Raw genomic sequence first — 133,435 nt, 5'->3', positions numbered from 1 at the left:
AACCCCCTAAACACATCAATGGAGCCTATCTCTCCACACCTCTTCATAATAAAGAGTAGGATGGTCTTTTTTTAAAGTATATCGCCCGCGTCGAGCGCGCCGATACACGGCTTGTGGACGTACCTCCCGTAGACGGCCCGGCGTACATAGCATACACGAACCCCCATACACGTGGGCCGACCCATTTTACCTTTTCTTTTTCTGTTAATCTGAAAAAAAGTGTGTGTAACGTGATTCGAACCCATGACCTTCTTGTTAAGTGTATGTTGCAGTAGACAGCCAGACAATTCACCTGATGCAATTTCTGACATCCTTTTTCTTCTTTTCTTCTTTCTTCTCTTCGTGTCCCACTGAACGAGGAGGTCGCGGGTTTACTTAGCTTTGTTTGGACGGTTTTACTTTTTTACATTTCTCCTTCACTTTCCTTTTTCATTTTATTTTACTTTTATTAAAAATCATGAACTTTTTTAAATCCGTATTTTTTTTCAAATTCATGAATCCTCAAAATTGATGACAGCTACTGGTTTACTGTAGTGAACCTGTCTTTTTATCACTATTTCTTTTTCTTTTTTATTTTTATTTTTATTTTTATTTTTTCCTTTCCAAAAAATGTCCGCGCTTCTAGAACTTTGTTCAAATTTTCAAGAAAAAAAATCATTTTTTTAGAAAAATCACAATAACATGAACAATAATATTATTTTATAAAATTGTACAAAAATTGTTAAAAATGTTCGTGTCTTTCAAAATTGCTCAGAATGTCAAAACACGAACATGTATTCAAAAGAGCGAACAAATATTGAAAGACTAACAAATTTGGCATAAAAGCAGAAATGTACGAACAAAAGTTGGAAAGCATTTTTTTCTAAATTTCCCCAGACATTTTTTGTATTTGGGTAAAAAATAAAGGAAAACATGAACATTATTTAAATTCTGAAGAAATTTTGAAAGTGCAAACATTACTTCAAACTCCCCAAACATTATTTGAGTTTGTGAACTAATTATTTAAATAGGTATCTCTTTTTTTTCTGGAACGGGGATATTTTTTGGATCGATGAATTTTTTTCAAATCCCGAGCATGTGGATTGGCCGAGTTGGCGCCCGACGGGAGCGGAGCCGTCGCCTAGTTGGGCTAAGGCCTAAGCTATTTTTCTTTTCTGTTTTTTTATTTTCATTTTTTTCTCCTCTTTATTCTTTAACTTACCTTTCTCCTTTTTGAATGTCATTATTATTTTTAAGACCTGTCCAAAAATTTGAAATATTGTTTGGAATACCAAAAATAACGGTTTAAATTATGATTTTAAATTCTTGCTTCATTCAAATATTTATTAAATTCTGAAAAAATATTTACTAATTTTAATTTTATCCCTTTGTATTTCTTTGTCATGTTAATAACTTAAAATAATAGTTTTAAGTACCTGTTTAAATTATGATTTTAAATACGTTTTTCCTTCAAACCTGGCATGGATGTCTACCATGGGCGTGCCCACCTACTAGCAAAACCTGGGGTTATTTTAAGGATGTCCGAGTAAACACCATGTACAACGTAGGGTGTCCGGGTAGGCCAAAAAGTTCCCTTCGAGAGCAGTTGTTTCTTGACGTCTGTCGAATGACCCAATTTTTTTCACAGAATTTTATAACCAATTCAAATGACCATGCCAAGGTTATTTGGTTTTCGAGAAATTTTACTTTTTTCTGGAGTTTTCTCGGTTAAAAAAGGTCGATAAATGGTCGGACGTGTCACAACTTGCATACCGTGTCGGAGATCGTTCAAACCTAACATGGATCCCTACCGTGGGCATGCCTACCTACTTGAAAATTTTGGGGGGATTTCAAGAATATCCAAAAATAGACCATGTTCAACCAAGGGTGTCCGGGTAGGCCAGAAGGCTCCAAATGGAGCACGTGGTTTCTCGACATCATTGAAATGGCCCCATTTGTTTTTCATTACCTTGTATGACCAATTCAAGGCACCATATTTGTTTGTGTTTTCGACAAGTTCTGCATTTTCTTAAGTTTTCTCAATAAAAAAACCGATAAATTGTCGGGCATGTCGCGACGTGCATACTGTGTAGGAATTTGTTCAAACCTGCATGGATGCCTACCATGGGAATGCCCACCTGGTGGTAAAAGTTGGGATAATTTCAAGAATATCCAAAAACACACCATGTTCAACAGGGGTGTTGGGATAGAGCACGTAGGTTTTCGACATCCTTGAAATATCCCCGGTTTGCATTGTATGACCAATTCAAGGCATCATGCCAAGTTTTTTAGTTTTCAACAAGTTATACGTTTTCTGAACTTTTCCTGGCAAAAAGGATAATAAATAGTAGGACATGTCGCAACTTGCAAACGATATCAAACATGTTCGAACCTAGCATGTATGCCTCATATGTCTGTGTCAAGTTGCTGCAAGAAGTTGGGGTCAATTATCCATAGTCCAAAAAACAACCGGTTCAGAGGAGTGAGCCAAACTAGGCCAAACAGGTGCATTAGTTTCTCCTAATTTGAATGCTCGTGTTATTTGCAATTTTCGTCATTATAAACCAACATCAACATTTTCTTATGGCCTAACTATTTCTTCAAATTTTCAACAGTTATGGAACAAATTGTGTATGATTTTTTTTTACAAATTTGAACACTTTCCAAAATTATTAACAAATTCCCAACAATTGATGAAAATTGTGAACACTTGCAAACCACATACTGTTTTAGAAAATTTATCAACTTGTTTTGAAATGCAAACATTTCTTAAATTCATGAACAAATTGATGAAACTTTTGAACACAAACTGCAGACCACGTACATTTTTAATTTAACAACTTTTTTGAAATGCAAACATTTCTTAAATTGGTGTTTTTTTTTGAAAATGGGTACTTTTTTGAAATTCCAGAACATTTTTAAAAATTGTAAACAATATTTAAAAACAAGAACAACTTTTGGTATGCCAAACAATATTTCAAATATTTGAACAGGTTTCAAAAGGTATAATAAAGTTCAAAAGGAGAAAAAATGAATTAACGAGAAAAGGGAAGCAAGACGAAACATAGGAAAAAAACGCTTGGGCCTTGGTCCAACTAGGCGACGACATCGCTCCCATCGGGTATTTGATGCTTAGAACTTTTTGTCAAATCAATGATTTTTTTGTCAAATTCCTGAATTTTTTAATTTGAATAAAACTTTATGAATTTGAAAAAAAGTTAACGAATTGGAAAAAGTTCATTAATATGAAATAAAAGTTCATGAAATTGAAAAGGTTTGTGAAACGAAAAAACATTCATTAATTTGAAAAAAAGTTCAAGGATTTTAAAAAAGTTAGCGAATTTAAGAAAATATTCATGGTTTAAAAAATAGTTTGTGAACTAGAAAAATTCCATGAATTTGAGAAAATGGAAAAGAAAGAGAAAATAAAAATAAAATAAATCCAAAGAAAAAATTCTAAACAAAACCTAAAAAGGGAGGAAAACCAGAGAGGGGAGGTGCACAACAAGAAGAAAAAAGAAAGTAACTACGCATACCTAGTGGGCTATCCCAGTTGGTTATAGCGTGTTGAAGTAAACCCAGAGGTTGTGAGTACGGCGTATACATTTCGGCGGGCGACCGACCATACGTACGAAAATGAGTACGATTTGCCAAAGGTGCATATTGCGATTTATACGTTTAGTGAGGGGGATTGTACCGAAGCAGGGCACTTACCTTTTCCCATTAAAACAAAGCAGCAAGCAAAAGCTTGCTCGAAATAAGTTTCACATGCAGTAGAATCAGTAGAACTAAGAGGTAAGAGCCCCGTGGGGGTCATGATGTTTTTGAAGACCTTTCAATTTCTGGCAAGGCATATAGTCTAGAAAATTGCAATAGCAACCATATTATATGATCTTCATTTCACCTATTCAAACTCCACACAAGGTGAAAGTGTCAACCGGTTAATCAGCCCAACTCAGTTGAGTGCCAACTGCCAAGCAAATTCAAAATTGTCTGGGTCTGGTTGCAGCGGATAAAAAAGTGTGAGGTGGTCTCACTTTCAACGCAGCAGAAAAGGCACAAGTCGTGGTCCTAGGTTTACTAGCAACCAAGTACGCAGTTCCCCTTTTTGGGAGCATAGCCATTCCAAATGGAGCGACTGGCCAGTTCCCGCATTCCTGCCTGGTTTGTAAAATCTTGATTCTCAACTGATGAAAACTTGCCTACAAGGTACCAACCCTCGGTGCTCTAATACATTTGTGGAAGTAGGCAGCCCTTGGTGCTCCTCCAATATAGAGAACCGGCAACACCTCTTCTTTGCTTCCAGTGCGAATCTCCGGGTCTGGTTAGCTATTCTCATTAGGGTGTCAAGCACTCGATTCGACGACATTTTGAAGACCGCGTGGGCCACAGCGCGGTACTCGGCTTCAGCAGACGAGCGGGAGACCGTAACCTGCCTTTTTGAAGACCAAGAAACCAAATTGTTACCAAGAAAAACACAAAATCCGGATGTGGACCGACGAGTATCTGGACAACCAGCCCAATCTGCATCAGAGTAAGCTGTCAAGGAGGTGGGAGAGGATTTGTTGATATGAAGACCTAAGTCTAGTGTGCCTTTGAGATATCGAAGAATACGTTTGACATGATTGTAGTGTGGAATACGAGGATCAAGCATGTATAAACAAGCTTGTTGGGCAGCAAAAGAAATTTCGGGACGAGTGAGAGTAAGATACTGAAGTGCACCGGTAAGACTACGATAAAGAGAAGGATCAGAGAAAGGATCACCGTCGGCAGAGAGTTTGGAACCTGTATCAACAGGGGCACGAGAAGTTTGACAATCAAGCATACCAGCATGAGAAAGAAGATCCAGAGTGTACTGACGTTGAGACAAGAAAAGACCAGAGGAGTCATGGATAACAGCAATACCTAAGAAGTGGTGAAGAAGACCTAAATCTGTCATAGAGAATTCATGGCGAAGAAGAGAGATAATATGATCTAAAAATTATTGTGAGGAAGCTGTGAGGATAATATCATCAACATATAAAAGAAGGTAAGCAGTGTTGTTGTTGTGATGAAAGGTGAAGAGTGAAGTGTCAGAACAGGAAGGGGTAAAACCGATGGTTTGAGCATAAGTAGAAAAACGTTGGAACCAGGCACGTGGTGCTTGTTTAAGACCATAAAGAGATTTTTGAAGAAGACAAACATGATTAGGATAGGAGGAATGTTCGAAGCCAAGAGGTTGTTGACAATAGACTGTTTCTTGAAGACAGCCATGAAGGAAAGCATTTTTGACATCTAGTTGATGAATTGGCCAGGAAGAAGAGACGACGATGCTAAGGACAGTGCGAATAGTGCTGGGCTTGACAACTGAAGAGAAAGTCTCATCATAATCGATGCCGTGTTGCTGAGAGTAATCACGACATACCCATCGAGCCTTATAACGTGCAAGACTCCCATTAGAATTAAATTTATGGCGAAACACCTATTTGTCGGAAACGATAATTGTATTGGAAGGACGAGGAACGAACTGCCACGTGTTATTCTGCAGAAGGGCATCATATTCATCTTTCATAGCTGCGGCCCAATAAGGATCTAGGAGAGCTGATTTGTAAGATGTGGGTAGAGAGGAAGGAGATAAACATGCATGAAGATTGAGACGATCTTTTGCAGGTAAACGAAACCCGGACTTGGCACATGTGCGCATGGTATGATCGCTAGTAGGAGATAGAAAGGTAATAGCATGAGCAGGAGGGGTGGGGGAAGATGTGGTGGACGCGTCCGGCTCTGCGGAGGAAGCGGACGCGGGGGATGGTGGTGAAGACTGCGGCTGCAGGAGGTCTGCCGCGTCAGAGTGTAATGTGTTTTCGTCTACCGAGACAGAGGTGATGACACAAGTGGTGGCGGTAGGATCTGCTACTGTGGCTGGTTTCGCTGGATTGGTCGGCGGGTGAAAGAAGGGAAGATGATTGCGACGAGAGGGACTAGTGGACGGCGCGGGTGAGTTGGAATCTAATTGTTGACGCTCGGAAAAGGGAAAAATGTTTTCAGCAAATGTTACATGACGAGACACATGAACACGACCACTAACAAGATCTAGACAATGATAACCCTTGTGCTCGTCAGAAAAACCTAGATGGACACACGGCATAGAGCGTGGGGAGAGTTTGTTAGGAGAAGTGGAGTAGGAGTTTGGAAAACAAAGACAACCTAAGACGCGAATGTCCGAGTAATTTGGATGAGACAGAAATAAAGAGAAGTAAGGAGTAGTTTGTGGGTTAACTTTAGACGGATGAATATTGAGTAAATATGTGGCCATGTGGAGTGCCTCTGCCCAGAACATCGACGACATAGAAGATTGAATAAGCATAGTGCGAATGATGTCATTAAGAGTACGAAGAGAACGCTCGACTTTGCCGTTTTGAGGGGAGGTATAAGGACAGGAGAAACGTAAGAGAGTTCGATATTGTAGAAAGAAATTTTGATTTTTAAAGTTGTCAAATTCACGACCATTATCACATTGTATGAATCTTATAGGGAGGAAAAAGTGGACCGAGACATAGCGCTGAAAGTTAAGGAATATATTATGAATGTCGGATTTGTTTCGTAAAGGAAAAGTCCAAACATAATGAGTAAAATCATCAAGAATCACGAGATAATACTTAAAACCAGATACACTTTCTATTGGTGATGTCCAGAGATCACAATGAAGTAATTCAAAAGGGAAAGTACTAGAGGATTGAGAGGAACAAAAGGGAAGGTGAACATGTTTGCCCAATTGACATGACTGACACATAGAAGAATTATGAGAATCTCTATTACAAGGTATTGAAAATTCACTAAGAAGTGTGGATAACACATTTTTATTGGGATGGCCGAGACGTTGGTGCCACAGATCAACAGAGGCCACCATAGATATTGAAGGAGCAGCGACCGGTGCACCATGGAGAGAATATAAATCACCGGAGCTATTGAATCAAGCGATCTCGGCCTTGGTCGGGTAGTCCTTCACAGACAAACCAAAGGGGTCAAACTCAACAGAAACATGATTATCAGTGGTGATTTGGCGAACAGAAATCAGATTTTTAATAAGAGCAGGAGCTACAAGAACATCACGAAGAAGCAAAGGCTTGGTTGGGGATTGGATTTGAGCCTGACCGACACAGTAAATAGGAATGGAGGATCCATCACCGAGAGTAATGGAGGGAAAAGGCGAAGGTGTGCAAGAAGAAAGCAAATTACTCGATGCAGACATATGACGAGAAGCACCAGAATCGAAAATCCAATCCGTACCTGAGTTCCCTTGTGCAGCAAAGTTGTTCATGGCTTGTAGAAAAGCAGCTTGGTCCCAGCTCGGAGTCGAAGTAGAGGCCGGTGTAGTCATGGGAGCTTGCAGGTGTGGTGGCGTCGGCAGTAGGGCCGACATCGGCGTAAAGAGAGAGGCACCATCATTGTACTACTGCATGTAGGGGGACGATGGAGCGCCATAGGATGCATAAGGACTGCTGTTGTAGATCAGTGGCGCGTAGGCGGGAGCAGCGTGGTACGCGGACGTCGGCTGTCGGGGCGCGAGGATGGGCGTGCCGGTGTGAGGGTGAGCACCGGGCTGCCAGCCACTGGTATAGGCAGGCGGGGCACCATATGGCATAGGGGCGGACTAGGGCATAGGCCACACCTGGACTAGCCCTGTCCATGGATCAGGAGATGGGCGCCATCCGGGCGGCGGCGGTGGTGCAGTTGATGAAGCCGGGGGCGGTGGTGGTGCAGTTGGTGGAGCCGGGGGCGGAGCAAGAGCGGGCACCGTGCGGAACTGCGGTGGCCTAGGGTTTTTGCCCCAGTAGTTGGGACTTGGACGCCAGCCGGATGGTTGAGGAGGTGCTGTTGGTGGAGGTGGCGGTGGCGGCGTCGACGCAGGCGGGCGAGGAGAAGCAGTGAAGACCTGAGGACGGGAGTACTTCGTAGTTAGGGCACGATCGGCCCATTGGAGCATCGAGAGAACCTCGGCGAAGGAGGGACGCGGACGCATCATAGGGATGAAGGAGGCCTGCTTCTCGAACCGCTCGCTGAGGCCGACGAGGAGGACGTTGATGAGCTGGCGATCGTCGATCGGATCACCAAGTTCGCGGAGTTCATCCGCGATCGCCTTGAGGCGTTGGCAGTAGACGCCGACTGGTGAATCACCTTGCACCGTATTCTGAATCTCGGTGTGGAGATTGTTGGCGCGAGCGTCGACGTTGTCCCGGAAGAGCTGACGAAGGGCCGCCCATAGATCGGCGGCGGAGGCACCATCACAGTGGACGAGATTGAAGATCTCTGTGGAGACTCGCATGTAGATCCATTGAATAATGGCGAGATCATCCTTGACCCATTGCGGATCATGAAGTTGAGGAAGAGAGTCATCGGCAACGTGAGAGCGGAGATTGCATCGCCCAAGGTGGACGTCGAAGAGGTGACGCCAATGGTAGTAGTTGTGAGCAGCAAGGTCTAGGGTTATGGGGATGTAGGGTCTAATATCGGAGATGGTGTCGGTGAAGGAGATGGAAGGGGGTATTGGTGGGAGTAAAACTAGAGTAGAGGTAGAGGCGGAGGAGGCCGTGGCCGCGGCGACCTTGGCAGGGATGTGTTGGGCAACGTAGTAATTTCAAAAAAATTCCTACGCACACGCAAGATCATGGTGATGCATAGCAACGAGAGGGGAGAGTGTTGTCCACGTACCCTCGTAGACCGAAAGCGGAAGCGTTAACACAACGCGGTTGATGTAGTCGTACGTCTTCACGATTCGACCGATCAAGTACCGAACGCACGGCACCTCCGAGTTTAGCACACGTTCAGCTCGATGACGTCCCTCGAACTCCGATCCAGCCGAGTGTTGAGGGAGAGTTTCGTCAGCACGACGGCGTGGTGACGATGATGATGTTCTACCGACGCAGGGCTTCGCCTAAGCACCGCTACGATATTATCGAGGTGTAATATGGTGGAGGGGGGCACCGCACACGGCTAAGAGATCAATGATCAATTGTTGTGTCTATGGGGTGCCCCCTGCCCCCGTATATAAAGGAGCAAGGGGGGAGGCGGCCGGCCTAGGAGGAGGGCGCGCCAAGGGGGGAGTCCTACTCCCACCGGGAGTAGGACTCCTCCTTTCCTTGTTGGAGTAGGAAAAGGGAAGGGAGAAGGAGAAAGAAGGAAGGGGGCGCCCCCCCCTCCCTAGTCCAATTTGGACTAGTCCATGGGGAGGGGTGCGGCCACCCTTTGGGGCCTTTCTCTCCTTTCCCGTATGGCCCATTAAGGCCCAATACGAATTCCCGTAACTCTCCGGTACTCCGAAAAATACCCGAATCACTCGGAACCTTTCCGATGTCCGAACATAGACGTCCAATATATCGATCTTTACGTCTCGACCATTTCGAGACTCCTCGTCAAGTCCCTGATCTCATCCGGGACTCCGAACTCCTTCGGTACATCAAAACACATAAAATCATAATATAACCGTCATCTAACTTTAAGCGTGCGGACCCTACGGGTTCGAGAACTATGTAGACATGACCGAGACACGTCTCCGGTCAATAACCAATAGCGAAACCTGGATGCTCATATTGGCTTCCACATATTCTACGAAGATCTTTATCGGTCAAACCGCATAACAACATACGTTGTTCCCTTTGTCATCGGAATGTTACTTGCCCGAGATTCGATCGTCGGTATCTTAATACCTAGTTCAATCTCGTTACCGGCAAGTCTCTTTACTCGTTCCGTAATACATCATCCCGCAACTAACTTATTAGTTACAATGCTTGCAAAGCTTATAGTGATGTGCATTACTGAGTGGGCCCAGAGATACCTCTCCGACAATCGGAGTGACAAATCCTAATCTCGAAATACGCCAACCCAACAAGTACCTTTGGAAGCACCTGTAGAGCACCTTTATAATCACCCAGTTACGTTGTAACGTTTGGTAGCACACAAAGTGTTCCTCCGATAAACAGGAGTTGCATAATCTCATAGTCATAGGAACATGTATAAGTCATGAAGAAAGCAATAGCAACATACTAAACGATCGAGTGCTAAGCTAACGGAATGGGTCAAGTCAATCACATCATTCTCCTAATGATGTGATCCCGTTAATCAAATGACAACTCATGTCTATGGCTAGGAAACATAACCATCTTTGATCAACGAGCTAGTCAAGTAGAGGCATACTAGTGACACTCTGTTTGTCTATGTATTCACACATGTATCAAGTTTCCAGTTAATACAATTCTAGCATGAATAATAAACATTTATCATGATATAAGTAAAAATAAATAATAACTTTATTATTGCCTCTAGGGCATATTTCCTTCAGTCTCCCACTTGCACTAGAGTCAATAATCTAGTTCACATCGCCATGTGATTTAACATCAATAGTTCACATCACCATGTGATTAACACCCATAGTTCACATCGTCATGTGACCAACACCCAAAGGGTTTACTAGAGTCAGTAATCTAGTTCACATCGCTTATGTGATTAACACCCTAAGAGTACTAAGGTGTGATCATGTTTTGCTTGTGAGATAATTTTAGTCAACGGGTCTGTCACATTCAGATCCGTAAGTATTTTGCAAATTTCTATGTCTACAATGCTCTGCACGGAGCTACTCTAGCTAATTGCTCCCTCTTTCAATATGTATCTAGACCGAGACTTAGAGTCATCTAGATTAGTGTCAAAACTTGCATCGACGTAACCCTTTACGACGAACCTTTTGTCACTTCCATAATCGAGAAACATATCCTTATTCCAGTAAGGATAATTTTGATCGCTGTCCAGTGATCTACTCCTAGATCACTATTGTACTCCCTTGCCAAAATCAGTGTAGGGTATACAATAGATCTGGTACACAGCATGGCATACTTTATAGAACCTATGGCCGAGGCATAGGGAATGACTTTCATTCTTTTTCTATCTTCTGCCGTGGTCGGGCTTTGAGTCTTACTCAATTTCACACCTTGTAACACAGGCAAGAAACTCTTTCTTTCACTGTTCCATTTTGAACTACTTCAAAATCTTGTTAAGGTATGTACTCATTGAAAAAACTTATCAAGCGTCTTGATCTATCTCTATAGATCTTGATGCTCAATATGTAAGCAGCTTCACCGAGGTCTTTCCTTGAAAAACTCCTTTCAAACACTCCTTTATGCTTTGCAGAATAATTCTACATTATTTCCGATCAACAATATGTCATTCACATATACTTATCAGAAATGCTGTAGTGCTCCCACTCACTTTCTTGTAAATACAGGCTTCACCGCAAGTCTATATAATATGCTTTGATCAACTTATCAAAGCGTATATTCCAACTCCGAGATGCTTGCACCAGTCCATAGATGGATCGCTGGAGTTTGCATATTTTGTTAGCACCTTTAGGATTGACAATACCTTCTGGTTGCATCATATACAACTCTTCTTTAATGAATCCATTAAGGAATGCAGTTTTGTTTATCCATTTGCCAGATTTCATAAAATGCGGCAATTGCTAACATGATTCGGACAGACTTAAGCATCGCTGCGAGTGAGAAAATCTCATCGTATTCAACACTTTGAACTTTGTCAAAAACCTTTTTCCGACAAGTCTAGCTTTGTAGATAGTAACACTACTATCAGCGTCCGTCTTCCTCTTGAAGATCCATTTATTTTTTATGGCTCGCCGATCATTGGGCAAGTCAATCAAAGTCCATACTTTGTTCTCATACATGGATCCCATCTCAGATTTCATGGCCTCAAGCCATTTTGCGGAATCTGGGCTCACCATCGCTTCTTCATAGTTCGTAGGTTCGTCATGGTCTAGTAACATAACCTCCAGAACAGGATTACCGTACCACTCTGGTGCAGATCTTACTCTGGTTGACCTACGAGGTTCAGTAACAACTTGATCTGAAGTTTCATGATCATCATCATTAACTTCCTCACTAATTGGTGTAGGTGTCACAGAAACCGGTTTCTGTGATGAACTACTTTCCAATAAGCGATGAGGTACAGTTACCTCATCAAGTTCTATTTTCCTCCCACTCACTTCTTTTGAGAGAAGCTCCTTCTCTAGAAAGGATCCATTCTTAGCAACGAATGTCTTGCCTTCGGATCTGTGATAGAAGGTGTACCCAACTGTCTCCTTTGGGTATCCTATGAAGACACATTTCTCCGATTTGGGTTTGAGCTTATCAGGATGAAACCTTTTCACATAAGCATCGGAACCCCAAACTTTAAGAAACGACAACTTTGATTTCTTGCAAAACCACAGTTCATAAGATGTCGTCTCAACGGATTTAGATGGTACCCTATTTAACGTGAATGCAGCTGTCTCTAATGCATAACCCCAAAACGATAGTGGTAGATCGGTAAGAGACATCATATATCGCACCATATCTAATAAAGTACGGTTACGATGTTCGGACACACCATTACACCGTGGTGTTCCAGGTGGCGTGAGTAGTGAAACTATTTCACATTGTTTTAACTGAAGGCCAAACTCGTAACTCAAATACTCTTCTCCACGATCAGATCGTAGAAACTTTATTTTCTTGTTACGATGATTTTCCGCTTCACTCTGAAATTATATGAACTTTTCAAATGTTTCAGACTTCTGTTTCATTAAGTAGATATACCCATATATGCTCAAATCATCTGTGAAGGTCAGAAAATAATGATACCTGCTACGAGCCTCAATATTCATCGGACCACGTACATCTGTATGTATGATTTCCAACAAATCTGTTGCTCTCTCCATAGTTCCGGAGAACGACGTTTTAGTCATCTTGCCCATGAGGCACGATTAGCAAGCAACAAGTGATTCATAATCAAGTGATTCCAAAATCCCATCAGTATGGAGTTTCTTCATGCGCTTTACACCAATATGACCTAAACGGCAGTGCCACAAATAAGTTGCACTATCATTATTAACTTTGCATCTTTTGGCTTCATTATTATGAATATGTGTATCACTACGATCGTGATCCAACAAACCATTTTATTGGGTGTATGACTATAGAAGGTTTTATTCATGTAAACAGAACAACAATTATTCTCTAATTTAAATGAATAACCGTATTGCAACAAACATGATCAAATCATATTCATGCTCAACGCAAACACCAAATAACACTTATTTAGTTTCAACACTAATCTCGAAAGTATAGGGAGTGTGCGATGATGATCATATCAATCTTGGAACTACTTCCAACACACATCGTCACCTTGCCTTTTACTAGTCTCTGTTTATTCTGCAACTCCCGTTTCGAGTTACTACTCTTAGCAACTGAACCAGTATCAAATACCGAGGGGTTGCTATAAACACTAGTAAAGTACACATCAATAACATGTATATCCAATATACCTTTGTTCACTTTGCCATCCTTCTTATCCACCAAATAGTTGGGGTAGTTCCGCTTCCAGTGACCAGTCCCTTTATAGTAGAAGCACTTAGTCTCAGGCTTAGGACCAGACTTAGGCTTCTTCACTTGAGCAGCAACTTGCTTGCCATTCTTCTTGAAGTTCCCCTTCTTCCCTTTGCCCTTTTCTTGAAACTAGTGGTCTCGTCAACCATCAACACTTGATGTTTCTCTTGATTTCTACCTTCGTCGATTTCAGCATCACGAAGAGCTCGGGAATTACTTTTGTCATCCCTTGCATACTATAGTTCATCACGAAGTTCTACTAACTTGGTGATGGTGACTAGAGAATTCTGTCAATCACTATTTTATCTGGAAGATTAACTCCCACTTGATTCAGGCGATTGTAGTACCCAGACAATCTGAGCACATGCTCACTGCTTGAGCTATTCTCCTCCATCTTTTAGCTATAGAACTTGTTGGAGACTTCATATCTCTCAACTCGGGTATTTTCTTGAAATATTAACTTCAACTCCTGGAACATTTCATATGGTCCATGACGTTCAAAACGTCTTTGAAGTTCCGATTCTAAGCCGTTTAAGCATGGTGCACTAAACTATCAAGTAGTGATCATATTGAGCTAGCCAAACATTCATAACGTCTGCATCTGCTCCTGTAATAGGTCTGTCACCTAGCGGTGCATCAAGGATATAATTCTTCTGTGCAGCAATGAGGATAATCCTCAGATCACGGATCCAATCCGCATCTTTGCTACTAACATTTTTCAACATAATTTTTCTCTAGGAACATATCAAAAATAAACACAGGGAAGCAACAATGCGAGCTATTGATCTACAACATAATTTGCAAAATACTATCAGGACTAAGTTCATGATAAATTTAAGTTCAATTAATCATATTACTTAAGAACTCCCACTTAGATAGACATCCCTCTAATCCTCTAAGTGATCACGTGATCCATATCAACTAAACCATAACCGATCATCACGTGAAATGGAGTAGCTTTCAATGGTGAACATCACTATGTTGATCATATCTACTATATGATTCACGCTCGACCTTTCGGTGTCAGTGTTCCGAGGCCATATCTACATATGCTAGGCTCGTCAAGTTTAACCTGAGTATTCTGCGTGTGCAAAACTGGCTTGCACCCGTTGTAGATGGAAGTAGAGCTTATCACACCCGATCATCACGTGGTGTCTGGGCACGACGAACTTTGGCAACGGTGCATACTCAGGGAGAACACTTTTATCTTGAAATTTAGTGAGAGATCATCTTATAATGCTACCGTCAATCAAAGCAAGATAAGATGCATAAAAGATAAACATCACATGCAATCAAATATAAGTGATATGATATGGCCATCATCATCTTGTGCTTGTGATCTCCATCTCCGAAGCACCGTCATGATCACCATCGTCACCGGCGCGACATCTTGATCTCCATCGTAGCATCGTTGTCGTCTCGCCAACTATTGCTTCTACGACTATCGCTACCGCTTAGTGATAAAGTAAAACAATTACATGGCGATTGCATTGCATACAATAAAGTGACAACCATATGGCTCCTGCCAGTTGCCGATAACTCGGTTACAAAACATGATCATCTCATACAATAAAATTCAACATCATGTCTTGACCATATCACATCACAACATGCCCTACAAAAACAAGTTAGACATCCTCTACTTTGTTGTTGCAAGTTTTTCGTGGCTGCTACTGGCTTAGCAAGAACCGTTCTTACCTACGCATCAAAACCACAACGATAGTTTATCAAGTTGGTGCTGTTTTAACCTTTGCAAGGACCGGGCGTAGCCACACTCGGTTTAACTAAAGTGAGAGAGACAGACACCCGCCAGTCACCTTTAAGCAACGAGTGCTCGCAACGGTGAAACCAGTCTCGCGTAAGCGTACGCGTAATGTCGGTCCGGGCCGCTTCATCTCACAATACCGCTGAACCAAAGTATGACATGCTGGTAAGCAGTATGACTTATATCGCCCACAACTCACTTGTGTTCTACTCGTGCATAGCATCAACGCATAAAACCAGGCTCGGATGCCACTTTTGTGCAACGTAGTAATTTCAAAAAAAAATCTACGCACACGCAAGATCATGGTGATGCATAGCAACGAGAGGGGAGAGTGTTGTCCACGTACCCTCGTAGACCGAAAGCGAAAGCGTTAACACAACGCGGTTGATGTAGTCGTACGTCTTCACGATTCGACCGATCAAGTACCGAACGCACGGCACCTCCGAGTTTAGCACACGTTCAGCTCGATGACGTCCCTTGAACTCCGATCCAGCAGAGTGTTGAGGGAGAGTTTCGTCAGCACGACGGCGTGGTGACGATGATGATGTTCTACCGACGCAGGGCTTCGCCTAAGCACCGCTACGATATTATCGAGGTGTAATATGGTGGAGGGGGGCACCGCACACGGCTAAGAGATCAATGATCAATTGTTGTGTCTATGGGGTGCCCCCTGCCCCCGTATATAAAGGAGCAAGGGGGGAGGTGGCCGGCCTAGGAGGAGGGCGCGCCAAGGGGGGAGTCCTACTCCCACCGGGAGTAGGACTCCTCCTTTCCTTGTTGGAGTAGGAAAAGGGAAGGGAGAAGGAGAAAGAAGGAAGGGGGCGCCCCCCCTCCCTAGTCCAATTTGGACTAGTCCATGGGGAGGGGTGCGGCCACCCTTTGGGGCCTTTCTCTCCTTTCCCGTATGGCCCATTAAGGCCCAATACGAATTCCCGTAACTCTCCGGTACTCCGAAAAATACCCGAATCACTCGGAACCTTTCTGATGTCCGAACATAGTCGTCCAATATATGGATCTTTACGTCTCGACCATTTCGAGACTCCTCGTCAAGTCCCTGATCTCATCCGGGACTCCGAACTCCTTCGGTACATCAAAACACATAAACTCATAATATAACCGTCATCTAACTTTAAGCGTGCGGACCCTACGGGTTCGAGAACTATGTAGACATGACCGAGACACGTCTCCGGTCAATAACCAATAGCGGAACCTGGATGCTCATATTGGCTTCCACATATTCTACGAAGATCTTTATCAGTCAAACCGCATAACAACATACGTTGTTCCCTTTGTCATCGGAATGTTACTTGCCCGAGATTCGATCGTCGGTATCTTAATACCTAGTTCAATCTCGTTACCGGCAAGTCTCTTTACTCGTTCCGTAATACATCATCCCGCAACTAACTTATTAGTTACAATGCTTTCAAGGCTTATAGTGATGTGCATTACTGAGTGGGCCCAGAGATACCTCTCCGACAATCGGAGTGACAAATCCTAATCTTGAAATACGCCAACCCAACAAGTACCTTTGGAAGCACCTGTAGAGCACCTTTATAATCACCCAGTTACGTTGTGATGTTTGGTAGCACACAAAGTGTTCCTCCGGTAAACGGGAGTTGCATAATCTCATAGTCATAGGAACATGTATAAGTCATGAAGAAAGCAATAGCAACATACTAAACGATCGAGTGCTAAGCTAACGGAATGGGTCAAGTCAATCACATCATTCTCCTAATGATGTGATCCCGTTAATCAAATGACAACTCATGTATATGGCTAGGAAACATAACCATCTTTGATCAACGAGCTAGTCAAGTAGAGGCATACTAGTGACACTCTGTTTGTCTATGTATTCACACATGTATCACGTTTCCAGTTAATACAATTCTAGCATGAATAATAAACATTTATCATGATATAAGGAAATAAATAATAACTTTATTATTGCCTCTAGGGCATATTTCCTTCACGATGATGGCGGCGCGCCGCTCGAAGTAGCTGGGCGGCGGCGGCGGTGGCGGGGCTGGCGGGTTAGCCATACCCTAGGATCGAAAGTCTGATACCATGTAGAATTGTATTGAATAATTGTTTATGCAATATTGTGCCAGTACAAGAGGTATATATAAGAGCCAAGCTGCACCTGACCTAGCCCTATTACAAACTGAGTAGGAGTCCTAATCCTATTACAAGTTGTATTCTAACACCGGTCCCCGGCCCGTGGGCATGATGTACGATACGTCAGACCAGCTCAGGGCGCCGCCCAACAAGGGCGCCGAGGTCGTAGCCGGGTCAAGCTTCCGACGGTGTGGGAGACCTTGAGGAAGGGCGTGTCATCGATGCTGATGTAGCGGACTAGGATTTCGTCGGCGCCGGTGCTGGTACCGAGGAGTAGCCACGGCAGGTCTCGACTGTGCTCGCAGGTGAGGTTGAAACCCGGGAGGTAGCAGGTCGCGTCCGGGCCTATGCCGAATGGGTAAGGGCGTAAGGCACCTCCACGGCCCCGCAGGAGGTGTCGAAGTTGGGCATTCGGATCTCATAAGCCGCTCCCGACAGTAGCAGCGTCGCTACCACTAGGACTACTAGGACCGCCGCGGACATGGTTATTTCGGCAGCCATTGATGTATGGATCAACTCCGGACAGATCTAGAGATATATCGTCGGTCTTACATGATGGATGGACTGAAGAGATGGATGTATCTAGACGTATTTTAGTTATTGCAGCAAAAATCATACTCCCTCCCTCATCGATAAAAAGTAAATAAAAATGAAGATAACATGAAGAGTGTCCAGTACTAATCTTTAGCCATTTGATAAGTATATATATTCTCTGTAAGTAAACTTTTTTTTGAACCAAAAGGGGTTTCCCCCCGCCCCAACTTTTTATAAAGCCAAAGCAAAGTCACACAACATAAACTGTTAACAGCGCTCGGCGGCAACCGGAGAGTAGCTGCCACAGAAGAAAGTCAGGTTTAAACTGCCCTATTACACAGTTTTAGGCAGATCTAGACATGATACATAGCCAGGTAGGCAAACATGCCAGCTCACAAATAGAACAAAGCAAAGATGTGCAAACTAGCAGGACACAACCCAGCGATGCTCCGAGGATACATTAGTGCCACGCAATCCTAAGCAACTCCCCTCTTCGGTGGTCCAACAGCCTTAAGCACCGGAGAAGAAGCACACCCTGAGCCTCTGAACACAGTATTTTCCATTGCCTGATCGTTGCACCCAACAGATCCAAAACACAGCGTATACTTCGCCATCTTCGCCCCTAGAAAACAAAATCATTTCGCAAACGCCGTAAGCTCCACAAGGCAGTAGTAACAATGTTCAAAGCTTCAAAATGTCTTCTCCTCTTCCAGAAGGAAGATAGCAAAGCAAAAGAACCGGGCGTAACAACATTAAAACTATCAGCTACCAGATCCCAAACCTGCCTAGCAACAATGCAATTAAAGAGAAGATGTTGGATAGTTTCAGGCTCATTACAGAAGACACAGGACATATCATCTACATGCCTGCGCTTGGCAAGATTATCTCTAGTTAAGCTCTTATTATAGTAGATCAGCCACAGAAAGACATGAATATTGGGTGGAACTTTGATTTTCCAGATATCATCTTTAATCTTAGTAGACCCCCCCCCCCCAAAGTTGATGAACTTATAAAAGGATTTGACAGAGTATTTGCTAGAAGATTCCAGCATCCAAATAGGTTGATCTGGAGAATCAGATAATGTCACTAGCTTAACTAGCTTACTGAGTTCATTCCACCTAGCTATAGTCCTTTCTTCAACACATCTCCTGAAAGTAAGGTGAAGTTCACCACTCACCCAGACCTGTGCAAGAGTAGATTCTTGCTGATGACAGTATCATACAGGTCCCAAAATGCAGTTTTAAGAGAGCAATCCCCAGTCCAGATATCATGCCAGAAGGCAATACTCTTGACATCCCCAGGGGCCCATCTATAGAAATTTTTGGAAGCTGCAAGGGCCCAAGATAAGCTTTTCATAATGGGAGACCCCAGGTTAACCCTAGTGTTAAAAAAATTAGGGCTAGTAGTGTTATATTTGTGAGTTAGAATCTTTTTCCAATCACTATGCCTATTATCATAAAATCACTTACCCCAAGAAGCCAAAAGGGCCATGTTAAAATCTCTAAGGTTGGGCACCCCCATACCACCAAACTCTTTCCTCCTGGAGATCAACCCCCAATTAGCAAGGTGAGATTTATGATTATCACCCACATTACCCCAAAAGAAGTGAGACATTTGAGAAGTGATTATATCAATAGCCCATATGGGAAATTTAATAGTAGACATTAGATAGGCAGGAATGCTAGCAATGCAAGTAGTAAGAAGGATCAATTTGCCCCTATAGGAGAGAAATCTCCCCAACTAGCCAGATATGTTCTTCATAATTCTATCAATGATGGGTTGAAGATCCTCCCTTCTAAGCTTTTTGAAATGAAGAGGGACTCCTAAATATTTAAAGGGGGAATCCCCAAGCTGGCAGCAGAACACCTGAGCAAAATCTTTATATAGCTACTCAGATATACTAATGGCATGCAGATCACTTTTATGAAAATTAATCTTCAATCCAGAAAGATTTTCCAAACAGGAGAGGATCCATTTCAAGTTCTTGGCACACTCTAGAGAGCTATCAAGGAATAATATGGTATCATCAGCATACTGTAAGCTGACCACCCCACCAGGGAAGGCATGAGGCAACGACCCACAAATTAAACCTCTACTAGTAGCCTTATAAAGCATTTTAGAAAAAACATCAGCCACCAAATTAAACAGCAGGGGTGAATGAGGGTCACCCTGCTTCAAGCCTTTTCCCCCAGTAAACTGGGGACCATTGGAATCATTAATTCTAACCTGAAAAGTCCCTTGGTAAATAGTAGACATAACCCACCCTACCCATTTACTGCCGAAGCCTCTAGAAAGAAGCATTTCCTTCAAAAAATCCCAACTAACTCTATCATATGCTTTCTCATAATCAAGTTTAAGAATCAAGCCAGCAGACCCAGACCTATGAACTTCATGAATGACCTCATGAGCCATCACCACACTTTCCAGAATGAATCCGCCCTTAATAAATGCAGTCTGGTTGGAAGAAATAAGCTTGTCGCATAAGAGAGAAACCCTAGTAGTCATAGCTTTAGAAAAAAATTTGACAGCACAATTACTAAGACTGATAGGCCTATAGTTTTTCATATCTCTACCCATAGGAACTTTAGGAATGAGAGTAATAATGGCATAGTTCAGCTTATATATATCAAGGTTACCATTCTCAAAATCTCTAACCCTCCACATAAAGTCTTTTTTAATCAGATCCCAAAAGGTTTGATAAAATAAAAAGGACAGGCCATCAGGCCATCAGGCTAGGGGCACCACTAGCATAGGAGCTCATAATAGCCTGTTTAATTTCCTCTTCAGAAAAAGGTTTCTCTAGTAGTTCTCTCTCCTCATTACTAACCATTTCATCAATAGACCAAAAGTCATCATCCAAATGGATGTCAGGTTTAGGTTCAAAAGGAAACAAATCTTTGTAAAAAGAGGTAGCCACCTCAAGCATCTCCTTGGTCGAAGTGACCACACCATTGGGACTATTTAGTTTAGTAAGATAATTTTTCCTATGCCTGTGGTTAGCAAGGGCCTGGAAGTAGGCATTATTCCTATCTCCCTCTAAAATCTTTCTGTCCCTAGATCTCTGCCATAAAGCAATTTCCTCTTTCTTCCACACATCATCCAGTTCTTTCTTAATCTCCTTCATTCTGTCATAATCAGAAACACGTAGTTGCTGAGTTTCAGACATGATATCAAGGATGTCAAACTCCAGAAGGAGTGCCTTTTTCTTGTTTTCCAAAGCTGCCTCTTTATCAATACTCCACCCTTTAGTCTTCTTTCTGAGGACCATAGTCTTAATCATCCAGTTATCAGCTGAGGATTTGGATGAGGACACAGAATTCCAGGCTTCTGTGACCATTTGATGGAAACCTGGCCAGGAGAGCCACCATTTCTCAAACCTAAAAGGTTTGGGATTGGATGGGGCTCTAGCACCAGTATCCAGGACTAGAGGAGTATGATCACTCCCCACCCTGGGAAGTGCTGACAAGGTAGAGAAAGGAAAATGTGCATCCCAGTCCACAGAAATGAACACTCTATCGAGAACAGCAAACACAGGGGAAATTTGATTGTTAGACCAAGTAAACACTCTATTAGAGATAGAAATCTCCATCAGGGCCCATCTGTTGATCCAATCATTAAATAAAAAGGTAGTCTGTTGATTAATCAAACCACTACTTTTTTCAGTTTCATTCCTAACCAGATTAAAGTCTCCACAAATCGTAATAAGGTAAGAAGCATTGGTTAAGGTATAATGCAATTCAGCCACAAAATCCATTTTAAATTCAGGATATGCAGATCCATACACTAACACCATCTGCCAGACAAAGTTATCAGACTTATTCTTAACAGTAGCAACAATAGAGAATCTTTGGTTAATAGAACCAACCACCTCAAATATCATTTTCTTAAATCCTAAAAGGATCCCCCCAGCAGTATTATCAGCTGGCAAGAAATGCCACACAAAATTGTCATATCTATCAATAGCTTTGAGGAAACCCTCAGAAATAATTTATTTTTTAGTTTCTTGAAAGCCAATAAAGTCAGGATCAGATTTAGCAATAGTATCACACAGGCACTGAATCTTCCCATGTTGTCCAAGACCCCTAATATTCCAAACAAGACCTACCTGTCTCTGTAAGTAAACTTGTTTTGTGAAACTCTATAAGTAAACTGTATGGTTTATTAAAAAAAGGTAAACACAGTAACCAGTTGGTTAGTCCATGCCCCACCCGGTGTCTGTCCCCTCCGTCGTTCCAGGTAGAGTACTCGTCTTAGCAGTGCCCGTGCTTTGTCAGAAGGTCGTGTCCCGACTATCCCGGAGAAGGAAGCTTTGCGGGCGGTTGCCGGTGTCAAAACCGGCGGATCTCGGGTAGGGGGTCCCGAACTGTGCGTCCAAGGTCGATGGTAACAGGAGACGGGGGACACAATGTTTACCCAGGTTCGGGCCCTCTTGATGGAGGTAATACCCTACTTCCTGCTTGATTGATCTTGATGAATATGAGGATTACAAGAGTTGATCTACCACGAGATCATAATGGCTAAACCCTAGATGTCTAGCATGTATGATTGTGATTGCCTCTACGGACTAAACCCTCCGGTTTATATAGACACCGGAGGGGACTAGGGTTGTACAAAGTCGGTTTATATAGGAAGGAATCCACATATCCGAACGCCAAGCTTGCCATCCACGCAAAGGAGAGTACCATCCGGACAAGGGAGGAAGTCTTCTATCTTGTACCTTCATGGCCCATCAGTTCGGCCCACGTCACATAGGCCGGACGCCCGAGGACCCCTTAATCCAGGACTCTCTCACTAGCCCCCGAACCAGGCTTCAATGATGATACGTCTCCAACGTATCTATAATTTTTGATTGTTCGATGCTATTATATTATCTGTTTTGGATGTTTAATGGGCTTTATTATGCACTTTTATATTTTTTTTGCGACAAACCTACTAACCGGAGGCCCAGTGCAAATTACTGTTTTTTTGCCTATTTCAGTGTTTCGCAGAAAAGGAATATCAAACGGAGTCCAAACGGAATGAAACCTTCGCGAGGATCATTTTTGGAACAAACGCAATCCAGGAGACTTTGAGTGGACGTCAAGGAAGCAACGAGGCGTCCACGAGATAGGGAGGCGCGCCCAGGGGGTAGACGCACCCCCACCCTCGTGGGCCCCTCGTGGCTCCGCCGACCTACTTCCTTCGCCTATATATACTCTTATACCCTGAAAACATCCAAGAGCACCACGAAACCCTATTTCCACCGCCGCAACCTTCTGTACCCGTGAGATCCCATCTTGGGGCCTTTTCCGGCGCTCCGCCGGAGGTGGAATCGATCACGGAGGGCTTCTACATTAACACCATAGCCTCTCCGGTGATGTGTGAGTAGTTTACCACAAACCTTCGGGTCCATAGTTATTAGCTAGATGGCTTCTTCTCTCTCTTTGGATCTCAATACAAAGTTCTCCACAATTCTCTTGGAGATCTATTCGATGTAATACTTTTTGCGGTGTGTTTGTCGAGATCCGATGAATTGTGGGTTTATGATCAAGATTATCTATGAACAATATTTGATTATTCTCTGAATTCTTATATGTATGATTTGATATCTTTGCAAGTCTCTTCGAATTATCAGTTTGGTTTGGCCTACTAGATTGATCTTTCTTGCAACGGGAGAAGTGCTTAGCTTTGGGTTCAATCTTGCGGTGTCCTTTCCCAGTGACAGCAGGGGCAGCAAGGCACGTATTGTATTGTATTGTTGCCATCGAGGATAAAAAGATGGGGTTTATATCATATTGCTTGAGTTTATCCCTCTACATCATGTCATCTTGCTTAATGCGTTACTCTGTTCCTATGAACTTAATACTCTAGATGCATGCTGGATAGCGGTCGATGTGTGGAGTAATAGTAGTAGATGCAGAATCGTTTCGGTCTACTTGTCATGGACGTGATGCCTATATACATGATCATGCCTAGATATTCTCATAACTATGCGCTTTTCTATCAATTGCTCGACAGTAATTTGTTCACCCACCGTAGAATTTGCTATCTTGAGAGAAGCCACTAGTGAAACCTATGGCCCCTGGGTCTATTTTCCATCATATAAGTTTCCGATCTATTTTATTTTGCAATCTTTACTTTTCAATCTACACCAAAAATACCAAAAATATTTATCTTATTATCTCTATCAGATCTCACTTTTGCAAGTGGACGTGTAGGGATTGACAACCCCTTTATCGCGTTGGTTGCAAGGTTCTTAATTGTTTGTGCAGGTACGAGGGATTTGCGTGTAGTCTCCTACTGGATTGATACCTTGGTTCTCAAAAACTGAGGGAAATACTTACGCTACTTTGCTGCATCACCCTTTCCTCTTCAAGGGAAAACCAACGCATGCTCAAGAGGTAGCAAGAAGGATTTCTGGGGCCGTTGCCGGGGAGATCTACTCAAAAGTCAAGACATACCAAGTACCCATCACAAAATCTTATCCCTCGCATTACATTATTTGCCATTTGCCTCTCATTTTCCTCTCCCCCACTTCACCCTTGAAGTTTTATTCGCCCTCCTTCTGTTCGATCTTGTGTTACCATGTGCCTTCCTTTTGCTTGCATCTTCGCTTGCTAAAAGTTTATGGATCCTCATCCCCTCGCTAATCTTTTTAAGAGATCCAATTATGATTAACCAATTTCTAGTGATTTGAGTGCACTAGATTATCTTTATGAGGTTTTGCTTGAAATTCGTGAATCTGAAAATTGTGATGAAGAAATTTATGAAGAGATTCACGATAGCTCCTTGAATAAAAAGCATGATTGCAATGATTTTACTATAAATTCTCTTGATGTCAATTGTGCTAATAATATGTAAAACCCTAAGCTTGGGGATGCTAGTTTTGCTTTCTCTACTACTTGTTGCAATGATCATGATTGGGGTGATAATGTTTCTTATGATTTCGAAAATTTATTTAAGCCCCATGATGAATATGAGATTGATAATAATGGTTGCAATAATATTGAAAGTGGGTTTGGAAGAGTGTCACCTTTAGATCCCACATATTTGGAGAATGTTCAATCTTATGAAGTTTTTGATAAAAGTGGGTTTGGAGAGGTCATGACTTTAGTTAATGTTAATCCCACTATTTTGGAAGAATGTCAACTTTGCATACATGTGGATCGTGTTAAGAATATGTTTTGTGATAGCTATATTGTTGAATTTTCTTATGATCCTACATGTAATTATTATGAGAGAGGAAAATATGGTTGTAGAAATTTTCATGTTACTAAATTACCTCTCGTTATGTTGAGATTGCTATTGTTTCTTTCCGCTTCCTTGCATATGCTAGTTTTTGCTTGCCTTGATAATTTGTTTGCTTATAAGATGCCTATGCATAGGAAGTATGTTAGACTTAGATGTGTTTGTCACATGTTTTATGATGCTCTCTTTGTGCTTCAATTCTTGTCTTTCATGTGAGCATCATTGAAATCTCTTTGTCTAGCTAGGGGCGTTAAACGATAGCGCTTGTTGGGAGGCAACCCAATTTTATTTTTTATTCCTTGTTTTTTGTTCCTGTTTAGTAATAAATAATTCATCTAGCTCTGGTTAGATGTGGTTTTATGTTTTAATTAGTGTTTGTGCCAACTAAAACCTATATGATCTTCTTTGATGATAATTATTTGATCTTGCTGAAAAAGGCAGAAACTTTCTGCTCACGAAAACAATTGTTAAAAATCACCAGAAAGCGAGAAAATACTGATTCCAATTGCAGTAGAACAATAATAAAATTATTTAGGTCGTCCTATTTTGGTAGATTTTTCTGACTTACAGAAGTTTGCGTTTGATACAGATTACTACAGACTGTTCTGTTTTTGACAGTTTCTGTTTTTCGTGTGTTGTTTGCTTATTTTGATGAATCTATGGCTAGTATCGGGGGGTATGAACCATATAGAAGTTGGAATACAGTAGGTTTAACACCAATATAAATAAATAATGAGTTCATTACAGTACCTTAAAGTGGTGGTTTGTTTTATTTCGCACACGGAGCTCATGAGATTTTTTGTTGAGTTTTGTGTTGTGAAGTTTTCAAGTTTTTGGGTAAAGATTTGATGGATTTTGGAACAACGAGTGGCAAGAGCCTAAACATGGGGATGCCCAAGGCACCCCAAGGTAAAATTCAAAGACAACCAAAAGCCTTAGCTTGGGGATGCCCCGGAAGGCATCCCCTCTTTCGTCTTCGTTTATCGGTAACTTTACTTGATGCTATATTTTTATTCACCACATGATGTGTGTTTTGCTTGGAGCGTCTTGTATGATTTGAGTCTTTGCTTTTTAGTTTGCCACAGTCATCCTTGCTGTACACACCTTTGGAGAGACACACATGAATCAGAATTTATTAGAATACTCTATGTGCTTCACTTATATCTTTTGAGCTAGATAATTTTGCTATTATGCTTCGCTTATATCTTTTTAGAGCACGGTGGTGGTTTATTTTATAGAAATTATTGATCTCTCATGCTTCACTTATATTATTTTGAGAGTCTTTTAGAACAGCATGGTAATTTTCTTTGGTTAAAATTTTAGTCCTAAAGTGATGAGCATCCAAGACAGGTATAATAAAATCTATCATATAAAGTGCATTGAATACTATGAGAAGTTTGATTCTTTATGATTGTTTTGAGATATGAAGATGGTGATATTAGAGTCATGCTAGTTGAGTAGTTGTGAATTTGAGAAATACTTGTGCTAAAGTTTGTGATTCCCGTAGCATGCACGTATGGTGAACCGTTATGTGATGAAGTCGGAGCATGATTTATTTATTGATTGTCTTCCTTATGAGTGGCGATCGGGGACGAGCGATGGTCTTTTCCTACCAATCTATCCCCCTAGGAGCATGCGCGTCATACTTCGTTTGGATAACTAATAGATTTTTGCAATAAGTATGTGATTTGTTTATGACTAATGTTGAGTCCATGGATTATACGCACTCTCACCCTTCCACCATTGCTAGCCTCTCTAATACCGCGCACCTTTCGCCGGTATCATACACCCACCATATACCTTCCTCAAAACAGCCACCATACCTACCTATTATGGCATTTCCATAGCCATTCTGAGATATATTGCCATGCAACTTTCCACCGTTCTGTTTATTATGACACGCTTCATCATTGTCATATTGCTTTGCATGATCATGTAGTTGACATCGTATTTGTCGCAAAGCCACCATTCATGATTTTCATACATGTCACTCTTGATTCATTGCATATCCCGGTACACCGTCGGAGGCATTCACATAGAGTCATGAGTTGTAAGTAAATAAAAGTGTGATGATCATCATTATTAGAGCATTGTCCCAAGTGAGGAAAGGATGATGGAGACTATGATTCCCCCACAAGTCGGGATGAGACTCCGGACTAAAAAAAGAAAAGAGGCCATAAAAAAAGAGAAAGGCCCAAAAAACAAAAAAACAAAAAAGAGAGAAAAAGAGAGAAGGGACAATGCTACTATCCCTTTACCACACTTGTGCTTCAAAGTAGCACCATGATCTTCATGATAGAGTGTCTCCTATGTTGTCACTTTCATATACTAGTGGGAATTTTACATTATAGAACTTGGTTGTATATTGCAATGATGGGCTTCCTCAAAATGCCCTAGGTCTTCGTGAGCAAGCGAGTTGGATGCACACCCACTTAGTTTCTTTTGTTGAGCTTTCATACACTTATAGCTCTAGTGCATCTGTTGCATGGCAATCCCTACTCACTCACATTGATATCTATTGATGGGCATCTCCATAGCCCATTGATACGCCTAGTTGATGTGAGACTATCTTCTTCTTTATTTTGTCTTCTCCACAACCACCATTCTATTCCACATATAGTGCTATGTCCATGGCTCACGCTCATGTATTGCGTGAAGATTGAAGAAGTTTGAGAACATCAAAAGTATGAAACTATTGATTGGCTTGTCATCGGGGTTGTGCACGATTTAAATATTTTGTGTGATGAAGATAGAGCATAGCCAGACTGCTATATGATTTTGTAGGGATAATTTTCTTTGGCCATGTTATTTTGAGAAGACATGATTGCTTTATTAGTATGCTTGAAGTATTATTGTTTTTATGTCAATATTAAACTTTTGTCTTGAATCTTTCGGATCTGAACATTCATGCCACAATAAAGAAAATTACATTGAAAATTATGCTAGGTAACATTCCACATAAAAAATTCTGTTTTTATCATTTACCTACTCGAGGACGAGCAGGAATTAAGCTTGGGGATGCTTGATACATCTCCAACGTATCTATAATTTTTGATTGTTCCATGCTATTATATTATCTGTTTTGGATGATTAATGGGCTTTATTATGCACTTTTATATTATTTTTGGGACTAACCTACTAACTAGAGGCCCAGTGCAAATTGCTATTTTTTGCCAATTTCAGTGTTTCGAAGAAAAGGAATATCAAACGGAGTCCAAACAGAATGAAACCTTCGCGAGGATCGTTTTTGGAACAAACGCAATCCAGGAGACTTGGAGTGGACGTCAAGGAAGCAACAAGGCGTCCACGAGATAGGGAGGCGCGCCCAGGGGGTAGGCGCGCCCCCCATCCTCGTGATCCATCGACCTACTTCCTTCGCCTATATATACTCTTATACCCTGAAAACATCCAAGAGCACCACGAAACCCTATTTCCACCGCCGCAACCTTCTGTACCCGTGAGATCCCATCTTGGGGCCTTTTCCGGTTCTCCGCCGGAGGGGGAATCGATCACGGAGGGCTTCTACATCAACACCATAGCCTCTCCGGTGATGTGTGAGTAGTTTACCACAGACCTTCGGGTCCATAGTTATTAGCTAGATGGCTTCTTCTCTCTCTTTGGATCTCAATACAAAGTTCTCCTCGATTCTCTTGGAGATCTATTCGATGTAATACTTTTTGTGGTGTGTTTGTCGAGATCCGATGAATTGTGGGTTTATGATCAAGATTATCTATGAACAATATTTGATTCTTCTCTGAATTCTTATATGTATGATTTGATATCTTTGCAAGTCTCTTCGAATTATCAGTTTGGTTTGGCCTACTAGATCTTTCTTGCAATGCGAGAAGTGCTTAGCTTTGGGTTCAATCTTGCGGTGTCCTTTCCCAGTGACGGCAGGGGCAGCAAGGCACGTATTGTATTGTTGCCATCGAGGATAAAAAGATGGGGTTTATATCATATTGCTTGAGTTTATCCCTCTACATCATGTCATCTTGCTTAATGCGTTACTCTGTTCTTATGAACTTAATACTCCAGATGCATGCTGGATAGCGGTCGATGTGTGGAGTAATAGTAGTAGATGCAGAATCGTTTCGGTCTACTTGTCACGGACGTGATGCCTATATACATGATCATGCCTAGATATTCTCATAACTATGCGCTTTTCTATCAATTGCTCGACAGTAATTTGTTCACCCACCGTAGAATTTGCTATCTTGAGAGAAGCCACTAGTGAAACCTATGGCCCCCGGGTCTATTTTCCATCATATAAGTTTCCGATCTATTTTATTTTGCAATCTTTACTTTTCAATCTACACCAAAAATATTTATCTTATTATCTCTATCAGATCTCACTTTTGCAAGTGGCCGTGAAGGGATTGACAACCCCTTTACCGCGTTGGTTGCAAGGTTCTTAATTTGTTGTGCAGGTATGAGGGATTTGCGTGTAGTCTCCTACAGGATTGATACCTTGGTTCTCAAAAACTAAGGGAAATACTTACGCTACTTTGCTGCATCACCCTTTCCTCTTCAAGGGAAAACCAACGCATGCTCAAGAGGTAGCAAATGACGATGTGTCCGGCGCGCAGATTGTCTTCGGCATTGCAAGGCGGGTTCCTCCTCCGAACACTTCAAAGCGTCTGATCCGAAGAGTTACACTCGGCTTTCCATTTAATGTTGTACCCCTTGGCTTCTGCGCCTCCATTACTTCGGCTTCCACGTGTCGAGCGAACACGAAAGGTCAGAGTATTTTTGCGCATAACACCTTGGCCATGTAAGAAAGGCGTATATTTAAGTAGATTGGATCTCAGATGCCATCTCACACCAGGCGGAAAATCCTTAGAGCTTGCTAGGAGAAACCATTCCAGCATGGATAGCGTTCCCAGTTCTTCCTCCCGCCCTCATGGCTCCAAAAAAGGCGATTGGGAGAAGTGTTCAGTATCCCACGACCAGCTAAGTAAGCTTCAAACGCAGGTCAAACGCAGGGATTCCTCCCCCCCCCCCCCCGGCGGATCTAGTCCCCGTCCGGGCTGGATTAACCACTTTTACAGGTGAAGCTCTGGTGGAAAATTTCCCCAATCCAACTAGGGGGGAGCGAGTGTGCTTCATATCCTTCTTAATAAGAGGCGTCGGGTTTCCAATCCACCCTTTCCTCTGAGGTCTTCTGGAGTACTACGGCCTCCAACTGCACAACCTTACTCCAGCCTCCATCCTGCATATCGCGGGGTTTGTTGCTCTTTGTGAGCTATTTCTGGGCTGCAAGGCCCACTTTGAGCTATGGAGGAAACTTTTCTGCCTCATCCCTCGTACCCAAAAGGGATCCGTATTCGAGGTGGGTGGCGCCGAGATATGGCGCATAGCCGGGACCGGATACTTGTCCGGCATGCCGAAGAAGGCGTCCGAAGACTGGCCCTCAGAGTGGTTTTACATTGAAGACGTCGCTCTCCCCGACCCAGTCTGAATGGGCCTCCCCGAATTTTCCATCGCTCCGCTGGAGAAACGCCACAGCTGGCGTCCTCGGACCTCGAGGAGGAAGACAGCGCAGAAGTCCGGCAATTGATGGGCAAGATTAGGACCGAGGTGATGGAAACTTCCATAGCGCGAGGTGTTCAGCCGCTCCAATTCAGGGGGATCCCCATGTGGCACTACAATGGGGAAGATGACGCCTCACGCTGCGGATGAAAGGGTCCGGATTCCCTCACCTCCCTGGCCACCATACTGGCCGATCTGTATAAAGGGGAGAAAGAGGAATTCACTCGTCATACGCGCCGAGAGGGATTTTCCATGTACAATCCTCCTAGCTGGGTGAGTTTTAATTCCACCACTTTATTCAATCCTCTCCCCGAGTCATGTTAAACTGACATTGACCCGTCCGTTAATAGGAATGGCGGAGGGTTACCGCGGGGATCCATAGCCCCGCTCCACAGCCGGAGAACCAGAACCGAGATCTCGATCCAGGATTGGAAGAAGATCCGGACATATTTGTAGAACTCAAAGAGGGAGTCTTCTACCAGGCGAGCTATGATGGCACAGAAGTGGCCATCATGGCCGACTATCCTGGCCTCCTTCCTGCCTCACATGTAAGTAATCAGGAGACATCTCCTCCGAAAGAGTTTCCACATTCTGCCTCACCCACCGCACTATCTCGTGCTCCAAAGGGAAGGCGCTCGGCGCGCCATGCTACACCAAAGGTGACTCACAAGAGAGCGGTGCCCGCGCCGGGCAAGCCTTTGAAGAGGAAGGCAAATGAAAACACAGCTGAGCCTTCATCAAAGAGGTATGGCTTTTTAAATACGCCCCTTGGCAGTCACATCGAACTGTGACATTATCCGTTGTGTCTTGTCAGGAAGGGCGTTCGCCGGACTATGTCCTGGGATCTTGCCGGTCGTGCCTCCACCAACCAGGTTCCGGACCCTGCCTTACAGACGGGGGCTGATACATGAGTGACGCCGGACTATCCTCCTACAGAGGATTCGGATGATGTATCCGTCACGAACTCTGAAGTGGAGAGCGCCATGAATCATCGGCGCCGGAGGGCCGCTCTTCGCGATCCTGGCTTTACAAAAGAGGCATTTAATGCCTTCAGCTCGGCTGATGCATACATCCGAGCTGCTCGAGATGGGCTTACCAGAGCCACAGACCAGCATTTGAAAGATATGCGGGTAAGTACGCATTGTACAGATATGATAATCATATACCGGTAGCCCCCGAGACTTGAAGCAGTTGAGACAACTGATTTAAGGATCATTGTATAACCACATGCTCACGGAGAAGAACAACCTGTTGTCTCAAGAGCTGGAACAGTGTCGGACCCAGCTAGCTGCTGCTACCGTCGAACTGGAGAAATCCAAGGAGGCATCGCCTGGTAATGTTCCCCTCCATCGACAAAAATATAATCATATACCAGCAATATTAATACTATTGCGTTTTCGATGACAGGATCAGCAGATCAACTGAAAGGGGAACTGAAAGTCGCGCAGGCGGGTGAACAAGAGGCCAAAAGGCAACTGGCCGCAGGCGAACGTGTGCTGACACGGGTCAGGGATGAAAAGAACAAGCTGCAGGATTCCAACACCCTGCTGGGCGAAGAACTAGAAGATGTGCGAGCCCAGCTAGCTGACGCCTTCAAGGAGAATAGGAGGCTATGAGGCGGCATATTCAATATGCTTTTGAACTTACCTTCATGTAATTCAGCGAAGAAATAATCTAACAGATTTATGTCTGTAGGTATGCTGACTGGTCGTCCCGAAGAGGAAATGTCAGTCTCTCAAGGTGACCTGCGGCAAGAGCTGTCCCAACTGCACGAGCGAGCTCGGCAAGCAATGCGGATGTCGAAGCTTTGTGGCCATCCGCCTGTCCTCCAGGAAGTATGGAGGAGCTTGTGAAGCTATTCCAGGGAGCTCGGCGGCGCTTCCGATTATGGAAGATATCGGCCTGCCGAGAAGGTGCGCGAGAGGCCTGGGCCATGGTAAAAACACGGTACACCAAGCTTGATCCGAATCATATGGCCCGGGTCGGACCTCGACGGTCAGATGGAAAAGAAATTCCAGTTAGTTTGGTATATGACCAAGTAAAGATAGCCGCCAAGTATTCCCAACAGGATTGTAAGCTAGATAGCCTGTTAGATGGCATAGAGGAAGAAGTTTTTGAGTCCAAGTGACTATGTACTTCAATGGACAAATTTATCCCTAGCCGGATTGTAAAACGATTGTCATGGCAGACCTTTTCGCTTCGACCTCTGGACCCGAAGGTGCGGAGTGTTTCCGAATACCAATGCGGCAATATAGACCGGGGTATGCATGGAAACCAGGCGTAGGGGTCATAGTTGCTTGAACAGACAAGTTGTATCCAGCTAGCTATGTTATATTACATTGTGATTGTAAGAAACATCTTCCAAGGAGAATAGTTCCGTCAAAGGTTCCTTTCCCTGGGTGAACATGCGTTAGTTTGCATGCCCGAACTGTGATTGAAAAATCGCAGTATATGTAACATCTGGGGGTTCATAGTGTAATGAGTGTAAAACGTCTTTAGTCCGCCGACCGAATATTCCCTTAAGAACGCTAGCTTTCGGCTTCACCCAGTCTGAGGTGCATGTCCGGATGACCCGGCTGTAACAATCGCAGAGGTGCTCCCTTTATGCCCTAGCCGAACAACGGGAACGTAGGGCATAGGCACAAGAGCCAGGCAACCCGGCTTGGCCAAAACTTAAGTCATATCGATGCATATAATGGTGAAGAAAAGGTACATATGAGGAAAGACACGTATGTGGTGAGCTTGATGCTCGGTAAATAATAATAAGCTTTTGTACAAGAAGCCCCCAGGTATTATGGGCGTACATATTTAAGGATGTGTACGTCATAGGTGCGCGATTTAGCCGCACAAGAGCTTAAAGCTATATAAAAAATTGAAGAGAGGAGAAAATGGAGACAAAGGGAGAAGAAAACGAACAAAGAGTCCGGCTCTAGGCGTAGAATCTTCGGAGTCTGGCGGTGTTCCACGGGTTCGGCTCTAGGCGATTGTCCGATGCATCGCGCAGGCGGTACACTCCTCCAGTGAGAACTTCATCTATGATGAAGGGACCCTCCCACTTGGGCTTGAGTTTGTCCTTTTTCTTTTCTGGCAAGCGCAGAACGAGTTCACCAACATTATAAGTCTTGGCCCGCACTTCTCTGCTTTGATATCTGCGAGCCTGTTGTTGATAAAATGCAGAACGGGCTTTTGCAACGTCGAGCTCCTCCTCCAGGGCATCTAAGTTGTCCTGCCGATCAAGCTCGACCTCTCTTTCTTCATACATGCGCACTCGAGATGAGTCATGAATAATGTCGCAGGGCAACACGACCTCTGCGCCGTACACCATGAAGAAAGGTGTGTATCCGATAGTGCGATTGGGCGTGGTCCGCAGCCCCCAGAGTACAGAGTCGAGCTCCTCAACCCAGTGCTTGTCTGATTCTTTCAAAGACCGCACTAGTCTAGGATTAATGCCGCTCATAATAAGACCATTAGCTCGTTCGACTTGACCGTTTGTTTGTGGGTGCTAGACGGAGGCGTAATCGAGTTTAATGCCCAGGTTAGCACACCAGGTTTTTACTTCATCGGCTGTAAAATTCAAGCCGTTATCGGTGATGATACTATGTGGGACACCATAACGGTGCACGACACCGGATATAAAATCGATCATTGGTCCGGCTTTCGTCGTTTTAACTGGTTTGGCCTCTATCCACTCGGTGAATTTATCTATCATGACCAGCAGATACTTTTTCTTATGGCTTCCCCCTTTAAGGGATCCGACCATATCGAGCCCCCAGACCGCAAAAGGCCAAGTAATGGGGATTGTTTGTAGAGCGGTGGGCGGCATATGGCTTTGATTGGCGAAAAGCTGGCATCCGACACAGCATTGGACAAGGTCCTGTGCATTTGCTCGGGCCGTCGGCCAAAAGAAGCCTGTACGGAAGGCTTTGCTTACAAGTGCCCGAGCCGCGGCATGGTGACCGCCGAGACCAGCATGGATTTCAGCCAGGAGCTGCCGCCCCTCTTCTTCGGAGATGCATCTTTGAAGGACTCCAGTAGCGCTTTTCTTGTAGAGCTCTCCTTCATGGACCTTGTAGGCTTTCGAGCACCGGACAATGCAGCGAGCCTCATTCTGATCCTCAGGGAGCTCACGCCTATTAAGGTAGGCCAAGAAGGGTTCGGTCCATGGGGCAATTACTGCCATTATAAGATGGGACGATGGTGTTATTTCGGTGGCTGAGCCCCCGATGATATCGGCATTGTGTTCGGAATCTGGGGGTATAATCGGATCCGGACCGGTGTTGCCGCTCTCCCCTTGCCACACCATGGATGGCTTGAAGAGCCTTTCCAGAAAGATGTTAGGTGGGACGGGGTCACGCTTGGCGCCAATGCGAGCAAGGACATCTGCCGCCTGATTACTTTCTCGAGCCACATGATGAAACTCGAGTCCCTCGAACCGAGCTGAAGTTTTAAGTATGGCATTACGATAGGCCGCCATCTTCGGATCTTTGGTGTCGAAGTCTCCATTTATTTGGTATATTGTGAGGTTTGAAACCCCGCGCACCTCCAGGTGTTGTATGCCCATGGAGGCAGCCATCCAAAGACCGTGCAATAAGGCCTTGTATTCGGCTGCATTGTTGGAGTCTGTGTATAATATTTGGAGTACGTACTGGACTGTGTCTCCAGTGGGGGACGTTAAGATAACGCCCGCTCCTAAGCCGGCCAGCATTTTCGAGCCGTCGAAGTGCATGACCCAGTTGGAATATGTGTCGTACTCTTTAGGAAGTTCGGCCTCTGTCCATTCGGCAACGAAGTTGGCCAATACTTGGGATTTAATGGCTCAGTGCGGTTGTTGGAAATATGCCCTAGAGGCAATAATAAAATGGTTATTATTATATTTCCTTGTTCATGATAATTGTCTATTGTTCATGCTATAATTGTGTTATCCGGAAATCGTAATACATGTGTGAATACATAGACCACAACATGTCCCTAGTGAGCCTCTAGTTGACTAGCTCGTTGGTCAACAGATAGTCATGGTTTCCTGACTATGGACATTGGATGTCATTTATAACGGGATCACATCATTAGGAGAATGATGTGATGGACAAGACCCAATCCTAAGCATAGCACAAGATCGTGTAGTTCGTTTGCTAGAGCTTTTCCAAATGTCAAGTATCATTTCCTTAGACCATGAGATTGTGCAACTCCCGAATACCATAGGAGTTCTTTGGGTGTGCCAAACGTCACAACGTAACTGGGTGGCTATAAAGGTGCACTACGGGTATCTCCGAAAGTGTCTGTTGGGTTGGCACGAATCGAGACTGGGATTTGTCACTCCGTATGACGGAGAGGTATCTCTGGGCCCACTCGGTAATGCATCATCATAATGAGCTCAATGTGACCAAGTGTTTGGTCACGGGATCAAGCATTACGGTACGAGTAAAGTGACTTGCCGGTAACGAGATTGAACAAGGTATTGGGATACCGACGATCGAATCTCGGGCAAGTAACGTACCGATTGACAAAGGGAATTGTATACGGGATTGATTGAATCCTCGACATCGTGGTTCATCCGATGAGATCATCGTGGAACATGTGGGAGCCAACATGGGTATCCAGATCCCGCTGTTGGTTATTGACCGGAGAGTCGTCTCGGTCATGTCTGCATGTCTCCCGAACCCGTAGGGTCTACACACTTAAGGTTCGATGACGCTAGGGTTATAGAGATATTAGTATGCGGAAATCCGAAAGTTGTTCGGAGTCCCGGATGAGATCCCGGACGTCACGAGGAGTTCCGGAATGGTCCGGAGGTGAAGAATTGTATATAGGAAGTCCAGTTTCGGCCACCGGGAAAGTTTCGGGGGTCACTGGTATTATACCGGGACCACCGGAAGGGTCCCGGGGGGTCCACCGGGTGGGGCCACCTATCCCGGAGGGCCCCATGGGCTGAAGTGGGATGGGAACCAGCCCCTGTTGGGCTGGTGCGCCCCCCTTGGGCCTCCCCCTGCGCCTAGGGTTGGAAACCCTAGGGGTGGGGGGCGCCCCACTTGGCTTGGGGGGCAAGCCACCCCCTTGGCCGCCGCCCCCCCTTGGAGATTGGATCTCCTAGGGCCGGCGCCCCCCCCAGGGGCCCTATATAAAGAGGGGGGAGGGAGGGCAGCCGCACCCAAGCCCCTGGCGCCTCCCTCTCCCTCCCGTGACACCTCTCCCTCTCGCTGAGCTTGGCGAAGCCCTGCCGAGATCCCCGCTGCTTCCACCACCACGCCGTCGTGCTGCTGGATCTCCATCAACCTCTCCCTCCCCTTGCTGGATCAAGAAGGAGGAGACATCTTCCCCAACCGTACGTGTGTTGAACGCGGAGGTGCCGTCCGTTCGGCGCTCGGTCTTCGGTGATTTGGATCACGACGAGTACGACTCCATCAACCCCGTTCACTTGAACGCTTCCGCTCGCGATCTACAAGGGTATGTAGATGCACTCTTTTCCCTCTCGTTGCTAGAAGACTCCATAGATTGTTCTTGGTGATGCGTAGAAAATTTTAATTTCTGCAACGATCTCCAACAGCGGTTTGTATGTTATGTCGAATGGAAGGAGCTCAATGGTCCACTTAGCAATCCGGCCCGTAGCGTCGCAGTTGTTTATTATGTCATTGAGTGGTACTTCGGAAGCCACCGTAATAGAGCACTCTTGGAAGTAGTGGCGTAGCTTCCGGGATGCCATGAAGACCGCATATGCTATCTTTTGGTAATGGGGGTACCGGGATTTGCATGGTGTGAGGATAGTGGATACGTAGTATACCGGCTTCTCGAGTGGGAATTTGTGTCCGTCCTCCTCTTGTTCAACGACGAGTACTGCGCTCACCACCTGGTGTGTTGTCGAGATGTATAATAACAGGAGTTCGCCGACGTTCAGCGTGGCCAGGATTGGGTTGCTCACTAAAAGAGCTTTTATTTGTTCCAGTCCGGCCGTTGCCGCATCCGTCCACTCAAAGTGGTCGGTACGTTGGAGAAGGCGATAAAGTGGCAATGCTTTTTCTCCTAGTCTAGAGATAAAGCGGCTTAAAGCTGCCACGCATCCGGGTAGTTTTTGGACCTGTTTAAGATCTGTTGGTATAGCCAATTGTGACAAAGCCCGGATTTTGGCTGGATTTGCCTCAATTCCTCTATTGGAAACAATGAAGCCCAGCAGTTTTTAGCGGGAACGCCGAAAACACACTTTTCCGGATTGAGCTTGATGTCATATGTGCGGAGGTTGTCGAATGTGAGACATAGGTCGTCTATTAATGACTCGACGTGCCTAGTCTTGATGACTACGTCATCCACATATGCTTCAACTGTCTTGCCGATTTGTTTCTCCAGGCATGTTTGAATCATGTGTTGGTAGGTGGCGTCGGCGTTTTTGAGCCCGAAGGGCATAGTGTTGAAGCAGAAAGGCCCGTATGGGGTAATGAATGCCATTGCGGCTTGATCGGACTCCTTCATTTTGATTTGATGGTATCCGGAGTATGCGTTGAGGAAGCACAGTGAATCGTGTCCTGCGGTAGCATCAATAATCTGATCGATGCGAGGGAGGGGGAGGGATCCTTAGGGAAAGCCTTGTTGAGGTCTTTGAAATCGATGCACAGGCGCCAGGATTTATCCTTCTTTGGCACCATCACCAGGTTTGCTAGCCAGTCCGGGTGTTTTGTTTCTCTGATGAATCCGGCATCGATTAGCTTGGCTAGCTCCTCCCCCATAGCTTGTCATTTGGGTTCCGAAAAGTGCCGCAGTGTTTGCTTGACCGGCTTATATAGCTTCAATATATTGAGGCTGTGTTCGGCCAACCTGTGTGGGATTCCTGGCATATCAGAAGGGTGCCAGGCGAATATGTCCCAGTTCTCGCGCAGGAACTCTCGTAATGCGGCGTCAACCATTGGGTCCAGCTGTGCCCCGATGGAAGTTGTCTTCTTGGGGTCCGTAGGGTGGACTTGAAATTTGACTATTTCGTCTGCTGGTTTAAAGGAGGTGGATTTGGGTCGCTTATCCAGGATTACGTCGTCCTATCCATCGTGGAGCGTAGTGCGATTAACTCTTCGGCCGCGAGGGCTTCAGACAGTGCCTCGAGGGCCAGGGATGCGGTTTTGTTTTCGGCGCAGAGTGCTATGTCCGGATCACCGGCGAGAGTGATAATAACATTGGGCCCGGGAATCTTGAGCATCATATACCCGTAATGGGGTATGGTTTGAAAGCGTGTGAATGCATCTCGCCCCAACAGGGCGTGATATCCACTGTTGAAAGGGGCCACCTGGAAGGTTATCTCTTCGAACCGATAGTTCTCCGGCGTGCCGAATACCACGTCGAGCGTGATATTCCCCGCACATCGCGCCTCCCGGCTGGGAATAATCCCTCGGAAGTTCGTATTGCTTTGCTCGATGCGGCTCCTATCTATTTCCATTTTGTTGAGTGTATCCTTGTAGATGAGGTTTAGTCCGCTGCCGCCGTCCATGAGCACTTTAGTGAGCCGAAAGCCGTCCACGGTTGGATGGAGGACCAAGGCGGCTGGTGCCCGGACTGTCCTGAATTTTGGTTCGTCACAGCATTGAAAGTTATGGCCGTGTCATTCCAGGGGTTTATTGCTGCGACTTGGCAGACTTCGGCGAGGTTGCAGAGTGCCCTCTTGCGCCGATTGTTTGAAGCGAAAGTCTAGAAGACCGTCAATACTCTGAGGTCGTTGTCTTCCGGGGGGTGTTGCTCTAGGGTGTTTTTGGTGAGGATATCCTCGCCACTCTTGGCCACCTGCCAGAGTATCCAACATGCTCTAAGGCTATGGGTTGGTACGGTATCCGGTGTCGTGTGTATTTTGCATGGCCTGTCAAGCCATCCCTCCAGAACTGTTCCGCGTCCCGTAATGGGCTTAGTTTTCTTTACTATGGGGTCGGGCGCCCCGCGAGGGTGCATCCTTTTTGCCCGCCCAAGGGGTTGAGTGGGAACCGGTGGTTCCCAGCAATCCGTCTGAGTTTTCCAGGCGCTTTCCATTGCGCAGTAATTCTGTACTATGGTTGCCAAGTCAGCGAAGTGTAATACGCGACGGCAGTTGATGGCATTGAGGATTCTCCATCCGTGCAATTATTGCAGAATACTGAAATCGCGTCCTCGTCGCGGCAATCTTTAATCTTGTTTCTGACAAGGAGGAATCTGGCCCAAAAGTGATGGACTATTTCTTGAGACTGCTGTCGTACGTACATGAGGTCGCATATATCCGGAGGTCCGGAATTGTTTGGCGAATATTGCTTGTGGTGGGTGGGTGGCTTTAAATCCAAACCCTGACCCAATTTGGGGTCCGGAGTCTGAAAAGCTTCCGAGCTTAATGGCTCGGGCTCCGGGATGTCAACTGATTTTTCAGGCCCAACGTCCGATTCTAGGTTCAGAGGACAGGGCGTGTCGTTCCGCAGACAGGTATCCGGCTCTTCGAGCTCGGAAATCCGAACATAGTTCATCCTCAACATCGAGGAAGATTTATTGTTTTGCTCCTCTACTATCGTTATCTGATGGGTGATCGGCGGAGATTTGATTTCTCTCTGATCGGGTTTAAGCCCAATCCGATCGTAGTCTGTAGCGACCCCAATGGTGGCGATGCGATCTGGGAGTTCGTTTAAAGACGACAACTCCGCCGGATCCATCCATTTGGAGTATTCGGAGTCGATACGGAGACAATTTTCGATGACTTGAGAAGTCATCGTCGGCTTGACGGCCGAACGGGCGGTCATGGTAAAGCCGCCCAGCCGGAGGGTTTGGCCTGAGGCCAGGGCTCCTCCGGTGGTGATACTGTCCTTGATGACAAGGCGAGCATCAACCCTATCTTCGACGTCACAGTGGAACTCTCAATGAAAGCACCAATGTCGGTGTCAAAACCGGCGGATCTCGGGTAGGGGGTCCCGAACTATGCGTCCAAGGTCGATGGTAACAGGAGACGGGGGACACGATGTTTACCCAGGTTCGGGCCCTCTTGATGGAGGTAATACCCTACTTCCTGCTTGATTGATCTTGATGAATATGAGGATTACAAGAGTTGATCTACCACGAGATCGTAATGGCTAAACCCTAGATGTCTAGCCTGTATGATTGTGATTGCCTCTACGGACTAAACCCTCCGATTTATATAGACACCGGAGGGGACTAGGGTTGTACAAAGTCGGTTTACAGAGGAAGGAATCTACATATCCGAACGCCAAGCTTGCCATCCACGCAAAGGAGTGTCCCGTCCGGACAAGGGAGGAAGTCTTTTATCTTGTATCTTCATGGCCCATCAGTCTGGCCCACGTCACATAGGCCGGACGCCCGAGGACCCCTTAATCCAGGACTCCCTCAGCAGTCACTCACGACCATGTGCCAGGTATTTCCCCATCTGATTTTGTTTCGTCTTGTTTTGATTCAATATTTGTGGTTCTTGATTTGGCTCCACTAGGGCACTTGAACGATGTAGCCACGGATTGTGGTAATTATCTTCCGAGACGAGAAGGGTCCTTGCCTTGATCAGATTCCAGCCATTTGTGCGAAGGAGTGGTTGGATGGGGCTCTCGCGGCGGCGCGTGCTCGGGTAGCACGAGCAGTTGAACGCCCCGGTGAAAGGATCGCTATGGTCAACTAGAGAGGGGGTAATTCCTATCTGACAAACTAAGCAAGTAACAAGTGTTGAGTATATTGATTATTAGGAAAGACGAGATATATTAGGATTTGTTCTGACTTGTCTTGTCCTTCAAGTTGATCATTGTACTTCTATATATATGCTCACGAGGCTGAAGCAATACAACAAACTATTTCACTAAATCTCTCTCCCCTTCTAACATGGTATCAGCCTAATCGATCCAAACCTAGCCCCCCCCCCCCCCCGACACTTCCGCTCCGCGCGCCGTCCCAGGGGCAGTCGGCCTTCATTACCGCCGCCGGGGGCCGCGCCGCCCGTACCTAGGGTTCGTCCGCCGGTCATGTTTACCAGCTACCCTAGAGAGTCTTTTTCCCGAGCCCTTGCTCCGGGTTTTCTCTCTCTCTCTCTCATTGGTCGCTTTGATCGGCGTTTTCTTTTTGGTTTTCTGATCTAAGCTTGATCGGTTTGCGTCATCTGCCGCCGCCGCCGATCCCCGAGCGCATCTACTCCGACACCGGCGCGACCGGCAGACTTCTCCATCGACCCGGCGGCCTCGCGTGATAGGCGCCCCCTCACAGCCGTCGTCCGTGCACCGCTCCCCTTGTCGATCTACGCCAGCCGTCACCACCCTCTTCGACCGGGACACCTGCATTACACCGACCCGGCAGGCCTCGCGCCATGCGGCGGCCCATCATAGCCGTCGTTCGCGCGCCAGCCCGCCCTCCGATCTACGCCACGCGTGTATGGCCGCCCCGCGGACCATCGTCGCCGGCTTCATCTCGGACTCCGCCTCCACCAAGCGACATCCCCGACCTCACGCGCAATCGGATTGATCACCCGCCCGCCACCGCGATCCGCCTCATCTATGCCGTCCGACTGACCTGGCCCGCTGGTTGTGCGCGCCTTCGCAGGCCCCGTGGAGACCGTCCCGAGTTCAGTGCGCCCCTCCACCGATCGAGCAACGGGCTGCCGCTGCATCGCCCCGTCGGGCCGCAACGCCGCCGCCCCGTGGTTCTTCTACTGGCTGCACCGACCCGCGTCACCCCTTCGGGCCGTAGTGTCGCGTCCCGCGGTCCACCGCCACCTCAAGGCCGACCGCTCTAGGTCGTCCCTGTGACTGCACCGACCCTCGCGCCGCCGCTGCGTCGCCCCATCGCATAGCGAGCGTGGCACATGGTCCATGCCGCCGTCCCGAGACCGTTCCCGCGGTTGCACCGCCCCGGATTCCACCGCTGCGCCGCCCCTTCGGGCCGTCGCTTCGTGGCCCGCGGCCCCCGCAACCGCCCCGAGGTCTTCCGCCGTCGCCCAAACCTGCCTGCCGCCGCTGTGTCGCCCCTTCGGGACGTAGCGCCGTGGCCCGCGGTCCCCTCTGCCGTCACCACGCGTCGACCGCCCATGGTATGCGTCGTGACGTCTTCCTCGGCGCGGGAACGCCATCGTTCGCACCGGTCTTCATCACATTGTCGGGTTCTTCGCCCCCTTCGAGCACCGCCGCCGCGCTCCTAACCTAGTCGCCGCTGCCGTCAGGTCGCCGCTGCTGCTACCCCCATAGCCGCCGCCGCTGCCCGTCCACCTCCTTCGTCTTCGTCCAGCACTAGCCCGTCGCCAGCGTCACCGTCATCTACCCCGACCACTTCGTCTACTCCGACAACCGCGGGCGACATCGGCCCCGCGTCGATTGGCGCCGCAAACGTCGTCGAGTCCTTCTCTGCTGGCCTCTTTGACTTCTCCGACATGGCGTACAGCTCGTGTAGGTCCCAGTCTATGCATGCCCAGTGCTGGCAACACTGATGCGTGCCTTCATCCACGAGGTGTCCTCGGGCCTGGCAAGCCTAGTCGGCGCTTCATCAACTTCGTCTTCGTTCGTCTACGCATGCCTGGTGCTGGCAATACCGATGCGTGCCTTCGTCCACGATGTGTCCCGGGGCTTGGCAAACCCGCCGCGACGCGTCGTCAACACCGTCTTCCTCCCCGCGCACCACTACTTCGACACCACTGCGTCGATACTAACTCGGCGCCTCCTTGCGCCCGCGGCTCCACGGCGACTCCCTCGACACCGGCTACCCCGATTCGACATCGACCACGGCGTTCTTCACACGGCTACACCACCTACGCTCTCGGCTACTTAGACAAACGGCACAAAGGGCTACTGCCTTGCTTGAGCAATCTTGTCGGTTTCCACTCCAGCCACGACTTCCGCGATGCATCGACCGTTACGACTGTGGGGGGGTGTTTGTGGGCTTGCCTTCGGATTCTTCTCCAGTCTCGCCATCTGCGTCGTTGCCGTTGTGACTGCGGGGGGATGTTGAATATATTGATTATTAGGAAAGACGAGATAGACTAGGATTTGTTCTGGCTTGTCTTGTACTCCAAGTTGATCATTGTACTCCTATATATATGCCCACGAGGCTCAAGCAATACAACAAACTATTCCACCAAATCTCTCTCTCCCTTCTAACAACAAGTGCAAGCAAGAGTAAAACACAATATATAAACTAGCACAAGTAAAGGACCGAAATAATCGCAAGTGGCGTCAATGGAGACAAAGATGTGTTTTCGAAGTTCCCTCCTTTGGGGGAGACACGTCTCCGTTGGAGGGTTGTGGAGGCACAATGCTCCCCAAGCGTCCTAATGACTCACCCTATTCTCCTCACGCCCTCGCACAATGCAAGATGTCGTGAAGGTACTTATCATTGGTTGTAGTCCAAAGCTCCTACTGGTTTGACAAAGATTAAGGTCATCCAATTTGAAGAAAAATCATTGCTTGCTACAAACCCTTAGACTTGGCGGGCAACACCTTGCTAACAGAGAGGAAGCACCAGCTACACAGACACAGAACCCAGATAAATTGAGGTGATACAACCGCATCGGAAGAATGCCCGGCCTCTGCATAGAGAGATGCACACAGCCAACAAGTCCAATAGACCCAAAAATAAACATCGTTTTATGGAACCCAGATAAACATAACAAAGCACAACAATCACATGCCCTCTATACAAAGTCAACTGAAACAATGATGTACAGGAATATACAGACAATAACGTTGTATATGAGCAATCGGACTTGTAAAATGTGGATGATGCCCAACTCAAAGAAAAATTCCAACTTACGATGAAAATCTACCGAGCTCAGCGGAATGACCATTGTATCTCCTCGAGAGTTCTTCCCTTGGTCTCCGGAACCCAGAGGATGATGAACACAAGCGTGAAAGCGCTCACGAGCATGTAGCACACAAAGGTACCTGTTTGAGATCGTAAACAAGCAGAAATGATCTCTGTTAGGTCCATAATCCTACTCGAGGGAAGGGTGGAATATAGTGTGAACCTCCAGCACTCCAGCTGAGCAGCAAGTTTGCTGTCATTGTCATCCCAAAGGAGGTTAGCCAGTTGGCGAGCGTCGCGAAGCTTCCCGCCAGGCTCTTGATGCTAACCGGCAGGATCTACAGACACATAGCAAGTACAGAGGTATGGTTATGTGAATGCTCCTGTGACATGCCTAAACCACATTACTTATGAGCTATGGTGCTATATACAGTATGTGGATTCACTATATTACCTCAGACATTATGACCCATGGAATGGCGCCCATACCGAAGGAGTAGGTGATTACACAAGCCTGAACAAATGTCAGGTTAGTATTTTGGGAGCAACTCATGGATTTGCCATGTAAATATTCAGACCAAACAATCTAGTTTGCGGATCGACATACCAAGATAGCAAACAAGGAGACCATGCTTAATATATAATACATGTCAGAATCTTGTGGAACATTGTCCTGGAAAAAATAAATCATAATAATATAAGAGAAATATTCGGCAGAATAGACCCAGAGATAATATCACCAATCAAAAAATAAAATCCCTGATCCACGTAATAGACTACTATAAGGGTGTGGTGTATGTATTCTATATTTTATTTATGCCGGTACCCTATACTAAATATACCTGAACATACCTTGAGAAAAAATATGACGGCAATTGCAAGAAGACTTACGGTCATTCCGGCAGAAGAGATCTGGAAGTTGAAGTGAGAGCTAAATTATAGTTATAGACAACTACAGTAACAAACTGGTTTCAAAGAGAGGAGGAAGTTACAATAAGTAGGATCCGTCGGCCAGCTCTGTCTAGTAACCAGGTTGTAACTCCAGTGGCAAGAAGCTGGTGATAAATGATGTTAGCACCTTAACGTGAACTACTAAGAGACAAGAAAGATCTATCAAGTTACACACCGCAATAGCTCCAACTCCACATGCGGCCAAATTGCTGTTTGTAAGACCTGAAGAGCTTTTCATGTTGAATATAGAAGCTGAAATCGACTATAATATAACACTATAGTAATGCACTGAAGGAAATCGAATAAGCCAAATTGTACAACTTGCCTGCAGTTTTGAAGATGCTACCTGCATAAAAAAGTATAGCATTGATCCCACTTAGTTGTTGTAGTACAAGCAGGCCAATTCCTAGCTGCCAAGTTGTACCACAATCACGATTACAAAATGTAATTATGAATTTTGGTATGAAATAAACCAGCATGTCAGGGAAGTTACTATCAGGGGCATGCGGAATTTCTTTTGGTTTAACTCTTGGAAACGGATTGCCGTCCTTTTGTTTGCTGATGCTACCGCTGTCTGCATCATGTGCAGAATGTTAAAGCAAACATTGGTGGCTAGCTGAAAGTACGTCACATAGATATATTTGTAGTTAGTCAGTCTTGAAGAAAAAAAAGGGAAGGTGCTTGCCTTTATAACATTCACTTCTGAGGTTATATCGGTCTCAGATCCTCTCAAAACTTGTAGAGAGGCTTCAAAATCATGCATCTTGTTCATCTTTGCCTAGAGATTGATGCACAAGAGTGGTTAATAAAATTTCAGAATGATGCAGCACTTTGTATACATTTGCGTATACAAACCAGCCATCTTGGAGATTCTGGAATGAAGAATAGGCCAGGTATCAATATTGTGCATGGCAAGGTTCCTAGAAGAATCACAACCCAGAGATTTGAATCAGAAATAGTCAGAGGTTCAGACACTAGACACGTCCACATTCGCTTAAGCCCATAACGTACTAGCGAGATCAGCATAGATTACTGACACGGTAAATTTTCCTTCAAAAGCTTAAATGGAAATATTTGCCATTCTAGTCATATTTTTTGACATGGCATTTACTGTTACTGATCTTTTGAACTCAAATATCAGAGGTTAAGTGAAAACTGACAGTGAAAACAACACAGTTGAATAACGCATCAACACTTTGTCATGTTACCTATCATCGCAAGCATCCTCCAAGTAACAAGCATGCCGACCACATAGGCCAACACCGTCCCAATTGTTATAGACAACTGTGGAATGAACAATCGCATAATGAGCCCAGCATATAAACAAAGCTAATAGGTCGTTGCTTGACAAGAAAACAAGATGCTTGGGAGGATAGGCCTACCGGGTTCACAGAGCCTAGAGTGCCCCTCTTGTTCTGAGGAGAAATCTCTGCTATGTAAACGGGCACCTGTTATCACATAACTCACAGATCAAGACTAAGTATTTTAACTAGTGCAAGATTCTTATCATCTTATGACAACAAATAAACTTCACAGTGGGATTGTCAACTTGTCCCCACAATACTGACATCCTGTTGATCTTCTTTTCTGAACAACTTAACCAGATAGACGTATGCATAGATCTTCTATGGCAAAAATAAGCAGGCACATAGTGTTCTTAAACCAACCGTGTAGGATATGATACCAACACCAAATCCTTCAAGCAATCGCCCCATATACAGAAACGTAGTGTCCTGTAAAAAAAACTTGGGCAAGTGTGAAGTTCAGAAGCAGCAAACGGTGAAACTAAGCTCCGGAAAAAGGTATTGGCGTACCTTTGCCACGGAGATGGCGAGCCAACCGAGGATGTTCGGAATAGCAGCGATCATCAACGCCTGGAAATCAATTCACAAGCTTGTTAGAGCCCAAGAGAAGATCATTAGTTCAGTAAGCTACTGAAACATTGCGAAGATACGACCAACATACAGAAGTCTGAAACAGCAATAAGACAATTTATCAATAACCACCGCGACATTGTAATCTTTTTGCAAGAAGCACCAATGATCGCTAAACGGGCTATGACGCTCTTTCTGAAGCAAGGGGCTGACGATGGCTCAGGCCAAATATCCTTTAGACATTTTCGCGAACATCTCACGTGTGTGTCAGCGCCTCCCTCTGTGTCAGATCGGCGATGGCTCAGCCAGATCGGCGAAAAACCACCGGTCTACCATAGTCTTTTTGCAAGAAGCACTGATGGATTGCTAAACGGCCTGTGATGCTCCTTCTCACGCGAGGGGCTACGATGGCTTGGGCCAAATAGCCGTTAGACATTTTCACGAACAACTCGCGTGCGTGCCACCGCAATCCTGGCTGCTGCCGGCCGGAACCCAGCCGCGCCGCAGCTTGTCCGTCGGCGGCGGTGAGCTCATCCTGGCAGCGTCCCACGGGAGGCCGGAGAGTCGTGTCTTGTCGCCGCGTCCCATGTCTGCCCCGACAAGGGCGCCGGCTCGGTCCGCTTGCCCGACCCTGGTGGTCCACGTCGTCCGAGTGCTCGCTTCCCCTCCCTGAGACCGTGGCAACGCCGTGCTGCTCCCACCTCCGGCGGCAGCACCTCGTACACTCAACGCACCCGTATCCGCGCCAGGACGAAGGCATGTCTGTCCGTCACCGCAACGAGCTCCAGCAAGTGAGCTGGCTGGCTGCTGTCGCACTCGGGACTCGGGAGCACGTCGTCGTCTTTTATTTAGAAACTTCCGATGTATTTCTCCCCGACCATGGCGGTACAATGAAATAATAAAAATTACATTCAGATATGCGACGACTATAACTACTGAAGTGAACCGAAGGCGTGCCATCATCATCGCCGGAGCCGGGCAAAATTTGTTGTACTAGACAGTTGGTAGGTCGTCGTCCTAAGGCTTCATAGGACAACGCAAAAGAGCAGCTACCGTCATCGATGAAGAGTAGCGTAGATCGGAAGGATCCAACTTGAAAACACATGAGCGAAGACGAACGACAACCAGATCCGAGCAAATCCATCAAAGATAGATTGGCCGGAGACACACCTCCACACGTCTACAGACGATGCTAAACGCATCACCGGAACGGGGGCTAGGCAGGGAGAATTTTATTTCATCTATGGGTAGTCGCTGTCGTCTCGCCGTCGCCGTCGCCGGCGGGGGATGGAGGCGTAGGAGGTCGTGGAGGAGGCAGAGATGCTCGCCTACATGCATGAGGTCGAGCAGGAGGAGGATGAGTCGAAGGCCTCCTACCCGCCCGTCCAGCCGGCGCCCGGCACCGTCATCGTGGACATTTTCGACGACGAAAACTAGCTAGGGTAGTACATAGTATGTAGTAGGTAGGATTTCTTTGCATGCTTTCTATGGATCTATGGGATGAAATATGAGAGAGACGAATGCAGAGTTGCTAATTTGAGGCGTGATCGGTCACTGTCCGCGGACGCACCCGGTCGCATCCGCGGCCATTTGAGAGGCTGGATTTACCAAGTCTGGCTGTAGATGCTCTTGCTGAGCAAAACACAAATCCTAACAAAACTTATAAAGACATTTAAAAACGAAGCCCTCCTATCGACAAGGGTCAGAATCCACCCGGCCCCATGATCCTAAGGCCATCGAAGAGAAGGTGAAACACCGACAACGGCAACAGGAAGCAGAGAAACTCTAATTTTCTATGGAGAAAACGGCTGCGTGAGGAGGCTAGCCCAAAGTCGTCATCGTCCTCAGCGTTTTAATAATTAGGATTAATCTCGTTGGTACTCCATGCCATACTAGTTTCGTCTTGTATGTGTGTTGCATTAGTTATGGTATATCCATCTATATGATTCTTCTCATTGAGCGTTTTTTTTAAAACACAGTACAAACGTAGGTGCTCATATATATGCGTATACATTTATTTCTATGAAAACATAAGCAGATCCTACCTATATGAGCATCTTCAAGACACTCAGCCAACATATCATCTTTAGATTGATGAAGTCATCACAGACATCTCATAGTCAACAGGAACATCTCCTCCCATGGAATGTGCATCGTTAGAAATTTTAAAATAAATCTAGGAATAATATGAGCAACAGGATTTAAACTCTGATGGGCTGAGAATACCACCGTCCTTCTAACATCAAACCACAGGCAGGTTCACGGATTTAGAATTTTATAAATGGTAACCTATGCATGATTTTTCAACATATACTAGTGTTAGGCAATCTCCAAACGAGACCCTCAAAACTCCTTTATATGTCCTCTGTGGGAGTCTGGACATTTTTTGTCACCATATCCTATCCTTCAAGTGTCCGAAAACACGTCCAGACCTCCAAACTCTCCCAAACTAGAAGTAAAGTGGGGGACCTTTGGGAGTGTCCGGACATCCGCCTAGCCAACCAAAAGCCACCACGTCGAAAATCCGGACATCCCTTCTCTCCTCAAACGCGACATGCACATGTATGGAAGAACATTTAGGAGACATGGTTGGATTGCCGGCTCTCTTGCATCATGTTCGTGGACCACGCCGAACATAAAAAAAAGAATAATTTGTGTTGTCTGTTTAGGGGTCACGTTGGAGATGCCCTTGACCTCCAGTGTAGTGTAGCGGACAAAGCGCAAAGCTATTGCTCTGCAGCTCCCCCGTCCCACCACGGGGCCTACAGGACAAGCGTGGCGAGATGAGAACTACAGATCTTGATTGGGGCACTGTTACTGCCAGAGACACAGAGCACGCCCGAGCACCCATCGCTCCATCTCTTGCAGGCTTGCAACCCATACAACCAAAAGGGAAAGCCACCACCTTCGTTATGGTGCCCGCCAAAGAGCCAACCATGTGGACTGCCATCCGGAGCTGCCACTCGGGCATCCATGTCGGAAACACTGCCACCCGCCCACGTCCCGGTGCACCCACTACGGTAGGAGTAAAAGGTGTCTTCTTTCACTCCTAGCCTGACATCAGCCATGGAGTCTGGTTCAACGTTTCCGCAGTAGGAGGCACTGAAGCCTACGTCTCCAGCCAGTCCCGGTGGACTAGGGAGATACAACCCCATGGCTACCGACGACCCTCGTCGAGCAGGCTCACACAACGCCATGTCTGAGGTCTTCGACACCGATCTGCCCGATAGAGTAATGGGGTCCCGACCACCACCTACCACCGCACCCGCGAGAAGAGGGATCTCAGCTCGTGGGAACTACTCGGATCAAACCCAATCTCACCTACCCGGTGCAACCGCACCGACCTGCCTCGGGTCCAAATTTGGCCCACCCAAGCACGAGCCCTAGGAGAAAGACATCGTCGTCGCGCATGCGGCAAGCTCAGCCCGCAACCGACAACCGTCCAGCCCTGCGCGCCACCGGCTCGGTGCCAGGAGAACGGAGAGATCCGTCGGAACCATGCACCGCCTACCATAGCCCTACCGCCAGATCTGCGACACACCGCCACCATGACACCGTTGCCGAGTACCGGCATGCCGCCGCGCTGCGGTGCCCCTCGCCAGCGTCGCATCCCAGCAAGGCCATTGTGCCCCGCACCATGGCACCCATGCGAGGAGCCAAGAAAGCCTCGCCACCACCGGCGGCGACGAGGGAGGAGCAAGGAGAGGAAGGAAGCTCCCGACGATGGTGGCGCCTAGGGTTCTCCTGTGACGCGCGCGCGGGGCCCGTCTGAGGAGCATGGAGCAGTGTTTTTTAGGATTATGTACTCTATCTCTCCTCCCCCCCCCCCTTCGGCTGCGATGCAACTTTAGATTTGGTTGGAACGGTATGTCTTATGAAAACTGAAAATTGGTGGGACTACATCTTTTCTTTTCGATAAAGGGTGGATTTTATTGACTCGAAATGAAGCATCAAAGGGAAACAAACACAATGAGCACACACCAGGCCTCTACATAACTAGGATGCACACAACCAACACTAATGCACACACACAAAAGAAAAACTACGCTGGCAAAAAGCAAAGTCATACAAGACCCAATCTATGCCTAAGCCGAAAAGAAAAATCTGAAATGATCAGCGGCGACGAGGGAGGAGCAAGGAGAGGAAGGAAGCTCCCAATGACGGTGGTGCCTAGGGTTCTCCTGTGACACGCGCGTGCGGCCCATCTCAGGAGCAGGGAGGAGCGTTTTTTAGGATTATGTACCCTATCTCCCCCCCCCCCCCCCCCCCCGGCCGCCTCCTTCGGCTACGGTGCAACTTTCGATTCGGTCAGAACGGTATGTCTTATGAAAACTGAAAATTTGTGGGACTATCTTTTCTTTTCGATAAATAGTGGATTTTATTGACTCAAAGTGAAGCATCAAAGTGATACAAACACAATGAGCACACACCCGGCCTCTGCATAACTAGGATGCACACAGCCACACTAACGCACACACACAAAAGAAAAACTAAGCTGGACAAAAGCGAAGTCATACAAGATCCAATCTATGCCTAAGCCAAAAAGAAAAGTCTAAAACGATCAAAACAACGGTCGATAATCTACGACAATGACCATATCCGCACCAACCATCTCTTGACACTACAAGGACAATGAGAAAGATTCTTCAACAGCAACGCCTTCAGGAAGGAAACAACGCTCAAACATCGTCATCACTAGATCCAACCATTAAAGGCCAGGCTCTAGGTTTTCACCCTCAAGAAACAAGTCTGAGTACATATGAACAATGCCCTCAATAAGGTAACGAGGCAAAAATATCGCCATTGCCGGGTTCAGGTCAGACCATAGGTTTTCACCCCGGAACTCGAGACCGGGTACTCGAGAAGCACCACCAAATCAATGTCATCATGTGTTATCGCCACCACTTTCCGCATTCCCAGCTGCTACAAGTGTGCTTCGTGATTGGACGAACTACCTAGTGGTCAAGCACCAAGCATCGGCATGCCAACCTGAGACCTGAGGCGCCACCACCGACCACCCGTCACCTTGTGATCTGCCGGGGAGGTCTCCATAGGACACAGTGCATCAGAGAAGGTGGACGACCCTTATCACCAACGCCATTGTGCTCAACGCTTGGATAGCTAGAGTAGCAGTGCACCGGACTCCAAACCTGTAGGACCTTAACTACACAGGCTGTTGAGCCCCCACGAAACGAACATGGAGGATAGATGGTCATCTGCACTCAGACCATTGCCAAGGCGTGACCATGCCGCGTCTAGAACGCCGCCCAGTCGCTGCACGGAGATCGCTTGAGCTGCCCGCCACTACATGAAGATCGTTGCTGATTCGTCATTCGCCCTCGCGCGCGCCTTGCATCAAAGCCGTCGCCTGGAGCCCCGTTGCTGCCGTCAGACGCACGGGCTTTGCCCGGCAATGTCGTCTGATGGCGGCAAGGGAAGCGGGAGAGGTGGGGAGGTCATGGAGAGATTGGATCGAAAGCTGCTCGTGCCGCCCGTCCGGACGACGCGCGGACTATCTTTTCTATCGCTTGCTTTTCACTCTCTATAGATAACACAAAGACCAATAGCCGTTTCTCTAGTACTCCCCCCATTTCAAAATAAGTATCGTGGTTTTGGTTCATTTTGAAACGGAGAGAGTAGTTTCTTCCTATTCAACTCACTGTATCATACTGTTTATGTTTCCATCAATATTATGTGAAATTGTTTACCAAGAATTAAATTTAAGCATTACGATCAGCCTAACTATATACTTTTCCTTCACCCACTTCACTATTGATGTTGTTGCAGTGGCTCATTATGACGATATAGGCTTCCCCCCTCTCTCTCTGTCTCTCTCTCCTCTCCGTGCTGCAGTGCAACTCCGCCAGCGGTGGCCAAATTTGGTGTTTTGACCCTTTTGCGAAAGTTTAGCGGGATCTAACCCTGGTTTGAAATTTTTTCGGGATCTGACATTTTTCCTACCGCCAAGGCGCATGGTGGTAGGCAATTTATCCACGCCAGTGCAGTGATACCCTATAACCAAACAGGCTGATGGTAGCCTGTGTACCCCTACCGCCGAGGTGTCCGGCGCTAGGAACTTATCCACGTCAGCGCAGTGCTACCCTACCACCAAACAGGCTGGCGGTAGCTTGTGTACCCCTACCATCGAGGTGTTCGGTAGTACACGCACTTTATTTGATACTTCAAAATTATTGCGGTAGGGCATGCACCCCTATTGCCAAGGGCCTCGTTGGTAGACTGGTATATCCTACCGCCATCGACCCTGACGGTAGGAAAAGGGTCAGATCTCAAAAAAAAAATCAAACTAAGGTCAGATCTCGCTAAACTTTCGTAAAATGGTCAAAACACCCAAATCGGCCGCCAGCGGTGGTCCATTGGCCCATGTCCCCCGGCCCGTCTCTATATTGTGGTACACCGTGGTCTCCCGGCAAGCAACCTGTGGACCCACAGTTTTCATGGTCCATATAAACAGCCTCAACAATAATTCATTTTTGGTTTTGCGGGGCTGAGCAATAATTCATTGACGCTGCACCAACCGATCCACCTACTATTGCAACACACTGTGTAGGATCAATTGTAGGCTGGGTAGTTGGTAACATGCTGCAGCAGTACGTGTTGCCCATGGATGCCACACTTCTTTTTCTAGCGAAGCAGGTGGTCGACTGTGATGCGAGAAGAAGAAAGTCTCGAAGTAAAACCATGACATATTTCGGAATGGAGGGAGTATCGTCTTGGACCGCGTCCATCTACTATTACATGAGATATGTGATGGTTGGCTGTCTGATTCATTTGTGTTGATAATAACATAATTAAGTTTAGAATGATAAAATCATATATATTTGCTTCTGTTTTATTTGCTTTAAATGGTAAAAATAGATGGATTGCCTAGAAGATTGCATTGCTATTTAATTTGTTGGATGCGATGGGACTATCGATCAGCAAAAGGACTGACATTGACCCTTCTTAAGTACAACAGGTAACAAACCGGTCGACCTCGCAATGGCATGGTAGAGGAAGACAAGCAGCAGGCTAAGGGGGGGAAATCTCACCCCTTTGTGGCCAACGTGCTCCACCATCTGGCCGCTGACGATTGCCCCGACCATGGCGCCGATGTTGGAGAGCGAGCCGAACACCGAGAACTGCGGCACGCCATGCACAGCCACAGCCTCGTCAGTGACTGAGATCCTGGGCCAAGCCAAGCCAGCGAGGCGGCCGCAACAGAGGTAACACAGTAAACAAAGACGGGCTATGGAAGAGGATGGTGGTGACCTCGGAGATGGAGAGGCTGAGGTCGCGGGTGATGGCGTCCTGCGTCGGCGATGAGAAGCCGCCGGTGAAGCCGAACTGGATGGGGCCGAGCGCCACGATGAGCGTGCAGAGCAAGGCGGACGTGGGACTCGCCCATGATGGCCATGGACGATGATGCGGTGAGGCTCGACCCCATCCTGTACCAGCTCCCTGTGTTCACCAGCAGCGGCTTCCGCATGTCGTCGTGGTTGCTTCCGCCGCTCTCGTGCCCTCCGCCGTCTCCGGCGTTACCGTTCATGGCGCCTGCAGGCCCTCGCTTGCTGATGGACAAGAGGGAAAGGGGGGAAGGGGGGAAGAAGAGGATGTCGACTTTGAGATGGGGAGAGGCCGTGGGATGGGGCTCGTCTCTTGCCTGTAGACGTACCTATATATGCTTCGCTTCCACAAGGCGCGACCGAGTATATAAAAGCCTACGGTCACAACAAGGTCTTCTTATTCAGTTGGACCTTATTCTCTCGTAGTGCTATGTATGTACTGCCCTAGCACTACCTATGTATACTCCCTCCATTAAGAATGAAGGGAGTGTAAGACATTTTAGATCACTACAGAGGAACTACCGTTTTGCAGGCTGCGACTTTAGGGCGTGTTTGGTTGCCTCCATGAGGCCCGGCTTGGCTCGCGCGGGACGCAAATTGGCTGATTGGTTGCCTGCTTTTACTGTTGGGCCTGCATGGCACGATGTTTAAAGCACTCATGGGTCTGGTTCCCTGGAAACGCTCGAATCGGCAGTTTCTCCAGGGCCAGGCCCGAGCGGTGTACGTGGGCAGCGGCGGCTGCACGCGCACGGCCACGCTCGAGAAGCCGCGTTGCTTCCCGAAGCGCCGGCAGTTATTAGCCTCACCGCCCCTCACCGCTCCCTCTCCCCACTCTCCCAACTCTCACCGGCGGCGGCGGATCGGAGGAGAGCAAGAAGACCACCGGACTCCATCGCCGGCAAGCGGATCATCACTTGGCCCACGGCAATGGCGGTAAGCATTTTTCTGTTCGTCATGCACTTCTTTTTCGTGTTTTATCCGGAGGTAGATTCGATCCACGGCGGAGAGGGGAATGGGGAATAGAGGTAGATAAGCATGGCAGTTCATACTAGTTCATGCAAGATCCGAATAGAGGTAGATGTGGATGGAGTAGAAGGGGGATTGGGGGATTGGGGGTACACAACAGACACTGGCTAGCCGCGGCGGCCGTTGAGGCGTGCGGAGCGGCAGGTCGAGTGGCTGGCCTTCATCTTCTTGTCCATCGCCGTGCGGGGCGGCGGGTTGTCGTCGTCCTCGCCGGAGTCGAGGTCGATTTGCCACGTAGGACGGCCTGGCTCTGGGGCCCTCACTGGCATCTGCACCGGTTCTTCCTCCTCCTTAGGCTCCCCACCAATGTCCACCGGCGGCACGATTGTCGTCTCCCAGTAAACTGTGGCACGGCAGTCATTAGGAGCCCAGTAGTTCTTGTACTTGGACCACCTCTTCCTCTGTTTAGCATCGTCGGAGATGGCCTGATTCATGGCCCAGCGAATGATGTCGACTGCCATCGCGCCCTTCGCTGGGTTAGGAATCAGCATCTTCAACTCTTGTGCAGTGGCCCTCATGAGCACTGCATCAGATTCCTTCTGCATGTCAGGCATGGAGTCGAAGTTCGAGCACACCTCCATGGTGTTCTCGAACTTGGTGCGGTCACCAGCCGACCACCCGAGGAAGAAGGCCCTCCAGCCAATACCCCAAGGGAAGGGGTTGGCATTGGAGCTGGAGCTCATGGCGATGGAGAGGAGGAAGGTTAATAGTGAGAGAAGAGAGGGGGTGGGTAAAGTAGTGGTGGTCAGAGTGAGTAAATATAGGCGCGATGGAGAGGAGGAGGAAGAGTGACAATCATGCCGTTTTAACTAAATGCTCTTCAATAAGCCATGAACTCGGTGTTGTGCCTGACTCCATGAATTGTGTGCAGATCGAGGAGAGCAATGAGATGGGCACGGAGGTACTCCCGGCCGTTGACAACAAGGGCAAGCAGTCGGTTCATCCAATGCCCGAGGTGGTGCTGCCGCCCACCGCCGAGGAAGAACCGAAGACGCCAACGGTTGGCGACGACGAGCGCATGGAGGATCCCCCCAGCAGCAAGCGCCACAACTACGGCCACTACCATGAGGAGGGTGTCCCAAATCACTTCTGCAAGGTCATCCTTGCACCGAAGCTTGAGTGCATCCCCATGCCCCTGGACTTCACCAAGCACTTCGTCGCGGTGCCAACGGAGTTCAAGCTGAGGAACAACATCGGCTGCTCCTGGAGGGTGACAGTGAAGCTGATGAACGGTAGGGTGACCCTGGATCGGGGTTGGGCCACCTACGCCGCCGTTCATCGGATCAAGATCGACTACATGGTGCGTTCAAGCTCCTGACTCCCGACACCCTCAAGGTCATCATCTTCGACGATGATGGCATTGAGGCGGTCAACAAGTGCGGGAAGCACAACGAAGCCTTCGCCGCCAGGGACTAGGGCCGGGGCACCTCCTTCCTAAGTACTATCGAGTCTGCTTTATGGTTTATGCGTTGAACTGTTTGAACTATCGTTATGATGTGTGGTACTATGTTATCTGAACTATGTTGTTAAGTAGTTGATGCTCTGTTTATGCTATGCGCTGCTTATGATGTGTGCTACATGGTTGTGCCGAAGTGTGATGGTAACCTCACCAACTAACCAAAGAGGTTACCACACACCAGGTGTTGCATACAACCAAACACCATACCTTGGGTTTGTCCACTAACATGCAGGCAACCAAACACCAGGCAGTGTGGTTCAGCCCATGCAGGCAAGAGGGCATGCAGGCAACCAAACAACTTGCACATGGTGCGTTTGAGGCTGCATTTGCATAGCCAGGCTGAGTTGAGAAGGCTATACAATGCAGCCACTGTAACCTACGGCAACCAAACACGCCCTTAGTGTTTGCGCAATTTCTCCTTCAGTCGGGTCCACCCCCTCTCGATGGGACAATTGCAGAGTATAACGATCACATCCCTCCTTCCTTGTAGTACAACACATCTTTCAAGTACTACTGGATTTACTTTCTACAATCTTAGGAAAACTCCAACACTAATCACCAAATCTCCCCTAAACGTCTGAACTAGGTCTGTCTGAACGTATTTTGTTATCCAACGTCGTCCCTTAAACGTTAGCAGACATACCTGGACGTTTGAAATCCCACAAACTAGCATCAAAGTCAGGGGACGTTTGCGGGTGTCCGGACTCATGTCAAGTTTGAGTCCGACAACACAGGCCCACCCAAAACCTTCCTACACCTTACGCTCCAGAAACCTCGTCGCGCATTTATGCCGCTCAGAGCACCGTCTACCCGCATTGATGTTGGGTAGACAGACGTGACCGGAGGGTTGACCGCGCCAGCATTCACACCGATGCGATGACCTAGAAACCTACTCCCGCATGCTACGCCACATTGAAGTGGTGTTGGTCTGCCTACCCCAACTATTTAAGCAGGCCAACTGCACCTGCCAACCCCATACGCTCTCCTCTCGTCGACTATTTATGGTACCGTGAACCCTCCGACAGAACAGATCCCGTAAACCCGTCCTGCAAATGTTTTGAGGGACATGTTTACGGGATATGTTCCGCGCTAGAGGGCTCACGGTACTGCAAAATAAATCATAGGATAAATATTGACAAGTGCTTACATATGAATACACGAAATTTATTATATATATACATCGCTAGTTCATCATCATACTAGTTTATCACATCCAAAATCATGGGCAACATACAAGGTAGCAAGTTTAGCCTTACAAATGCGCGATCAAGCAAAACAAAAGATGCTCAAATGACCATTGGCCATAAATAAAGCAATATCCTCATTATCGCGAAGACCGTCGCCGCCACCACCGGCCCTAGCACCTCCATCGCCATCATCCACACTGACCGAAGAGTGAGCATCACCATCTTCATGAACTTGGGCCGGAGAATGAGCACCACCATCTTCATGAACTTGGACAGGAGAATGAGCACCACCAGCACCATCCACATGGTTTGCCGAAGCATGAACGCCACCTCCACCACCATTGCCAAACCCACCACCACCCCCAATGACAAACCCTCCACCACCTCCAAACCCAACACCACTACTGGCCATAAGATTTTGAAGCTCCGTCTTTCTCCGGCACATGATCTCCATTATTTTTCCAAAAATTCTATTGTCATTGCATCCATGCCCTCCGGATTCATCATCATGAACCAGTCCTCCTTAGCGGTCTTCTCGTCCTTCCTCTATTGCTCCTCTTGGGAGATTTTGCGCTCCGTGAAGGCACACCTCTTCTCCCACTTCTCCTCCTTGTGCTTCTCTTTCTTCTTGGGCATGGACACTTTAGCATCCGAATATTTCGGTAACATGGTCTCTTTCATCTTCGCCATCCCACAATTTGATCTCTCAAAGTGATTTCCTCGACCGTCCTCTTCACTCTTGCTTTCTCCTTCTTGTTTTCATATAGTTTGCCCTTGTTTCTTCATACTCTTGGTGCATCATCATTATCATCATTCTCATCTTCCAATTTGACGAAGGCACCTCTCTTTGGGGGAGCTTCATTGTCCCTCACCCTCTACTTCTCACTATCCCAGAGCAAGCGCCAACAATGATGAAGAGTGAATGACCGGCCCGTGGATTGCTTGAAATCACATACATATGGGGGCAAGTCTGAGCCCAAATTATTCAATCAACTCAGCCAAAGCCAAGAAGATGAAGAAATACTCACATAATCATCAATATTAATTCCACTTGGAGGTGCACTCCACACTTGCTCCAAGCACCCACTCCAACGGACACAAGTTTTGTTGATGATGTCCCGACGGCCTTGAAGTGATTTCAAGGTCCGACTAGAAGGGAACAGCATAATTTGGTGGTATTTATCCTCGATCGTGCCAATAATTTCCATAGTTTTGATCCTTTCCGACCACAGTGTCAAGTGAGACACTCTCCCATGCTTGAATCAAACACAGATCATTTGTCTCCATGTAATTGCCGGTCCTCCCTACCCTAACATTGTAGTCGGCCTCCTCGATCATTCGCACTTCATCACCACCGTCATTCGCTTGATCCACCTCCATCTCGACCTCCACGTGAGGAGCATCAAAATCGTCCAATGGGGCACTCAAATCCACCTCACTCTCAGCCAACATTTCGGTATATGTGGAGAGCACACTTTGGCGAAAAAAATTAACGGCCAAAGCTTAACAAGAGTTCCACACGGGTGAAGCAAAGATCACTGGAGCAAATCAAGCGAAAGGAAAAAATTTGTACCTCCAAGTCGTTTCATCGAACACGTGGTAGGCGTGATGTCGCCGTGAATGGGGAGGCTGTGGCCGGCCGGAGGCGGAGGAGGAGCTCGACCTCTTGATGTGATCACCTGCTTCCTCGGGGGCTTCGCCCCCTCACCGACCGGGCCGGTAGAGGCGGTCTTCCTCATCCCGTCGGTGACCTTGTCGGGAGGAACCGGAGCGGGGCCGAAAGAGGGTGGTGTCGCGTCGGCTGCACCCACTTGGACGAGGTGGTTCCCCTGCAGCTTCCTCTTCATGGCGTCGGGAGGAGGTGTTGCAGTAGCGTCGGCGTGAACAGCCGAGGGAAGTGTGGGCAGATGGAGCAGTGGTATTGGAAGTGGCGGCGCATGATATGGGGCACCCGACGGCTGCGGGTACTCCATCCGGTCGGTTTCTGGCGCCGCGAGGCCGGACGGCGAGATCGGAGGCAATATTGGAGGCGGCATGTTGGAAATATGCCCTAGAGGCAATAATATTGTATTATTATATTTCCATGTTTATAATTAAGAGTTTATATTCTATGATATAACTGCTGTGATTTTTTAATATATGATTCAATGGAAAACTCATACGCACGTATGGAATAATAAACGGTAAAATATGATTCCTGGTCTCGTTTCTAAGACTAGCTCAAGTGTTGTTGATGATCATGTTTTTGGATCTTAAGATATCGTTAAATATAACGATAGTCTTAAAACAATATGATCACTCATGGCTTGGTGCTTTCTCACCAGAGAGGAGAGGGGGGAGGAGAGACCCCGTGTGTTCTTTCAGAGATGCACAAGTTGCCTGCCCCTAGACGCCGCCATGCCGCAACGGCTTTGTTGGCCAGTGATGGACAACGACGGCATGTCAGGACCGCACTAGGATCTACTGTAGAATTAAGGAATTTGTGTCCGAGAATTGTAGTGTCTCTCTCTTCAGATCCCATTTTGTATTGATAAGTGTATGAACTATAAGAGTATAATAGAAGCCATCGAGGCAATCTTCTGGAATGGAATAGAATGAGCACGATAGCCACACCCCGGATGTATTTATAGGGATAGCCGTTTCACTAGAAAGATAGTGAAGGTAAACAGTAACTACTGGAATTAGTAAGGTAAATGATCTAATGGCCCGCGACGAAGCTCAGGTGAGGAGTGGTCCTGGTCGTTGGTTTCTGACAAAGTGTTATCTGAACTTCAACAGTTAACTGAAGATAATCTGCATCTCTGTGCCTCACATTGCCCCCTTCTTGAGTTATGACGAGTCCTCACGTCGTTTTCGTTGCCTCCCGCCATGTTTGGGTGGTTGTTTTGAAGAATTCTGGGAAAGAATACTTGATAAAATCTGCGTCTTCCCATCTACCCTCTTCCGCCAACATGTTTTGCCATTGAATCAACCACTGGGAGATTGTTGCGTGGAATTTGCCTGACTTGGAGTACTGTTGTCGGTCCCATCTTGATTGTTCAATAACTGTTAACCATCGGTAGTGTTGGACTGGGAATTGCCTTGGTGCCTATGTGCTTTTAAGCTGACTGACATGAAAGACGGGGTGGATCTACACGTGCTGAGGAAATTGTAGCTTGTATGCAGAGTTTCCCACTTTTTGAATGATGAAAAATGGACCATAGTACTTGTTCTGAAGCTTAAGAGCACATCTGAACCCAAAGGCAGCCAATCTGTAAGGGGCCATTTTTAGATAAATCATATCTCCCACTTGGAAAGTTCTCTCCACTCTCTTGAGATCTCCATATCTCTTCATTCTGTCTTGAGATTTGCACAAGTTTTCCTTCAAGTGATCCATCATTTTTTGTTTGGAAGAAAGAAAATCTTGTGCCTCCACATCATCAGGGCCGGGGATTGCCAATTCTGAGATAAGTGGTGGAGGGAAACTATACAATGCTTGGAATGGGGACATTTTCAGAGCAGTATGATAAGTAGAATTATAGCAGTATTCAGCTAGGGAAAGCCAGGATAACCACTTCTGGGGTTGATTAGTAGTCATACACCTCAAATATGTTTCTAGACTGATTAACTCTCTATTTGGCCATCAGTTTGAGGGTGGTAAGCTATAATGTACCTCAATTCCACTTTTAATGCAGCAAAGATATCTTTCCACAGTTTACTTGTGAAAATCCTATCTCTGTCAGATATAATCAACTTGGGAGGGCCATGTAATTTAATTACATTGTCCACAAATACCCGTGCCACTGAAAGAACTGAGTAGGGGTGGGACAAGGGAACAAAGTGACTGTCACTACTGCAGGATGCTGCTAACGCGACACTACGATCAGAGACCCTTTCACGAAACTATGTGCGATGCATTAATCACAAACGGGGATGTAAAAAAACCATCAAAAAAGATGCAAAATGTTTGCGATGGAGGATGTATCAAACACGGTTCAGATTTTAGTTGCGTGTGCGATCCAGGGCATACGATTCAGTCTAATGAACTGTTTGCGATGAGGCGGAACAAAAGAAACGGGCAGCCTGATGAAGGCGTGTGCGATATAGAGCATACGGTTCACTCGGATGAACTGTTTGGGATTAGGCAACACAAAAGAAATGGGCAGCCAGATGAAGGTGTGTGCGATATACAGCATACGGTTCACTCGGATGAACTGTTTGTGATTAGGCAACACAAAATAAACGGTCAGCCAGATCAAGGTGTGTGTGATTGAGGGCATACGCTTCAGAAGGATTAATTGTTTGCGATTAGGCAGCTAAACCGAAACGGGTAAGCCAGATCAAAGTGTCTGCAATTTATGGCATACACTTCACATGGATGAACAGTTTGCGATTAGCCATAACAAACTAAAACAGTTAGTTAGATCAACGTGTGTGCGCTAGATGGGCACACCCATTCTAATTAAAAGAAGCATGTGTGATGGTAATAACGAGCGCGCACGGTTGTTGGAACAAGACGTGTGCTGACATTGCCTATTACGGTGCACCCTATGGTGCAAACGCCACGTACGCGGCCGAGAAGGCATACGTGCCCACGTTACGCCCTCCGGGAATAGTGCACTTATAACCGTCAGTAAATTTTGAGCATGCGTCCCGTCACAATTTTTTTAGAAGAACAAGGAGGCCGCGTCCCGTCACATTCCAAATTGCAAACCTGTTCACACCGATCAAAACCTAAATTGTTTGCCACTTAGGAGTGTATTACTATGCGGTTATAAATACTACTACTCCAAGATGACCGCACATTCCTCCTCAACTCCTCATCCATAAAAAGTGAAAAACAAACAAGTCATTCATGTCCCGCCGCACGGCCGTAGCAGCAGAGAGGTCCCACCGCGCCGCCGAAGCAGCACGGAGGACCCGCCACGCCGTCGATGCAGCTGACTGGTCCGGCCGCGCCGCCGAAGCAGAAGAGATGTCCTCCCGCGCCGCAGCGGCCTGGGAAAATGCCTCGCGGGCAGGCGAGGAGTCTTACAGGCGCATGCGTGCCCTCGTCCTTAGGCAGATGGATCAGATCTCCAGGTGGGTGAGGTTGCAGGATGACCTGAAAGCCTTGTTTGAACAGTCTACCGACGTCATCCGGCAACTAAATGAGAGCAATGCGAAGCTCCGGGCCGAGCGCGACCTGCTGAGGGCGAAGATCGTCGGAAGTGCGGAGCAGCATGAGCAGAACACTGCCTTGTTGAAGAGGACCGGCGTCATCGTCGAGAAACTTATGGACGAGAATGCCATGCTGCGCATGGAGCGTAGAAGGCTGGTGGAGGAATCCGTGTATGCTCTCAACCAGCATCTTGAGGAAAAGAAAGAGCTCATCGCCGCTCGCCGCGGAGACTAGTTCCCGCAGCCTGCAGCAACGCATCAAGAAAGTAGAGATCAGCGAGCCAGAATGTTGTCTTCCTTTTTCTTTTGCCCTTGTGTATTTCGGGCGTTGCCGCATGTGGCTTTTTTTAATTATGTTTCTAAATATGTAAGACAATTATTATCCACTGTCATCGTCCTTATATTCATCATGCTTGCTATAAGTTGCAGTCGATGCTATATAGGTCCGTCGGATCTTACATCAAGATCCATGCAAAACTTTCTTTTCAGATTTTCATTTTTCTCTCTTAAATCTCAGTCCAGTGAGACAATATAGCCACGCCGTAGAACAGGTGCTCGGGCGCCATTAATGAACACGTTGGGAGGGAGGTGCGCGGCGGGTGGCGGTCAAAGGGCTCTCCTGCCGATGAGCACGCGCAGGGGTCTGATCGCACGCCTCCCGTACTCAAATAGCTACCCCGCACGGCACCTCCTAGCCAATAAAAAAAGGGACGCGTGGCAGCACGTAATTGGTAAGTCGAACGCCCACGGTTTCAATAATACTTGTGTTTCCGATTTCTAACGTGACTGCACTTGTTCCAAAATGACTTTGTTGATTGTTAATGTGTGCGCCTTCATAAATCGGACAGAAAAATTACCACAGCATGTTGGTGCCATGTCATGAGACCATGCCAAGTTTCATGATTTTCAGGCGTGTTTTGGAATTACAGGAATTAAAAAACCAAGTTTCTCAATCTTTCCGGTCGAGCCACGATGCCCAGATATTTGAATTTCACTCTCATCTCTTGCATGGGACCTAGAAATTCACCCAAGGACACACATGTGATTTTTCAAACAACTTTGGTGCACTGGAGCATGTGCTTGTAGTTTAAATTTGAATTATCCACATTAAATGCCCAGAAACTCAATTAATGTATAAAAAAGGCCAAACGAACCCGGAATAATTCCAAAATTAGCACGGTACTTCTATTTGGTCTAATCTAGCTGTGTAAAAAAATTAAGGCGGGAGAAGGCAGTGTACGTATGTCGTTTCACACACGGAGGTGACACGTTCCCTTTCGGAACCACGAGCCTTCTTGAGGGAAACTCCGGTTTGCAAAAAGCTTACACCAAAGCTTGTCCCAATTTGACCAAAAAAATACCGCATCATGTTGGTGCCATGTCATGACACCATGCCAAGTTCCATGATTTTCAGGCGTGTTTTGGAATTACAGGAATTAAAAAAACCAAGTTTCTCAATCTTTCCGGCCGAGCCACGACGCCTAGATGTTTGAATTTCACTCTCATCTCTTGCATGGGACCTAGAAATTCATCCAAGGACACACATGTGATTTTTCAAACAACTTTGGTGCACTGGAGCATGTGCTTGTAGTTCAAATTTGAATTATGGACATTAAATGCTCAAAAACTCAATTAATGTATAAAAAGGCCAAACGAACCCGGAATAATTCCAAAATTTAGCTCCGTACTTCTATTTGGTCTAATCTGGCTGAGTAAAAAGATTAAGGCGGGAGAAGTCAGTGTACGTATGTCGTTTCGCACATGGAGGTGACACGTTCCCTCTCGGAACCACGAGCCTTCTTGAGGGAATCTCCGGTTTGCAAGAAGCTTACACAAAAGCTTGTCCCAATTCGGCCAAAAAAATTACCGCAGCATGTTGGTGCCATGTCATGACACCATGCCAAGTTTCATGATTTTCAAGCGTATTTTGGAATTACAGGAATTAAAAAACCAAGTTTCTCAATCTTTCCGGCCGAGCCACGACGCCCAGATGTTTGAATTTCAGTCTCATCTCTTGCATGGGACCTAGAAATTCACCCAAGGACACACATGTGATTTTTCAAACAACTTTGGTGCACTGGAGCCTGTGCTTGTAGTTCAAATTTGAATTATGCACGCTAAATGCCCAGAAACTCAATTAATGTATAAAAAGGGCGAAATGAGCCCGGAATAATTCCAAAATTTAGAACGGTACTTCTATTTGGTCTAATCTGGCTGTGTAAAAAAATTAAGGCGGGAGAAAGCAGTGTACGTATGTCGTTTTGCACACGGAGGTGACACGTTCCCTCTCGGAACCACAAGCCTTCTTGAGGGAATCTCCGATTTGCAAGAAGCTTACACCAAAGCTTGTCCCAATTCGGCCAAAAAAAATACCGCAGCATGTTGGTGCCATGTCATGACACCATGCCAAGTTTCATGATTTTCAGGCGTGTTTTGGAATTACAGGAATTAAAAAACCAAGTATCTCAATCTTTCCGGCCGAGCCACGACACCCAGATGTTTGAATTTCACTCCCATTTCTTGCATTGGACCTAGAAATTCACCCAAGGACACACATGTGATTTTTGAAACAACTTTGGTGCACTGGAGCCTGTGCTTGTAGTTCAAATTTGAATTATGCACACTAAATGCTCAGAAACTCAATTAATGTATAAAAAAGGTGAAATGAGCCGGAATAATTCCAAAATTTAGATCGGTACTTCTATTTGGTCTAATCTGGCTGTGTAAAATAATTAAGGCGGGAGAAGGCAGTGTGTGTATGTCGTTTCGCACACGGAGGTGACACGTTCCCTCTCGGAACCACGAGCCTTCTTGAGGGAAGCTCCGGTTTGCAAGAAGCTTACACCAAAGCTTGTGCCAATTCGGCCAAAAAAATTACCGCAGCATGTTGGTGCCATGTCATGAGACCATACCTAGTTTCATGATTTTCAGCCGTGTTTTGGAATTACAGGAATTAAAAAACCAAGTTTCTCAATCTTTTCGGCCGAGCCACGACGCCCGGATGATTGAATTTCAGTCTCATCTCTTGCATGGGACCTAGAAATTCATCCAAGGACACACATGTGATTTTTCAAACAACTTTGGTGCACTGGAGCTTGTGCTTGTACTTCAAATTTGAATTATGCACATTAAATGTCCAGAAACTCAATTAATGTATAAAAAATGCCAATCGAACCCGGAATAATTCCAAAATTTAGCACGGTACTTCTATTTGGTCTAATCTGCCTGTGTAAAAAAATTAAGGCGGGAGAAGGCAGTGTGCGTATGTCGTTTCGCACACGGAGGTGACACGTTCCCTCTCGGAACCACGAGCCTTCTTGAGGGAACCTCCGGTTTGCAAGAAGCCTACACCAAAGCTTGTCCCAATTCCGCCAAAAAATTTACCACAGCATGTTGGTGCCATGTCATGAGACCATGCCAAGTTTCATGATTTTCAGGCGTGTTTTGGAATTACAGGAATTAAAAAACCAAGTTTCTCAATTTTTCCAGCCGAGCCACGATGCCCAGATGTTTGAATTTCACTCCCATCTCTTGCATGGGACATAGAAATTCACCCAAGCACATGTGATTTTTCAAACAACTTTGGTGCACTGGAGCACGTGCTTGTAGTTCAAATTTGAATTATACACATTAAATGCGCAGAAACTCAATTAATGTATAAAAAAGGCCAGAAAACACGAAATAAATTCAAATTTTAGCATGATACTTCTATTTGGTCTAATCTTCCTGTGTAAAAAAATTAAGGCGGGAGAAGGCAGTGTACGTGTGTCGTTTCACGGAGGTGACACGTTCCCTCTCGGAACCAGGAGCCTTCTTGAGGGAAGCTCCGGTTTGCAAGAAGCTTACACCAAAGCTTGTCCCAATTGGGCCAAAAAAATTACTGCAGCATGTTGGTGCCATGTCATGATATCATGCCAAGTTTCATGATTTTCAGCCGTGTTTTGGATTTACAGGAATTAAAAAACCAAGTTTCTCAATCATTCCGGCCGAGCCACGACACCCAAATGTTTGAATTTTATTACCATTTCTTGCATGGGACCTATAAATTCACCCAAAGACACACATGTGATTTTTCAGCAAACTTTGGTGCATTGGAGCATGTGCTTGTAGTTCAAATTTGAATTATGCACATTAAATGCCCAGAAACTCGATTAATGCATAAAAATGTCAAACGAACCCGGAATAATTCCAAATTTAAACACGACACTCATGTACTAGTTGCGTGTTCATTGTACGTAAATGTTCTAGCAATTCAAACACCATCCTTTCCCTCCGTAACACCATTTTGTCTTTAAAAACATAATGAAAAAATCAGGTATACCACAAACAGTTTACTAGAAAGAATCGTGTGGGATGCGATATAAAATATCTTGGCGCACCGTCTTGTCTGGCTTATGCAGGAAACTTCGTCGTCTACAGTCCACCGCCCCCGCTTGAACCACACTTGCGCACTAGTTTCTCGCGGCACCGAGCGAAATTTTTTTGCCACCGCGGAAATATCGATCTCCCCGCCCCCTTCCTCCTACCAAAAGCCACATTTCCATTGTTCCTCCTTGCTTTCCAAGTTCAAACCTTCACTGCTGCTTACTGGCAGCTCGGCCTCCTCCCCGACGACCCTTCTTCTTGCAGCGCCACCTCCTCGTCGGCTACCCTTCTTCTTGCAGCGCCGCCTCCTCGCCGGTGACCCTTCTTCTTGCTGCGCGGCCTCCTCGCCGCCGACCCTTCTTCTTGCTGCACGGCCTCGTCGATATGGTCAGGTAATCCACACCCCACCCACACCATCCTCCTCCTTTCCCGTCCCACATGCCCCGACTGATGGAGCGACACCTTCCACCGAAATCACTGCCTCCCTCCTCCAATTAAGTGCCGCCCACAGCCATTTTACACGCAGTATAACGTGGAGCTGAGTAGCATGCGGTCGCACGTGCGAACGAGGTCGCTATGGCTGACATGCGCGTCGGCCGCCAGATCTTGGAGGAGCACCTCGTCTTTGAGGCCACCGTCAACACCGCCGCGCGGTTGTCTACTTTAAAATACAGTTCATCATGTTTTCTCGAGGCCACCGCTAGTGCCTTCTAGTGATTTGTCCTCGGTAATGTTAATATGCAATCTGATGTGCAGTTAACAGTTTGGTCCTCTGAAATATAATGTTCAGTTAACACTTTGGTCCAACAATTGCTACATTTCGTAGTACTGTTCTCAAGCATTCTTTGTTTTGTTAATTGTCTTATCTTCTAGTACATGTTTCTATTCTACAATGTCGTGCTTAGTTAACTATTTTGGTTCATTTGGTCTGCTGTCCATTTAACTGTTTGGTTCAGTTCTGCAATTTGATTTTCATTTGTTGTGGGTACAATTTTGTATTGTTATGCATGTGACACCAATCGAATTTGGCTGTACTCAATATATATTCTACTGATAGTATGGCAACTCTCAGTTAACTTGATCAAGATCTTCCTTATGTGTGTTGCAGGAAAACAATGGGAGACACTGCGGTTTACCATCGAGGTTTGTTCAAGCAGGGTCCTTTGGCTAATAGCACATTATTGTGCAGTTGCAGGAATCATTCTAATATTTAGGTTTCTTACAATTTGGTCTTGCACATGTAGGTCCTGCTGTCAGAGGCTTAGACCCACTGTTCGACCCATTTTGCATATGGGGAAATGAGATGTCCATGAATATCAGTCAAGTCAAGAAACTCAGAAAGATTGTTAGGATGAAGAAACTTGCGACGAATAACAACAAGATCTTTGTTTGCACAATGAAGAAGACATCAGTCAACTATAGGATGGTACCAACTCTTTTACCTTCTTTTTACCCCTTGCGCCACAACAGCGATTTATGCATAGCTTTGTTTTCAGTACTTTTCAAATCAGTTCATCGATGATTGCCTCTCAAACCACCTGCATGGTCAAGAGGCGAGGAAGGTATTCATGTGAAACTTGGTGTTGTTGTGTAATGGCGTAACTGAGTGCCGAAGCTATCTGATGTAATTCGATTATGAAATCCTGGTTGCTTTTATACGGATATGAAATATCTGGCGTGTTTTATAAGAAATATCAGTTTGATTAGTACATGGATTATCAATAATAGGCTAATTACCCTGCTTATTGGGGTTTTCTATTGCAAATGGTTACTCAGACAGCACCGTGGGCGATGAACTCAAACAACCCGCACGGTTTCTAGAAAGTAGGCGTGTTCAATCAACTAACAATCACACACGGCTTCCGGCAGCGAATTGTTTGCGTTAGGCCACCTTGCACAAACGTTTCCACACAAAGTAGGCGTGTGGGATGTACATACCTACGGAAATGATTTTCTGGGATTCACCGTGTGGGATGTATATACCTACGGAAATAATTTCTGGGATCCACCGTGTGGGATGTACATACCTACGGAAATGATTTCTGGGATTCACCATGTGGGATGTACATACCTACGGAAATGATTTCTGGGATTCACCGTGTGGGATGTACATACCTAGGGAAATGATTGGGTTTCCATGCCTCGCCCGATCGCACACGGCCCCAGCCTGGGTCCCACGGGGGCCTATCCCCGATGATTTCTGGGTCGTGTGGGAAGGACCCCCCTATCGCCCACACTCACTTGGCGACGGTTCCAAATGCCGTTGCGGAAAGGGGTTTTAAACCGTTTGTTTAGGACGTCGTTGTACCAGTGTGTATTTTGTAAATTTGTCCACTACTACCATAATCACATCCTTGCCATTGGACTTGGGGAGCCCTTCCACAAAATCCATAGATATGTGTTGCCATGCCATGTCTGCCACAGGAAAGGGATCTAGCATCCCAGGTTGCAAACATGTTTCATGCTTTGCTCTCTGACAGATAGGACAAGCTGCAATAAAATTCTCTACATCTGCTTTCAAGCCCTGCCAATAGAAAATGCTTTTTACCCTATGGTCTGTGGGTCTCCTTCCTGAATGTCATCCTACAGGGGAGTTGTGAAGTGCTGTTATTAACTTGTTCTTGAGCTCTGTGGACTTTCCCACTAACAGCTTTCCTTTGTATCTGATGACACCAGCATGAAGTGTATATTCGGAACTTGTATCATGTTTCTGCGCCAATAGTTGCTCCAACAGTTGTTTGGTGTGTTGGTCTTGGTGATAGCTTGCTATTAACTCTTCAACCCATATATGAGTAACAGCAGATATGGCAAAACACCTGGGAATAATTCTTGAAAGAGCATCAGCCACTTTGTTTTCAACTCCTTTCTTATATTGGATTGTAAAATTGAATTCCAACAGCTTCATCATCAACTTATGTTGCACCCCTTCTGTTTATTTTCTGATCTGTGATAAACTTTAGTGATTGTTGGTTCGTCTTGTTCACCACTTCATTGCCCAACAGATAGTGTCTCCATCTCTTGAGTGCTTCTAGAATAGCTAAGGCCTCTTTCTCATAAGTGGAGAGGGTTGCATTTCTAGGACAGAGAGCTGAGTTGTAATATGAAAGGGGCCTGCCATTTTGCATTAATACTGCTCCAATGCCCTTCCCGGATGCATCAGTTTCTAACACAAAAGGTTTACTGAAATTAGATAATGCCAGCCCAGGGGCTATAGTTAAGGCATGTTGGAGTTGAGAAAAAGCCTGGTCATGAACTTGTGTCCACTGAAATTGCCCTTTTTCAATAGGTCATGCAGTGGTCTGCAAATGAGGCCATAGCCCTTGATGAACCTCCAATAATACCCAGCTAACCCTAGAAAACTTCTCAACTTAGTGATTGTGTAAGGTTTAGGCCATTCTGCAATAGCAGTAATTTTCTGTGGGTCAGTTGCAACTCCTTCCTCGGAAATTACATGTCCCAGATATTCCACTTGTTGCAGTGCAAAAACACATTTGGACAGCTTAGCAGAGAGTTTGTTGTCTCTTAACACTTACGTGACAACCTTTATATTTTCCAAATGCTCCTTTAGATTTCTATTGTATATCAGAATGTCATCAAAGAAAACTAACACAAATTTCCTGAAATAAGGCCCAAAAATAGTGTTCATCAATTCTTAAAAAGTGCCAGGAGCATTAGAAAGCCCAAAAGGCATTACTAAGTACTCAAAATGACCCAAGAAAGTCCTGAAAGTTGTTTTGTGGATGTCCTCTGGATGCATCCTGATTTGTTGATAACCAGATCTTAAATCTAGCTTGGAAAAATATTTAGCACCATGTAATTCATCTAGCAAATGTTCTATGACTGGTATGGGAAACTTGTTCTTGATTGTCAATGAGTTTAATTTCCTGAAATCAGTGCATAGCCTCGTGGAACTGTCCTTTTTAACTAGTAACACAGGGGCAGCATAGGGACTTTGGCTGTGTCTGATAAGGGGAGCAGCTAACAGTTTTTTATCTGCTCTTCCATTTCCTACTTTTGGTGTTGGGGCACTTTGTAAGGTCTCATATGAGGAGGATTGGCTCTAGGAACAAGTGGAATTTTGTGGTCCAAAGCTCTATGAGGTGGAATAGAAGTAGGCTCCTCAAACATATCAGCATATTCCATTACTAGCTTCTGTATCTGAGGAGGTGTTTTAGCTCCTTCAAGAGCTTCCATTAATATATAGTGTACTTGCAGTAAGAAAACTTCTGCTCCTTTTTCCATCTGCTTGTGCACTCTTTCTACTGGTATTTCCTTTGTAGTTTTAGGATTGGTATAAATAGTAGTAGTCACAATTTTCTGCCCTTGCTGTGTAAAACTAAAAGTCTGCTTTGGAATGTCAAAAGAAACTGGGCTGATAGCAGTAAACCAGTCATATCCCAAGATAACATCATGGCTGGCAACTCTAGTGTTCTGAAATTATGAGATAATTTGAGTTTTGCTATCTGAAACTCACAATTGGGAATTACAGCAATAGATAGCAACTTTCCTCCCCCAGCTACTGCAATGGCTCTGAGTTTAACTGGAATCATGTGGCAGTTGGCTTTAGCTGCAAAATGTGCATTAACAATAGAAGTTGTACAGCCAGAGTCCAGCAGAGCAATTGCTCTTTTCCCATTGATGTAAATAACAATGGTAGGAGTAGGAACTGCTAATTGTTGCCCCATAGCATGAGCTGAAATAAACATTACTTGCTCTTCTTGTTCAACTCCCTCTACTTGCTCTTGTTGAGATCTATCTTCAATTCCTCTGGTTGTTGTTCCTCATTCTCTTGTTGCAACAAGTGAACATTGGGAATTAGCTTACATTTGTGGCCATGCATCCATTTATCACCACATCTCCAGCATTCTCCCACTTTTCTAATCTTCTATGGGTTGTTGACAGACACTTCAACTTGTCTTGTTGGTAGTTGTTGTGGATGGACAGGAGTGCTCTGTTTTGCTTGAGCAGTCCAGCTTGATTTCTGATAGAAGTTGTTAAAGGTTGTTCCCTTTTTCTTAGGTACTGCAGCTATATGGGGATGACAAGGTTCTATATCTTTGGCCAAACAATAAGCATGTGTTAGGGTTTGTGGACGAAGGGGTCTAAGTTGGTACTTGATACCTTCTCTCAGTCCATTAACATAACATCTGACAAAACCACATTTCCCCTAATTCAGGGTTTTCTTCTTGTACATCTGCCATTAGGTCCTCAAACACCTTGGTGTATTCAGACACTGTACTGTGAAACCGCTTTACTGAATTAAAATTTTCAGTTAGGTCATAAGAGCCCTTGTCAGAAAATCTTTTAACCACTTCAGCCCCAAACCATTTCCAAGTCAACTGCTTCTTTAGTAATCCATATCTTCTAAGCCACTATCAGCTTCATCAGTGACATACATTTGAGCTAAAGAAACCTTATACTCTTCTGGAGCTCCAGACATCTGAAAGTACTTGTTGCATTGCCTCAACCAGCCTACAGGATCATCACCAGAAAACCTAGGGAAATCGAGTTTAATTAGGGCCTTTTGTCAACGCTTTCATGAATTGTGCTTGCATATCTTGCTCATATGTCTTGTAATATCGTTGCCAAAGTTGTATGTCTCTGTTTTGCTGATAATATTGATTGAAGGCTGGAGTATGAACATTATCTCTTGCAGTCAGTGGAGTACTAATGTTGTATATTGTTTCTGTTCTGATGGTATTTGCATACCCTGGAGGCACTTGGACTCTGCCTGTCCTGATGGGTGGTAAGTGTTGTAGTTGCTTTTCTATTTGCTTTGATTTCTCTTTCTCTACTTTTAGCTGCTTTCTCAATTACTCTGTTCTGTTCTGCTCAACTGGTCCTATATATTCTCCTGCTGTAGGGTTGGGGATTTAGGAGCTTGATTAGAACTAAATGGTATATCACTATGCGGATTAGTAGTTGTAGCTTTCACCAGAGAATGCAGTACTGTACTCATTGCAGATAATTATTTGCTAAGGTCCAGAACCACCTGTTCCACACTACCAACTTGCTTTGAAATTTCTCCTTGCTTATCACTCATGGACAGCATTTCCTCTTGTAACTTGAACATCTCAGAGCGCATCTATGCATTATCTTGGTGCAGAACACCAAAATCATCACATAGGGCGAGAACCTCTTGCAGATGAGCATCATCGATTGCTTTTGCACGACCCATCGCCTTGATCAGAGACTTAGGTGAGGAATTTTACCACTGGTTACTCCCAGCAACCCTGCCTTTACCTCTGATCCTGCCACCACCACGATCCACGCCGCCGTAGCACACGGATCTGCGCACGAACTCGGAATTTTACCAATCAAACAGTGTGCTCGAACAACCGATTTGGCTCGACGGATCTGTGCCCGAATTTCACCGCCCGCAGCGCCTCCACATCGCCGCCAACAACCACAACCCCGCCGCCAACGCTGCCCACAGGACATAGTCGCCGATCACAAAGAAGGGTGGGAATCGCCGATCTGAGAGAAAATTTCTCCCCCGAAACACGCCTCTGCCAAGGATCGATGGCTCATGAGACCAATTTGTCAGGACCTAGTGAGGATCTACTATAGAATCAAGGAATTTGTATGCGAGAATTATAGTGGTCTCTGTCTTCAGATCCCCTTTTGTATTGATAAGTGTATGAACTATAAGAGTATAATAGAAGCCATCAAGGCAATCTTCTGGAATGGAATAGAATGAGCACGACAGCCACACCCCGGCTGTATTTATAGGTACAGCCGTTTCACCAGCAGGCAAGACAATGAAGGTAAACAGTAACTACTGAAAACAGTAGGGTAAATGATCTAACGGCCCGCGACGAAGCTCGGGTGAGGAGCAATCCTGGTCGTTGGTTTCTAAAGAAGCGTTATCTAAACCTCAACAGTTAACAGAAGATACTCTGCATCCCTATGCCTGACAGGGCGGGCGTTTGTTTGCTGCAATCGGCATGCAGATTTGCTGGAACCACTGAGTATTTCTGGAAACGTCTAGTCAACGACGGAATTTGCTAGAGCTTTTGCTGGAACCGGTCAAAGTCAGTACCGATTTTATATGCTTCATCCGGCATTGTTGTTGTTTTTTGGCTGCTTCTGCGACGATTTTATCTGCTTCATCCGCGCAAACTTGTTTTCCTACCGCCGGTGTTTGCAGGTGCTGTAACGATGCTACATCTAAAGCTTCGTGGTAAACAACGTCTTGCTGCTGGAAGCGCGGTGTTCTTCGATCTACAGGCAAGCCGACTACTGTTATGTAACGGAAGGACAGACCACTTATACTGAAAATTGAAAGAGGGGTTGAAAACAACGCACATAAATCAGAGGTAATGCACATAAACATTGTTATGTGATGCAAGGCTTCTGTATGAATACTCCCCATAAACTCATCATGCCAAACCAAAACAGAGATACGCAAAGTTCACCATTTTCTCTGGCAACGAAGTTACAGTTGTTAAACTAAGCAGACAGGCAGGCTTCTGTTCACTAAGAAACTGAGATGCCAAACAAAACAGAGCAACGCAGAGTTCCACTATTTCCCAGGCAAAACAGCTGCAACCCACACTGGCATTATATAAGCAGTCTCACAACTTGAAACAGGCTCTCAAACGATGGCATTGGCGTTGCTGGCGATCCTGGGCCAAAGGTCAGCACACTCCTTTCCCACAGGTCCGGTGATGGCAGATCCTTTCATCTCACCCTTGGGGTTCACGATCACTCCAGCATTGTCTGCAAAACAAACCCACAGCCATTGTTCAGTTGAGTTTAAAATGACATTCATTAAACATCAAATAGTCCTTGAAGTTAGGCAAAGATGTCTACATCCAAAGGCATAATCAAAATCCACACAAAGAAAGAAAAAGGGATCAGACACAAACAAACAACTGACATTCAGATTAATGAATGGAACATAAAGCTGATTTTTGCCTCATGGCAAGTCCCAAAGTTTCAATGCAGCAACGCTGCTACCAAGGGTGATGGGAGATGAGACAACCTTCGGAAGGAGAAAAACTCAACATCAAAAGGGTTAGTCTGCGATGTTAGCCTAGGAATATACAAACATGGGAGAGTTTGCTCCATGTAAAAGACTACCATCACAGAAAAAAGATTTTGTACAACAATGTGAAAACCAAAAAGGATGTGTTTGAAATAGAATGCTGACAAGAACTGATGTGCGTCTCATGGCAATTCCCAAAGTTTAAATGCAGCAACGCTGCTATCAAGGGTGATGGAATATGAGACTGCCTTCAAATGGAGAAATCCCAGGAGGGAAACCTCAACAACAAAAGGATCACTTTGTGATGTTTGCTAAGGACTATACAAACATGGAGTATTTGCTCCACAAAAGCAAGAGGACTCGGATGTCCTCCCATCACATAACAATAATTTTCATGATAAATAAGCACACATTGTATAGAACAGTAGGTATAAGCATATTTGAAATAATATTTGGACAATAAAAGATGTAAGTCGCATGGCAATTCCCAAAGTTTAAATGCAGCAACGCTGCTATCAAGGGCGATGGAATATGAGACTGCCTTCCAATGGAGAAATCCCTGGAGGGAAACCTCAACAACAGAAGGCTCACTTTGTGATGTTTGCTAAGGAATATACAAACATGTATTGTTTGCTCCAAAATAGCAGAAGGACTCGGATGTCCTCCCATCACATAACAATACTTTTCGTAAACAAATAAAGACACATTGTATAGAACAGTAGATATAAGCATATTTGAAATAAAATTTGGGGAATAAAAGATGTAAGTATCATGGCAATTCCCAAAGTTTAAATGCAGCAACGCTGCTATCAAGGGCGATGGAATATGAGACTGCCTTCTAATGGAGAAATCCCTGGAGGGAAACCTCAACAACAAAAGGATCACTTTTTGATGTTTGCTAAGGACTATACAAACATGGAGTATTTGCTCCACGAAAGCAAGAGGACTCGGATGTCCTCCCATCACGTTACAATAAATTTCATGATAAATAAGCGCACACTGTATAGAACAGAAGATATAAGCATATTTTAAGTAAAATTTGGGCAATAACAGATGTCAGTCTCATGGCAATTCCCAAAGTTTAAATGCAGCAATGCTGCTATCAAGGGCGATGGAATATGAGACTGCCTTCTAATGGAGAAATCCCAAGGGATAGCTCGACATCAAAAGGATCACTTTGTGACGTTTGCCAAGGAATATACAAACATGGATATTGTTTGCTCCAAAATAGCAAAAGGACTCGGATGTCCTCCCGTCAAACAAAAACATAGATACTGAAATGTACAACATGTGCTTAAAGAAACGAGACAAATTAAATTTAATGAATAGAGGTTACTGATTGTCTCATGGCAAGTCCCAAAGTTTAACTGCAGCAACGCCGCTATCAAGGGCAATGGAATATGAGACCGCCTCTGCATGGAGCAATTCCAGGGGAATCTCAACATACAGAGGCTTGATTTGTGACGTTCACCAAGGAATATACAAACACAAAGAGTTTGCTCCTTATCAGGCAGAAGGACTCGGATGTCCCCCCGTCACACCATAAGATGAAAAACCCAATGTCTGACGCCAGGCAAATAATCTACCAGAATAAAATGCACAACTACAGCAGCGTTCAAAACTACAAACCGAGGGGGACACACAAATCAAAATTCTACACTGGGCGTGGCACAGCAGGCATCAATGTAAAATTTCAGACAAGATGGTACTGTAAGTACTATTGTAAATCAGATTATCTAGGCAATGAACTACTGTAAGTACTATTCATAATCAAGATTCATCGTAGATTGCCATCACAGTGATCGCCCGAGGGGTCGTACGAGTAGGGAGATGTGACAGTACCTTCGAAGTACATGAAGACGCCGTCCTTGCGGCGCCAGGGCTTGCGTTGGCGGATGATGACGGCGGGCATGACCTTCTTCCGGAGGTCGGGCTTGCCCTTCTTGACGGTGGCCATGACCATGTCGCCGACGCAGGCGGACGGGAGGCGGTTGAGGCGGCCCTTGATGCCCTTGACGGAGATGATGTAGAGGTTCTTGGCGCCCGTGTTGTCGGCGCAGTTCACCGTCGCCGCCACAGGCAGCCCCAGCGACATCCGGAACTTGTTCCCCGCGGAGCCTCCCCTCCCTGGACCGGATCAAACAGCACCAAGAAGAACAAGATCAGAGATGAGATTCCGACGAGGCGGACGGAGGATCGATCGGGGGAAGGGGGAGAAGGTTCACCTCGCTTCGACATGGCGGCGGCTGCGGCTGGACCGACTGGTAGGGTTTCTCCTGGCTCGCTAGTTATAGATCGGCGGGCTAGGGTTTTGGCTGCGTATAGTACGAAAATGCCCTCGGGCTGGTTTGGTCGCCGCGGGTCGAGGGAGGGGTAAACAGGTCTTTTTCTGACGTGCCAGGCACGGGAGCTTAACGGCGGCGGCGGGCATGGGTTTTCGTGGGCCGTAGTGAGAAATGAAGCGGGTGTTTTCGGCCCGTGAGCTCGGGGATGCCGGGCAAAGGCCCGTTTAGGGAGATAAGGGCTTAAATGAACGAAGATTCTTAAATAAAAGAGATGAAGGGCTTGTGTCCGGGACTCCCTATTCGCGCGCTAGAAAGCGAGCTCACCAATTGTTCATGATTTTTGAAAAAAAATGTTCGGTATTTCTAATTGTTCGTGAATTTAAAAATAGTCCATGATTTTGAAATGTTCATGAATTCAAAAAGTATTCATGATTTGTAAAAAAATGTTCACCGATTTGAAAAAAACGCGGTTTTGAAAAATGTTCATGCATTTTAAAATAAAAAACCAAAAAGGAAATGCAAAATAATCCCTCTGTACCACAATACTTGTCACTGGGGGAACTTGTGCTGGTTTCCCCCAGTGACAAGTATTGTTGTACAGAGGGAGTAGAAAAAATGAAAAATGAAATAACAAAAAAACACATAAAACTGAAAGAAAAATGAGAACCTTTCCGAAACTATAAAGGATAGATTGTTGGGCTGGCCCATTGTACATAGCGGGAGCGCAGCGACCTACGTGGTACATAGGATCTGCCCTTGTGTCCGGCAAAGCAAGAATCTAAAATCTCCAACTTGGTTTGCTCAAAGAGAAAAGTCTCAAACTGATCGTATGTTCTCAGAAAGAGTGACAAATTCATGTTCCATGCAAACAATTTAAGCACTTCATCTCAAATGGCAAATTGAGGCATATTTAGAATGCAGGATTAGAAAATGTAACACCATGTTTGGATGTTTGAATTTGGCAATGAATTGAGGAATTGGTTTAGAAGCGGTGAATACCACGTGTTTAGGGTGGCTACCAAAACGACCAATGTAATTGAGCTCTAATTCCAAGTTGTGCGCTCATAAGTGTGCACGCGCCCGCCCTCGATTCCAATCCCCCCTCCCCCCCCCCCCCCCCCCGGCGCGCATTTTCAGCAAAACCAGTCTGACCCACACTTCCTACCTCTCTGCTCCCTTTCTTGTATCAAGTCTGTGGGAGGGCGACGAGTAGAGAGGACATCGACAGAGGGAATTTGGCGATGATGGTGCAATTATTCATTTCAGTTTCCCTATTTACTTCCTTGTTTTTTTTTCTTGCACATTATGGTTCATATTATACGTAGATGGGCCTTGTGGAAGTAATCGTTAGAAGTAAATGAAGAAAGACATTATTGGCATCACTTCGAGGAGACCAATGGAACTATACAGGGAAACACTTCATGTCCGTATACTTGATTACTCAATTCTCGTTTGACGAGTGTAGTACCGTTCATCCTACCGATTCAATCCAATGTCATGGGTTTCCATTATATAATCTCCCCACCCACCAGTCGCACCTCCTCATCCACCCTCAAACCCTAACTACATATCGCACACACTGCTCTGATCCATAGCTCGCTTCACTCTGATGACTCCTTCCATGGTGTTAGCAAATCAAGGTTCCTGCACAACGTCATAAGCGGCAGTGGAGGTGGAGACAGCAACACATAAGACGCGGCATGAAGGAGGTTGAGGCCCACCGGAGCATCGAGGCCGGTGCACATAGGACACAACCCAAGTCTTCCTGCGGCCCTGCCTAGCAACGATGCAGTCTAATCTCGTCTGAGGCTACCTCGATCCAATGTCGTCACTATCGCTCCGTTATCGTAGACGCTCCTCCACTAAGACACCCTTTTGTACACGGTGATCATGTTCTAGCAGGGGCATCATCCTCGTGGATGTGCTATCATGGTTTCGTGTTGTCAAATGGAAGCAACGTCCAATCTTTTCTAAAGCGGAATTTGTTTTCTTTGGAAGTAAATTCTGATCTCATTTGGAAGCAATCTTGATGGAAAGATACGTGAATTAGAAGAAGAAAAATCTCTGGAAATATATGTCAGAAACAAATTTCCACTTCTTTGGATGCACATGCTCACTTGTAAACAGATGTATTTCTTACCTTTGTATTCGACAATTCTCTCTGTTACTTCCAGTGCACAAAATGAAGCTTCGCTACACAATAACCAAATTTGTAGTTTTCACAATACATGTATGCTTCCTACATGGTTGAACAAAGTTTATGTTAGACACTAATCATGCTTCCAGCATTAGCGCACTATGCTTCCTATGCATCTGAATAAACTCATGTCTTTTGGATCTACACAAACTTAGTTACGTCAGAAGCAAAACTAAGTCATGTTTGAAGCAGGATTAGCGACTCAATTATGGGAACCCATGTCAATTTCATGGGTAAAGTGTACCATTTTCCTCGATCTTGCTATGCACATGCAGCACTCGTGTGCTTAGTTAGAAGAGGAGGAGAACCCTAGAGAGAGATAACTGAACATGGGGCGTGCAGTTCAAAAGCAGTTACGAGCAAACCAGCCAATTAATAAAGCAAAGAAGCAAATCACGCGCGGGTGCTGACTATAAGATCTGACGACCTTCCTTATTCTGATCGGATGACCGGGACTAGTTTGATAGGAAGCAAACACATGTAGTCGGATGTCTAGACGCACCCAACTATCTATGCAAAAGAGGTTGCTATGTGTCAGATCACTTATGATGCCATAGCCATACCCTTGATTGATGGTTCTAGTTTCTGCCCAATTATTATCAACTATTCCATCATAATATGTTATTGTTGCATGTAAGATAGTTGAAAATTAGTGTTGTTATGTTACTAGCTCTACTATTTCTAATATTATAAACAACGAAAAATTAAATTTGTCTTATTGTTACAAACGGTTTCGCATTTTTTGGAATACTGATGTTGTCATGAATAGTTTCAGAAAAAAAATAATGTTTCTTCAAAATATTGTTGTTGTTATGGACCCTTTTTAAAATTGCAAAGTGATATATAAACATTTGAATATATGCACATGTTGTGGAAAATTCATTTTCAAACATGTACATCACCATACAATGTGCATAATCTTTAAATTATGCAATTCAACACTTTGTTCCGCCAAACAGAAAATAGGAATTGGGCGCTCCCGTTGGACTGCAACTGCGGATTACATGTACATCCATACATGAAAAAAAATGAATTCCAACCCGTCTTGATATTGTGGCCGATTTGGAACTAGACCCTAATTCAATTCCTTGAGCCCAATATCTACAACCATAAAGAGCTGAGATGGCACTCATGGTATACTCTTATGTTATATTAAAACATGAATTTCCGACATATAGTGGCATTGGATGATGCTTTTGGACATGTCGCGGGGTGATCACGGGTGTGCACCAGTAAAGAAGATAGATAGTGGCATCGGATGATGCCTTTGAACATGGCGCATGGTGGTCAACGAGTATGCACCAGTAAAGGAGACCATTCTTTTAGCATTTCTAAAAATAAAATAAGATATGAGCTCTTGCGGATATTTTCTCTACTACCTAAAAGAAACATAAGGATCCGTCTCCCCTCTTACGTCCTCCACTTCGTCCGACCTCCCCCTCCCGCACGTCCTTCCCTCCTCCCGCACTTGCCATGATTTTTAGCCCCAATTAATGGCATTTACTTCCTCCCCAAAAAATAGGGACTGGGATTCTCCTTTCCAGATCGGAGGCTCGGAGCAGCCGATCCCCTCGTCCACGCCCCGTTTTCCTTCCCGCGCCGCCGCACTGATCTGCATCCGTACTCATCCTTCGCCGCCACCATTGAAGTCGCCTCGGACCCCTCTCTCTCTCTCGTCCAACCTCCATCCTCACTTTTCCTGCCATGAGCCGCGAGCTCCCTGGTCCTGTCGCGACGGCAGATGACAGACAACGTCTCGGAACGTCCTGCTCGAGCATGACATTGACGGCCTAGAAGCAGCCGTGCGACGAGGGCGGCCTCGAGCAAGCGGTTTGCAGAGGCGCTGGAGTGTGCGGCGCGTTTCTTGTACTTCCATGTTGGTGGTGGCTTTGGTCACGTGAAGGTATTTTGTCCATCGATGGTGTATGTGTGTCAAGATTTCCAGATGCATGTCTGACTTTCTGCTCTGTTTATCTGTAAAACTACAACCCAGCATCAGCATTCTTGGACGTCGGCCCATGTTCCACTTGATCTATGTGCCACTGTGCAGAAAGTCTGAGCCCAAGAAAACTCTACTGCTGCTTCACTGCTTCTGCTAATTAGTCGTATAAAAAAGAGTCCTGAGCAGACAAGTATCCTTTTATTATGTTTATAGTAGATTGCTACCAGTTTTACTTCTCTTTTCTGAACATATTGTTGCGTGTGTGTGTGTTTACAATATGCTATCATAGGATATTTTATTGTTCCAGTCACATTCATATTATAGTTCATTCTTAGCAAATAGTAGTGTCTACTTAATTAATCAGTACTAAGATCTGGTGGCTTTTTTGGTAGTTTAATCAGTATCTTGCACGTCTTATAAGGACTCTTTAGGAAATCCTAAATTTTTATTTTCTCCTTAGTTGATGTGTGTTGTGTCTGGTTAAAATTGTATGACTAATAGCTTTCTTTTCTGTTTTCTCTTCAATTACAGCTTGTGGACACATAGGTCCTGAAAAAGGCAGTCTTGCTGTCTATTGTTGTTTTACAGTTTGTCTAATTCACATCTAGATGTTTTCTAAGGATGTCACATCTAAGCTCCCACAAATAATGTAGCAACAAGGAACAAAAAAAAGCTGAGACAAAAAATAAATAAACCACAAGCATAGTGGGCATCAGGTTAGATGTGACACAACTATGTCACATCTAGATGTGTCCTAGACAGACCCGTTGTTTTAACTGTGTAAATTGGATGGTTAATGAGTAATAAAAATAATAATAAGTATATAATTGTGCATGTTGTCATCTTCAAATTGAATTTTGTACTCCGTTACTTTACTTATCTTGACATTTAGCATAGTTCACACTGCGTGTTTCAATTTATATAGCTAATTTATAGAGTCCAAAGAAAGAAGAAAAGTTCTACTTATAAAACATCCAAATCGGGAAGCTGCCGGGAAGAATGCTCATTCTGCTAGGAGCATATGTACAATAATAGCAGACCATTATCTGCAGATGATATCCAAAAAGCAGAGATGTGTGCCATGTTTATGCGGGAGAAGTATGGCAAGGTTGACACAAGTAAAGTTTGTGATAAACCTGAGACGACACAAAATAAAAAATCATCTGTCTTCATTAACTCAAATGTGCCTCATGTGCCCAGAAGTTCCCTCGCATCAACTGCTAGAAACAACCTGTTGGCCCAAGCCAATCAACTTCTATAAAGAATGTTGTACCTCTGCCTGATAATCCAGAAATCATGGTCAGTCCAAAGCTAAACAAAGCTTCCAGAGAGCCCCCCATAGAGAAATTGGATTCCAAGTGGATTCGTTGACACATAGCACAAGGTATACCTTTGCTTTGTGCTTCCTCACTTGCCCAATTTCTTAGAATGTTGGATCTTTTCGAGTTCAATAAACTTCTTTGGACAACAAGAACCAGTGAACTTGTAGTTAATGGAGTGTTTGGCGACTTAAGAACTTGAGACAACACCCCAAATTTTGTGAATTGCGTAAACCATAGCTTATATCAAGTTTGATCTCCAAAATAAATAGATGCAGTATAGTATATGAATGGTTATATAGTATATGTAAGATAGCTGACAACTATTGGATTATGGCAATAACTGTAGGATTAGCCAAGTAGAAGCTCAAGTGGGCTGGTTATTTGACTGGGTTTTCTTATACACATCTGCAGGTTGCAGACCAACCATGCCTAAGATCATGTGTTGCCGCAATTAACAGGATGTTGAGCATTCTTTATATTTTCTTATTATTTTGTGCGGATGTAGGTCATGGAAGGACGTCTCATGAGAGCAGAGTTTTGGCTCCCACATCCCGGGCTCATCTAAATGCGTTTAAAATATCAAACAAATTCAAAACAGTTATGGTGAAAGATGCTTAGGCGCATGATATTCGTGCAAATTTTGGTGACATTTGGAAATTCGAGGAGCTCGTGGCAAAAAAATCCGGTTTGAGAGAAACATCTCAGAAACAGTACAGATTTATCTTTTTTGCCACGCACGTTTCGAATTTCCAATTATCACCAAAAATTGCACGAACATCACGCACATGCGCATCTCGCTTGCAATTTTTTGGGTTGGATTTTTTGATTTATTTTTGTATTTTTTGCGATTTTACTTCACCGGGCTCATCTGAACCCGGGCTCCGAAGTGGATTATTGTTTTCGGGTTCTCTTTCTACTTCCCCCTTTATTATTCCCCTATGTTGCTCTCTAACGGTCTATTCTGTTTTTTTGTGTTGTAGGAAGCGCATCAACCTTCGCTATGATTTTGTTGCCGCTGGCTGCAATTTAATTTTACAACCAGTTCATGCAAGTTATCATTTGCCCTTACTTCATAGAGACATTACAAAGTATCCATTGAATCCAATGTTTTTCCATTTTTTGTGTCACAATAGCTTTTCCATTGCGGATATTGCGGTGCTCGTCGAAGCATATCCTTTTTCTTTGTTATTTCATTGTACAATTATTTTCTTCAATCTGGGGTCACCGGTCCAGCTTTATTCAAGATCCCCCAGATCCAACTTCTCGTTTGATTATTATAGTTCATATCCAAGGAATTCGTGTTTATTTTAGATCACATTATTTATCATGTCAGTAGTACCAATTCCCTTATTAGTGCATTTGATTAGTAGTGTGGGGCTACTTCCAAGAGGGTGTGTTTGGAGATGTCAATGAAAAGGAAGGAACGGGGCTTATAGTGGTCCCAGTAGATGAATGGAGCCAGTCCTATGCTAGAAAATAGGATGGCATTTGCTTGATGCATTCACATGATTATATGTACCCTGTGGAAACAAACAGGCTGCAATACTTTTCAGGTGCACATTGGTCATAGTAGAGGTGGAAGTTAAATGTAATACCCATGAAGTTGAATTATAACCTTGATTATCATTTCTTAATACTCCATATTTTGTATCCCGTTGCAACGCACGGGCATTCACCTAATCTTTATGTAAATGAGGGGCGTAGGGATGTATTCCTTGGAACTTTACACCTCGATATCCAAAGGATCTCGTAGGAAATATCCCAATGGTTGAAATACTGGGCATCTGAGCCTCTCCACAGGTGATTGAGTACCAAGTCAATCTTTAGCATCACTGGGTGGTATCTAGTCATAAGTCAATGGCTAAGATTGACTGTAAACCACAACAGTCAACCGTACGCTCGTACCAGATCACAACTCTAAAAAATAACTCCATGCAAAAAAATCTAAAGAATAATCAAGAATATTTCAGATATTTCACCATACAAAAATGATTTCAGATATAGTAATTCAAAGACCAATTTGTAGACAGGAGAAACTGACGTTGAGGAGAAACCGACGTTGAGGAGAAACCTGGTGTAGTGTTGTTTATTTTTCCCTGCGCTAACATCAGAGCCAGACAGAGATTCCTGACTGTGCTTGCACATATATTTCGCCTTCTGACACTCTGAATCACTCTGTTGCGCGGCTAATTATTAATTAATCTACTAGGAGTAGCAGCTTTATACTATATCTGTGAAAAAACAAGTGGATGAACGTGCGGAGTGCATAGCATGCGCGTGTGGAGTGGCACCCTAGCTGGATAGCTAAATCTTTGCGGGCCAGCTGGTCGAAGCTGATGGGCGCGGTGAACCCGGCCGCTCCGTCCAAGTATGCGGCGGCGCTGAGCTCTCCGGCGCGCTGCGAGGGATGCCCCCGGTCCCAGAAGACGAAGCGGTCGTGGTCGGCGCACGTCGTGGAGTTAGGCAGGCAGTCGCTGTCCGCCCCCATCCTCCCGCTCCCGCAGCACGCGCTGTCTATGTTCACGTACCCTGCACCATCAAATCAAATCACGTGGATTAGTACAAGTGCTTGCTGCTAATGCTCATCATTAAGAGTTTAACTTCCTTCCAGAAGTTAGGTATTTGCAAATCAAGTACTCATCCGTATCCATGGAAAAGAGGTAAGGCACGGCGTACGTACCGGATGCCGCTGGGTTGGCGAAGGTGACTTGTGAGAGGTTGTAGTTGTCGGCGAGGGAGTAGTCGAGGCCCGGCAGCCGGGCGGCGAGGCCGGCCATGAGGGACCTGAGCTTGTCGTTGAAGCCGGCCGACAACTGGTTGAGCCCGTCGTTGCACGCGCCCGTCGCGCTGAGAGCCCGCGCCGCCGGCACGCAGCCCAGCAGCCCCACGTTGACGATCCCGAACTTCCTCGCGCCCATGCCGTACAGGTCCGTGATGGCGGTGGAGTAGCCGGAGATGAGGCTGGCATACAGCGCGGCGACGTCGCCCGGCGCGGCCGCGAACACGGAGATGTCGTTGCTGCCGACGCTGAAGAGGAAGAAGGACCTCGAGAGCAGGAGGCGCGCCGCGGCTTTGCCCACCCTGGCCTCCATGGCGGCCTTGGTTGACTCCATGTACCGCACCTGCTTCGACAGCGGGATATTGTTCCCCGCGTTCTGCATGCATTATTAGCTTTATTCACTTATCTCCATGCGTACGTGCGTGTGGAACTCGTGATGGATGGTAACATGCACGTGCAAAAGATGGGCCAAAATAAACTTACGGTGGAGTCCAGGATGCCGGCTCCGGCAGAAGCATAGCTCACGCCTGTGGCGAGAGCGCTGAGGAGCAGGTCGCTGGGGCGTGGCGCGAGCGACAGGTACGCCGGCGGGCTCTCCTTCAGTCCCAGTTTTATTGCTGCATACATGGTTGCACGTTAAACGATCAGTGACGCATCTTGAATTGATATACTCATGTACGACCGATGGCTTAGATACGTACCGATGAAGTCGGCGACGTGGTAGCCGTTGCTGAACCGCCCCGTCGCCCGGGCGCCGCCGGGGAAGTCGACGCCGTTGAGGGGCGTGTTGGCCCTGGGCACGTTCGGCCCCGGCAGGTAGTTGTTGTTGCCCACGTCCAGCGTCGAGTCCCCGAACACGTACATCGCCGGCACCAGCCTCGCCATCTTGCGCGGGCCAGCGGCGGCGGCACTGATGATCAAGCACACTTGCAGTATGGTGACCATAACAAGGCACCCCATGACCGTGATGATGGTCTCTGAGCTAACTGGAATATATAGCTTGCTTCAGGCTGCACTCTCGATTGGTTTCTCGATCGCTTGGTGTGTGTGTGTGTGTGTGTGTGTGTGTGTGTTGGTGGCCATTGGGCAGGACTACTTATAAGTGGAGGCGCATGCGCGTTTTCAACTCTCTACCAGGTCCCGGTCTCATTGCACCATATGCTTCACAATTCCTTCATTTTTTTCAGTCCGGACATTGGCCATATGATATGTGGATGTGATGTCCCCGGCGAGGAAGAAGGTTCGGCTCGGAAGGGATCAGAATCCAAAGGCCATGCGTTAGTGATGCAACACGCCCATTAGCCATGTGCGCATGCGTGCTTGTGGCCGGAGAATGTGCTTGCCTACAGTGATTTTGACGTGTAGTACGCAACGCTGCAGAGAGCTAAGTCCGCAATTTGTTTCCTTCTCTGACATTTAGTCCACAGTCTGTTAGTAGGTCTGCATCCATCGGAATAGTACCCTTAGCGTGTCTGCTGTCTCGTTATCAAATATATCCCATCTGTTCAGCAGTAGTAGCTCACCGTTTTGCTTACATTGTTCATGAGGATGTGCCCAGATGACATCCTTACCAAGTCAGATCTCATAACATGTATATAATGGATGAAAAATAATATATGGACCGGTAGCTCAAGCACTTCCTTTATTGCAATTCCACGCATGCTATCCGAAAATCAAGTAGTAAGCCTGACTTTTCTTGGTATATGCATGATAGAATACAATACAAGAATTGAAAAATGCAGCGTCCCGCTGTATGACTTTTTCACATATCCATACATACTATACTACCTTTGATCATTTCCTAATAAAATATGTCTGTCTATCTATCTATCTATCTCGTGGAACCAAGTTATTAAGGTGTAGGTCTTTCAAAATTTTCACCGGTTCATAAGAAAAAAATATGAAAATTGTGAGTCACTCATTTGATGGGATTAAATTATTACAGTCATCCTCATACAGGGAAACCTTTTTCCCTGAGAAAGAAAAAGGAAAGGAGTCCCAGACCCAGGGTGCCTAACGTAAAGGAGCCCGGCCTCCACCATGACCAGGGCCCACCAGGCCCAAAGAGCACCAAGGAACTCTAAGAAGGAGAGGGCGGGGAACATGTACCCCAAGACAGGAGGCGACGCCCAGATCGATCTGATATCTTCTTCATGTAAGCCCTAGACCTCTCCTGTCTATATGAAGGGAGGTCTAGGGTCCTCTTTAGGGATCCAATCTGGAACTCAACTTTCGGTAGATATCCCAAGTATCATTGTAATCCTCTGCACAAGGTATCCCTTCACTATGAATACCAAGACAAAGCATGACGTAAGGTATTACTCTTCGAAGGCCTGAACCTGGGTAAACTGTGTGTGCAGATTCCGTTCCGGTACTTCCGGTCTCGTCATGTCCTGGTCTCATTGCAACATATGCTTCACAATTCCTTCATTTTTTTCAGTCCGGACATTGGCCATATGATATGTGGATGTGATGTCCCCGGGGAGGAAGAAGGTTTGCCTCCAAAGGGATCAGAATCCAAGGGCCATGCGCTAGTGATGCAACACGCCCATTAGCCATGTGCGCATGCGTGCTTGTGGCCGGAGAATGTGCTTGCCTACAGTGATTTTGATGTGTTCCTTCTGTGACATTCCTCGGTCTGTTAGTAGGTCTGCATCCATCGGAATAGTAGCCTTAGCGTGTCTGCGCGATGTCTCGTTTTCAAATATATCCCATCTTTTCGCAATAGTAGGTCATCATTTTGCTTACATTATTTATGTGAATGGATGTGCCCAGATGACATCCTTACCAAGTCAGATCTCATAACCATGTACTATCTAGTGGAGAATAATACATGTATGGACCGGTAGCTCAAGCACTTTTTTTAGTGCAATTCCATGCATGCTATCCGAAAATCAAGTAGCAAGCCTGACTTGTCTTGGCATGCATGATTGAATACAAGAACTGAAAAAAAAAATGCAACGTTCCACTATAGAACTTTTGTCTTATATTTTCGGACGGAGGTCGGACTACTTTTGACCATTTCCTACTAAGGTATGTATATGTCTGTATAGTTTTTTTATATAATTTCCTATACACATGACCGTCTCTAGGAATTCTAGGCATAGGTGCGGAATGCAAAATGGGGCCTAATCGACTTCCAAATTTCCATTCTAATTCCAATTTGCATATACCACATAACTCTCGTTATGTACTTGCCCTAATCAACTTCTGAATTTCCATTCCTATTTCAATTTGCAATACCACATAACTTTCATTATGTACTTTCCCTTCTCTTGATGAAGACAATCTTGGCGAGACCGTGATTCAGCGGAAGGCTCCTATAACAAGACCACGCACTTTATCCATGAGGCCACTAGATCCAAGTCCTCAATAACATAGGTAATCATTAAAGACATGGATGTTCTATTTGAAATCTGATGATTAGTTTCCCGGGATCAAATTGTTCGGATTTAAACCATTTGACCTTTGCTCCGACATGTTCACCTAGCAGCACTTCTTTTCCTTGTCTAAGACTCCCATTCATAAGAGAAACTCGATAATATAGTTCAGCAAATTGAGATCTAAGGTAACTCCCCTTTTACCCTTAGTGTGGGGATCTAGGAAAATACTAATGGTAACATGTCATTTAGTCTTCTCTATCACTAGGCTAATCACACCTCTCGGTTCACTCCATCTAATACACACCGTTACTCATAAATGTTCCATCAAGATAACCTGGTCAGGATTAGATAAAAAAATATAGATACGTTATGCATCCACGAGCCAAACTTACAGTCAAGCGAACATCAATAGATGGAATTATTCAACTCATAAGGCACCACAAGAATTACATACATGATCATAAACACGTATGGCAACTCATATGATCTAGACAATGAAGCAGAAAGAAATAGATCTGTTGGACTCATGAATTGATAAAACAATTCGATTACTTAATCAATTAGTGATATCTCTAGAGTTTACTCCTCCATGCTACTACTGAAAGAGAAAATGAAGTAACTGACCACACAAGCAAGTTGGAGGGTGCCTCGTTCAAACACTATCAATCTCTTGAACTAGCCAATAAGAAGCCGACCGGTCGAATTGGGGGTGATGATGCAAACAAAAGCGCACGATGCCATCATCTGTGGTCACAACTCACATTCTCACAAACTATGCAAGGGAAGACCAGGCTTAGGATGCCAACTAATCCCATCAGCAAATACTTCCACGAAATTTAACACTTACTACATCTCAATCACCATTCGAATGAGTTCATGAATTCACCTAGCTGGCTATCGTCTTTGAGGGTTTATCACAGTTTGTTGTCCATTGTCCGCTTACATTAAAACCTCAGTTTTGCAATAGGGTCGCTGTTAATTTTTTTCTTTCAAAAAGAAGGTTGAAACTTGAAACCACCAGCCTCACATCATTGTGATGCACACAGCCATTTTTATTAAAGTTGATGCAAGGCAACAAAGGCAAAGTCATCAACAAGAGAAGTACAAAGTGAGACAACCACGACATAACCATTACAAGATATATGACTTTAACACCTATGGCTAAGTCGATTTCTTCTGCAACAACACTGTCAAAAAGGGATAAACACCCTCATGATGTCGCCTCCTCCTCCTTCGAGAAAGAAAGTTAGGGTTCATGCCTCTCACCGGCGTCAGCACAGGTCCGCCTCGTCTCCGGTGGCCCTAGGGCCACGGAGGCACGGTCGATCCTAGCAAGGGCCGGTGGGAGGGCTCCGTTTCAGTTTTTTTTTAATTTTGCTTGGGTTTGTGTCCTGCTCAGGAAGGCGAGACGGCGGCGGCTCCCTAAAGATGGAATAAAGGTCTCCCCGCCTAGCCCCCGTTCCGACAATGCATCTAGCATCGTTGGTGGGCGTGTGGAGGTGTATCTCCGGCAGATCTATCTTTGATGGATTTGCTTAGATCTCGTCGTTGTTTGTGTACCTTCGTGTGTAACCAACAAAGAAATTTCCATCCTAAGAGCATCTCCAACGGGCGCCGAATGCGCCGCGCGCTAAAAACTGCTTTGCCACGCGCCCATCGCCTGGTTTGGCGCGGCGCACAACGCTGGCTCCAGCAGCCGCGCTAAAAAGTAGCGCGCGCGCAGCTCCAGCAGTGCGCAAAAATGCAGCGCGCGCTAAACATTGCGTACATTTTTTTAATACGATAAATAAAATTCATAGATAAAAAAAAGATACATAGATATTTTACATAGTTCCATAGCATAGATAGATAAAAAAAACTACTACTAGATAGTGCAACGACATAAAAAAAACTACTAGATAGTGCAACTACATACTCCCAGTCGTCGTCGTCATCGTCATCGTCGCTATCCTCGCTGGTCTGGTCCGAGGTATTGATCCACATGTCCAACCAACGGTCATCATCAGCCGAAAAGATCGACTGCCCACCATTTTGAACGATATCGCCAGAGCCTTTCGCCGACGCCTATCCAACCGCTCGTCGCGGCGCCTTTGCGTGTCCTCCTCGCGGCGCCTTGCCCAGTAGGCTTGCTCGTAGGTGACGTCCTCCGGGTGGCGCCGGCGTCACTCCGCCATGGTCCGCTCGTCCTCATGGGCGACGAGGAGGCGGCGCTGCCGCTCTGCGTGCTCCGCACGGTCTTGTGCCGTGCGAAGACGAGGCGGTGGGGCGACGTCCAGCGCCTGCTGGAGCGTGTGGACGTCGTCGAAGTTCATCTGCGGGCGCGGCCTGCCTAGGCGCCACGCCGCCGCGTCGTACGCGCGGGCGGCCTCGTGCGCCGTCTCGAAGGTGCCGAGGCCGAGCCGGAGTTGGCCGGACCGTATCTCGGAGTAGAACCCGCCGTTGGGGCGCTGGCGGACGCCGCGGTAGCCCGACGCTCCTCGGCGGCGCGGCGGCATGGTGGCGCGTCGGTGGCGGGGCGCTGGAGCGGTGGCGCGCGTGGCAGCGGAAGCAACCGAGGAAGCGGTGGAGGCGCGCGTGGCAGTGGAAGAGGAAGAGAGGCGAGCGCCGCATTTTATAGGCGCGCCGGAAGCGGTGCGCCAAAAATAGCGCGCGACCTGCCGCCTTTTCCCGCGCGCGCGACTTTCCCGGCACCGCTGGAGCGCGCCGAAACGTCCCGCGCGTGCTAAAAACTCAGTTTGCCGCGCGCCTTTTAGGACGGCTGTTGGAGATGCTCTAATTGCCGAACCAACCAGGCCGACGCATAAATGAGGCGACATCTTCAACAAGGCAACGACATGAGTTCGTCATTGTTAAGTTCGATCAATAAATGTGCAAAGAAGAGTTTTCACCCTAGATTGAAGCAATGTTTCAGTCACCATCTTGCCACGGATCTTTTGAGAGTCACATCAGCCAGTACTCCATGCCAGACAGGAGTGGCACTCAAGTGTTGGATGCTACTTACATGTAACAATGTCGGTTTCGTGTTTATTTATTCGTCACTCAACTGCAAAGAAATTCAGTGACAGCCCCAAGCCGTAGACAGGACGACGCGCCACCGGCTGCGAGGAAGGCTACCGGGGAGAAGAGTTGACTGAAACTGTACCTGAAGATTTGGCGCACCATTATATATTACTATTACTATTAGAGACAGGGTTGCTCTCAACGTCATTTCATAAATCACGCGATCGACTAGCAAAGTTCACAGCAGCAACAGTGTCGATGTTGCCGTAAAAGAAGCTTTTAAACTGTTGTAATTTATCGAAATGAATAAGTACAAGCTAATAATCTGAACCAGCGTGCCTCTAGCTCCCATGAATTGGCCAAAATTTACGTCTATGGAGCACTAAACGATCCTGGAATCACCTAGCTTGGCTGCTGGTGCTAGCTATCATCGCCCTTGAGCTTCCTGACCTTGTCGAGGAAGGCTTGCCGGCCGGGGAACGGGTTCCCTCCCTCGCCGCCTTTCAGCGGCGCCGCCCTCTCGCCGCCGCGCCCCAGCCCCAGGATCTCCTTCTTTGCCGCCGCACCAATGCGGGCCTTCCTCGCCGTCCCCAGTGCGCCGCCAGCCTTCGCGCCGAGCACATCCAGTTTGGCCGTCCTCACCTGCTCCTCCCTCCTCGTCCGCATCCGCTCCCTCCTCTCGTCCCTCTTGCCCCTCGGGCCGTCCGCGTCGGCCGCCCCGGCGTCGAACAGGGCGCCGCCGCCGCGGGGGGGTCTGTTGCCGCTGCTGCCGGTGCTCTGGCGCCGGTCGGCCTTCCTCGGGATGCGGCCGCCGTAGGAGGTGCCGAGCAGACGGAAGTCGAGGCGGCCCCAGCCGTCCTCGTCGGAGAGGTCCCAGCCGAAGCGCTCGGCCATCTCCTGGAGCGGCCCGTCGCCGTCGTCGTCGTAGACGTAGTCGAACTTGGAGTCGCCGCGGAGGAAGCGGTGCGCGTGCTCCCACTCCACGCGGTCGACGTAGACGGGGTCGTCGAGCACCTCGCGCGCCAGGCGCGCCCAGGCCGCCGTGTCCCCGTAGTCGAGCTCCGCGACCACCCAGCGCAGGTAGGACGGCGGCAGCGTGCCCAGCATCTGCCCCTTGTGCTTGCCGAAGTCGATGACGCGGTCCCTCGCGGGCCGCGAGGACGCGCCCGCGCCCGCGGCGGCCCAGAGCGGACGGAGGAGGGGGAGCCTGGCGGGTCTGGGCAGCGTGGCGGTGGAGCGGCGACGGGGAAGGGGGGAGAGAGGCGCCGCTCGGGATGGGGGTCTCGGCCGCGGCGGCGCCGGGGAGGAAAGGCAGGCCCTTGCGGCGGCGAGCGGGAGCATGGCGTGCCTTTGGCGGCGGCCGGAGAGCGGGGAAGTTTGTGTGTCTGGATGGAGAGATGCCGCGTCACCGCGCCCTCGCGGGTAAAATTATCCACTCGCTGGCTGGGCGCTCACAATATACAGAGCAAACCATTGTTCGCTCGCAATATACAGACGCAGTCACGCAGAGCAAACCATTGACCCGTGGGTACAAGGTTCATCTCACTCACAGAGTCACAGCTCGTGCTCATTGTTCGCTCAACGGCGGTCGAGTGACGACGCCGGGACGACGATACCATGTGGGCTGAACAAAGAAATCAATCTTGGATGCCTAAACCATCAAAACTGTGACGAGATGCAAAGACTAAAGTCTGAAATAAACCTTATCTTTGTAGAGGCCGACGCAAATAAACCCTCACCTTTAAATCCCTGAAATTGATACCCTGACCTCTCCGATCCCAGTCTTTTTAAACCCTAGACATGTCCTCTCCGATCCCAGTCTTTTTAAACCCTAGACATGTTTGGCGTACTGGGAACAGAAATGATCCCAGCCGGGTTCATCAGCTACTCTTGCTGACAGTATGAGTCCACAAGTCAGATTCATCTCTCTTCTCTTATCTTCTTCTTCCTCTATCCTCTCCTCTTCCGATCCCCTTTCCCTCTCCAGCCACCAACTCCCCTCTCTCCACCACTGATCCCTCTTTCCTCTCTTACGAGGCAGGCCGAGACGCGAACTGGTTGGCGTCGACGGCCGAGCTGACTCCGTCTGGCAGTCGACCAGAGGCGGCGGCTGTTGGAGACCTTTGGACGGTGGGGCTATACTGAGTGGTAGCGGCTGGCGGCGGGGTCTCGGTAGAGTGCGACACGACCAGCTGGTCGCGCGCGCGATGCGGCTGTGGCTGGTGCATCGCGGCGGCTTGCACGCGGCTCAACCACGGTAAGCACGGTGAGCCGTCCGGTGACGTGCGCGACCAGTGGGGCCGAGGCACGCGTTGGCCGGCGGTAGCCGGGGTATCACGCGGCACCTGCAGCTCATGGCGTAGTCGAGGCTTGCGCGGGGACGAGGACTGACACAGCTCGGCCATGCGGGCTGTCCAACGAACACGGGTCATGGTGCGGGTTGGCCAACGAATACGGGGTCATGCAGACGACGGGCCACGCGTATCTACGAGCAACTGCAGGAAGCAGGTGGCGTCGGGCACGAAGTTGAAACATGGCCCGTGGCTGCAAGCGAGCTAAGGCAAACGGCGATGTGGTTAGCGAGCAACGCGGCGACCAATGGCGGGATGGAGACGCATGGATGCGTACGTGAGTGCAGCCTGCAAGACGTCGGGCGCCGCTGCCGGTCACCGCTGCACTGCACCTAATTAGTTGGGAGTGAACTCGTGGGGAGATGCATATGATAGCTAGGTGGGACCATGCAGTAAGTCACTATAAAAATCAATCCTGGCTGGGACCAGACCTTTTCAATTACACCAAATAAGATTTTACTCACGCGGGGTCGGGATTAATCGGGATATGCAAGTACTGGGTACCAATTTCAGGGATTTGAAGGTGAGGGTTCATTTGTATCGGCCTCTACAACCTCGGGATTTATTCCAGACTTCACTCAGACGCAAAAGGTTAGGACACCTCCAACATCGACCCTCAAACCGTCGACAGCGTGTGGTGCGGACGTGTTTAGTCCTCTGACGCGTGCCCGCTCGATGGCCAGGACGCACTTTTTTACGGTGGTGGTTGGAGGGGGGGGGGGGGGGGGGATGGGGAGGTTGAACAAGGAAATACCATCAAAATTGTGCCATCCAGAAAAGGAAAAAAGAGAACCATTTCCCCTCTCTCTAAAGATGGCTCATGCAAAACGTCAGAATGACGGCCCAAAGTAGAATTCAGCACCTGACCAGCAGAAAAAAGAATTCAGCATGCACCAGCCGGGAATCGAACCCGAGTCTGTACCGTGGCAGGGTACTATTGTACCACTAGACCACTGCTGCCTCGGTGAAATTCCATTTTGTGGGTTTTATAACTCCAACCTTCTAGCAGCAAGCGCACTCACCACATGTCAACAGCTGCAAACAGGAGTGCCCCCGCAGCTCTTGCATCTTTGCTGCACTCCAAAGTTTACTCCATAATCTCACATTTCTCTCCCTGTCCATCTTACTTTGTACTAGAACCCATCCATCAGGCCAGATGATGAAAACTAATAAATTGCTCAAAATAACCACACTAGGGACAGCCACCAATATTATTTTTTTCTTGACAAAGGGCAATTTCCCACTGTTTATTACTCCCTCCTTTCCGGTTTATAAGGTTTATTTTAAAATTTTAGATTTCCTGTTTTATAAGTCACAATTTGATTATTCTCACCACATGTTCAGATTTCAAGATGCATTAATTCATTGCATACAAGGTTTAAGATAAAATTGATCAATGCATGTACTTCATGCATGCATGCATTGTAATTAATGCATTGGTAAACATAATTCTTTAAGGAGCCGAGCGCATTAATTGAGTGCTTTTACAAAGTACAAAAATTATTCCACCACTTATCATCTACCAAGCGGCCGGGAAGATTGGGTCCGCGACGCCATTCAAGGCGGCGGACCGCGACCTCACCGGTGGCGACGGACGACGCTGGCGACGGCAGCGAAGCGAGAGAGACAGATGGGAGAAAGGGACGTGTCCGAATGGATAAGGTTTGACTGGTAAAGCCCACACACTCGCTCTCACATTTGTCCCTCACCTCTCTTGCAAGCGAGTGAGCTTACCATGTGTGTCGGCATCGATTGAGCTAGGGTTGACAACGATGACATGGAAGACTATGAATACGACGACCATAACCACTCACAAGATCCCCCAAGTCGTTGCACCTAGAAAAGCAAACTGGAATACTTGCAAGGATTACTATTACAATACATACATACATCAACATTTTTCTGTTTCCAAAGCCCTCTTTCACATTTTTCTTCGGCCTCATCTTGGCTCAGTGTGTTTTCAACTTTATTGACAATGTCATCCAGATTCATCTCTAGATCCACTTCATCTTCCCCTATCTTCCATTTCTCTTCCCCTAACCTTTTCATTTTTTGGTAAATTTTATATTACCTTTTCTATCTTGCTATTTTGTTCTTCAAAGTTTCTTATACTTTTCATTGAGTTTCTACACCTCACGATTCATTTCAAACTCAATTCACTCCCTTGTAACAAAAATCACCTTCTTAAGCAGAGCACTTTGGATCACCAGCTTCACAAAATGCAAGAATAAGAAATAAAATCAATGAGTGGAACACAAATTTGGATGAAGAAATCTACCAAGCCAAGACTCACCACGTAGTGTATTATTTCTAGAGACTAGGTCCAGCCTTGAATAAGTTTGACTTAGGACAAAGTTAGAATTCAATTAATGTGAGAGTGATTATCATTGATCTTTACTTGCTCCGATGAATAAAAAAAATCCCAAGCAAGTTCTCTCAACTGCATCAGACACAGGAAAATCCTAAGACAAACAACCAAACAAAAGAAGCAAAAGGAACAAGATAAACTTTTTTGAGGTTTCCTTTTGAGGAAATTGCACTCAAAGCATCAAATCATCTTGTGGGAACATTTTAGTCCTCAATCATTGATGGAGGGGCATTGATGGAGGGGCCTTTTCACAGGGAAGATCAGGAGTGACCCGTGCAGGCATGGGCGGATTTGGGCCCCAGGCAGCCCAGGCCATTGCCTGGGGCGTGGGAAAATTTCTCGGCCTATATATAACAAAAAAATAATTCGGCCTGGGGCGTAGCCCAGTTCCAAGCCCAGGAGGCCCAGGCTGACTAGCCCAGCCGCCCAGGCCGACTCACCCTCTTGCCGCTCGCACGAACCGCACCATCCAGACGCAGCTGCCCTCTTCCCCCAACCCGACGAACCCTAAGCCGTCGCCGGTCGCTGCCCGCCACCGCCACCGACTGCCGTCGCCGGCCCGCTCCATCCCGCAGCGCCCCCCGGCTCCCCCCTTCCACTCTTCGTTCCAGCGCCCCTGGTTGCGCCTCTGCGGCTCCTGCCCTGTCCGCCTGTCATGTCCGGCGAGGGCGCGGCGCAGAGACCTCGGCTAGGGCGCGAGGCTGCAGTCTGCAGGCTGCCCGGCGGCCGGCGAGGTAGTCCTCATTCCTCACTTCCTCGGTCCTCACTTCCTGCCACATTGTCACTATTTGTCGATGATTTTAGTTGTAGAAACCGATGACTTGATGGCTTGATGCCATGTTTTTGTTTGTAGATGTCACATTGTCACTAATTGATGATGATTTTAGTTGCTAGATGCCAGAGTTTGTCTGTTTGTTAGATGTAGAAACTGATTTTGACATTGAGAAAATTTTGTTTCTCTAAATTTTTACAGGAACGCAAGATGAGTAAAAGAAGCAAGACACTGCATTCTTTTTTTCAAGTTGGAAACACCGAAACCGCGAAAAACAGGTCCTTCAACTCAAACGACTGATAATACCCCTAATGTTAGAGCTGAACTCAAACTCGGTGATATTGAATCTGACCTCGGTAAGAGAATACCAATTGAGGATTTAGATGCAGACATTAGAAATCTTGCTAGAAGGGAGTACATTAGTATGGGTCCATGCCAACCAACTAATCATGCTTATGAATGGATAAATGGTAGAAGCTCTCATGACTATTGGTTCAATGATCATGGCGGCTGATTGGAATATAGCATTGAAAAAAAATCAGCCTTTTGCTTTCATTGTTTTCTGTTTAAGCAACCAAGAGCTGAAAACTATGGTATTTCAAGGTTATCGTACACGTAAAGGCGTTTTGCCTCGTACTAGACATAAGTTTTCACATTTTGCATCATTATTAACTAGTTTTACCTGCTATGTTATGCACTGATTTGTATTTCAAAATCGATGATTGAAGGTTTAGCTTCTTCTGCTATTGAAGATGCAGTCATGGGAGGCTCAGATCAACCAATCCTTTGATTTGGTATCAATCTTTTGTATCATCTATCTATGCTACATATTGTCTTTTGATTTGTCTTGCTTTATTAGTTGACCCATCATGGAACAAATGCTGCCATTGAATATGATGTTTGGTTTTTCTTATTAGTTATGCAACATAGATTGACTTTTGTATGCCTTGAAACTAGAGTTTTTTTGGGTAGTTTTTAGCCCTTAGTTTCTCGCCTGGGGCGTCAGCAAATCCTGGGTCCGTCACTGCGTGCAGGTATTAAGAGATTAGTTTTTTTTTAAGATCGAGTACATATTTAATGGAGAACAATTTGTTAGAGCGCTTCTTCAAAATAAATGCATCAGTTTTAGATGGAACATTGTGGTTTATGGTGCCGCTCAACCTGAGGTGCCGATATTAATTATTATGTAATTAAATGTACTGTTTAACAATGTAAAATCTTAATTACTATTTAATTATTCTACTAAAAATGTTACACATAAAAATAGCCTGAGTTAGGATGGGGTGCTGATATGGGAAAGTATCAGGTGATGCCAGTCTTTAAATGATACCATGATACAACTTGAAAAATTCAAATTTAGACATGTCAAAAAATTATGAAAAAAATCATGGATGTTCATAGCACATATGTCGACCACTCCTAAAAAATTCAGATCGAAATTGGAAATATATAAGGAGAAACAAAAAAGACAAATTCAGATGTGAATAGTGTCATTTTTGCTTTTGTCTTCTTTCGACACTATTCATGATGAATTTGTCTTTTTTGTTTCTCCTTGTAGATTTCGAATTTTGATCTGAATTTTTTAGGAGTGGTTGACATATATGTTCCGAACATCCATGATTTTTTTCATAATTTTTTGACATGTTCAAATTTGAATTTTTCAAATTGGTATCATGTGAAGACTGGTATCATGTGATACTTTCCCATGCTGATATCTAGCTAGTCTCATCAAGGAAAGAAAGACAGAATAGAGGGACGTTTTCAAAAGGTGGCATGGTGGGGTAAGGGTGGTGGCGTTGGGACATTTTCGAAACAAATAGAGGGACGCTTTCAGAAACATTGTACAGGGGTTCGGGCGGGGTGGGGTGCAGAAGAAGTTTACTCCAAGTTTGTGCGAAAGTAGGCATGCAACAGTGTTGAAGTTGGCAAGGTCGATCGTCAGTTTCGGCTGAAAAACTTCATCATCTTCGTCCAATTCATCGCCATTGCAGCGCTGTGACGTTGGTGTGCTTGGTGTGATCGTGTGTAAGGTGTAGTAGTAGTGGGTAAGCTCAACAAGTAGGTTATAAGGTGAGCACAACTCTATGCTCGTATGCAACCAAAAAGCGTGCACTCGTGTGACCACATATAATGCGAGCAACCAAACATAGTGAATAGAGCCGTTGTTGTGATGCAGGGGGAGGATATGCAGGCAACCAATCAACATGCAGATGTTGGTTTTTTGCCTGCATATGCTCAACCAATCCCTGATGAGACAAGTATGCAAAGTGCCTAAAAACAATGCAAGTGACCAAACACATCCTAGTCTCGTCAACGAAAGAAAGACAGAAGGGCGTTTTCCAAAAGTTGCATAAGGGATCTGGCCACCTGGGTGGGGTGGGGTAATGATACGTCTCCAACGTATCTATAATTTATGAAGTATTCATGCTATTATATTATCCATCTAGGATGTTTTATATGCTATTTTATATGATTTTTGGGACTAACCTATTAACCTAGAGCCCAGTGCCAGTTTATGTTTTTCCTTGTTTTTGAGTTTTACAGAAAAGGAATACCAAACGGAGTCCAATTGACGTGCCAATTTTTGATGATTTTTTCTGGATCAAAAGAAGCCCCCGGAGTAAAAGAGTTGGGCCAGGAGAGTCCCGGGCTGCCCACGAGGGTGGGGGGCGCGCCCACCCCCTTGGGCGTGGGCCCCTGCCTCGTGGACAACCCGGAGACCCCCCTGACGTGAGACCTACAACAAAAAATCCTATAAATACTGAAACCTCCAGAAAATAACCTAGATCGGGAGTTCCGCCACCGCAAGCCTCTGTAGCCACCAAAAACCAATCGGGACCCTATTCCGGCACCCTGCCGGAGGGGGGATCCCTCACCGGTGGCCATCTTCATCATCCCGGCGTTCTCCATGACGAGGAGGGAGTAGTTCACCCTCGGGGCTGAGGGTATGTACCAATAGCTATGTGTTTGATCTCTCTCTCTCTCTCTCTCTCTCTCGTGTTTGATTTGGCACGATCTTGATGTATCGCGAGCTTTGCTATTATAGTTGGATCTTATGATGTTTCTCCTCCTCTACTCTCTTGTAATGGATTGAGTTTTCCCTTTGAAGTTATCTTATCGGATTGAGTCTTTAAGGATTTGAGAACACTTGATGTATGTCTTGCATGTGCTTATCTGTGGTGACAATGGGATATCACGTGATCTACTTGATGTATGTTTTGGTGATCAACTTGCGGGTTCCGTGACCTCGTGAACTTATGCATAGGGGTTGGCACACGTTTTCGTCTTGACTCTCCGGTAGAAACTTTGGGGCACTCTTTGAAGTACTTTGTGTTGGTTTGAATAGATGAATTTGAGATTGTGTGATGCATATCGTATAATCATATTCACGGATACTTGAGGTGACATTGGAGTATCTAGGTGACATTAGGGTTTTGGTTGATTTGTGGCTTAAGTTGTTATTCTAGTACGAACTCTATGATAGATCGAACGGAAAGAATAGCTTCATCTTATTTTACTACGGACTCTTGAATAGATCGATCAGAAAGAATAACTTTGAGGTGGTTTCGTACCCTACAATAATCTCTTCGTTTGTTCTCCGCTATTAATGACCTTGGAGTGACTCTTTGTTGCATGTTGAGGGATAGTTATATGATCCAATTATGTTATTATTGTTGAGAGAACTTGCACTAGTGAAAGTATGAACCCTAGGCCTTGTTTCAACGCATTGCAATACCGTTTGTGCTCACTTTTATTACTTGTTACCTTGCTGTTTTTATATTTTCATATTACAAAAACCTATATCTACCATCCATATTGCACTTGTATCACCATCTCTTCGCCGAACTAGTGCACCTATACAATTTACCATTGTATTGGGTGTGTTGGGGACACAAGAGACTCTTTGCTATTTGGTTGCAGGGTTGCTTGAGAGAGACCATCTTCATCCTACGCCTCCCACAGATTGATAAACCTTAGGTCATCCACTTGAGGGAAATTTGCTACTGTCCTACAAACCTCTGCACTTGGAGGCCTAACAACGTCTACAAGAAGAAGGTTGCATAGTAGACATCAGGTAAGAGCTTCCCTAGCAGACCCCTTAAAGTTACGACCCTTAAACCACGGATAAGGGTAGAGAAAAACGCGTTTTAAAGGCCGAAATCGGCTACGGCCGGACAGAGCCCGCAAACCCGAGCGAGGGCTCTGTTTCGTGTGCTGCCGACTTCAGGGGCGGCGGCAACAACGTCGTCATCGGGGTAGTTCTTGTCGGCGCAATCGGGGGAGGTGTTGGCGGGGTAGCTCTTCCGGCAAGCTTCTTGCGTTTCACACCCTCAACCTTCAATTTCTTCGCCGGCGCGGGCCGGACCGGATTCCCGGCGGGGGCTGCGGGAGCGTCGCCCTGGACAACGACATTGCCCTGCCACTTGCGGGGTGGCGCGGTGGAGCCTTGAACGGCGACGGGTGCGATATGGCCGGTGACGAGATCTGCCGGAGGGGTTGGCGCGTGGATGACATCCACGGTGACAGGTGACGATTGGGAGGCTTCCATGGCGGCAGAGGGAAGCCGGGTAAGGTTCTCCGAAGCGGGTGGAGGGAGATCGTTGGCGGCGGAGGGAAGGGGAAGCGGGAACTGCCGCGCGGAAATGTCCCTCCTGCCAAGTCTCGCAGCCGATAGGGGTCGAGCTCGGGTCGGCCTCCCACCCCGTGTATCTAAAGGTCGAGGACGAAGATTTGCTGCGCCCCGCAATTTTTTTTACAGGCCACGGGTTGACGTGGTGTCTGATCGGGCAACTTTTTTCGCCCGAAAGCGTAAACGAACGGTTATTTTGCGGGTCGGCGTGTTTTAAGGGGTCTGCTAGAAATGCTCTAAGGGTGGTGACGTGGGGGCGTTTTCAAAGAAATAGAGGGACGTTTTCAAAAACATTGCAGAGGGGTTTGGGCGGGGTCGGGGCTGGGCGGGTTCCCGTGGTGGGCCCGTGGTGAGGCTGCCTCCTCTATACATATTCCCCCTCCCCTCCTTTCCTCTTCTTCTTCCATCCGAAACAAACAAACAAAAAAAAAAATCTCTCTGCTGGCTCCCCCCCAAATCCCCAGCCCCAGCCGGACCCGCCGCTGTCCTGTCAACCTCGCCGGCGGCGCGATGGATTCGTCGTTGGGGAGCCACGTCACGGTCATCCCCGATTGGGTGGGCGACTTGGGCGAGTCCGTCGGCCCCGTCGACTACGGCTGCGTGCGCCGGTGCCGTCACCGCCGCCTCGCCACCTACCTCTGGCTCCACGGCTTCCGCGACGCCCTGCGAGGGTACGTGCTTGAGCATCCCCTAATCCCCACCCCCTCCGTCCCCCTAAACTGTTTCGCTCGCTCACCGGCGGCCGCCATTGCCCAATCAACCAATCACTCGCAGGCTGCTCAACGAGACGGACGCGTACATGAGCGTCATCCACCTGTCGCGGCTGGTGCGGCAGGGCCTGTGGGACGACGCCATCGCCTACGTCTCCCGCTTCCTGCGCCCGACCTCGCACCCGCAGAGCGACGAGGCACAGGTGCTCCTCCACTTCCTCAAGCACCACGCCGCCTTCGCCAGCATGGTCGCCGGCGTGCCCGACCGCAACCTCACCTACTTCAACCGCAAGTACAACACACGGTACCTCAAGCACGACGACTCCGTCTCCCACGACGCCCTCCGGATCCGCTCCATCGTCCTCTCCATTCTCCACTCGGAACAAGTCAGGTAGGTGATCATATCTTCAGTTCAGTTCCTGCCTGCCTCTCCATTCCTGCAATTTTTCCTCTTTATTATGTCTCTCGACTTAAATCTGTACCACTGTTTCATCAGGTCCTCCCTGGACTGGGAGCGCGTTCGTTGGAAGGCCTCTCAAATCGTCAAACACTTGGCTTACAAGGCTCCTGAGTTGAAAAGCCTGGTCATATTGCCGGCCGGCTCAATGATGCCACACGATGTACTTCCCATCGGATTCAGGTGATTCCGGCTCCATTAGTTTGCTTGTCCATGTTCACTTGATCCATTCCATTCTAGGCAATGTGTAAAACCGGTCTGCCAATTTCATTGCAACTAACTTTGATACAATTAATAAAAATAAATAAGTCTCTCATTGATTTCCCTGTAATCTTGTTTGCCTAGGTACCGTCGGAGGCGCCACGTCAAGGAACAAGACCTGCCAAGACCTAAAACACTGGCCAAGATCTTCCTTAGGACCAAGAAGAGGTAAAAATATGACCTTGAAACATGGCGAATTCATTCTGCTCTTGCTGGCTCTTTCTTGACCAACTCAACTCATGCACATGCTCCATGTTTTGCAGGCTGCCTTCGTCAACTCGCAGTCACGAGATAAACAGGGGTACAATGCCCTATTTACAAGCATCTTATTATTAAGCAATATACTTCCTTGTAGATTCTATATCTGTGATGCTAAAAGCCATCGTTACTGTTGTTGGTGCCAGGATTGACAGACAAAACAAGGAAGTGGCACGCAGATCTTATTGGTAACACTAGCCCCTGCTCTTGTGTCCTTGTCTTGTTTACTTTGCACTTTACACATCTATAGCTTGCTCGACTTATTGTCAATCCAGATATATTTGGCAGCAAGCTGTGAGGCCCTTTGATTTTACTCTTTCGAAAAACCTCTCGGATCTTGCATGTATATGCATATAAACTGATCAACTTGTGTCATCTTCAGATGAAAGCTTGCAGGCTGGTCTGGAACTTCAATCAAGTGGGAAGGAAGGTAACCCTAGCTTACTAATCCCATTTGTTATTATCTCCACTTATTATATGACGTCTTCTTACTAGCTGTCTAATAGGCTGAATCCTTTTGGCACACATCTGCACAGCATCTTCCAAACCAATTTTAGTGGTTTCTTCTCTTTCAACTTCACACTTTTTACATGTGATTTGGAGACTGTAGCCCTGTTAGTTTTGTGTACATGCTTTCCGCGTTTGTTAGAACCAAGCCTTTGTTCTGACTTCACAAAAAAAAAATCAGACATTTGTTTGCTTTTAAGGTGCTATACTGGAATATGCGTTGGATATTCCTTTGTTGTGACCTGTATGCCCATTCGTATTTCAGCCAATCTAAATTCTGTTGCAACACAGATTGTTTTATTGTTATGAACATTGCCCACTCTTATTTGTAGAATTTCTCTAAAAATATTTGAAGTATCTGACTTTATTGTTATGCACATGTATATCGGTGTTTGTTTGATGTGCACATAATACAGAACTGCAGTCCCTGTTGTGATTGGTCTTGATGATGGTGTTTGCATTTTATCAGTGCTTGGCTGCTCGCTGCCACTTTTAACTGTTTAATTAACTCATTGCAGGTGTTCCTGGTGCTACAGTCTCGCAGACCATGTCGAATACCTTGACAAATGCAGGTATTGTTAGGTGACCACCCTTGATTGTTTCCAAACCAGGGCGAACCTCCATCTTTGGCTTTGCACAATTGATCCCTGAAATCAAGGGCTGACCTATACTATAGCAACGGGGTCAATCGACACCTATGACCAACAGCATATGATACATACATGTTAATTAAGAACAGTTTACCATGAGCCAGTAAAAGTTAGCAATACAAGCGCAGACTTGGCAAGGTGGCGACCTTTTATGCTGGGTCCACCCCTGCCTGAAATTGTTCGTTGTTAGAAACCACCAAATTTATGCATCAAGGGGCTATATGCATTATTGATGGTAATATTTGATTTAGTGATGATGTGCAGTGGTTGAGATCAACAATTATCCATCGATATTTATATATTGTCGAGGCTAGCCACAACAATTCGTAGGCATGTTTTGAAATTCACAAATATATCTAGGTGACGAATAATAGCCAAAGTTCTAGTTTTCTATATTTGGCCAGGGTCGTAGAGGAAGTGCATTATAATTTAAGGCACTTAGTTTTACTTCACAGTTCACACTGGCCTCACGAAGTATAATACCAAGCCATGTGCCTATTAGCATGTACTCCTTCTATAAACAAATATAGGACGTACAATGTCGTGCTGGAGTCTGTTCCACTACTTACCTTCTCGTTCCTATGTACATTGTTTTCCCCGTATCTATAGCACCTACTTTAAAAGATCTGCAGTTGAAACATTTTCCCCTTGAGTTTTCCAATCTATCATTTTTATTAATTGCTTCTCTTTCTTTCTATTTTATCTGCATGATAATTCTTAATTACAGTTACCGTAAGGCTCATGTTCTTTTTTGCCCTTTATTGATGCATGTTTACCTGCTGCCTTTACTAAATGCTGAATTTGTTGCAGGTGCTCCTGTTCCTTCAGTTTCACAGACTATGTCTGGTACATTGACAGTTCCTGCTAAAATATATGGTATCTCATCCGTGACAAATGCATGCTATTTTTGTTAAACTTGGGCAAACTTCCACCTTATTAGTGAATCATTTTTTCCGTTATCATAGAATATCAATTGTACTAGCACATGGGCTATATGCATCATCATAACAGTGTATGCTTTATTGATTTCATGCAGTTCTTATGTTCCAAAAGGCTGCTTCTCAGTTTCAATCTATAACCTATGTGCCTGTAATCATTGTCATGCTTCATTATGTCAAAACACATATTGATTTATTGTTTAGTTCATGGTCGCAACACTCATTGAGTTATGTTTGCTTCATATGCACATTGTCTGTCCCTAGTTACAGAAGTTAGTTTTAAGTATCTAGATCAGGGAACCTTTTTTTTCCCTTAAGCTTTCCATTACCAATCTTTCATTGGTTTATTCACATATTATACCTGTTTTATGAAGCAACACCATCATGATTTGATGGCGTTCCTTACACTTCGTGAGTACATGCGTGTACTGCATTTCTAATTGTCGAACTCGTTGTAGGTGCTGCTGTTGCTGCAGTCTCACAGGCAGTGAACTTGACAAGCCATGCTGAAAACGCTGGTATCTCGGCAGTGACAAATGCAGGTAAATTGTTTGAATACTGTTGATTGTTTATATACCAGAATGGAACTCATCTGCCCAACTGATCCCTGATATGATTTGTTGTAAGTACACCAAATGTGTAGTCAAGTAGATGCATGCATTACTGATAATATTATACTTCCTCTGTCCCATAATATGAGACGTTTTTGCTAACATAGTTTGCAAAAAACGTCTTAGATTGTGGGAGTATGTGATATGCCATGTTTCAGTTTCATTTGTTCAGTCATAAGAACTGGTCGTGCTGCTTTCTGCTGTTTACTCACCATTTTGTTCCTATGTAAATGTACCTTTTTTTCATCAAGTACTCCCTCTGTTAAACTGTTTTTGTTGTTTTGCTTATATTATTTCGATGGTAGTTTCAGGACTGAATTTGGATCAATGAGGCTAATTGTTTGTGTTTATACTGCATAACAATACTTGAAGCGATCATTTTTACACCATATAGGTCCTGGTTAAAAAATAAAAAGATGTTGCTCCCTGGAAAAGAATGAACGTGAATTAAGTTCAGATTCTTCCATGAACTAGCTTCTTTCTTCACCTTTGGTCCTTGTAATGTTCACTGTTAACTGAACACTCTACATAAAAATCAAGTCAAGGCATGTTATGCCATGGCGATTCTTAATCCAGTGATCCTTAAGAGTATGGATTCTTGGGCAGGCACAAATAAGGTTTTGAGTTCGGAAAATTCCAATCTCAGAAAGCATCCAAGGACAGAACAAGCAGCTTTTGAGCAAGGTCCTCGTCCAAAAACACAACGGTCAAGTGGGGCTTTTGGTGAAGCATGTCTGGTAAGAAACTAGGTTTCATTAACTTGTATGGGTGACATAACAGCCCACAATGGATTATACAATTCCTACTGTTCTGTCTCTTCCATAGCAAGTAACTATAGTTGGCATGCATGCACTTGAGTAAAGAGGGGCTTTACTGTTGTGCTATTTTGTATGCATCATCTGGCGCGGTACTACTTATTAATAGGTGTAACATTTGTTGATGGATAGGCGTCGGTGACTAAAGTTGGAGCGTGCTCGCAGGCTGGTATTGTCCTGGAAGATCCTAAGCATGAAGTTGAGCAATCCTAAGCATGAAGATACTAAGCGTGGTGGCCCTTCTGGACTTTCGAGTGGAGAAACAGTCGAGGAAACAATATGCTGTTGGAACGAAATAAAATAATAATTCTGCTGCGGCTTGTACTAGTAGCACTCTATTTACGTGACCTACTTGAGGCTTGCAAGTCTCCTGGAGTCTATGTTATGTTTTGACGCAAGTATGTTCCTGAGTTTCTAATATGAACTTAATTTAGGTGTAAGAGAGTGAAGAATTGCATAATCTTTTTTATTCTCTTATCCAACGTCCTATTTGACCTGTCTTCTATCTGCCCATGTCTCCCTATTCTGCGCACTTTATCAAACAAATAAAGGATCGCAAAGATAATCAAAACAACATAAATGCTAGATAGTGCAGCTACACTATTCAGCGAAGTCTGAGCACGTCATCACCTATTTATTCCGTTACATTTTTTTCTTCAAAAGGCTACAACTTTTGAATCAAGTGTCAGAAAGAACCGTTTTCACTGTCTGGTTCCTTGCGATGAGCTCTTTGAAACTAATCCTTACATGATACGTTTTGATGATTTTTTTCAAAAACAAATTTAATGCTAGATGAGGCAACTTTAGTGCTAAACATAAGCCAACTTCACTTCGTTAAAAGTAACTAATCAGCAACAAATAAGCAACTAACTAGTAATAGAAAACAACTTCAAGACAGAGGTAGATAACATCACATCACCTTCATAAGCAACTTTCTTTACACTAGAGGCAAAGTTAGTGCTAAAAATAGGCAACTTCACTACATTTTGTATCCTAGTTAATTTTGTCTAACATTCTCCTAACTTACTCACCTGTACTTCTAAGTTGCCTATTATTCATGCTCGTATGTCGTTGTTTCTAAATTTCCTATAATACTATGAAGTCATCTACTTATGATGCTTTTGTGTCTGCTATTGCTAATTATGGTAGGCAACTTGGTGGTGAATCTAGGCAACTTCAGACTGTTTGTAGGCAACTTAGAAAAATAATGATAAACAACTTCATAGTATTGTAGGCAATTATTTCACAAAGTTAGGCAATTGAGCAGCAATGGTAGACAACTAATTACCAATAGCAGGCAATTGGGCATTAATGGTAGGCAATTTAGTATTTAGGCAACTGAACATCAACTTTAGGCAACTGACCATCAACAATAGGCAAGTGAGCAACCATGATAGGCAAGTTGGAATAATGTAAGCAAAATTCACAGGTATACTAGTGCAGTGAAGTTGCTTTGTGTGTAGCACTAAAGGTGCCTTATGTATTGTGTGTTTTTTCTTGTTTTTACGCAAACCAATCTAATACGAAGTCCTACTAGGCCCAAAATATGAAGTTGCTTCCCTATAACACTATAGTTGCCTTCATCGCACCCAAAGTTGCCCTTGAAAAAAAAGTTTGACGAAAGCTACCCATATGGGATCTAATTTTGAAGAACTCGTCGTTAGAAACCGTTGAAACATAACTGGATTTCGATCTTGAATCAAAAGTTACGGCTTTTAAGACTTTTTGAACGCCAAATAAATGCACGTAGGGACAAGATCTAGGTTGATTTCTTCGTTAACTTAACAGGATCGCGTGGGTATGAGGGAAGGTGGTGGCAAGGACCAGAGTGCTTCCTTTTTTGGAAGTGTGTGAGGAGAAATCGATTGCATTTACATATATGATAGGGACGCCGGATCACACGAATGGGCGCCCGAGCTAGCCACGTCCTAAAAAAATGCGAATTTATTGCTAGATACATACCATACATTTCAAAGTCGCCAAGTTAGGAATTCAACATTAAATTAAACAAGCATAGATCATCTAGAACATAGGTCAATCAAATCAACTAGCATAGTTTAACTTTGTGCATTCTGTTTACTCCCTCCGTATCAAAATAATGTCAATTTTGTACTAAACTTTTACTAAACAAGCATAAATATATAATTTTTTTACTTCGGTTTATTCAGTTAACCGTTCGGTTTTTCGGTATATACCTAAAGAACCAAAGTTCAAACGGTATGTAAATTTCATATACCATGCTTCCATACCAAAAACCAGAAACCACAAAAATTGTAAAAATAGTTTGGTTTGATTTATTTCGGTATGGTTTTTCGGTTCAGTTTCAAAATGCACAAGAGTATAGTCATCCATCATGCACTCCCATTGCCACCCATGGCACTTGAGTTTCATACTGCCCATGAAGCCCATGTAGGCGCCCTTGGACCCCAAAACTTGATCACACATAAGGTTGAAGTAGGCTCCCTTTGGATCAAGATCCTTGAATTCATGAACATAAGCCTTTGCTCTTGCTTTTTCCTCAACATCCTCTCTTCAATGGCAATTTGTCGCTCACCCATGTCAACCCTTTGCTCATCGAAGGCAATCTAACACTCCTCTAATTATTTGATCTCGGTCCATCTTGCTGCCTTCCTCTCTGTGGCAAGCTCCTTCCTTGTGGTGACCATGCTCTCAAGTGTGGTCGAGCTTCTAGGGCATATAATCTACAATCTAGCACCCTCTTTTCTTCCTTCAAAGCAAGTTTCAATCTTTCATGACCAACTTCAAGTATGCACTTTTTGCAACCTCCTTTTCACTCTTCCTCCCCGGCGGCCACTTTTTTTATGGCCCGCCGACCTAGAAGTGGGACTCCTTTTTACACCACCATCATCATCAGAGTTACTATCTTCGGAATCAGTCATGATGTCGGGAGATTTGGAGCCTTGCCTTTCTTGTTTGGCACCTCAATGATTCTTGTTTTACACTGCAAAGCCCTTTGCTCCCAACTTGCTCCTTTTTTTCAAGTTCATGATCTTGTACATTTCTTGAGTAATGATTGCCTATATAATAAAGACAAAAAATCAAATGATTGAACATGATATAAAGAGTTGGCAAATGCAAATAGTTGAGCAACACAAACAATTCATCACCTTATCACCATGGGTGGTGCCCTAGGGTTGAGATGTTTCACTTGCTCCACACAGGCCACCCACTTGCTACAAGATTCTTGAATTGGTTGCCATTGATGTGCGAGGGAGATACTGATATGTCGCCACATACACGTTTCTTTTGTGAAGGAAGTAATCATGGATATGTTCCCAATATATGTTGCCACTTTTGTTCAACCCTTGAGACAGGAATCAAGAGTGATGGCCTTCCGCGCATTCACCAAAGCCACGTCTTCATCGAACATACAATTGGCGGTCCTTGATCCCCACTTCATACCATGCAATGAAATGAGACAAAGAGGATAAATCATACATTGGTGGTATTTCATCGAGCACTAGTTGTGCAGCCTCCCTGGGGAACTCGGAAGGAGACGGGGTAACATTCTCCTCTTGTGAGAGGACAACAACATCCAAAACCACCGTAGTACGAAGACATGGTCGACTAGTATTATCCATATACACTAAGACTCAAGATCATGCCATGTCCACAACTCATTTTCTTTTATTTTTCCTTTGATTCTATTTTATTTCTTTGTTATATAAAATACTCATAGTATAACTATATATTTTTATATTTTTCTAGTTGATTAGTATAATTCATATACACAAAGTCTCAAGATCATGCCGTGGTATAAGCACATGGCTTAGTTGCTCCCAATAAGTCATTGGGATAGGCAAAACAGAAAATTGAGAGAAAGATATAGGTAACCGATTACGTATGTTGATGGAGTACTGTTTTCTTGCTGTTGTCAAAATTCGGGTTTAGCATAGGCGATGTGATTTAGATATGCTATTGGAGATGCTCTTATGTATGAGATGAAGTAGTGCTCTTGTCAGAGTTATCATGCCTGCTAGTTAATAGTACTATGTATTATTTGGCATGTTCTGATACATATCTGCATATATATGGATGGCTCGACACTGCTTTCATGGCAACGAGATTCAGTACCTGCATTGACAGTTGCCCATATCTTTATTTTTGTCCAAGTGCTTGTGCTAGTTGGGCAAATTAATATGACGGTTGCATTGCAAAAGACTAGGGAGGAGCAAAATTCTGACTAGCGCAACAAATTGGAGCTAAGAGATGAGTTTTGCAAGGCAAAAGAAACAACTTAAAAGGCATATGCCACAGTTGATAATAATAATTATTTGGAAAAGAGCAAGTTGGGTAATGATGTAGTTGAAAACAAGACCAGCACATATCAGCTGTTTACAGTACGCTTAAAAACTAGAGTAGCTAGCAGGGTAACCATAACTCAGTCGGACACCTCCAGGCTCCAGCTCAATCAGACAAGGAGGGCAGCGCGGGCAAGAAATCGGAATCCTCAAACTCCTCGTAGTAATCCAGGACAGCACCTTGAAGCGGCGCTGGAGCAGGTTGGGGTGCAGGTTGCTGTGGCACGGCTGCACCAAGTGGAGCTTGAGGAGGCCCAGCAAGGGCTGGCACTAGCATGGCTGCAGCAATCTGAGCTTGGTGTGGCACGGCTGCAGCAAGTGGAGCTTGAGGAGGCCCAGTATGGGGTGGCACTAGCATGGCTGCTGCAATTGGAGCTTGGTGTGGCACGGCTGCAGCAAGTGGAGCTTGAGGAGGCCCAGCAAGGGCTGGCACTAGCATGGCTGCAGCAATCTGAGCTTGGTGTGGCACGGCTGCAGCAAGTGGAGCTTGAGGAGGCCCAGTATGGGGTGGCACTAGCATGGCTGCTGCAATTGGAGCTTGGTGTGGCACGGCTGCAGCAAGTGGAGCTTGAGGAGGCCCAGCATGGGGTGGCACTAGCATGGCTGCTGCAATTGGAGCTTGGTGTGGCACTGCTGCAGCAAGTTGAGCCTGAGGAGGTGCTGCAGCCTGGCGTTGTTGTGCCAAGGCGACGAGTTGACCGATGCTATCTAAGATGCTCCTTAGTGAATTGGTTCCTGTCTGGACATCCTGTTGGTTCCTTGCCATCCCATCTAGAACCTCTTTCCCTTGTTCCACCTGCGATCGACCGGGTCAAGTCAGAGATGTTTCACATAGACAGACACACACACACAGAGACCAACCAACCAACCAACCAACGATCAGTTTGCAGCATCACTTACTCTCTGGTACACCATGTGCAGTGGGTCAACAGCATCGGAGATGGTGAGCCTGGGAACCTTTGTGGGCGGGGCGTCGCTGCTGCCTTCTTCTCCAGCCTTGTTCTTCCCATCTTTCCTTAAGGCTTCACCATAGCGACGTGAGGCATCTGGCGTGAGCCCAGGGCACTCCTGCAGGTGCGCCTTCATGTCCACGCCAACTTTGGAGTGTGTGTACTCCTTCTCGCTGCACACGAGGCACCGGACATGTGGCTGCCTCCTGCTTCCAGGAACCGGCACGTCCACTCGCATTACAAACTCCCACATGGAGGTTTGCTTCCCTTTGGGGCGCTCATGACTGAAAATGCAGAAGCAAACATAACATGTATCTGTGTGTCTCTCTCATACCAGAGGGGCAGTTGTTATACTTAATTAGTAGAGAAAAGAAATGCAACGGTAATGACCATGCTAGCTAGCGAGTGTGCACTTACCCAATCACCTGAGGCAGATACAAGCGCATGTAATCGTTTATGAGCTTCGGCATAAGCGCTGCCACACAGTGGGCATGGGCGATGCTACAATGAGATTACATAGATGACTCACACGTCTTAGTTAATTATCTCAAATACCACAACAGCAGTACTGCATGCATGCATGCACGAGGCTGGGTGAAGAAAGAGTTGCATACCTAGTGTTCTGGTTGAGGCATGTCTCGATTTTGTTAATCTCATCTACTAGCTTGTGAGAGTAAGCATACGCCGTAACGACAGATTTCAGTGGGGCAACCTTCTCCACAAAGATTTGCGCTGCAACGTCGCCCCTTCCAGCGTCAATAAGATCCATGATCTGGTGCAATGTTTGACATGGTCAATAGGAAACAAATTCAATACAAAAAGGCCAACATGTTTGCAATTTGGATGAGCCTCTCTGCTGGCTCAAAGCATCCGACCTGCCGCCGCCATATTGTGAGGAAAGGCATCGGATGAATAGACATTGTTTTGGGGCCTCGGCATGGCATTGGCGATGTGCTGCTCCAGGGGGCCCCATTGGTTGGTGTCAAGAAGAGTGTTTACTTCCACCACACTGTAGTCACTAGGAATCAACGGCCTGCAAATAAGATTGATGCATTAAAAACACCAAAAAGTGCTAAAAAACACACATTTTTAGGTTGATGCATGAATTGGTCTGGATATATAGGGTGAAAGGCAACAAAAGAATTCCAATTCATGTCTAGACGTACCAATTCATGTACTTAGTGAGAGTCTACATTCATGATTCATCTAACGAGAGATCCAACCAATTGGTAGCTAGATAGACTCAAAGCTTAGCTAGCAACATGACTGTAGATAAGTAGATTGGGGGGCCAAAGGAATTAGCTTTTGCAACTTACTGTTGCTCTTCCTCCTCATGGTCGACCAGAAAATTCATCGGATCGAACCTACAGAAGACGCGAGGGAGAGAAGATCAGGACTGTGACTGAGCGCGGAGAGCTATGCATAAGGGACTTTCATCCCGCCCCCACAGGGGATGCATCGGGTGGCTGCCGGGGCGGGGCGACGGCAGCGCCATGGCCAACTCAAGAAGCAAGCGGCGCCATCGCGTGGGGCTGCGGACCGTCCAGATCTGCCTCCGGCGGCTCATAGGAAGTGACGAAAGTGGAAAAGTAGTTACCTTTCCTCGGCGGCGGCGTCCTCCTCATCGGCGCCCTGGCTCCCTCCGATACCATAGGCGCGCGCGGCCGCATCCATGGTGGTGAGGCTCTGCAGCAGCAGGAAGGACGGGTGCAGGGGTTAGGAGGTAGGGGAGGAGGCGTGGGAGAAGGAGGGAAGGCGCCGGCGGGGGAACCCGGCGTAGAAGCAACCTGGGTGTGTGCGCTGCGCTGCAGGCGTCGGAGAAGCGCAGGCGAAGGCGAAGGAGGACTGGAGGAAGATGTGGAGTGGGTGCCCGTGGTGTGGTTTATTCACCACAGTGGCCTACCATCTTGGGCCGCCACCCGGCAGCCCATGGGCTACGTGAGCCAATATCCAACCTTTTTTGCTGGAAATTTTTATTTTTTCCACCCTTCATCAGAAGAAAAAAAGTGCTTTCTCGTTGGTTTGTCAATATAGATGTCCATTTCTTTTTTTTTTTGCGGGTGATAAAAATCCATTTCTTCACCATCAAATCTAAATATCCAAGTATTGAATGAATCTTGATTGTGGCCATCAGAAATAACATTGTTCTGAGGGATGGGAACTAGGTCCCGTTTAAACCCACTAATAATCCAACAGTTCAAAATTTTGTTCTTTTTTTCAGGGAAAATGAACTATGGAGCTAGTTAAAGCTAACTAAACGGGACTTGCGGACGCTGCTTATTTGTCATTTACATCCCTTGTTCAGTTAAACCCCAAAGGAACAAATAACATGTCTAAATATCCAAACATACATTAATCATACTTCATCACAGCGAGTACATTACATGCATGCATTTGCTGCTGATACTTGGCATCACTGTCTACAAGCAAAGCGGTGGCCACTACTACATCAGTAACAACAACAAATTAAAGCAACTTCCTCCAGCGTCACCACATTATACTTGATAGTACATTACATGCATACATTTATTTGCTGTTGATATTTGACCATAACCCATCACTGTGTGTTGTCTATAAGCAAAACGGTGGCCATTACATGAACTCAACCATGCATCAGTAACAACAAGTTAAGCCTCTCTCTATCTTGTGTCCTGTCCACAAAGAAACACCACCCATCCCATGGACTGGACTAGCTTTCATGCATCCCTCCTCCAGCTTCAGATGCCTGCACATCAACAATTAAGTACACCACCTCTTAGTATAGGGATCATGCATGATTCATACAACATACATACATACATAAACTCCACGTAAAAAATGCAAAGCCTCCTTCCTTCCTCTTTACCAAGTGCACCCAGCACAACATATATATACTGCCAAGCTTAATTAGTTGGATATTCATCAGAAAAATAAATAAAGTTTAGCCATTTCATTCACAAAAGCATCTTAAGTTGGGCAGTATAACTTGCGCCAAGCATCTTAAGAAATCGCCATAACTTGCGTTCATGTTTGATGCTGGTTTAACATGGGAATAACCCCTATTTCAACCTACCAAGTATCTTAAGGCATGCTTCCGTCCACCGATTCTTCCAAGACCGGAACCTTCTGGACTCAAATGTTACTTGTGTGTGCCCAATAGACAATATTTTCAAGGAACTTGACTCAAATATTATGTATGACCGATGCTTTCTTAGCAATGGTCATTTCAATGACAAAAGGTGATGGCAGCGGCTTGTGGAAGATTCAAAGAAAGAGACCGACTTTCATTAATTTGTCATGAGAAACAAGGGTTTTTAGGAACAATTTTATGTAAGAGTGAACACTTGCAGTATGTTATTCAATGGAAACATGAACAGTTACCCTCCACAATGCAAATGTAGTCCTGAAACTATCCTGGATATACCATATGCAAAAAGAAGGAACAAAGAAGTAGATAACAAATGCAGACTCAGAAAAGGCATATCTTCCACAATATTCAGAAGCTATATTTCCACAGGAAACAAGTGCCAAAAGGACAGGTAAAGGTAGCAAGGCCAGCTCTATAACTGAACGAATGAAATCGAAATACGGACAGCACATATTATATTAACAATGCAAGCAGGCAATTGACTATATATTTGTTGTTCTCTGACAACAATATCAGGGATCAACTGAGCAAATGGAGTTTCGTCCTGTTAAAAACAACTGGCGGTGTTCAACTAATTTACCTGCATTTGTTACTGATGCGATTCCAGTGTTCTGAGCACTGTCTGTCAACTTCACTGCCTGCGCGACTGAAGTAGCAGGAGCACCTGCAACAAGTTCAGCAGTTAGAAACGCTAGCAGGTAACCAAGTACCGGTGAAGTGCGGACTATCAAAGCTTGATTGTTGACGTTCTCTAACAATTAATACTTCAGGAATTAACTACGGAAGTTTTTCATGCGCAGAAAACGGGTGATAAACTTATTTACCTTGATTGGTCACCGATGAGATACCAGATACTTCAGCACATGTTCTCAAGGTACCGAGCATACTCCGCGAAACTGGAGCAACAGGAGCAGCTGCAACAGATCCGGCAGTTAGAAATGACAGCAGATAGGCAGGCGCTGACGAAGTGCAAAGAACAAGATCAAGTAAACAACAAAAGAATGATAGAATGAAAAACTCCAGGGCAAAATGTTCAAATGGTACCGCAGATCTTTTAGAGATAGGCCCGTATAACAAATAGGGGCAATCAATGCAAATACGAACCAAACTGTAAGGGTGGAACAGGATTTAGCACTACAAGGTATTCCAGGCTAGCCGAATCAACTTCCTCTATGATTCAACTAAAACTTTGGCTAGTATGTTTTCAAAGGAACTTTGGTTATTATTTATAATTGATATACTTCTCAGAGGAAGCCATAAATAGTATTATAAAAAATTAAAAGAAGTCCTAAGTGGCATATCAATGATTATTACGAGACATCTAAACCACGGCACAACAATGACACATAGCCCCTTCACACGTACATGTGGTGATTGCTAGAAACAAACAATTTCAGAGATAAGTTGCAACGCAAATGGAGGTTTAAGAATGGTTGAGGGTGGTCAACAAAACTACCTGCATTTGTCAATGACGAGGTCCCAGAATTTTTAGTAAGATGTGCTGCGGTACCAGACGTGGCGTTCGAGACTGAAGCACCAGGAACACCTGCAATGCGTTCATTAGTTAGAACTGGTAGTAAGCAGGCAAGCACTAATAAAGTATTAAACTGCAAAAATATAACATCATCAAGCCTGACAGGGACAGTGGTTCTGAATTTACCATGCACAAAAGCAAACACACGGAAAACAACTAAAGATAGAATGGAAGAATGCAAACACAAAAGGGGAACACATGTTTCTACCGTTCATCGTTCAAAGATATGTGCTGCAACGGATCATAGATAATGGCCACATAGCCACATAGGCCACATCACAGTTATATCCAAAGTGTAAACATCACAGAGCAATTTGGAAGAATATGGAAATGCGGCATAGTAGTAAAAAAAACATTAGCGCAACAAGAATTAGTTCATTCTAATTTGACATATATTAATCAACAGGGCTATTGTCTCCGAAATATGATGTGAAGTGTGATTCTAAAATTGGAAGGGGAATAAACTGTTCATACTGGTCTAAGATATTATGTAGATGTGTGCCAAAAGGATTCAACCAATGAGACAGCTAGTAAGGAGCCTACATAACCAGTGGATACAATGAAAAATGACTGGACTAAGAGAAGGTTACCTTCCTTCCCACTTGATTGAAGTTCCAGACCAGCTTGCAAGCTTTCATCTGAAGAAAACACAAGTTGATCAGTTTATATGCATATACATGCATTCCAAGAGGTTTTTCCAAATAGTGAACCAGTAAAATCAAAGTGCCTCATAGCTTGCTGCCAAGTGCCAAATATATCTGGGTTGACAGTAAGCCGAACACAGGTCTAGATACGTAAAATGCAAAGTAAACAAGACAAGGACACAAGAGCAGAGGCTAGTTTTACCAATAAGATCTACGAGCCACTTCCTTGTCTTGTTCGTCAATCCTGCCACCAAAAACAGTAACGATGGATTTTAGCATTCAGATTTAGAATCTACACGGAAGTACATTGCTTAATCATAAGATGCTTATAAATAGGGCATTGTACCACTATTTAACTTGTGACTGCGGGTCGACGAACGCAGCCTGCAAAACATGGAACATGTGCTGAGTTGGTCAAGAAAGAGCCAGCAAGAGCAGAATGAATTTGCCATGTTTCAAGGTCATATTTTTACCCCTTTTTGGTCCTAAGGTAGATCTTGGCCAGTGTTTTAGGTCCTGGCAGGTCTTGTTCCTTCACATGACGCCTCCTACGGTACCTAAGGCAAATAAAATTGGCAGACAGGTTTTACACATTTCCTAGAATGGAATGGATCAAGTGAACATGGGCGACCAAACTGATTATGGAGCCGGAATCACCTGAATCCGATGGGAAGCACATCGTGGGGCATCATCGGGCCGCCCGGCAACAGGGCCACGTTTTTCAACTCTGGAGCCTTATAAGCCAAGTGTTGGACGATTTGAGACGCCTTGCAACGAACGCGCTCCCAGTCCAGCGAGGATCTGCTTGCACATATATGTGTAACAGTATAGTACATTAAAGTTGAGATGTAAAGAGGAAAAATTTGGATAGGAACTGAAGATGGCTTGAAAATTGCAGGAATCGACAGACAGGCAGACATGAACTGAAGATGTGATCGTCTAGCTAGTGCTACCTGACTTGCTCCGAATGGAGAATGGAGAGGACGATGGAGCGGATCCTGAGGCAGTCGAAGGAGATGGAGTCGTCGTGCTTGAGGTACCGTGTGTTGTACTTGTGGTTGAAGTACTTGAGGTTGCGGTCGGGCACGCCGGCGACCATGCTGGCGAAGGCGGCGTGGTGCATGAGGAAGTGGAGGAGCACCTGGGCCTCGTCGCTCTGCGGGTGCGAGACCGGGCGGAGGAAGCGGGAGACGTAGGCGATGGCGTCGTCCCACAGCCCCTGCTGCACCAGCCGCGACAGGTGGATGACGCTCATGTACGCGTCCGTCTCGTTCAGCAACCTGCAGGGGATTGATTGGCCAATGCCGGCCGCCGGTGAGCGAGCGAAGCAGTTTATAGGAGGACGGAGGGGGTGGGGACGCACGTACCCTCGGAGGGCGTCGCGGAAGCCGTGGAGCCAGAGGTAGGTGGCGAGGCGGCGGTGACGGCACCGGCGCACGCAGCCGTAGTCGACGGGGCCGACGGACTCGCCCAAGTCGCCCACCCAATCGGGGACGACGTCGACGGAGGCCCCCATCGATCGATCACGGTGCCGGCGAGGTTGACAGGACGGCGGCGGGCTGGGGATTTGGGGGGAGCGAGCAGAAAGAATTTGTTTGTTTTGGATGGAAACAGGAGGGGGGAAATATGTAGAGGAGAGGAGGCAGCCTCACCACCACGTCCCACCGGACTCCACCTAGCCCCAACGCCACCACCCCACCCCACCCCGCCCAAACCCCTGTGCATTTTTTTGAAAACGTCCATCTACTTTTCTGAAAACGTCCCAACGCCACCACCCACCCCACCCCACCCCACCCAGGTGGCCAGGTGTCCTATGCCACTTTTTGAAAACGCCCCTCTGCCTTTCTTTCGTTGAGATATCAGCACCGCATCCTAACTCAGGCTATTTTTATGTGTCTAACATTTTTAATAAATAATTATTAAATACTCTACTAGTAAGATTTTACATTGTTACATGATCACATTATTGTTTTTATTTGAAGGGAAACGATTCCTTCGACCAGCTGATTTCTTGGCTACGTCCGCCGCCTCGCTCGCATAACAGGTGTCCCATGTGATGTGCTCCTGACTGCTGGCGATTTATTCGGCAATTTCTGCAACATAACCAATGTTGTAAAATTTTCTCCCGTAACATCACCTATGTTACAAAAAAGAGTGAAGACCAAAAAAAAAATCTGCAACAAAGCCTTCATTGCAAAAAGAAAACCCGCAACAAGCCCTTTGTTGCAAAAACAATCTACAGCAAAACCTCAGTTACAAAAATTCTGCAACAAGATCACCATTGCAGAAATTTTCTGCAATAAGACCTATGTTGCAATGATGGAGCGCACTGATGCGCCAAATCTAACGGCCTGCGAGCCGGCCGATCTTTTAAAAAGATCAGCCGGCGAACGCGTATGCACGCCCTGTATTTGAATTAATTTGAAGGTATTTGGATTAAATCAGGCTCGAGTAACTAGAAAAATGTCCGGCAAAATATGCTTTTTGGATTCTATATATGTAACTTCATTTACTAGAAATTTCTAGACTGGTTTGGATTGGTTCGAATTTGGTGATTAAATTTGCATAAAAATAAAATTAAAAAATCTTTGTTTTTTTCCTTTTTTTAACAGGAAACGGTCCAGAACGACGTGGACCAGCTTCATCAAACATTTGGAATACATCTGCGAAAGGACCCCAAAGAAATGCAGAAATACAACTCAACCGGAGTACTTTATAGAAAAGACCCTAGACGTGAGAGGGAGATTGCAATGTGATCCACGATCCACCGTCTCTGAGCTTCACCTCTAGGCCAAGAATCCCCCTCACCGGGGACAAACCCACTTACTCGGAGCCTAAGGAAGGTGACTCGTGCAAACAGCTGACTCGTTTTCAATAAAAAGGAATAGCCAAACCGACCAGCTGGCTGGTCAACCTCAGTGATCTTATCGGCCGGCAAAGCGGAAACGGACGACCACAGTCCCGGGAAGGGGACCTTGCCATCGCTTCATTGTCACCGGGACAGAGAAGGAATGAACAATGGGAGAAAGTCAAACATGCCTTCCTTTCAGCACCATGGCAGGAGGAAAAGTGCTGCCCTTCGGTTAGAACAATTGGCGATGCAGCAATTGAGGCCGCTGCAGAACACCACCGATGATATGCGAAAGACAAAGCATTCGTAAGTGCTCCAGATCTGATGCCGGAGACCATTGTCTTCTCGTCTGCCACCACGACAACAAAGAACACACGAAAGAAACAACTCCACTCTTGCCAGATCCAATTGGCCCACGAACTTATTCATGGAGCTATCACCGGATCAACCAACCTCCACCCTCCTCCATGAACAGTGAGCAAAAGGGATGGTATCCGTCAGTTGAAAGTCGATCAAGATGTCCAGCACGAAGCTCAGACACGACATGGTGCCAATCTAACCCTAAATCTACCTACGAACATGGAAAGGAAAAACGGGATGGGACCCTCACACAACTCGTTCCTGGCAAGGCCGAGGGGAGAGGGTAGGGGCCGGAGTGGCCTAGAAGGAAGAACTTTCTAGGAGAAGGGGCAGAGAGAATGAGAGGGGGTCAGAAAGAGGTCCTTGGGTTTTTCCTTTGATTGAGCTTCAGATCTAGTGACCTATGCCGGACAACCACCATGATACTTTGAGAAAGAAGCCCCCTCCCAACCTTCAAGTTAGCCCTTGTTACAAAATCATATCTTTAGTTGAATTGATTCGCTAGGACTTGGATTAATTTGAGTTAAAAAGGAAAGGAGGGCTAGTGGTCCATCGGGTATTAACAACTATTTTTTTGCTCCATTTTTTGGGCAGATTTTAAATCTGTAACTTCATTTATGATAAATTTCTCAATTGGCGCATTCTTCCTTTCACACCTTCTCCCCGAGTTAAATACCGTAATGGCCCATGTACTTGCTAAAAAGTTCTCTATACCTTTGTAGTCGTAAAACGCAGGCTTTGCATCCTCTACTTAGCAATTGACTCGGCTTAGTCCAACATAAGCTGACTTCGAGCAAAAAATGCCGACGTGAGCAGGTAGGTAGGCTGGGGGTGGCCGAAGCAGTTGGAAAATTTTCATTTAGTCACGTGACTTTTATTAGCATCCAGTAGACCCTTTGTGTATGTGTGTGTGCGTGTGTGTGTGAGAGAGAGAGAGCGGAAGAAAAGGGGGTTGTCGGAGAGGTGGTAGCTATGGCGACGAATGGTGTTCGATTAGGACGATCAGCTGTTAGGATGAGGATCTACGGGAACAAGAGGGTCGTCAACTCCATCGTTGCAGTGGCGGCGCACAGATTGCCGTTGATGGCCCCAAATTGTTTGATAGCTCGATAATTTGTGATATTTTTTGAGTGATTCTTATTTCGTTTCACTGTTACTTCTCGATAATTTCTAACGCTAATCCTTCAAAAAGGAAGAAAAATTGTTTTTGTTGTTTGTCAGAAATATCATATATGGAAGGAAACCAAGGAGAATTACTGCAAATCAAGTCAAATGGAGCAACTTCCATGTGGAGAGCCAAGCCACCAGGCACAGCAGATCAAAAGACGGGCTTCCATATGAGATCTTCTTAGTTTTGGTTCTTTCATCTCCATCATCATCTCATCCTTCACCATTGTAAGAGGAATTCCAAGATGTGAGAACGATTGTAACTCTATTCAATCTCATTCGGAGATCAAGACTATTTGAATTATCCATTTCATCTTATTGTGGATTTTCATGGTATTATTGATATGGTTTTCATGAGTTTAATCTCTGGTGTGATTGGTTTCTTTCTTATGATGTGTGAGTAATCCTCCATAGATGTGGGAGATGTAGGTGAGTGGTAAGATTCATTTGTGCCTAATCTATATGTCATCATTTGTATTTTTACAGGTCCATAACAGCAATGCCTTCAGGAAGGAAATGACGATTAAGCGCCATCGTCATGGGATCCAACCATCCAAGGCTAGATTCTAGGTTTTCATCCTGAAGAACAACTCCAAGCATATCCAAACAATGCCTTCAACAAGGTAACGATGCAAAAAACATAACCATTGCCAGGTATAACCAACTTGGGCCAGGCATAAGGTTTTCATCCCGGAGCTCAAGACCGGGTGTCGGTGTCAAAACCGGCAGACCTCGTGGTAGGGGTCCCGAGCTATGGATCTTGGATCGAGGGTAACAAGAATGAGGAGAGGATGTTTACCCAGGTTCAGGCCCTCTGTATGGAGGTAAAACCCTACGTCATGCTTTTGTTTATATTGATGAAGATGTATCAAATACAGAGTTGATCTACCTCGAGATCGTAATATGTGGTCTAACTCTAGGGCTAGGTGAATGATATTGCGTTGATGTTCCCTCTACAGGCTAAACCCTCTGGCTTATATACACGCCAGGGAGGGTATCTAGGGTTAGAAGGTCGGTATCTAGGAGCAAGGCGGCAGCAGAGATCTTGGAGTATACGTCAAGTCTTCGGTGGAGGTAGTCTTGATCACGCCTCCTGCGTACGGCCTCCGGAGTCCATCTTGACCACGAATGAGGGCCCATCGGCCCAACTCGAGGAGGATGGGCTGACTAGGTTAGTACCCCCTAACCCAGGACACCGTCACCGGGTACTCGAAAAGCACCACCAAATAGAAGTCAATCAAGTGTAGTCGCCACCACTTTTCCACAATCACACTAGCTACATGCGCTGGACAAGAAATGTAACCGTTATTGTTGCACAACCATACCCTCTGCGTCAAGTCACCATCCATAGGTTGCATCTCATTGTTGAAGACAAACTAGCCGAAGCGAGAGTCGCCAAACTCCAAAATAAAGCTTTCTAGCTACATCCCACAACGTCGCCAGTAAAAGCCACTGGCAGCAGCCACTAGATCTGCAGAGAAAAACTCTCACGAGATATTTGGTGGTTACTAGTTAGCAGAATGCAAATCTCACCGGAGAGAACCGTGCTCAAAGGCCGCTATCTGCCAACTACACTGCCGGGAGGAGTAGCCGCCGCCCCGTCATATCTACAGTAGGCTAGACAACGCCACCTATGTCGGGCCAAGCGGGCGCGATGGCTCGAGCCATGCCGCGTGGCTTATGGCACTGCTGCCAGGCACCGTACACGTCACATGCCATCAGATTGAAACCCCTGCTTGTAAAACAGACTTGCCCATGACCGCCATGCCATAGGAGTCAACACAGGTCAGCTGTTGTCGTCCCCATCGCTGAGGTGGATGGATGACCACCATCAGATCTACACGTGAGGAAAGCCGGTCGCATCCCAACTAGGCGCCTCCAGCCGCGACAAAGGACTAGCCTCCTTCGGTGATGAGGCAAGCAGATGCGAAATGAGAATATCTGTTGCGAGAAACCTTTGAGTGCGTGGCACAAGAGGGGAGATGGCCCGCCGCCACTGACAGCCGGCCGGGGTGTTACCCGACCATGCTGACCAGTGATGGCAAGGTGGGGATGGACGTGGGGAGGCGCATGCGGCGGCGAGATGGGTGGCCGTCTGAGTCACCCAAATTTGGCGATGCGGGTGTGCTTTTTCGGGGGTTGATACGTCTCCAACGTATCTATAATTTTTTATTGTTCCATGCTATTATATTATCTATCTTGGATGTTTTATATGCATCTATATGATATTTTATAAGATTTTTGGGACTAATCTATTAACCTAGATCCCAGTGCCAGTTTCTGTTTTTTTCCTTGTTTTGAGTTTCGCAGAAAAGGAATATCAAACGGAGTCCAAATAAGCTGAAATTTACAGAGAATAGTTTTGGAAAATATAAAATATACTGGAACGAAAAGATATCGGAGAAGAGTCCCAAGGCTAACACAAGGGTGGAGGGTGCCCCCCGTCGTTGTCGTCGCCTCGTGGGCCCCCTTGACTTGTCCTCGAAGCCAACACCTCCTATAAATCCCAAAATCTCCAGAACAAAACCTAGATCGGGAGTTCCGCCATCGCAAGCCTCTGTAGCCACGAAAAACCAATCGGGAGCTCATTCCGGCACCCTGCCAGAGAGGGAAACCATCACTGGTGGCCATCTTTATCATCCCGACGCTCTCCATGACGAGGAGGGAGTAGTTCACCATCGGGGCTGAGGGTATGTACCAGTAGCTATGTGTTTGATATCTCTCTCTTGTGTTCATGATTTGGCACGATCTTGATGTACCGCGAGCTTTGCTATCATAGTTGGATCTTATGATACTTCTCCCCCTCTACCTTCTTGTAATGGATTGAGTTTTCCCTTTGAAGTTATCTTATCGGATTGAGTCTTTAAGGATTTGAGAACACTTGATATATGTCTTGCATGTGCTTATCTGTGGTGACAATGGGATATTCACATGATCTACTTGATGTATGTTTTGGTGATCAACTTGCGAGGGAGTGTTCACAGATAAGCACATGCAAGACATACATCAAGTGTTCTCAAATCCTTAAAGACTCAATCCGATAAGATAACTTCAAAGGGAAAACTCAATCCATTACAAGATAGTAGAGGGGGAGAAACATCATAAGATCCAACTATAATAGAAAAGCTCGCGATACATCAAGATCTGAAAGCTGAATAATACTGTTGCTTGTTATTGATTTGGTGCGGCATACAAGAGTATATAAGAGGGTACAAACCGACTTGGGGTAGGGGTACAAAACTGACTTGGACTAGAAGTCGTATACCATAATGACTACTCTAACATCCCCCCGCAGTATCAACGGCAGGCTCGACGATGTTGAGACTGAAACAGATATCTTGAAATGGCTTAGTAGGCAGTGCCTTGGTGAAAATGTCAGCAAACTGAGCCGTAGAAGGAACATGAAGCACCCGAACCTGACCAAGAGCAACCTTTTCACGAACAAAATGAATATCAATCTCAATATGCTTTGTGCGTCGGTGTTGAACTGGATTGCTGCTCATGTAGACTGCTGATATGTTGTCACAGTAGACAATAGTGGCCTGCTCAATAGGCCTGTGTAGCTCGGAGAGTAACTGCCGAATCCAGATTGTATCTGCAACGGCATGTGCCACAGCGCGATACTCAGCCTCAGCCGACGAACGTGAGACTGTAACCTGTCTTTTCGAAGACCAAGAAATCAAATTGTTACCAAGAAAAACACAAAAACCGGAAGTGGACCTTCGAGTGTCAGGACAACCAGCCCAGTCTGCATCAGAGTATGCGGTAAGCGAGTTTGGAGAAGAATTATTGAGGTGGAGACCATGATTGAGAGTTCCTTTTAAATACCGAAGAATGCGTTTAACATGATTATAGTGAGGAACCCGGGGATCATGCATATAGAGACATGCTTGTTGAACAGCAAAAGAGATTTTAGGACGAGTAATGGTGAGATATTGGAGAGCACCTGTTAGGCTACGATAGAGAGTAGGATCGGAAAAGGGTTCACCGGTAGCCGAAAGTTTAAAACTAGTACCGACAGGAGTGCGAGATGATTGACAGTCAAGCATACCAGCACGATTAAGAAGATCAAGAATATACTGGCGTTGGGAAAGAAAAAGGCTGGAGGAATCTCGAACAACAGCAATGCCTAAGAAATGATGAAGGAGTCCTAGGTCAGTCATAGAAAATTCAGATCTAAGAAGAGAGACAATATGATCTAAGAACTTTTGAGAGGAGGCGGTAAGAATGATATCATCTACATAGAGAAGTAAATAGGCAGTGTTAGAAGTTTGATGATACACAAAAAGAGAGGTGTCGGAGAGAGATGGAGTGAGGCCTATTGTTTGAATGAAGGAGGAGAAGCGTTGAAACCAAGCTCGTGGGGCCTGTTTAAGACCGTAGAGAGATTTCTGAAGAAGACATACATGAGTTGGAAAGGATGGATTTTCAAAACCCAGAGGTTGCTGGCAGTAGACAGTTTCTTGAAGGGAACCATGGAGGAAAGCATTTTTAACATCAAGTTGGTGAATGGGCCATGAAGAGGAGACAGCAACACTAAGAACGGTGCGAATGGTGCTAGGTTTAACAACAGGAGAGAAGGTTTCTTCGTAATCAATTCCTTGTTGCTGAGAAAAGCCACGACAAACCCACCTGGCTTTATATCGTGAGAGGCTCCCATCGGAGTGGAACTTTTGGCGAAAAATCCATTTGCCAGAAACAATATTTGTATTGGGAGGACGAGGAACAAGTTGCCAGGTGTTGTTTTGAAGTAAAGCATTGTATTCTTCTTGCATGGCAGCGGCCCAATTGGGATCAAGTAGAGCAGTTTTGTAATTCTTTGGAAGAGAAGTGAGAGATACGGAGGTATGAAGGTTTAGGCGGTCTTGGGGTTGATGAAATCCTGATTTGGCCCTAGTACGCATGCGATGATCATTAATCGGGGCTGCTGTAGGAATAGCACGAGGGGGTAAGGTGGGTACTGGTGAGTCCGGCGCAGCGGAAGAGTCGGACGAAGGAGTAGGGCTGGGTGGTGGAGTGGGAGCAGGGGCCGGGGGTGTTGGGGAGGGAGCAGGGGTCGGGGGTGTTGGGGACGTCTCGGGTGGGGTGAGTGTATGGTTGGGATTGGCTATGGTGGGTGTTAATGGTGGTGGTGATAAGTTGTGTTCGGCAGGTAGGGGAGTATATAGTTGGAAAGGACGGGGAGAGGGGGTGTTTGCGGAGCTAGGGGTGTTGGATGGTGTAGTAGTGCGTTGTGAGAAAGGAAAAATGTGCTCAGCAAACGTGACATGACGAGAGACATGAACGTGTCCGGTGTGAAGGTCGAGACAACGATAGCCTTTGTGCTCGTCAGAGAAGCCGAGAAAAGCACATGGGATAGAGCGTGGTGACAATTTATTTGCAGAAGTGGCGTAGGCATTGGGAAAACAGAGACAGCCGAAAACACGAACCGCGGAGTAGTCGGGGTGGGAAAGAAAGAGGGAATAATAGGGAGTAGTGTTGGGTTTAGTTTTAGAAGGTCGAATATTTAGAAGGAAGGTGGCCATGTGTAGGGCTTCAACCCAAAACTTGGGAGGCATAGATGATTGAATGAGGAGAGTGCGAACTATATCATTGAGGGTGCGAAGAGAGCGTTCTGCTTTACCATTTTGAGGGGAGGTGTAGGGACATGAGAACCTAAGCAGGATGCCATGTTGTAAGAAGAAAGTACGGTTTTTAATGTTATCAAACTCGCGACCATTGTCACATTGGATAAAGCGAATTGGGAGGAAGAAGTGAACAGACACATAGCGTTGAAAATTAAGGAAAAGAGAATGGACCTCGGATTTGTTGCGTAGAGGAAAAGTCCAGACAAAGTGGGTGAAATCATCTAGGATAACAAGGTAGTATTTAAAACCCGAAACACTTGCAATGGGAGAGGTCCATAAATCACAATGTATTAATTCGAAGGGATAAGTGCTACAAGAACTAGAGGAACTAAAGGGAAGACGCACATGTTTGCCTAATTGACAAGACTCGCAAAACACAGAATTATGAGAGTCCCTATTACATGGTATGGTAAATTCACTAAGCATGGAAGCTAAGACGGCGGGGTTGGGATGGCCCAAGCGACGATGCCAGAGATCGACGGAGGCCAGCATGGATGTTGGAGGGGTGGCGGCAGGAACTCCATTAAGAGAATAAATATCACCGGTGCTATTGAAGCGAGCGATCTCGGCCTTGGTCAGGTAATCCTTCACAGATAAACCAAAAGGGTCAAATTCAGCCGAAACTAGATTGTCGCAAGTAAATTGGCGAACAGAGATAAGATTTTTAATGAGGGCGGGTGCAACTAGAACATCGGGAAGTAAAAGAGGTTTGGTGGAAGAGGGAAGTTGAGCTTGACCAACACAATATATAGGAATAGATGATCCATCTCCAAGGATAATGGAAGGGAAAGGAGATTTAGTGCAAGAAGATAACCAATTACTAGATGCAGACATATGACTAGAGGCCCCTGAATCAAAGATCCAATCCGTACCTGAGTTTCCTTGTGCAGCAAAGTTATTCATGGCCTGGAGAAAGGCAGCTTGATCCCAGCTCGGCATCGCAGGTGAGGGTGGCGTCGGAAGCAGTGCCGGCGGATACGATGGTGAAGGCAGTAGGGCCGGCTGGGGAGTGTAGTAGGCATTGGCCGGCTGTGGTGGGGGTGGCATCGGGAGCAGGGCCGGCTGAGGTGTGTAGTAGGCGTCGCCGTCGGTGCTGTAATGACCATAAGGAGCATACGTCGGGGCGGCGTGATAGGCATTGGCCGGCTGTCGGGGGTTGAGAACCCCGGGAGCACCAGTAGGCGGCCGAAGGCCGGGTTGCCAGGCACCTGAGTATGCCGGTGGAGCACCGAGGGTGGACGGAGCGGACCAGGGCATGGGCCATGCTTGAACAAGCCCCGTCCAAGGATCATGAGGAGGCCGCCATGCAACCGCAGATGGAGCACTGGTGGGTGGTGCAGGACTCGGTGCTGGTGATGTCGTAGGCGGAACCGAACGAGTCGACGGCGGCCTGTAGATAGGGTTTTTGCCGCGGTAGTTCGAACTAGGACGCCAGCCTGGGGGCGGTTGAACAGATGACGATGCGGACGGACCGGTGGCAGGAGCCGGCCTGGAAGGCGGCGCTGGTGTAGACGACAGAGGAGGATGAGCCGCAGCATGAAAGACCTTGGGGTGAGAGTCCTTGCGAGCTTGTGTTTCCGCCGCGAGTTGTCGCAAGGAACGAACTTCAGCGAAGGTAGGAGGGGGCCGTATCATCGGTATGAACGAGGCTTGCTTGTCAAAGTCTTCGCTGAGGCTGACGACGACGATATTGATTAGCTGTGAGTCGCTAACTGTATCGCCGAGTTCGCGGAGCTCATCACCAATGGTCTTAACGCGCTGGCAGAACAGTTCACCGGGGCGTCTCCTTGCACCATATTGCGAAGCTCAGTGTGGAGAGCATTTTTACGAGCGTCGGTGTTGCTTTGGAAGAGCTGACGGAGGGGGTGCCAGATGTTGGCAGCGGTGGCGCCGTCGTGATCGAGCATGTTGAAGATCTCGGTGGTGATGCGGGTGTAGAACCACTGGACGATCGTGAGATCGTCTTTCAACCATTGCGGATCGTCGGGGCGGGGAAGACAGTTGGCGGCGACATGCGAGCGCAGGTTGCAGCGGCCGAGGTGGAGATCGAAGAGATGTCTCCAATGGTAGTAGTTGTGGGCGGCGAGATCAAGAACTATGGGGATGTAGGGGCTGACGTCGGAGATTGTGTCAGCAAGAGATATTGGTGCGGCGAGGATGGGTGCAGGGTAGTTTTATGGAGCTATGGTGAGAGTCGAGAGAGAAGCGGCCGCGGCGTTGGCAGCCTTGGCGATGAGTGCGGCCTGGCGCTTGAAGTAGCCGAGCGGCGGCAGCGGTGGCATTGGCGGAGCCATACCCTAAACCCTAGGACCGGTATCTGATACCATGAAAGCTGAATAAAACTGTTGCTTGTTATTGATTTGGTGCGGCATACAAGAGTATATAAGAGGGTACAAACCGACTTGGGGTAGGGGTACAAAACTGACTTGGACTAGAAGTCGTATACCATAATGACTACTCTAACAAGATCGTATCACCTCAAGAACACGAGAGAGAGAGAGATCAAACACATAGCTACTGGTACATACCCTCAGCCCCGAGGGTGAACTACTCCCTCCTCGTCATGGAGAGCGCCGGGATGATGAAGATGGCCACCGGTGAGGGATTCCCCCTCCGGCAGGGTGCCGGAACAGGGTCCCGATTGGTTTTTGTTGGCTACAGAGGCTTGAGGCGGCGGAACTCCCGATCTATTCTGTTCCCCGATGTTTTTAGGGTATATGGATATATATAGGCGAAAGAAGTCGGTCAGGGGAGCCACGAGGGGCCCACGAGGGTGGGGGGCGCGCCCAGGGGGGTAGGGCGCGCCTCCCTGCCTCGTGGCTTCCTTGAAGCTTCCCTGACGTCTACTCCAAGTCTTCTGGATTGCTTCCGTTCCAAAAATAACTCTCCCGAAGGTTTCATTTCATTTGGACTCCGTTTGATATTCCTTTTCTTCAAAACACTGAAATAGGCAAGAAAACAACAATTTAGGTTGGGCCTCCGGTTAATAGGTTAGTCCTAAAAATAATATAAAAGTGTTTAGTAAAGCCCATAAACATCCAAAACAGATAATATAATAGCATGAATACTTCATAAATTATAGATACGTTGGAGACGTATCAATTTGCATGTGCCAAACTCTAAACCTTCAAATAATAATATGTTTTGTATGCCCTAGGGGCTGTCAGTATCTTCCATGCTAGGTGGGTTATTCTCACGATGAGTGGTCGCCACTCATCATTCACGAGAAAATGGCTGGTAACCGGGATGCCTGGTCCTATGATCAAAAGATCAAAAACAAAATCGCAAATAATTTAAACAAAACTCCCCCACGACTGTTGTTGGTATGGACGGTACCCGTTGTTTCGGACCAGTCGTGGAGTGTGATTGTTGGTGGAGGGGGAGTAAAAACTTTACCTTTCTGTTTGGAAACCGCCTATAATGTGTCTAGTATGGAAGATATTGGGAACTCTTGGTTGTTATGTTGACAATGAAAGCATACCTCTCAAAATTATTTTCATCTCTGTTTTAAAAGCTTCGAGCTCTGGCACCTCTGCAAATCCCTGGTTCCCCCTGTGAAGGGCCTATCTTTTACTTTTTTGCAAGAGCCAGTGGTATTCCTTCTCCTTCCAACCTACTCTTTAGTTGGCAAGCATCATGTGATGGGGAAAGTTCTAAGCATATATGGCCATTCAAATATATTTGATCATGAAATATTATAGTTGACAATTATCTATATGATAAATAAGTTGGGAGGCGAAACATTATGCCCCTATCTTTCTCTGTGTTCGATGGATGCTATTTGTTCTAAAAATATGCTTTGAGTGGTAGCAATCATGGAAGACTATATGATAGTTGAGTATGTGGGATTTTCTAAATCAAAGCTCTTACATAGACCCTTCCTGAAAATAAGATGAATTGCAATTGTTTGATGACTGAGAACATAGTTTGTTAGTTTTCAAGAAATTTTATGATCTATGCTTTAACATGTGAATAGCTTGCTACTTGATCATGAGAAGCTTTATGATATGAGCTACTATTATGATATATAATGATGCTAGAAAAAGTGATTGAAATTATCATTGATCAAACTTGTGCACTTGATAGCATTCCACATCAAAAATTCTGTTTTTATCATTTACCTACTCGAGGACGAGCAGGAATTAAGCTTGGGGATGCTTGATACATCTCCAACGTATCTATATTTTTTGATTGTTCCATGCTATTATATTATCTATCTTGCATGTTTTATATGCATCTATATGCTATTTTATATGATTTTTGGGACTAATCTATTAACCTAGAGCCCAGTGTCAGTTTCTGTTTTTTTCCTTGTTTTTGAGTTTCGCAGAAAAGGAATATCAAACCGAGTCTAACTAAGCTGAAAATTTACGGAGTATACTTTTGGAAAATATTAAATATACTAGAACGAAAAGATATCGGAGAAGAGTCCCGAGGCCACCACAAGGGTGGAGGGCGCCCCCTAGGGCGCGCCCCCCGTCCTTGTCGTTGTCTCGTGGGCCCCCTTGACTTGCACTACTAGGAAAAGGGCTATAGATGGAATGGCCACTAATGGCGCACCAGACATGTGGTGCGCCATTGCTATGTAGCAGTGGCGCACCATGTGCTGGTGCGCCATTAGTGTGAAATACACTAATGGCGCACCAGACTCACGGTGCGCCATTAGTAACAATTTTTTTTATTTTGCCAGACATACTAATGGCGCACCAGGGCACAGTGCGCCATTACTAGTTGTAACTAGTAATGACGCACCAGCAACATAGTGCGCCACTACAATATTTTTTTTATTTTTTACTTTTTTGCAAAACTACTAATGGCGCACCTGGGGCAGTGCGCCATTACTAGTTTAAGCTAGTAATGGCGCACTGCTCCCTGGTGCGCCATTAGTGTTTTTTTGCAAAACTACTAATGGCGCACCACCAGCAGGTGCGCCATTAGTAACCAGGGTTACTAATGGCGCATTATGTGGTGGTGCGCCATTAGTAACCTGGGACGAGCTAGATATTTTGGACAGCCACAACTACCTACTC

General features: G+C 46.0%; 6 protein-coding genes and 1 pseudogene across 8 annotated transcripts; 1 reads left to right on the top strand and 6 right to left on the bottom strand.

Annotated features, from left to right (window-relative positions):
* Positions 1-44,075: 44,075 nt before the first annotated feature.
* On the bottom strand, positions 44,076-54,745 carry LOC109756307 (sugar transporter ERD6-like 4; annotated as a pseudogene).
* Positions 54,746-74,951: 20,206 nt separating this feature from the next.
* Positions 74,952-77,940, bottom strand: LOC109756308 (large ribosomal subunit protein uL14). The gene is made up of 3 exons (XM_020315167.4): positions 77,813-77,940; positions 77,430-77,714; positions 74,952-75,319 (listed from the first exon to the last, which is right to left on the bottom strand). Exons 1-3 carry the CDS (start codon positions 77,823-77,825, stop codon positions 75,195-75,197), a joined length of 423 nt encoding a protein of 140 aa, XP_020170756.1. The 5' UTR covers positions 77,826-77,940; the 3' UTR covers positions 74,952-75,194.
* Positions 77,941-85,448: 7,508 nt separating this feature from the next.
* Positions 85,449-87,254, bottom strand: LOC109756310 (GDSL esterase/lipase At5g55050). The gene is made up of 4 exons (XM_020315168.4): positions 86,814-87,254; positions 86,596-86,729; positions 86,014-86,488; positions 85,449-85,862 (listed from the first exon to the last, which is right to left on the bottom strand). The coding sequence occupies exons 1-4, from the start codon at positions 87,070-87,072 to the stop codon at positions 85,531-85,533; spliced, it is 1,200 nt and encodes a 399-aa protein (XP_020170757.1). The 5' UTR covers positions 87,073-87,254; the 3' UTR covers positions 85,449-85,530.
* A 4,403-nt stretch (positions 87,255-91,657) lies between these two features.
* LOC109756315 (ethylene-responsive transcription factor ERF109-like) lies at positions 91,658-91,990 on the bottom strand. The gene has a single exon (XM_020315174.1). It carries the CDS (start codon positions 91,988-91,990, stop codon positions 91,658-91,660), a length of 333 nt encoding a protein of 110 aa, XP_020170763.1.
* Positions 91,991-92,687: 697 nt separating this feature from the next.
* Positions 92,688-94,046, bottom strand: LOC109756311 (uncharacterized). The gene is made up of 2 exons (XM_020315169.4): positions 92,898-94,046; positions 92,688-92,779 (listed from the first exon to the last, which is right to left on the bottom strand). The coding sequence occupies exon 1, from the start codon at positions 93,834-93,836 to the stop codon at positions 92,916-92,918; it is 921 nt and encodes a 306-aa protein (XP_020170758.1). The 5' UTR covers positions 93,837-94,046; the 3' UTR covers positions 92,688-92,779; positions 92,898-92,915.
* An 8,973-nt stretch (positions 94,047-103,019) lies between these two features.
* On the top strand, positions 103,020-108,263 carry LOC109739365 (uncharacterized). Of its 3 annotated transcripts, none has more exons than XM_040387620.3 (12): positions 103,020-103,287; positions 103,391-103,717; positions 103,823-103,966; positions 104,129-104,212; positions 104,308-104,345; positions 104,449-104,490; positions 104,685-104,732; positions 105,328-105,381; positions 106,270-106,305; positions 106,856-106,939; positions 107,615-107,745; positions 107,956-108,263. In XM_040387620.3, exons 1-12 carry the CDS (start codon positions 103,127-103,129, stop codon positions 108,034-108,036), a joined length of 1,230 nt encoding a protein of 409 aa, XP_040243554.1. In that variant the 5' UTR covers positions 103,020-103,126; the 3' UTR covers positions 108,037-108,263. The 3 variants fall into 3 exon arrangements, with proteins under 3 accessions (XP_040243554.1, XP_040243555.1, XP_040243553.1); XM_040387621.3 differs by having other exon boundaries at positions 106,270-106,335; positions 107,989-108,263; XM_040387619.3 differs by having other exon boundaries at positions 106,270-106,335.
* Positions 108,264-115,420: 7,157 nt separating this feature from the next.
* LOC120963145 (uncharacterized) lies at positions 115,421-120,063 on the bottom strand. The gene is made up of 11 exons (XM_040387618.2): positions 119,768-120,063; positions 119,354-119,680; positions 119,058-119,201; positions 118,874-118,957; positions 118,747-118,784; positions 118,603-118,644; positions 118,347-118,394; positions 117,679-117,768; positions 117,047-117,136; positions 116,803-116,886; positions 115,421-115,820 (listed from the first exon to the last, which is right to left on the bottom strand). The coding sequence occupies exons 1-11, from the start codon at positions 119,914-119,916 to the stop codon at positions 115,813-115,815; spliced, it is 1,104 nt and encodes a 367-aa protein (XP_040243552.1). The 5' UTR covers positions 119,917-120,063; the 3' UTR covers positions 115,421-115,812.
* Positions 120,064-133,435: the final 13,372 nt, after the last annotated feature.

This window comes from Aegilops tauschii, chromosome 4, assembly GCF_002575655.3.
Source record: "Aegilops tauschii subsp. strangulata cultivar AL8/78 chromosome 4, Aet v6.0, whole genome shotgun sequence".
In the NCBI taxonomy this organism is placed as follows: Eukaryota; Viridiplantae; Streptophyta; class Magnoliopsida; order Poales; family Poaceae; genus Aegilops; species Aegilops tauschii.
This window is presented reverse-complemented; position numbering and strand designations above follow the sequence as displayed.

Excerpts from the sequence above, each read along its gene's own strand:
- LOC109739365 (XM_040387619.3), top strand. The coding sequence starts at position 103,127 with ATGGATTCGTCGTTGGGGAGCCACGTCACGGTCATCCCCGATTGGGTG. Across the intron at positions 104,346-104,448 it reads CAGTCACGAGATAAACAGGG|GATTGACAGACAAAACAAGG; the intron begins GTACAATGCCCT and ends TGTTGGTGCCAG. Across the intron at positions 104,491-104,684 it reads GTGGCACGCAGATCTTATTG|ATGAAAGCTTGCAGGCTGGT; the intron begins GTAACACTAGCC and ends TGTCATCTTCAG.
- LOC109756308 (XM_020315167.4), bottom strand. Across the intron at positions 75,320-77,429 it reads CGTCTTCATGTACTTCGAAG|ACAATGCTGGAGTGATCGTG; the intron begins GTACTGTCACAT and ends TTTGTTTTGCAG.
- LOC109756315 (XM_020315174.1), bottom strand. The coding sequence starts at position 91,990 with ATGCCGCCGCGCCGCCGAGGAGCGTCGGGCTACCGCGGCGTCCGCCAG.
- LOC109756311 (XM_020315169.4), bottom strand. The coding sequence starts at position 93,836 with ATGCTCCCGCTCGCCGCCGCAAGGGCCTGCCTTTCCTCCCCGGCGCCG.
- LOC120963145 (XM_040387618.2), bottom strand. The coding sequence starts at position 119,916 with ATGGGGGCCTCCGTCGACGTCGTCCCCGATTGGGTGGGCGACTTGGGC. Across the intron at positions 119,681-119,767 it reads TTCCGCGACGCCCTCCGAGG|GTTGCTGAACGAGACGGACG; the intron begins GTACGTGCGTCC and ends AATCCCCTGCAG. Across the intron at positions 118,958-119,057 it reads GTGCTTCCCATCGGATTCAG|GTACCGTAGGAGGCGTCATG; the intron begins GTGATTCCGGCT and ends TATTTGCCTTAG.
- LOC109756310 (XM_020315168.4), bottom strand. The coding sequence starts at position 87,072 with ATGGGGTGCCTTGTTATGGTCACCATACTGCAAGTGTGCTTGATCATC. Across the intron at positions 86,730-86,813 it reads CCACGTCGCCGACTTCATCG|CAATAAAACTGGGACTGAAG; the intron begins GTACGTATCTAA and ends CCATGTATGCAG. Across the intron at positions 85,863-86,013 it reads CGCCAACCCAGCGGCATCCG|GGTACGTGAACATAGACAGC; the intron begins GTACGTACGCCG and ends TTGATGGTGCAG.